General features: G+C 35.8%; 3 protein-coding genes across 5 annotated transcripts; 2 read left to right on the forward strand and 1 right to left on the reverse strand.

Annotated features, from left to right (window-relative positions):
* Window positions 1-230: 230 nt before the first annotated feature.
* Window positions 231-81604, reverse strand: IFT74 (intraflagellar transport 74). Of its 3 annotated transcripts, none has more exons than XM_059072966.2 (20): window positions 81504-81604; window positions 76674-76812; window positions 73279-73414; window positions 70807-70855; window positions 69207-69305; window positions 68979-69039; window positions 66721-66780; window positions 65235-65296; window positions 48626-48764; window positions 47157-47219; window positions 41877-42020; window positions 40506-40546; window positions 37215-37294; window positions 20729-20782; window positions 19296-19393; window positions 18666-18792; window positions 6702-6865; window positions 5440-5565; window positions 1910-1970; window positions 231-541 (listed from the first exon to the last, which is right to left on the reverse strand). In XM_059072966.2, exons 2-20 carry the CDS (start codon window positions 76791-76793, stop codon window positions 423-425), a joined length of 1803 nt encoding a protein of 600 aa, XP_058928949.1. In that variant the 5' UTR covers window positions 76794-76812; window positions 81504-81604; the 3' UTR covers window positions 231-422. The 3 variants fall into 3 exon arrangements, with proteins under 3 accessions (XP_058928949.1, XP_058928952.1, XP_058928951.1); XM_059072969.2 differs by having other exon boundaries at window positions 81342-81590; XM_059072968.2 differs by having other exon boundaries at window positions 76674-76968; window positions 81342-81558.
* On the forward strand, window positions 56671-59989 carry LRRC19 (leucine rich repeat containing 19). Its single transcript, XM_059072971.1, has 4 exons — window positions 56671-56751; window positions 57773-58286; window positions 58949-59137; window positions 59661-59989. Exons 1-4 carry the CDS (start codon window positions 56671-56673, stop codon window positions 59987-59989), a joined length of 1113 nt encoding a protein of 370 aa, XP_058928954.1.
* A 2616-nt stretch (window positions 81605-84220) lies between the features above and the next one.
* PLAA (phospholipase A2 activating protein) lies at window positions 84221-123318 on the forward strand. The gene is made up of 14 exons (XM_059072965.2): window positions 84221-84547; window positions 91100-91293; window positions 98994-99094; window positions 99182-99302; window positions 101543-101710; window positions 102178-102313; window positions 104386-104555; window positions 108195-108352; window positions 109033-109252; window positions 111102-111173; window positions 114044-114112; window positions 116855-116956; window positions 118717-118881; window positions 119916-123318. Exons 1-14 carry the CDS (start codon window positions 84399-84401, stop codon window positions 120479-120481), a joined length of 2391 nt encoding a protein of 796 aa, XP_058928948.1. The 5' UTR covers window positions 84221-84398; the 3' UTR covers window positions 120482-123318.
* Window positions 123319-129549: the final 6231 nt, after the last annotated feature.

A 129549-nucleotide genomic window follows, 5' to 3' on the forward strand; every position in this document is an offset into this window, starting at 1 on the left:
ACTTTTTCTAGAAGCAAAAATTGGCAAGGTTGATAAGTGCTAAATCAGAATCATACTCCATACACCCCTCCTAGGCTTGACATATGAAAAGACGATCTCATGTGCTGCCATAGATGTATTATACCAACTAAATGAGTAACAATGGCCACTTTTAGTTTGTTTATCTCCTGGTTCTTTGAGACATTTTATCACCCATGCAAAACAAATACAAATATAAAAAGAGACGATACTTTTTTATAAGTAAACTATTTATTAAACTATTATACTACTTAAACTTTTACACTTCAAAGAGGCCACAAAAACTGTAACATTCAAAAATTTTAGGTAAAACTCTTCAAGGGTTAGCTATTATTTTTCAGCCGGCATGTATGAAGCTTAGCAGCAAGAGGATATTTCTATAGAGACTTGTAGTTGGTTCAGACTCAGTTTCTGCTCGTGCTATGTAGAGCATCTATGATGGTTTCATTATACTCTGCAATCTGCTTGGTCACATTCTTCTTAATTGGCCGGTAATCACTCTCTTGACTCTTGGTTGCTATGACTAATTACATGAGTTAAAGGGAAACAGTATCAAAACAAATATTAATCTAATTTTGTGACTCAGAAAGGACCCAAATTGTACTAGTATTTTTCTTATTGAAAACTGAAGATGGCACAAAAAAGCACAATTAGAATAGTTATTAAAATAAACAGATTAAGCATCAATTGAAACCTAAAAGGCCAGGCAAAACTTATTTCAAAAAAGTTCACCTATGGTATAAAATCTTTTTTAGAGTTAACATGTTATTCATCTCAATCTTAATCTGGTCATAGAACAATTCAATGTTCAGAAGAACTATGTCCTTTAGAGTACCACACAGAATTTCAGGCAAGTCTCTAGACTTCACTCTGTTTCAAAATCACCTACTTTATGTTGCACAAAACCAGAATTCTGGACTTTATCATACTGTGAATGGGAATCTTCTGCTTTTAAAATAAGTTGCACAACCACTGGGAATAAAGCCCTTAAAGCATCTCATCTGGAGGTAAGCTGGGGTCCATGCTGCCCTGAGCTGATGTTCAGTAGTGTCCTAGAGGAGAATCTATGCAACCAGTGAGTCGGGATCTAGTTCTCTAAGCAGAGATGTCTGTAAATAGGTCAGAAGGGGACTAAGAAACAATCTTTGGGGAAATGTTTCTTACAACTCCACAATACTTGTCCTCAGCAGCTGCTTCCTTCTATGTCCATACAAAAAGACAAGCAAGAAGACTGAATATAAGAACTATCCTGATAGAAATAAGATGGGACATAAGTACTATCTTGGTAGATGAAGCTGAATTGGCTGAAACACAGATGAGCTTGAAGGTCAAATTTCTCATGACACTACTTGGTTTATCTCTCCCTTTGCTGCCCATATATTCAAGGTACAGCATTATAAATAACAACAAATGACTATACATACATACATGCATACATACACATACATATATATGGTTATATGTAATTCTCCCACCAACTCTATGAGAAGGAAGTATTAACTGCATTTGAGATGATAAAATTGAGGTTTAAACAATTAAGTAAACTGTCCAAAGCCCATAACCTATAAGTAGTAGAGTCAATATTTAAAATTAGATCTCCTGACTCTAAAACCTGTGCACTTAGTCACTATGCCCCACTGTGGCTTTGTACAGTCTGCTTTCTATTAGTTTGGTATACACACACACACACACACACACACACACACACACACACACACACACACAATCATAGAATGGAAACTAAGTCTTATTCATTTATTTTCCACATAGTTTAGCCAGTGTTTTGTACATATTAGGTATTTGATGTTGAACTGAATTTCATTTCAGTCTTTAAAGAAATTCCTAAAAAAAATCACTCAGTCAAGCTCATTCACAGTTTTTTAAAGGATACATTCTTTCATCACAAAATTATTTTGCTCAAGGTGTTGCCACTTCCTCTCCAAATTTGTAAGCTAAAAACACAAAAGAAAAATGTTAACCAGTGCCCATATTCAAAACAATTATACACCCCTTTGAGACGATAAGAAAAAAAAACACCCCCAATTTTAAATCTTTTCAACTCCCTGCATTTTATTGATAAAGCCATGATAGACAAAAAAGAAATTAAAAAAAATGAAATAACAGTAATACAATAATAAATATAATGCTGAATTTGACAATAGGTTTACTCTGTTTACTTTAATTGGAAATTATTTATTATACCAATTGAAAGACAATTTATGATTTTTCCCTTTCCTAAAAGAACTTTAAAAAGAAGAATGGGACATGATAGGAATCTCTCCTTGAAACCTGAAGGTCTAATGCCACAAAAGTACTATATATTCTAATACTGCAAAGGTTCAGCTATATAGGAGAAACTTCCTTATTTCCAGGGCTAAATTTCCTGTCTAATTCCACAGGCTGTGATAAGAGCAGAGCTGCAGTGTGAAGATTATAAGAGGGCTGGTAAAAAGCTGGCACTGTTACAATAATTTCTGCATCAACAGGAAGCTAATGTGGATATTATATTGATGGTTGCTTCCTCCAAAGACAATTTTACTGTTATAGAATTAAATTGTTTTCTGATTTAATTAACCTTGTAACTCTGGGTTATGTATGGTCTTTCTTTTTTAAGATGCACATAGTTTTTTTTCCTAAACAAAGGACAGTCTGAAAAATGAAACATTAAAATAATGTTCTGCCTGGACATTTCCAAGAAGTAATAATCATTTAAAAAAATCTGATAATTGAAACAGAATTATTAATAGTTCTTTCTAATCTCATGTTAAAATTATTTTCAGGGCATAAGTTCAGTCTTAATGTAGCATCCATCCCACTGTTTCCTCCAAAGAGATAAATCTAGATATTAGGATGAATCATAACTAATTAATTATATGAACTGTATGTGCTGTGACTTAATGCTACTAAATCAGATCTAGTTTCCCCTGATAGAACCTTGAAGTTAAGATGGACTTAAGGAAGCAGTCAGCACTTTTTGACAATAAATCTCTAATAACCTTTTGCAAAGTCAAGTACCAAATTTTTCCTCTTTCTTTCATACAAAGGGGTGGCCTTATAATGCAGCAGACCCCTTAAGTGCTACATGAATAATGATATAAAAGCAACACTGTGTCAGATGGTCAAATTCCTTCTATATTATACATCTATTTCAGTTACTTGCCTTTAAAGCTCCAAGGATGTCATGAAGCACACATCTGTCTTTTTTTTTCCTACAACTTATTTTAAAAGTCTGTTATGAGTTCTTTATGTTTTGGATATTAGCCCCTTATGAGACATATGACTTGCAAATATTTACTCCCATCCTGCTTTTTCATTTTGTTGTTTCATTTGCTGTGTAGAAACTTTTTAGTTTGATGTGGACCCACTTATTTATTTTTGCCTCTGTTGCTTGTGCTTTTCGTGTTATAATAAAAAACCTGTTGCCAAGACTAATGTTAAGGAGCTTTTCCCGTATGTTTTCTAGGAGTTTTACAGTTTGTTCCAATATAAATGTGTTTAAATGATTTCAAATCAATAACCACTCAAAAAAAAAGGTCTATTGTATAAATTACAGATCTCAAATGCCAGTTTTTGAGTAAATAACTGCAAAAGACAGGGAGACCAGGATGTGATTCAAACAGTTGAGATTCACAAAAGGCAACAAATAATACAGAGAAGCATTGTAAATTGTGGTTTATGTTGCAAATTCCTGTACGTGGGGTTAGGAATAAGATTAGCACTTAATGTGGGAATAAATGAGGTAGCCACTGACTGGCTCTAAGAAATTGTGTTTGTCAAATGTTTTCCTCTTTAAATCATCCATTCAGTGGAAGAGGAGGGCCAAAAATCCATATGAAATATCAGTATTTTTTCCTATGAACCATAAGACAATGGCCTCATAAACTTTTTCTTATGTTTCTTCTCCAGTATCCATTCCCACTCTAAACAGAGTAGGATAATTTTGCTATTCACAAGTCTATATCCAGGCCTGTATATTACAAAGTAGAGACAGAGTAACTGACGAATAAATTTGAAATATGTAAATTAGTGACTTCTAAGCTTTTAGTAGTTGTGGCAAACTTTGAAGAGAGTCCACCCCTTTCAAGAAGAATATAAGGTTTATCTTTTTTTTAAATGGTACATCCACACAATGAAATAGCTGATACCATAAAAATATCATCAAAAAAAGTGCTTGAAAACACTTAAGAAAACAATTGCTTAAAGAGCATATGCATAGAATGATTTCATTATTTGTATAAACAATATAATTAAGGGTGTATAACTGCAAAGGAATAAAAATTTACACGGATATTATACCAAAATGTTAATGATGGTTGTCTATCATCATCATATTACTACACGAAGGAAGAAAAAATTTAATGCATTTAGCATTAGTAAATCATAGTTGCAAATTGCTAACGTAGATACTTAGATGTGAGAATGACCAACCTTTATCAGACCATAATTACTGATTTTGTATATGACACGCATGCTTCATATAATCCTCCAACAAACACTTATTGAACACCTATAACGTGCTAACCACTAGTACAGTGCTGGGGAGAAAGTGAGGGAAAGAGAAATCATTTCTGCCCTTAGAAAGAGCTCTCAATGTAGAAGACCTTGGATCTTGTTCAGGTAATTATCAACAGGATGAGTGATATGAAAAGGCGGCTTGTCTATGTATCCTGTGTAATAATCAGAGATGTAAATAAAGAAATTCAAGAACAGTACTGCTCTTTATAGCATTATTTGAATAGTTTGAAAACGAGAATTAACCTAATGTCAACAATTTGGAATTGACTCAGTAAATTATGCTATATCCATATAGTCAAATATTATATAGAATCATATTTTAAAAAAATCTACTGACAAAGGAAAGTATTTATGATGTATAGTTAATAATGAAAAACAAGTTTCCAAAGAATAGGTACAATATGGTACCATTTCTATAAATATACAGAAATAAATGTGTACGTATGTACATGTATAAACTAAGTGTACACATAATAGAAATATAGACTAGAAATATCTGTCTTCATATACACAGAATCATCTCCTGGGTGGTGGGATATTAGTCATTACGGCTCATTTTTGTTATCTGCAGCATTTATGTATTAGCAAAGTTTCTGCATTAAAAACACTTTACTTTTGAAATTTTTAAAAGCCATTAGCATAATGGCTGTGCCCAGAACAGTGCCTAGCATAAAACTGGCCTTCGATATAGGTTTAGAGAAGTCAGGAAGCAGGAGTAAATTCATTCTGAGCGGAGACTATACAGAATATAGTTATCTTCAAAGCCAGAAAATCTAGAAGGTAAATAAAGCAGGTGAAAAAAAAAAAGGAATGGATTGCTTTGGGAATGAAAATATAGATCAAGAGAACAGGACAGATAGCCTAAAAACAGAAATGATTATCAAGTCTTTTTTTTTTTCTTTTTACCTGAGAATGTGTCTCGTTTTCTTGCAATTGTGTTTTTAGTGTCTCATATTCTGTGTTTAGTTTCTGAATTGTTTTTTTAAAGGCATTTCTGCGGGTTGATAATACTGTTCTCTCCTGATGCAATTTCTAGATAGATCCAAACAGAAGTAAGTAACAGGCTTTAGCAGATACCTAGTAAACCAATATAAACAGAATTTGACTTAAACAATTTCAATAATATTCTGATAAAATTCTACCAAGGCTATAATTACTCTAAAACCTGTTTGTAAAAATATGCTTTTAATTATAATAAGCTAAATTAATATTAATTATATTAATAATAAGTTATTAGGGCTGTCATATGTGTTTGTACTCCATCAGATTTACTTTATTTTTAAATTTTTTTGTAAATTTATTAATTTAATTTAATTATTTTTGGCTGCATTGGGTCTTCATTGCTGCGCGCGGGCTTTCTCTAGTTGCAGAGAGCGGGGGCTACTCTTCGTTGTGGTGCATGGGCTTCTCATTGTGGTGGCTTCTCTTGTTGCAGAGCACAGGCTCTGGTGCGCGGGCTTCAGTAGTGGTGGCTCCACGGGCTCTAGACCGCAGGCTCAGTAGTTGTGGCGCACGGGCTTAGCTGCTCCGCGGCATGTGGGATCTTCCCCGATCAGGACTCAAACCTGTGTCCCCTGTATTGGCAGGCGGATTCTTAACCACTGCACCACCAGGGAAGCCCCAGATTTACTTTAAATTAATGTAAATGGCAATGAAAAGCCACTGAGAAGTCTTTAAGTAGAGAAATATCGTAATCAAATTTGCATTTAACAAAGTTTATATTTGAAGTACCCTATGACTTGCTTTTCTTTTTCTTTTTTTTGTGATATGCGGGCCTCTCACTGTTGTGGCCTCTCCCGTTGTGAAGCACAGGCTCCGGACACGCAGGCTCAGAGGCCATGGCTCACGGGCCCAGCCGCTCCGCGGCACGTGGGATCTTCCCGGACCGGGGCACGAACCCATGTCCCCTGCATCGGCAGGCGGGCTCTAAACCACTGCGCCACCAGGGAAGCCCTGACTTGCTTTTCAATGTTTGTCTTTTGTTGTGAAACTTAAATCACTCTAAATTCCTACTATATATGTAAACTTCTTTAATTGTTCTTAGATTATATATCAAATAGTCAACTGAAAATAATAAATTTTATAAATTAAAAAAATACATGTATTATTAAATTTAATCAAGAAAAAACCAACTTGAATTACAATTTCATAGAACTGTTACCATTTACCTTTATCTTTTCTTCACCTGATGATTTTAAAGCTGGCAAATCATTATATGTTTCCAGATCAGTTATCATTTGCTTAATTTTGCTTTTTAGAGACTGTTGTTCCTCAGTCATTTTACTTTCCAGTAGCTCCATTTTTTGTAGATCCAACTGTAGACGCTGACTATCTGAAACGCAGGAAGATTCAAGGCCATAATTAGTCGAAATTTTACTCCTTACACAAAAGGAAATGCAATCATTAAAAATCATGTTTTACAAGAGTATCTGCACAAGAAACATGCATTCACTACAACTAGTGAGACAATACAAAAATAATTTTTTTTTTTTTTTTTTTTTTGCGGTTCACGGGCCTCTCCCTGTTGTGGCCTCTCCCGTTGCGGAGTACAGGCTCCGGACGCGCAGGCTCAGCGGCCATGGCTCACGGGCCTAGCCGCTCCGCGGCATGTGGGATCTTCCCTGACCGGGGCACGAACCCATGTCCCCTGCATTGGCAGGCGGACTCTCAACCACTGCGCCACCAGGGAAGCCCCAAAGATAAATTTTTAAAAATTTATTTACCCCCCCGGTAACCAACATAACCCAATGTATATTAATCACATTTGTCTCCTTTCTCATACAAACATGTAAGAACACACATAGTTCTTTTTCTTACTAATAATAGGAGATAAAGATTCATCATTTTTAATATGTGCATGACATATACACAGTTATGTGGGGAAAAAAGCAAGTTATGAAACGTTATGAGCAAAATGTTATAAGTACATACACAGTCAGTTCTCATTATTTGTGGTAGTTATATTCTGTAAAGTGATTGTAAACACTAAGTTAGCAAATACTGAATTCCTTTGGGAAATACAGGATTAGGTTTCTGTGAGTCTCTGGTCACGATACTTTTATCAACTTTGATGATACTTTTATCATCAAACTAATACATAACCTTGTTTTATGTACGTTTCTCTTTAAATATCTTATTTAATATATATTGTTGATTTGTTAACACTGAACTCAAGGCCAACTTATGCCTCAATGAAGCTTACCTAAGTGACATATTTTATCTGTAAGGCACATCACAGCCTTGTGCTTAGGAACACTAGCCAACACTTAAGCACTATACTTGGGAGTCATTTTAAATAGCAAAAGCACTAGCAAAAACACACAAAAGTGTGGTAAAAAAAAAAGTGACATTAAGTAATATACCATGAAAAGGACACTTGTTTATAGTATGAGAACTAATGCAGGAAGGCATAGTGCTGCCTTAATCAACCTCCACTGGGAACTCGATCGAGCATTCAAATATTTCAAATTTGAATTCCAATTTTTCACCTCTGCGTGTGTTCACAAATGACCATGAAAGTGCTGCAAATATGAATTTGGGATTACAAATTAATTTCAGTGAGAGAGCAAGTTTACAAATACAGAATCCATAAATAATGAAGATTGCCCATGTGTGTGTGTATGTGTGTGTGTGATTCTTTCTTTCAAAAGTATTGAGCATCTACTATGTGCCAGGTGCTGAGGATATAATGGAAATCAACAGAGACATCATTGTTTTCACTCGAGGAGCTATATTCTAGAGGTTAAATTAGGAAATTAAATAAGCATTTACAGTAAACTGGATAACTACTATGAAAAAAGTAATACAGGGTACCATAGTACATGTGGTATTGGTCAAAAGAATTCTCTGAAGACATGCCTTTTAACTAAGATATTAAGGATTAGGAATCAACCACACAAAGGAAAAAGTGAGTGTTCCTGAGAAAATAATCAACGTGCAAAAAAGTCTAGAGGTAAGAAAGCATGAGGTAAAGTCTAAAAGTCTAGAGGTAAGAAAGCATGGTACCTTTGCGCAAATAAGAGAAGTATGACTAGAATCCAAAGTTCAAAGTGGATGGTGGTAGGAGAGAAAACTGAAAAATTGAAGGATTTCAGTTCATGAAGGGCTTAAGTCAAGATAGGGAGTTGGGACGTTATGCTAAGGGCTATGGCAAGTCATCAATGAGTTTCAAATCAGAGAGTAACATAATTAAATTTTAGAAAGTTCTCTCTAGTTGCCATGTGGACAATTAATTGAAATAGCATAACTATGTGCAGGAAGACCAGTTAAGTGTTGATTCAGTGATCTAGGCAAGAAATCTTAGACTGGTGGGGATTTTTTTTCATTAAACAATATTTAGGGACTTCCCTGGCAGTCCAGTGGTTAAGACTTCACCTTCCAGTGCAGGGGGTGTGGGTTCGATCCCTGGTAATGGAGCTAAGATCCCACATGCATCATGGCCAAAAAACCAAAACATAAAACAGAAGTAATATTGTAACAAATTCAATAAAAACTTTAAAAATGGTCCACATCAAAAAAAACTTTAAAAAAACCCCAATATTTTTTTTTTTTTTTTTTTTTTGCGGTATGCGGGCCTCTCACTGCTGTGGCCTCTCCCGTTGCGGAGCACAGGCTCCGGACGCGCAGGCCCAGCGGCCATGGCTCACGGGCTTAGTTGCTCCGCGGCATGTGGGATCTTCCCGGACCAGGGCACGAACCCGTGACCCCTGCATCGGCAGGCGGATTCTCAACCACTGCGCCACCAGGGAAGCCCTGAAAACCCCAATATTTATTAAATAAATGCTTTCTATGTGCCAGGCAAACAGAAAGGCATGGGGAATATAGCAACGAACAAAGAACTTATATTCCAGTGGAAGAAGACTATATATATAAAATATACAGTTATGTCAGATAAAAATAAATGAAGAAACAGTGCAGGAGAGATCCGGAGGGACTCAAGAAATATTAGGGGGCTTCCCTGGTGGCGCAGTGGTTGAGAGTCCGCCTGCCGATGCAGGGGACACGGGTTCGTGCCCCGGTACGGGAAGATCCCACATGCCGCGGAGCGGCTGGGCCTGTGAGCCATGGCCGCTGAGCCTGCGCGTCCGGAGCCTGTGCCCCGCAACGGGAGAGGCCACAACAGTGAGAGGCCCGCGTACCACAAAAAAAAAAAAAAAAAAAAAAAAAAAAAGAAATATTAGGGATTTGGGATGAACAAATCAGGCAATAGACCGGATACAGTAGTTGAGTGAGAGAAAATGTGGAATCCCATTTCCAGCTTGAATAGATGAGTGTACGGGTGGGCAGGCAGAGGGACATATACACTTTTGTCTGTTGGAGGGATTTATGATACACTGAAGTCGATTTAGGATTTGTTGAGTTTGAGATACCTCAGAAACATCCAAACAGAGATAAGTAAAGATGTCCATGTATAGAAATATGGGTCTAAAACACAGAGGGAAAAATGTGAACTCTGAAGATACAGATTCTGAAATCACCAGCATAGAGATGGCACCTGAAGCCATGGGAGTGGTTCAAATCATCAACAGAAAAGGATTCATGACTGCACGTATAAGAATACCAAATTTTTAAAGAATAAATTAACATGAAGGATCCATATAGAATAAGAAATGACCAAAGAAAGAGCAGAATGCTGACTCTGATTGCATTACAAACTAGTGAGATCTAATGATCCGCCAAGTGCAAGGGGTTAGTTATACAAATCAAGATCTGAAGGTATTTTTTTTCCTTGAAGATTTCTTCCCCCGCCAAAGAAAATGCTTTCTTAAGTGAGATTCAAATTAAATTACAATTAGCAAGCAGTTGCACTGGGACACCCAATTTCCAAGCAAGTATCATTCATGAGGAAGAGGGCTTGGGAAGTCCAGAAAAAATAGCCTAGAGAACTTTTAGGAAAACCCAGGTAAATATCAGAAAGGGCAAACACAAAGAATGCCAGAATAGTCACTAATATTTCTCCAATAAAACTTTGGTAAATGGATTCCTAGTTTGGATATATAGAGCTCTTTCATGACAGAATCTAATGGTGCTTGATCTTTATCAGAACCATAGACGTCCTCCCAACTTACATTCTTGTTTTAAGGTAAGCTACTATCTTAACTAATTCAGCCTCAAAATGGGTCAGTCATGAGAGACATCTGTGTGCATGTGTGCATGTACCAAATGCACAGCGTGAAGGATTGTGGCCAACAGCAGAAGTGCACTTTCAAAAAAGAAAAAGAGAGAAAATTACATGACATAGGACGTGGAGGAATGAAGGAAATTACTTCCACTTCCTAACCCTTCAGAACTTATTTATATTACATGATTCTGTAAGTGACCTCACAAGAGTAAAAAGCCACAAAGCAGAGCTTTTCTCCTCCCTGCTTTCCCCATGATTAGGTGAACCATTTATTCAATTGACTGTGCTCTTTCCGATTCCCTAAGTAGAGACCAGGCAAGACTTTGCTCACTTTCTCTGAATCCTTTTCCTTTTAAAAAATCTTTTTTTCCCTTTGCCTGAGGGAAGTTGAACCGATTAGTCTGAATTCTCCAGTGTTATTTGCAGATTCAAGGTCTCCCAGGGCCCGGATGCAGAGTGGCAGCCGAGCCTTGGTGAGGTGAGGCAGACGGCAGCTGACAAAACAGGCGGCCTGGCCCAGGGAGCTGGGGGCCGGGAGGGGAGAGGCTGTCAATCAGCATAAAAGAAGCACAGGCAGGGGATGTAATATCTGATGGAGCCCTGTCAGTGCCAAGGTGAACCAAGGTTGATTTGCCTGAGGCTGAAACGCCTAGGACCTCAGGGGTGCTGTAGGCAGATTTTCCCACTTGACATGCATTTGGTGAGTTTCAATGTTTACACCTTCCTATGTTCGTTTTTGTACCCAAGTTCAATGCCATCAAGAATACCTAATGATGTTTCTATGAGAACTATTGTTCCTTTTGAATAAATCTGCTGATAGTCAATGATCACAGTAATGACAGTCCTCTCAGACCCCTTCCTCTGTGGTGGTGCCTTGTGTGACAAGCCCTGTCTGTGTTTTTAAATACCTTTTTTTCTGTGCCTACCAAAGCATAACATACAGGAAGCTAGCAATATACAGTGGAAGAGCTTAACTCCATTTAAATATGGCAGTACATGAAACTATGAAGTCATCACATTTATTGTTGGTAGAATCTACCCACCACTTTACCATTGGTGAGATTTTGTAAATAAATGACAAATCTTTGGGATCTCATGCAGCCTAAACTACAGCGGCACATGGTGTAATGATATAATAGTCTATGCTACAAGATTAATTCTTTCAGTCATCAGTGATTACATTCATGGTAAGAAGCAATGTAGTTTGAACCTGCAGTAAAAGCCACTCTAATTAATCACATGTTCACCAAAAACCTTAAACAGAGTTAAAGAAAAAAAAAAAAAAGAAATGACCAAAGAAATAAGAGAAAAAATCAGAAGTCATGGGGAAAAGATATTTCAAGAATAAAGAAGTGGTTTGTAGTGCAGAATATTACTTAGAGATTTAAAAAAAAAAAAAGATGGCAAAATATGTGTTGAATTTACTGACCAGAAGAACCTGGATGTATCTGCTGAGAACAGATTTCACAGAAAGAAATGGAATCAAGAGTGAGACGAAGGTTTTAAGAAATTTGACTGTGAAACCTTTGAAAAAGAGGGATAACAGCTGGGCAGAGAATACTCAGAAAAGGCTTTTTATTTTTTTACAAGATGTGATAAAATATGGAAAAAAGACTCAAAAGACACCAAAATTTTAATAGTAATAAACTTTTGATAGTGGGATTGTATTTTTAGTTTTTATTTATGCTTGCTTATATCTCCTAAATCCTCTATAATGAATATGAATTGCATTTATAATCAGAAAACAGTATTTTAAAAAATATTCCATTCTGGTAGGATTATATAATACCTACCTTCTCTATTTCAGAGACTTCTTAACTTTGTGATGCTGGCTTCAAAGGTCTCTTTTTCAAAGGGAAAGAAAGGTTTAAGAGGAAACCAATATTACTGAGAACCTGGAATGTGCCTGGCTTTATATATTATCTGATTTACTTTTCGTAATAGCCCTGGGCAAGGGTAAATTTTATTATATGAGGAAACTAAAGCTTAGAAAGGTAATTATTGCCCAAGGTCAACAGCCAGTCAAGCTTTGGTGCTGAGTGATATTGTTATCACCTTTATGAAAGGTACATTTTTTACAATAGCAAATGTGACTTTATGATCCAAAGATGCCTCAATGAGCAACAGTGAGTTATGGGAAGAGGAACAGTAACACTTGGTCAATTTTGCTACTTCAGGCTTCTTTCCCCAGGCACCATCCTTTGTTCTGCTTTCCTTATAGCTACCAAAATAAAATCTGATTTCAGCTAACTCAAAAACAGATACTAAAATGGAATTGAAATATATATCCTGTATATTTAGACGAAGAAATCTGGATTCAAACCTGCCTTGGCCAGTTTCTTCTCTTCTGTGTTCCCAGGGATAGGCATGGGAATAATCCAATACATCCTGTAGTTTACTTATTTGTAGAGGCATACAGTGATGCACTGTCATCTTAGAACATTTTACCTTCACTTTTCCTCTAGTTTAAAGTAGGACTATGAATACCCTCAAAAAAATAGTGGTATTTCAGAGTGTCAAAAGCCAAATATGAACATCTTCCTTAAATTACTTAGATTTAGGGGTAGAAGATTTTTATATTAAAGTAACATATTTCAGAGCAAAATACAAAATTCACAATGATTTTTATGATAAAATTTAATCCCATAGTGGGATATACTGTACCCTGTGTATACATATTATTTTTCTCTGGCTCCTTTTATTGTTTTCTCTTCATTGCTGCATTTCAGCAGTCCGATGATGATGTGCTTAGGTAAGGAATTTTTACATTAACCCTGTTTGGGGTTGAAAGAGATTCTTAGATCTATACAATTAAGTTTTTCATCAAATTTTCAGAAAATTTTCCGCCATTATTTCAACTATCTTTTCTCCCCCATTCTCTGTCCCTCCTCTCCTTCTGGGACTCCAATTACATGTAAATTAGACTGCTTAAAAACTGTCCCACAGGTCATTTAGGCTCTGTTCATTCTTTTTTCTTCTTCAGATTAGATAATTTCTATTTATTTATTGTTAAGTTCACTAATTCTTTTTTTTCTGCTGTCTTCAATCTTCTATTAAGGTCAGTGAATTTTTTCATTTTAGTTATATTTTCAACTCTAGAATTTTTACCTGGTTCTTTTTTGTAATTTCCATTTCTCTGTGGGATTCTCCAATCTTTTCATTTTTATGATTTTATTTTCCCTCAAGCCCTTAAATATGTTTATAAACTTTTAAAGTCCTTTTCTTTTCATTTCAACGTCTGGATTATCTCAGGTTCAGTATGTAGTGACTGCCTTTCCCCTTGACTCACATTTTCTTCTTTCTTCATTTTTACTAAATGTAAATTTAGTAAATTTACTAAATGTAAATTTTTACGGTATAATGGACATTTTTTCCTCTCCCTTGCGGAGCACAGGCTCCGGACGCGCAGGCTCAGCGGCCATGGCTCACGGGCCCAGCCGCTCCGCGGCATGTGGGATCTTCCCGGACCGGGGCACGAAGCCGTGTCCCCTGCATCGGCAGGCGGATTCTCAACCACTGCGCCACCAGGGAAGCCCTATAATGGACATTTTAAATGACATGTTGTAGAGACTTTATATTCTGCTACTTTGAAAAGTGCTGATATATATTATAAATAAGCAATTAAGTTTGCTGAACTAAATACATCTCTAAACTTTTCTCCTGTGGAGTGGGTAGCATCTTAAATCTCTGTACTCAGTTCTTTCAACTTCTAGCTGCTGCTTTTTCCTAGGTCCCATAAAGCCTACTCAATGCATACACATTTCAGTAGTCAGATTAGGATTTGGTTAGAGTTTATACATAGATTTTTGGCACTCCTTCTTACCAGGATGTCTCTCTTATACAGGGCAGGCAATGAGTAATTAAGTTGGTTTCTTCATGTAAGATTTAGCAAAATTTACTTGGACTTAATAAATTTAAGTTTTATTATCTATACAGATTCTCTAATGGAAAAATCAATACAAAGCTGCTATTAAACCTTCCTCTTCTACCTATGAAATTAGAAAGATTAAAATATACCTGGAAGGTGACATTATAATAAAAATATCATGTTCAAGAATCGAGCAACTCTCTACTTATGAATATAACAAAAATCACATAGAGTATAAAATACCAAATATTTAAAAAAAAAAAAAAGCTTCAAAAGACATTGATTTAAGAAAGGAGGTTGTTACCAACCAAATATGTACTAAGTTGGTATAATTAAATGTGAACATTTCCTTCTGTCTCTTTAAAGAGTCTTAAGACTCAACCACATTGACTATATGTTATTTTAAAAGATATATTAATATATGGACTGAAATGTTGTTGAGACGGTTTTGTTTAATTGGATTAATATTTCTACTAGGGTTGGAAATAGGTTGAGAATCAAAGTGCTGAATCAAAGTCACTGAAGCTTATGGTGTTTCAATGCTCTAAATAGGAAATGTACTTAGTTTGTATATTTGGCTGTTCGGTGAAAAGTTATATACATCTAACTACAAGTTTAATTTAAAGATATATTAGGGAAATGCATTTTTAAACTATATATACTGCTTTTCCTAGAGAAAGGGAGAAAACAGTTGGTTGGTACAGGGTAAAGTTTATCTTCCTTTAACTCCAGGACCCCATGAAAAGCTAAAAGCTTCTCCAAGAGAAGAGACAGGAAGAGGATGCAGACTAGTTCCTTCTGATATGCTATGAAGTTGCAAAGTTTACCAAGTAGTGTGTACATAGTAGCAAAAGCTCAGAAGGAACCACTTTGACCTGGGGAAATGTTCCTGAAATATTCTGCCATCAGCGCATTTGTTTATTCCCTGGAGTTTCCTTTCCAAAAATATAAATAAAAACTATTGCTGACAGGTTCCTTGTCTCTTTACTCATGCAGTTTATCAGTGTATCTTAACCTTCTTTTTTTCATTACTATCCCCCTCAGGAGCCTTTTGTATACTATTGTTTTCCCAGTCACCTCCCATGAATTTTTTATATTACAGATATATATCTGTTTATGTACAGTGACCCTTTGGAGGGCCACACACCTTTATAGTTAGTATCTCAAATTTTTTTTACCCTCCCCCCCAAGAAGTAATTTTGCCCCTTTGGGAGTGATATTGCTCCATTAAGAAGCATAGAGTACGCTAAGAAAATCGGGTGAGTTCCAATTATAACTTCAAGGGTCAAAGGGAGGCAGTTCACAAAAGGGGAATGTAAAATTCATTATCTCTGAAAGATGAACCAGAATATTATAAACCTCTTATGATTTCCAGATAGAAAAAGTTTCTTGTGGGGGATGGTATTAAGAGAGGAAAAACAATTTTTATGCTTGGCTTAAATTAACACTTAAAAATAACTGACTAAATGAAATTAATTGTAGGGGTCAGATAATTCAAACTTTAAAAGGGAAACTTTCAGTAAAATCCTTATCATAGTAACAAACCGGATCTCCTTTGAAGCCAGTTCTCATTCTTTTTTAATTCTACACCTCTGGAGAAGACTAGGTTTTTAAAAGAAATGTAAACACAAAGTATAAAAGTATGAAAGGAATACAAAGGCCTGATTATTAAATTCATTTCCTGGTATTGATATTTACCCTTTTAAAAAATGTATGTTTCTCGACAGCCATTATACAAAGGTAGCTTAAAGGAGGCAAAAACTTGAATTAATATTGACCTTAGAAAATGAAAAATTTAAAACTATGGTCTAAAACACAAAACAGAAGTTTCTTAGATGAAATAATTAAACATAAAATTCTTCAGCTAATAGAAAAAAGAAAATAAAGATGTAAAAACACTCATAGTTGTATACATCCAAAATAATTAAAAATGGGATCTTGAAGAGATATTTGCACACTTATGTCCACTGCAGCAGGATTTCACAATAGCCTAGAGGTGGAAATAACCTAAATGTCCACCAACAAATGAATGAATAATGAAAATGTGGTATGTACATACTACAGAATATTATTCAGTCTTAAAAATAAATACTGTCATGTGTCACAACACAGATGAATCTTGAGGACATTATGATGTGAACTAAACTGGTCACACAAAGGCAAATATTGCATGATCCCACTTATATGAGGTATCTAAAATAGTCAAACTTTTAGAAACATAAAGCAGAGTGTGGTTAGCAGGAGCTCAAGAGGAGGAAATGGGGAGCTGCTGTTCAATGGTATAAGTTTCAGTTTTGCAAGATGAATATGTTCTAGAGATCTGTTGCATTAACAATGTGTAGATAGTTAACACTACTGTACTGTACACTTACCGAGAGTTAAGATGGTAAATTTTGTGTGTTTTTTATCACAATTAAAAAAATACTCATAGTTAAACCAACAGTAGGTATACATCAAATTTAGAATGCACCTACTCCACTTACGTGGAATATAATTCAGATATACAAATAAAACTATGGCAAACAAACTTTAAGCAAATCTGGGCAGATAAAATAAATGTACAGAATGAGAATTTTCCATCCATATCATCAATTTAAATTCAACTGCATATTAATAGCATTCAATATGCATTTATGGATTCATAATCCTTTATATAAAACTCCTAGGAAGTTGTGTTTTAGAATGCAGAATTCTTTGAATTTTAGAAAAGTAATATAGTGGATATACTTATTATTATTTTTTTTTTTTCAGTACACGGGCCTCTCACTGTGTGGCCTCTCCCTTGCGGAGCACATGCTCCGGATGCACAGGCTCAGCGGCCATGGCTCACGGGCCCAGCCGCTACATGGCATGTGGGATCTTCCCGGACTGGGGCACGAACCCATGACCCCTGAATCAGCAGGTGGACTCTCAACCACTGCACCACCAGGGAAGCCCTATATACTGATTATTATATAACTCCCATGACAGGGTTGGAGGCAGCAACCCGACATCAAGTAGATGAATATACTTCTGCAGCAAAAAGTATGAATAGTCACACTAGGTAGGATAATTAAATAGCCTCATGTCAGTTCAGGTCAGGTTAGGTTTTGCTGTAAAGAGTTTTTTTAGATTTGGGGATTCCAGATAAAGGGATATTATGGAAACTAGTCCATTTGGGGAATATTTCAACATTTTTAAGTTAGCAAATAGTGTCTTCCTTCTCCATGATCTCACAAACTAACAGAGTAATTTCAAGTAGATAAATAAAACATAGCTAATTCAAAGTCACCATACGCCATCATAGTTAGAATCTATCACTTCAAAAAACCAAAGATACTATACAAATTTTGACTTGACTTTATCCTAGGCTCTTTAAGCTCAATTATGTATATTTGTTTCTAATCCCTACCTGCACTATCCAAATGGCAGCCACTAGCCACATATGACTTTTGAGCACTGGAATGTGTCCAGTCCAAACTGAGATGGGCTGTAACTGTAAAATCTCATTGATCATTTTATATTGACTACATGTTGAAATGATAATATTTTGAATACACTGGGTTAAATAAAATATATTATTAAAATTCACCTGTCTCTTTTTACTTTTTTAATGCGGCTACTAGGAAATTCAAAATATATATGTGGCTGGCATTACATTTCTTTTGGACAATGCTGCTCTAGTCTCATGTTAGTCATAATGGCTGAAACTATAATTAAAACATTACCACCTCTAGGATGCCTCTCCTAACTACCCAAGACCACACTGGATATGAGCCCGGTGCACGTCCATTGATCCTTATCCTTCTACCATAACACTGTTTCATTACACTTCAATTGTTTGTTTGTCATTCCACCAGATTGCAAGTTTCTTGAGGAAACAGACTGGATTTTTTTTTTTAATCCCTGTATACCCAAGTTACAGCAAAGGCATAAAGCAAATACTCAATAAATGTTAAATGAGTGAGAATATCCCAATGAATTACTATTAAGTTGATATGAAAAGTCACACAAAATTCTGAGCCTATGAATGACTGCAGCAATAGGCAGTTATAAATTATATCCTCAGTCTTTCAAAAAAAAATCAAAGAGAATAACATTAGATTTTAAAAGTTCCAGTTTGTTACAGAAAAAAGGATATTAAAATGTAGGTTGTTTCCTCACCTGAAGTCAGATTCCTAGCCGTACTTTGTGATTTCTGCATTTCAGTAGATTTAAAATCGAGATCATCCTGCATCATCTTCAGCTCTTGATTGGTGATAGAGGATATCTGTTTCATACGATTTATATCCTGTATTTGCAGAGACATAAAAGTGGAAAAAATTCCACTGATTTAACTTTCCAATAAAACTCTTGAAAATGGTGCTGAAGGACTGGATGTTTCGAAAGGGTATTCTTTTTTGAAATACATCATTCATTATATATATGTTTTATAAAAGAATACAGTGAGATTCAAAGTAAGGGTTTTCTCAATAAGGAGAGGTTAAATTAAAATTCAGAATTGTTTCTTTTACATTTGCTTTATTTTACTGTAGAAAAAATTCAACTATTCTATTTTAGGAACTGACTGGATTTTTAAAACACTTAGAATATTGAAAAGAGACCATGCATTTTTCCTCCTATGGTACCACACAATAGTAGCTGCTCAATAAATGTTTTTTTGAGGAATCAAGATACTCATTAGGTATCCTGTACTCTTACATAATAGTGAACCACTGCAGTTTTTGAGTTGTATTTAGAAAGGTAATCACAGTAAAAATAATGAAGACACTAAGACAGGCATGTGGTACTTACTCGACTACAGTGTTCCAAGAGTGCAACAATGTTGGCTTCTAGCTGTGCCTTCCTTTCCAGTTCCTGGTTCTTAGTTTCCTCAAAAGTCTCAATAAAGGCTGCCAATTGAAAAATATGATGAGATGCTACTGTTGATATAGCTAAACACTACATAAGCTCTGATTTGTAGGTGTGAAAAGTACTTTTTAGAAATTCAAGGCAAATTTTAAGCTATCACTGTTTAATTTTTTATTAACCCAAGGGTAATTAAATTACTCAATAAGAACATTTCTACATACTTTCAGACTTTTAAACTTTGTTATGACCTTAATAAAAATAAACTAAAAATTTATAAATTCAGGCTCAGAAGTAACAGTTGATAAAATGGAGATGAGAATAAATCCTAGGATTTTTTTTTTACACTAGGATCTCACTGATACATCTACAATTAACATCTATAATTAGCCATTGACTTTACTTTGGAAAATATTACTAACTACCTTTTTTACCTGAAAATTGAATATTTTATAATGCCAAATTAGTCTCAACTAAGTAAGTTTAGTAATTTGTTACAAATAAATATTCTAAGAAATCCTCCTTTTTCTTCTCTAACATAGAATTAGTACGTAATTTGCTCTTATTTACATTCTTAAAATATTTCTATGGATATTCCAAAAATTAACTTAAAATAATTTTACAATTAGCATGAAACAACAAATTAATTTTGAGATAATTTTTGGTACTTGCTGAGATTTCAAAGAAATCTTGGGATATCGTTAAGCCAGAGTTGGTAATTACTGCTTTATAACATGTTTCTTTGAAGGTAACAATTGACCTCAGACCTATAAAAATGTCAGATTTTAGAAAAATGATAATTTAAAAAGGAAACCAGTAATCATTAATATAGTGAATTTTGATAAACTTATGAATGTACAACATAAGTTTAAGTGAAGACCTATTTACAAAGTCAAATTCAGATTTTTTTTTCAGATTTTTTAAAAAAGTGAATGAGAAGCTACAATAGAAGGCTACTAAAGCTTCAGTTAGTGATAGAACCAAGAAACAAAATCAGAGGTGAGGGCTAATAAATAATGAGATAAGTACTATGAAAAGCTTAAAAAAAGGTGAAACATATTAAAGGTGAAGCATGTAAAAGAGAACATTCAACAATCAATGAGTGGTCTATAGACTATAAATGTACGTATTAGCTTTAGAATCTATCCCTAACATACAGTCATACACATACATACACATGTACAAAATCTTTCTAGAATTCTCTACCCATCTAAACTATGCTAGATATTTAGTAATACTTCAAGGCAAATGCTTTCAATGTCCACACTTCTGCACTTCTATTATTAGTCATTATATCATCTCAAAATGAGATCTCTGATTCAGTATAAATGAACAACTGTCTGACAATGTATTTTCACATCTATAAGATTATTACTTACTGTCCATATTTTCCTCCCTTTTTTTTAGCTCCTTGTACTTCTGATTCATTTCACCTATAAGAGATTAAAAAACTTAACATTAGTTTCAAGAACTCAAGATATAGTACCCTAAATTAGAAATATCTCTTAGGTTCTCTATACGCCATTAGTTATTAAATATTCAGTATTTTCAATTAGGTGAACTTCATTTACATTGACTTACAGGGTCTTTCAAAACAGCTATATATATATGTATGTTTGATTATTTGGAAAGAACAATCCTCTGACTGGAAAGGACTGAAAGACTCTCCAATGGTTCTCTATTTCACTTCCAACTTGGAGCTATTCAACCTACGCAAGAACACACTGGTGACAGGAAACATAAGCTCCCATGAAATTTCATTTCATCTTTGAATAGCTCATAACAGCAAACAAGATAGCAGGGTTACTTCCCTCACAGAGCTTAAAGTCTAGAGATTTAACAATTAAAATGTACTAAGTGCTATCATATGAAAGTAAAGGGTGCTATAGCAGCACACAGCAAGGACAATTAATCTAGTTCAGGGATTCAAGAAATTTTCCTCTAAAGAAGTAACATTTAAGCTGCATTATAAAGAATGGATGAATAGGAGTTACTTGGTCAAAATATAGAAGTTGAAAGTCAAAGCATTATAAGTACAGAAATATGAAAGTGAGGATGAATATGGTAGCACAAAAAACCAAAAGAGTTCTGAGGCAGAGAATGTGAAGTGAAAAAGTGGCACAAAGATGAGGCAGGTTATGAGAGACCTTATAAGACACATGTTATAAAAGTTTGGATTCTCTCTTAAGGGCAAAGACTACTGAAGAATTTTAAGCAGAGGAATAAAATTATCAACTTGCATTTCTGATCTGGAGAATAAAAGAGAAGTAAGAGTGGAGGCAATAAGACCAGTTAGGAGGTTGTCAAAGTAATCCAAATGAAAGATGAAGACTGCCTGGTGGCAATTAGGATGTAAGGTAGAGGATTTTCATTTGAGACATTTAAGAGCCAGAGTTAGGTGAGGATTTTGGTGAGGGTCAGAGAGGGAGAAGTCAAGTATGACTCCCAGGTTTCTGGCTTGGGCAATCGAGGACATTGTGGTACTGAAAAAAAATAAATAAATAAAAAGCAAATTGAGGAAGAAACTGCTTGCAGCAGTTTTAGACATGTCGCATTTAATATTTGTAAAAGACATGATTAAAAGGGCAAAAATCCATGGCCCGTACAGATGGATGAAATCAGACACTTTAGCTGCATAAAGGGACCATTAGTAGAGGTGGATCATGTTTATTTTAGAAAAACAGGATTTTCAGTGTAACAGAAATTGAGATTTGGAGGCCCAGGGCTATTTTCCTGAACTAGTGAGATGGCTGCAGTCCTTTGCTCCCAGGGCCCCAGGTAGAGAAAGCAGAATAAATTTGTGCTGATCCAATCTGTACAGTTTCTTCATTAAAGTCAGTTAGATCTTAGCATTCTGGAGAAACAAAGGAAGCTTACTAAGACAATGCCCAGCAAAGATGGAGAGAATAAGAGATTCCTAAGGGTGTTCCTGGTAAGAAGCTGGCATTTAGAAGGACTTTAGGAAGAAGAGTTCTAAGAAAATGGGGGAGCCAATAGTCTTGAGTCCAGAGGCTAAAACCCATTGGTCAGCCTGTGTTCTATATATCCTCCTATAAGCTCTACGGTTTTGCCAAGTACTGACTAGAGCAGCAATAACATTAGAGAGTGGAGGTAGATAGTCAGAATAGAGCCCCTAATTACATTACATGGAGGTTATGGACTTCCACTTGTATACTTGCTTGGGTGGGAAGTGAGTTACGAGTACACAAAGGTGATGGCAAAGTCAGAGACCCAGGTCAGCAGACAGCTTTTCTGCTTTCTGGTCTGAAAACATTTTTCCCAAATTCACTGAGGACAACCCTTATACAGAGAAAACCTTGTCAAGGCCCCCACCACCAGTACTCATAGGAAAAAGCTGAAAACTACTGTATAAGGACAGTAAATTCCCAGAGGTCATGAATTCCCAGCCAGTGAACACTCAGAACGAATGGGAAACATGTGGTTCACTCTAAGACTTTGGATGCATTAACAACTTTACTGATCAGTTCAGATGATCAACAATGGTCTCAGAGCATACTGATGCAGCATGATTAGTTGTAAGGGGAAGGGGAGAGATCTTTTTGTTTTACTAATAACAAAGTTTGTATATGATTAAGTTTTTTTGAAAAATACATTATAGACAGATTAAGATCAGCCCTATAATGATGTTACCATTCAGTAATTTATGGCAATAGTTTTTTGAGTGGGAAACAAAGAGAAAGAATATGAGCTTGCAGCATACATGATCTGGAATATCCTCATAGGAGGCTGATATGCTCGTAAATATTATATAACATATGTGAAGTAGCAGAAAAGCTAGTATCTGCTGAATCTGCCATGGCCTAGGTTTCTAAAAAAGTCCTAGTTCCTTGTGTGGCTGTCTGAGAAGTTGTCCTCTTGGGAGATTGGTCAGGCATTAAGGGATTAAGAAGAAGGCCTGCATCCTAGGCTTTATAGGCATTTAACTACCATCTTATCTTTCCTCTTCTAAACTCAAGAGAATTTCCTACACATGCTGTTTCCAGCTCCTCATCTTGCCATTAGACCTAATGACACTGCAATGAGGCTTCTCCTCCTGACATTCCAATGAAATTGTTCACAGTAAGATTATATGACTCCTTAATTATCAAATCCAAGGGGCAGTTTCAAGTTATCTTACTCTGTAATATTTGACATTATTGATACATCCTTTCTTCTTCCAATTTTTTTTCCACTTATGTTTTTTGTTGCTTGGGGGTTGGGCTTTTCTGGTTTTTCTTACTCTCAGATCATTCCTTCTTTGTCTTCTCTTCATAACTTTCCCTTTATTCATTTAAATTCTGGATTCTGCTCTTCGTTGACTTCTAATGCTATATTATATCCAAGGAAATCCCACTCATTCTTGTGGTTTAAAAACTCTTAAATTTGACCTTTTTCCTAATTTTCAGATTGTTTTATCCAATTATTTACTACATATATTCATGTGGGCACATTTCATGACATCCTAGTACACAGCCTATCCATAATTAAATGCATCAGTCTTCCCCCTCAAAGTCTGTACCTTTCTGTATTGCCTATTATGTTTGAAAGCCCTTCACCATACACTTATCATCCAAGTCAGAAACCTGGGAGATTCCTCCCTCCTTCTCACCTCAAATCCATGCTCCAAGTTGCCATCAGATTGAGCTGGAAGACATATCTGGTCAATGTCTCCCAGTTATACAGCTGGCCAGCTGGATTAGTTAGGACAGAACTCCCATATATCTTAGCAAATTCCCAAGCTTCATAAAACCTCCTCCCATATCACTGTTGCTAAAAAGAGAAGAGATAAGGGCCCTAGTGAACTCCTCTATTTTGTGATTTCTCAGTGATATGTGATTAATATCTGAGCTTCTCATGAGAGGCAATGTACAGATGTGGGCAGTCCTAAAGTAGGGTAAAATATAGGGCTTGTTACCAAATCTATCCTTAGATTTAACATTATAGGAGAGGACAAGATCATAGACAGGGGAAGCTAATCAGCTATCACACTGGAGGTGCAAAGCAGGCCAGAAAAGGGGTCTAATCATTGTAGAAAGATCAACAATGAAGAGACCAAAGGAGAGGGAAAAGAACACGTTCATAAAATGAGGGTTATTTTAGAGCTATCCTCAAACTCCGAGTATCTGATGTGATCATAGTTCTACATAATTTATTTCTTCCAAGTTTAGTGAGTACCTATTATGTGCCAGATACTATAATAGGTGCTGGGGATATCAAAATGAACAAGACAGTTGCCACTCTATCCTAGAAGGGTGTACAATCTGTTAGGTGAACAAAAGCAAAAAGTTACAATGCAACATTAAGTACTGTAATTAAGCTATATATGAAGTACTATGATAACCAGATGGGTGAAAAGAGTTCAGGAGGCGTTTACATAGAAAGTATCATATCAGCAAGGCACTTTAACAGGTAACGGAGGAATTACAGAGATGAATAAGACATTTTCCTTCAAGAAATTTATGCTCTAGTAAGACAAGTACCCCAAAATTTCCACTATAAATTCGGGCCTCTTTCCCCTTACAAAGGGGAAAGAAGAAATGAGTACGGACTGTTACTTGGGCTATTGTAGAAAGGACACTATTGCTTTTTGATACTCTCAGCTATAGTCAGCCAGTGGAGTAAGGGAACTAGGCTCTTCTTCTAGCACTAAAGAGCTGAGTACCACCATAACCACCTTTCTCCTCACTTGTCAGTAAGGTTATCTGACTCTTTTACCTCTTTATCATAAAAAGTTCTCTTGAATCAAGGCTTAACAGAGCAATCTTGGCTTTTATACTCTGAGAAGCAGTTCAGACCCTGGAGAAGGGTCTGATCACCATTTTCCAGAACAGGTAGCTACCCCAATCTTCTCTCATGATCAGTGTACAACAAGGCATAAGCTAGTGACTCCCCTGGCTGCAAGGCCCCCAAGCCAGCAGACCTACTGATTTTAGAGGTGAAAAAGTAGCAGATAGCAAATAAAATTAGAGAGGAGGGGCAAAAATAAACACAAAGGTACTTTTGCTGGAAGGTAGGATTCTTTCCTTTCTAGCACTTGGGGTCCTTCTGAGGCAAGCTAAATATCCTGGTACCTTCGAGCATTCAGTACCTTCAAGTGTTCCTTATGTGGCATAGTTTCAGTCTTGTTATCATTCTGTTCCTTCTACTCTTAGTCCAGTTCTTCTGGACTAAGAGTTCATTCTACTCTTACTCCAGTTCTTCATTTCTTTTAAAGTATGATGTCAAGAAACAGGATTCCAAGCAGACTATCACTTCTCATAGTCCATATATTCATCTTTCGTTAATGCAACCTAGGATTCCAGCTGTTCTGGAGGCTGTACCACATGAATTCACATTGAGCAGTTATCTAAACCCCCTCTAACATTTTCACATATTTTAGTAAGCTATAGCACTTTCTCCTCCCCCACTCCTGCTTCAATTTCAATTAGTTTTGGAGTCCTATTAAACTTCATCTTTTTACATTCAGTCTCTCTCTCACCTACTTTTCGCACATCACTATAGCAGTAAGTGATAAACGAATATATCAAATACTGCTAAACTGGTATGCTAAAATGAGTACATATAAGTTTAATGTTTTAAACTAAGTTTTAGCTTCAAGCTTCACCCAATTTATCAATTATACATTCAACAAAATGTTTTAAATTTTGGCAGGAAAGTTTCTTTACAGCTATGCAGACAATGTCTGATTATTCTATCTACTAGAGGTATTTAAAATATATACAATAAAAATTCTCTAAATATGTAAAAGTTAAATTATTGCCTAAAACCTCACCATTTCTAAAGAAAATAAAAAGGGCTATGAAGAAGTTTGTTTCAACAGAATAATGTCCATAAAATCAGATGGTATAATGAGTAATCCTTGGCATGTATACTAAACACAATGTAAGTTCGTAATTATTTCCTAAAGCAGTGGTTATCAAACTTTAGCATGCATTGGAATCATCAGGAGGGTTTGTTGAAACACAATTTGCTAAGCCCTATTCCCAAGGTTTCATGTTTAGTAGGTCTGGGGTAGAGTCCAAGAAGTTTTATTTCTAACAAGTTTCAGATGGTGCTAAAGTGTCTGGTGTGAAGATAATACCACCATACTAATGAATAGTTTAACCAATCCCCAAACTGAACAATAAGCAATGATTCATTCTTCTTCATTGTATGTATATTGAGAAACTACAAAACAGCAACGTAAAGATGCCATTTGAAACTCACATACCAGCTGATAAACTGAATATATTATCTTGTACATCCTGGGGAAAATACTTTCCAAATATGTTTTGGGAAAATCTCCAGGAAAGTTACTGAAGTTTCAGTTTATAAATTAATAGCATTACATATGGTCACCTTATCTTTGATAAAGGAGGCAAGAATATAAAATGGAGAAAAGAAAGCCTCTTCAATAAGTGGTGCTGGGAAAACTGGACAGCTACATGTAAAAGAATGAAATTAGAACACTCCCTAACACCACACACAAAAATAAACTCAAAATGGATTAAAGAGGCCAGACACTGTATGTAAGGCCAGACACTATAAAACTCTTAGAGGAAAACATAGGCAGAACACTCTATGATATAAATCACAGCAAGATCCTTTTTGACCCACCTCCTAGAGAAATGGACATAAAAACAAAAATAAACAAATGGGACCTAATGAAACTTAAAAGCTTTTGCACAGCAAAGGAAACCATAAACAAGACAAAAAGACAACCCTCAGAATGGGAGAAAATATTTGCAAATGAAGCAACTGACAAAGGATTAATCTCCAAAATTTATAAGCAGCTTACGCAGCTCAATATCAGAAAAACAAACAACCCAATCCAAAAATGGGCAGAAGACCTAAACAGACATTTCTCCAAGGAAGATATACAGATTGCCAACACACACATGAAAGGATGCTCAACATCATTAATCATTAGAGAAATGCAAATCAAAACTACAATGCGATATCATCTCACAACGGTCAGAATGGCCATCATCAAAAAATCTACAAACAATAAATGCTGGAGAGGGTGTGGAGAAAACAACGCTCTTGCACTGTTGGTCGAATGTAAATTGATATAGCCACTATGGAGAACAGTATGGAGGTTCCTTAAAACACTAAAATAGAACTACCATATGACCCAGCAATCCCAATACTGGGCATATACCCTGAAAAAACCATAATTCAAAAAGAGTCATGTACCACAATGTTCACTGCAGCTCTATTTACAATAGCCAGGACATGGAAGCAACCTAAGTGTCCATCGACAGAGGAATGGTTAATGAAAATGTGGCACATATATACAATGGAATATTACTCAGCCATAAAAAGAAACAAAATTGAGTTATTTGTAGTGAGGTAGATGGACCTGGAGTCTGTCATAGAGTGAAGTAAGTCAGAAAAACAAATACCATATGCTAACACATATATGGAATCTAAAAAAAAAAAAAAATGGTCATGAAGAACCTAGGGGCAAGATGGGAATAAAGACACAGACCTACTAGAGAATGGACTTGAGGACCCGGGGAGGGGGAAGGGTAAGCTGGGACAAAGTGAGAGAGTGGTAGTGTATATATGGACATATACATTACCAAATGTCAAATAGATAGCTAGTGGGAAGCAGTTGCATAGCACAGGGAGATCAGCTCAGTGCTTTGCGACCAGTTAGAAGGGTGGGATAGGGAGGGTGGGAGGGAGGGAGATGCAAGAGGGAAGAGATATGGGAACATACGTATATGTATAACTGATTCACTTCGTTATAAAGCAGAAACTAACACACCATTGTAAAGCAATTATACTCCAATAAAAATGTTAAAAAAAAGATTTCTAATCAGAAACAATGTAAGTGAGAAGACAGTGGAACAACATCTCTAAAGTACTGAAAGATAAAATCTGTCAACCTTGACTATACCCAGCAAAAATATCCTTTGAAAATGAAGGCAAATAGGCATTTCAGACCTACAAAAGCTGAAAGCATTCATCACCAGCAGACCATACCTACAAGAAATGTTTAAAGTCCTTCAAGCAGAAAGAGAAAGATCTCAGATGGAAATATGGATCTACACTAAGGACTGAAGAACAGCAGAAATGGTAACTACATGGGTAAATAGTAAGATTTTGCTCCTTATTAGTAATCTTTTAAAAATATAATTGACTGTCAAAAATAATAGCTATGCAAAATGGATATCTCAGAAATAACTAAATTTCCTTGTCAATTGATTATGAACTTTCATCAAATCTTTAACCATGGTCATTTTTAAGTCTTTTGTCATTTACAGACAGTTCTGGGTGTACTCTGATGCTTTTGCAAAAATGTTCCTATAAAAGGGTTTCATCTTCAAGGAATTCATGGAAAAGACTCTGAGAAGTGCAGGTTTCTGGTAACTGACTGTACTGCTGAACTGAATGAATAAGCATTTTCAGAACCCTAATGGAAAACTGATGAATTCATAAAAGTGCTAACAAAAGATCAAGATGAAAAAAAAATTAATTACATGGGACTGAGTGAACTGATAAGGATGACTATAATTTTTTGACTTTCTGTTTGAATTAAAAAAAAAATCCCACAAGGATTCAGAGGCAAGAAATATACAAACCAATTTTCACTGCAAAGTAAAGGAGCTGTTACAGTGGAGGATTACTGGACTGAATGTCAATACTATGACATAGTATGAGTGTGTTTCCTGTTTGGTAACTGCAATCATTGTTGCTTTTGTGGTGGTCATTCATTTACAATGCTTGGTGTCAGTTTATTTATCTCTTGTAAAAATAAAATACAGTGTATGTGTGTGAAAAAAAATAGCTATGTAGTTATTACCTTTAAAATATGTAAAAGGAGGGTTTCCCTGGTGGCGCAGTGGTTGAGAATCCGCCTGCCGATGTAGGGAACACAGGTTCGTGCCCCGGTCTGGGAAGATCCCACATGCCGCAGAGCGGCTGGGCCCGTGAGCCATGGCTGCTGAGCCTGCGAGTCCAGAGCCTGTGCTCCTCAATGGGAGAGGCCACAACAGTGAGAGGCCCACGTACCACCAAAAAAAAAAATATATATATATATATATATATATGTAAAAGGAAAATGTGTGATGACAATACCACAAAGACCAGGAAGGGAGAAGTAGAAGCATGCCATTGTTAAGGTTCTTATACTATACATAACGAGGTATAATATAACATGAAGGTAGACTGTGATAAGTTAAAGATATACACAATATCCTAAAGCAACCACTAAAATAACAAAGAATTATAAATGCAAGACTAATAATGAAGATTAAATGGAATCATTAAAAAGAATTAATCCAAGTCAGACAAAGAAGAATGAATAAATAAACTGTAGTTTATCTTCACAGTGGAATACTACTCAGCAATGAACAGGAGCAAACTGGTGACACATGCAAATATATGGATAAATTTTAAAATAATTATGCTGAGTGAAGGACCAGAGAAAAATGTGTACATAGTTATGATTCTATTTATATAAAATTCTAGAAAATGTAAATTAATCAACAGTGACAGAAACCAGATCATTGGTTACTTGGGAATAGGAGAATGAGGCAGGTAGGAGTGGGAGGGACAGGCTGCAAAAGGGTATTAGGAGATTTTGGGGATCGTTCGGTATGTTTCTCTCTTGATTGTGGTGATGGTTTCACAGGTGGATGCATATGTCAAAACTTATCAAATTATGTACTTTAAATATGTGCACTTTATTGTAGGTCAATTAAACCTTTGTAAAGCTGTTTTTAAAAAACCTAAAATTAATTAATTAATAGCATTAATAATAACAGCCAATAACTAACATTTATGTGCAATTTTTAAATTGCATGCTATTCTGAGTCATACACACACACACACACACACACACACACACACACACACACACACACACTCCATTCATCTAATCCTCACAGTAACCCTAAAAGGAAGGTAGGTACTGTTATTATCTCCACTTTAAAGATGAGGTAACTAAGGTACAGAAAGGTCAAGTAGCACATCTGAGATCAGCCAGTTAAAACAGCACAGCCCAGATTTGAATCCTAGCATTTGTGTTGCAGAACCCATGCTCTAAAACAAAACTATTCTGTCTTTATAAATTCTATTTTACCTGACATAATTAGAGAATAAAAGCTTCTAACCTGGGCCTTGGAACTATGAGTAGGAAGAAGTATCCTACAGACAAACCAAAGAAAAGGGTTGTATTTTATGTTTTTACTACTCTTGAAAGCAACATATAAATTATAGAGAAAATTGCAATGAATTCACTTGAAGTTTAGGACAGTAACCCAATGACCCTGTAGCATTTTATGTACACTTCTATTATGATATATATTTATCACATTGTAGCTGTTAGATATTTAGATGTCTGTGATACGCTGTATTGATAACCACATGATATTCCGTTTTATCAATCTTTGGGAAGATACTGTACTCTAAAATTGAAGGAATAATTTGTAGTGAGCAATAATGCCCAAAAATCCTTCTTGGGGAGAAATGTGACTGTACTTTGTTAACTGTGTTCCTTAAGCCTTGCCTGAGCAGGCAGATGTCCAGAAAATTAGCTCCACCTCGTGGATCATGGTAGTACTACAAATTCAGGCCTTTGAGAACAGTGAACTGTCAGAGAAGTAACTAGCACTGGTCAGGAAGCACTTTCACATACTGCTGCTGGATGTACAAACTGATACGACCATTTCTGGAAAGAAATTTTCAAAAATAATCAAAATTGTATACATAAGTAACTTTCTATTCAAAATTTCACTTCTAGAAATTTAGCCTATAGAAATAAACAAATTAACAAGCATGTATATATCAAGGTTATTTACTGCAGCATTGTTCTTGGTAGTGAAAAATTAGAAACAACCTAATGTCATGGGGATACAGCTAATACTATTTAACAAGAATATCAACATGACTACAGCTAATAGTTTTTGTAAGTACTTAAATATGTGCCAGGGACCATTCTTAGTCTGGTTTTAAAGCCCTGACATTGGCTACTATGCTATACTTCTTAGAATGAAGTATATACATCCTCATATGGAAGGATGTTCATTATATACAGTTAAATGAAAAGACTCAAGCTCAGAAGAACTGTATCACTCAATTAAATATATATACATTAAATATATATATATACATATATATATATACTGTGCATAGAAAAAAGTGTAAAAGGCTATACATATCAAACTGTAAACAATGATTACCTCTGAAGAATGGGATGCGTATGAGGAGAAAGGAGATGATTTTTACTTTATACACTTTTGTATTGCTTGAATTTTCCACATTAAGTACACACCAGATTTGTACATAAAAAGTACACAATTAAAAAGATAAGTTAACTGGAGTCTTTAAAATAACTTTAACTACTTTAAGGAAAATTTTTAAAAAGTAGGAAAGTGTAACCTCCTAGATGCTGACTGATAATTTGCACAGTTAATGACCATACATGAGAATGGTCACTTGAGGCAACATACACACACACACACACACACACACACACACACACATAAAATGAAGTACATTCAAGGTGATTAAAACTCTTCAGAAATTCTGGGTAAGTTTATAACTGGTAATTTTTTGACAAAGATGGTAGGTTGAACATGCACATCTAACCCTAACCTGCCCCACTCCCCAAACTCCACTAAAATTATAGTAAAAAGAATTTTTAAAGGTCAAACTCCCAGCAATGAGGAAAATAGGAGCAGAAACATTAGTAATAAAATTTTGGAAGCTGGAAGCAGATGGACAAATGGTAACTAATTTAGCAGACCTGAGAAAGTCTAAACCTAAGCTGCACTGGGTAAAGCTGAGAATTAACCAAATTTCAAAAGGCTCAGGAGTTCCACAGAGAATCACTTATTTTGTGTTCCTACACCATGAAAGGTTTTGTCATGTCTTAAAATAGTAACACTGTTCTTTTTAGAATTTAACAGAATATAGTGAAGAGTACAGTAGAGGCCTGAGTTAAGTGGACCAATAAACACCATTTACTTTGAGGGAACTTCAATATGAAATATACAAAAATTAATCTGTGGTGAGAATAAATTTTCTTAGTCAACAATTACCTTATCAAAAACTAATTACTCAACTATATGTTAGGAGTAAATCTTCAGGTAAAAGAATAATAAAAATAATATCCTATGTTGAATGAGAATATAGGCTACTATTATCTTGTTGCCTTCACCTAGAGCTACAAGGCCTTTTCCATTACATTCCCTTTCTCATACAGAAGGAGCATTTTAAAAAGCAACAATTAAGTAAATATTTAATGGTTGGCACTTCAGCTGAGAAAGGAGAAATCAGGATAGATTCCAGGAGAAATCAGGCTTTTCTGAAAAGTAGCATGGCACCTGCCAATAGTGCTCTGCTTTAATAATGATGCAGAATGTAGCCAAATTCTGACCATATAACAACTTTCAACAGAGCTATTTCTCACTGCTTCTAGTTAGCAAAAATAGTAACAATGCCTTTCCTGCTAAAATATAGGTTAGTACACATATTTAAACCTAAATATTTTTAGAACCCATAAAACAAAATTACTTGATCCAGCAATAAAGTAAAACTACTGTAGGGGTGAAGTCTAACAAATACTTAACATAGTAGGATTAAATCCCCCAGCAGTTTAAAAGAGTAATGACATCTTATTATAATGAAAATTCTGTTATGAGACTATTTCACCTTTAAAAATTACTTACAAAGACTAAATAAAGATTTGAGAGCAAAGAAGCCCATCTAGAATTGGTCAAAAGTGTAAGTGTATTATGAGGATTTTTTCCGCATTATCCAGATTGTCAAAGAAACTGATAACTCAGAATCTAGGAATAATGAAGATTTTTGTAGAATAGCCAAATAACTGTTAATTGATTTTATTTAGTTAACTTTGAGACAATGTAACTTTTAGCAAATTATAACTTTAAGGACTTAAAAAGTACAAAAATATGATGAACTTGAAGAAGCTGTTGGATTACAGGACCACCATTAATATCTAGCAGAGAACATAACTGTACCTAAACCAGTATCAAAGGATGCCTTTAAATTTAGAATGAATTATGCAAACCTTTTAAAGGTTTATTTGAAAACTGAAGGGTTGGAGCAAGTACTAACAAAGTCAGACATGTACAAACACATTCATGGTTTAAATGTTATGTTAACCAGAACCCCTACAAGGCAAAAGGTGGCCTAGTTGGATTACACACAGGTGCCATAAATGGAAGAAACCAGGTAACATCTAAGAAATTAATAAAATGGGCCAGAAGGAACAAAACTGGGGGCAGAGATAAGTATGGACCAGAAAGTCAAAATAACTTGATAATCCTCCACATCTTAAGGAGCAGATTATCCACAATCTTGAGTCAAGGGACTGCTGAGAATGCAGATGTAGATAAGAATCCACCTCTTTACTGGAAATCATAAATCGAAGATAGGAATACTCTAAAAAGTAATAAAACTGTTGCTAACTAATCAAGCTCTCTCTGTAGATAAGAGTGCATTTGTATATCTTAAGAACTAGAGGGCCCAAAGAAGTGACTAGCGCCCAACTCTCACCTTTAATTCATTCTACAAATCTTTCCTTTCTAAAATACAGGACTGGGAATTCCCTGGGTGTCCAGCTGTTAGGACTCCATGCTCTCACTGCTGAGGGCCTGGGTTCAGTCCCCGGATGAGGAACTAAAATCCCACAAGCTGCACAGTGCAGCCAAAAAAAATAATAATTATTAAAAAATATATAAATAAAATACAGGACTGTTTAATTCATTCCACAAAGACTTATTGAATGTTTACCTTCCCAGGCATTGTGTTGATGAAAGAGGTTACCAAAGTGAACAAGACACAGTCCCTGTCCTGGAGGATGTATAGCCTAAGGGAAAAGACAAACATCTAAGTAGAAAGTGGTACAGTAATGTGGTCAATACATTTATGCCGTGTGTTCTGATAATGGAGGGGATCACTCACTCACTTAGCCCAGCCCAGAAATAGGTCAGGGAGAGAAGTTAGGGTTACTATGTTGGATATGAAAGGATACCTGAGCTAGATCTTAAAAAATGAGAAGTTAGTAAAGTAAGTAACAGGGAAAAGAACATTCAAGAAAAGGGAACAAATAATAGGGGCAAAGGATTGAGCATGAAACAATCCTTTGATGTATGATAAAGAGGGTGAGGTGTGAGGTACCACTGGTAGATTATTACTATTATTCTTAGAATGTAAGGATAGAGATGCTGAGGGGTAGGAGAGGAGGCTGACAATGTACAGGCCAGATTATGGAGGGACTAGAATGCCATACAAAGATTCTTACACTTATCTTGTAGGTCATGGGGAACCACTGTGAAGTGGAGAACGATACAAAACCACATTTCACATAAGTCACTCTGGCAACAGTGTGGTGGATGAATCTGAGAGGGAGCAAGATTGGAGGTCGGGGGACCAGTTAGTAGACTACTGAAATAGTTCAGGAAAGAAATAATGAGGTCCTGAACTCACAAGTGACCTTCTAATAAAAACCCCTGTGCTGGGCTTCCCTGGTGGCGCAGTGGTTGAGAATCCGCCTGCCGATGCAGGGGTCACGGGTTCGTGCCCTGGTCCGGGAAGATCCCACATGCCGTGGAGCAACTGAGCCCGTGAGCCATGGCCGCTGGGCCTGCGCGTCCAGAGCCTGTGCTCCGCAACGGGAGGCCACAACAGTGAGAGGCCCGCATACCGCAAAAACAAAAACAAAAACCAAAAAAAAAAACAAAAAAAAAACCCCTGTGCTGTTGAACCGATAATCCAGGATGATCAAAGTGTAGTAGAAGAACAAAAAATGAATGCATTGATATATATGTGAACATACAATACATAATATTTACATATCACATATATTTTTATATGTACATATATATATGCTTTTTTGCTACTATTACATTACATTATAGATTGTGCCTTTCTACATTAATTTCCCTGGTGGTCCAGGGGTTAGGGTTCCTCACTTCCACTGCAGGAGGAACTGATCCCTGGTAGGGGAACTGAGAGCCCACAAGCTGTGGTGCAGCCAGAAAAAAAAAAAAAAAAGGACAAAGAATTTATGAAAACAAAAAGGAAAAGGGAAGCAACAATTCAAAACATTCTATTTATCATAGAACTAGCAATTAATAATAAATTGTTACCACCAACTGAGTTATTTTACTGGAAAAATAAATAGAATTCTGCTAGAAATTTAAATTTAGAAGGAGGAATATTATTTAAAATGTATCCCATAAAGCATCTGAAATCAAGAACATTATCAGATTTCTCAGAATAATTTATTAACAAAGAAAATCTATATACTAGATCTACATAAATGAAAAGCAATAAAATAATTTAATAAAGAAAACAACATGACCTTAGTAACAATTTATTGTGAACCTACCTTGCCATGTGTACCATTTACTATTTGTAAATCTTAGTGAGGTAGGACCACTATATTCATTTTGCAGATGAGAAAATGAAAGCTCAGATAAGTTTACTTACCTAATAACCAGGATTTAAAGTTTGTCTGATTTTAGATGTCTTGTTTACATGTAGCCACATGTAAATAAGACTGTAAGCATTTCACAATAATATTTTTATTTCACAAATACAGCACTTCATATCAGAAAGCCAAGATTAGGTTTGGGCAATAGATCTAACACTTTGGGATCAAAGAGAACTTGGTTTATATCTAGACTTTACCCCTTGCTAGCTGTGAGAATTTCAGTTAACTTCTCTGAGTTTCAACAAGCATAAAAGAGGTTAGAAGCCTTCAAAGTGTTCCTGCAAAGATCACAAAGTAACCAGTCCAGGTAACTAATCCATTAATAGTAGCTAATGTTATTATTCATAAATCAATAAAATGTATAAATAAAACTAATACACTGCATTAAAATTGAAATAAAAAATTAGTTTAGGAAAAGAACACCCTTTTTCCCTGCTATGAATGTTTCTTTAGCCATAATAGGCATATTATTTACAATAGAATACCTAACTCATAAGAATATATTGTCAACTCTTGATAATCCAATAGCATATTAACTGGTTTGCAGTTAATCTGTGATTAAAGTGCTACAGTAACCCAGCTTTTCCTCCCTTGTTAGAGACAAGTTGGTTAGGAATCTGTGATGCCCAAACTCTTCCCTCAACCACACATACACTGTAGCTCCCAAATCCCAACCACAGCATTTCCACCCCAAGTGCTCTGGTCCCTGCCTTGGCTCTTCAAATCCCACTGCTGGGGAAAGCTGAGAGAGGACTGGAATAATCAGTACTTGCCACCACATTAGTGGGTCCCCTAGTGAGTAATTCTTCCTGCATTTTTTGTGATATTTGTGACTTGATCTTCACTCCCCTATAACTCTACCACTTACCCCAGTTAATAGCTGACAATATCGAAGAAGTATAACTTAGAAATCTGTGAGCAACTTTAAACCATTTTACTTGATTAAAAAAAAATTTCTTGCTGTATAGCACAGGGAACTCTACTTCACTTCGCTGTACAGTAGAAACTAACAGAACATTGTAAACCAACTATATCCCAATTAACAAAAAAATTTCTTTGCGAAACAAAATAAATTCTTGCCATATATAACCATTTTAAGTTATATAAGTTTTTAGTTGGCTTAAATAATTCAATACTAACTATAATATTTAGTTACTATTAAAATATTTAGTTACTATTAAAATTCAATACTAACTATAATATTTAAAATATTACTTAAATGATTCAATACTAACTATAATATTCAGTTACTAAATATTTTAATAGTTTAGTATTTTAATAGTTAAACTTAGTGATATCACAAAGAATTAAATAATAAACCCCAGGTAAACAGTCCCTGAGGCCCAAGTTAATACTGTATAAATACTGCTATGTATCTACATTATACATCATAAAAATATTTTTAAAATTACCTTGGTGCTCTTCTAAATCCATGTCAAGTTGTCTAATTTCTTCATTAAGCTGATTTATTTTTTCTTTTATATCTGTTAACCTGTTGAAAATATTATTTAATGAATTTATGGCAGACAATTTAGATATTCAGTAAAAACATTTAGTGATGATGTTACAAAATCTTAAATCTTTCTGAATCTGCAGAAACAATAACAATAAATAATATGCTTTACTCTGAGGACAATACTATAAATTTTGAGAGAAAAATCTTTTTTCATGATTCATATTTAGAGTACAAGTGTGTTCTGAGAATGTTGGTTTGCCTGACATCAACAGTAGACCTTTCCCAAGCCTTCTTTTGATCTTCACTTGTGATATTAAGAAAATAAAAAAACTTTAGCAACCTTCTTTTTGTAGGTTTATATAAACTAAACTAAGTTAGCAAGTTTGTCTTAAAAGTTAGAAAATAAGAGAAAATTTACCATTGAGAGAAGATTATATGGGTTAAAATTTTAACAAAAGCAGTGGTACTTATTACAAAGCTATAGTAATCAAGACAGTATGATACTGGAATAAGGATAGACAATGGAATAGAATTGTGAGTCTAGGAATAAGACCCTGTATCTATATACAACTGATTTTTGACAAAGGTGCCAAAACAATTAAAAGAGAAAGAAAACATTAAATAATATTTGTTGAAAGAATATTTCAATGAATGGTGCTGGGATAACTGGATATGCACAAGCAAAAGAATAAAACTGGACTCCGACCTCATGCCATACACAAAAGTTAACTAAAATTGGGTCATAGATCTAAACTATAAAACACTTAAATAAAAAAACATAAGCATTGGGCTTCCCTGGTGGCGCAGTGGTTGAGAGTCCACCTGCTGATGCAGGGGACATGGGTTCGTGCCCCGGTCTGGGAAGATCCCACATGCCGCGGAGCGGCTGGTCCCATGAGCCATGGCCACTGAGCCTGCGCGTCCGGAGCCTGTGCTCCGCAACGGGAGAGGACACAACAATGAGGCCCGCATACCGCAAAAAAAAAAAAAAAAAAAAAACAACAACAACAAAACACATAAGCATAAATCTTCGTGAAATTGAACTAAGCATTGGTTTCTTACATATGACACCAAAAGCACAAACGACAAAAGAAAAAAATAAATAAACCAGATATAATCAAAATTTAAAACTACTAGGACTTTCCTGGTGGCGCAGTGGTTAAGAATCCACCTGCTAATGCAGAGGATACAGGTTTGACCCCTGGTCTGGGAAGATCCCACATGCCGCAGAACAAATAAGCCTGTGCAGCACAACTACTAAGCCTGCGCTCTAGAGCCCATGAGCCACAACTACTGAAGCCTGCACACCTAGAGCCCGTGCTCCGCAACTAGAGAAGCCACTGCAATGAGGAGCCCGGGCACTGCAACAAAGAGTAGCCCCCGCTTGCTGCAACTAGAGAAAGCCTATGCGCAGCAATGAAGACTCAATGCAGCCAAAAATAAATAAATAAAATAAATAAATTTACTAAAAAAAACAAAGTCTTAAAAAAAAAATTTAAAACTTTTGTGCTTCAAAGGACACCATGAAGAAAGTGAAAAGAAAACCCAAATAATGGAAGAAAAATTTTGCAAATCATTTATCTGATAAGAGACTTTATTTAGAATATATAAAAAGCTCTTACAATTAAATAATGAAACAATAAATAACCCAATTTAAAAATGGGCAAAAGCACAGGGAGATCAGCTTGATGCTTTGCGATGACCTAGAGGGGTGGGATAAGGAGGGTGGGAGGGGGGTTCAAGAGGGAGGGTATGTGGGGATATATGTATGCATATGGCTGATTCACTTTTTTGTACAAAAGAAACTAACACAGTATTGTGAAGCAATTATACTCCAATAATGATCTATAAAAAATAAAAAAATTAAAAAAACCAAAAAAAAAAATGGGCAAAGAATGTGAATAGACATTTCTCCAATGAATATATATATATATGACCAATAAGTACAGGAAAAAAAAAATTCAACATCATTAATTAATCATCAGGAAAATGCAAATCAATGATATCACTTCACACGTACTATGATGGCTACACAGTAATCAAAAATGACAGATAATAACAAGCGTTGATGAGGTCATGGAGAAACTGGAACACTTATACACTGCTGGTGAAAATGTAAAATGGTGCAGCTGCATTGGAAAATAGTCTGGCACCTCCTCAGAATGTTAAATATAGAGTTACCGTATGAACCAGCACTCCTTGGAAAATAGTCTGGCACCTCCTCAGAATGTTAAATATAGAGTTACCGTATGAACCAGCACTCCTAGGTAAATTCCACTCCTAGGTAAATACCCAAGAGAAGCGAAAATATATGTCCACACAAAAACATGTACACGAGGGGCTTCCCTGGTGGCGCAGTGGTTGAGAGTCCGCCTGCCAATGCAGGGGACACGGGTTCGTGCCCCGGTCTGGGAGGATCCCACATGCCGCGGAGCGGCTGGGCCCGTGAGCCATGGCCGCTGGGCCTGCGTGTCCGGAGCCTGTGCTCCGCAACTGGAGAGGCCACAACAGTGAGGCCTGCATACCACAAAAAAAAAAAAAAAAAAAAAAAAAAAAAACATGTACACGATTGTTCATACCAGCATGATCCATCACAGCCAAAATACAGAAACAATCCAAATGCACATCAATAAATGAATGGATAAATAAATATGGTATAGCCACACAAATGGGATATTATTTGGCAATAAAAAGAAATGAAATACTGATACATGCTACAACACAGATGAACCCTGAAAACATTATGCTAAGTATAAGAATCCAACCACATAGGACCATATATTGTATGCTTTCATTTATATGACATGTCCAGAACAGGCCAATCTACAGAGACATAAGGTACAGTGGTTGCTTAGGGCTGGGAATGGGGGATGCGAGCTGTGATGGTTAAGGGATATGGGTTTCTATTGGGGTGACTGAACTGTTCTGAAATTGACTGAGGTGGTGGCTGTACAACTCTGTGAATATAGTAAAAAACCTCTGAATTGTACACTTTAAATATGTGAATTGTACGGTATGTATTATATCACAATAAAGCTGTTTTTAAAAAGCAATTATACTATGTAATGGCTCTTAACTAAACATTCAAAGAATTATTTAAAGCTATAAATAAAACTGAAAGCTGCATCAATATTGTCAATGTGAATCAAAGAAAAAAATGACTAACAATATGCACCTCTTACACATTTAGAATGCAATTTAAAAGATGAGAAATGAATGTAAAATGTCCTAGTGTAAAAGTACTTACTGTCGCTCCATGCTGGCTATTTCCTGATTATCTTCTTTAACCTATAAAGGCATAAAGAGAAAACAGAATTTAAAGAATTACTCATTGTTAGGCTATCTTAAAGAGATTTTCCTTCTAGGGTGTGTACTAAAATATCAAATCTAGTCGCTTTAAACTTATTTCTTGAAATTCAACCGTTGAAGTTAAAAGGAACATCATTAGGAAACTATTCACAGATTTTTCTTTCCTCCTCAAAGGATGAGTGGTGACTGATAAATATCCATACCTATCCACATGGCACCAAGAAGTTAACACATCTTCAGGCCTGGATCAATTTACATAAATACCGAGGATTTTTGAGCCTGTCTCCCCACCCCTGCTCCCCACCCCCGCTCCCCACCCCCAACTTACGCACACGGTAGGGCTGCCAGATTTAGCAATCCCCATTACATTTGAATTTCAGAAAAACAATGAATAACTTTTGTGGTATGTATTTGGAATACACTTATTATCCTTACGTATATATTTATTCTAAAAGATTATTCACTGCTTATCTGAAATTCAAATTTAACTAGCCATTCTGTATTCTATCTAGAAATTCTATCCCAAGATCACTTTTCGTCCCCTGCCTTCAATGATCTCTTTCCAAGGAACTTCAGAGATTCTAGATTTTGATACCTTTCTAGAATGATTCTAACAATTAAATAGCTCCTGAGTTGATCCCTAAGGTTCCTGCAAACCCACTGGATTCAATCTAAGACCACAAAGGAGTCCAATTTGTAGGTTCCTGACTAGAGGTGCTCCCAAATATATAGGCTCCTAAGGGCTGTATATTTAGGGTGTCTCAGGATAAACAATAGGCTAAATTAAAGCCAGCCTTGGGATAGTTAGAAAGCTACTGAACACACATGTGACATAACATGGTGACATACTGTGATTTCACAGGACATTTTAATTCCATTCACTTCATGGTGGCACTGATAGAAATATCCACACAAAGTCGTCAGCCTTGGGGCACTTCATTTTCTAAATATGAGGCCCAAAACAAATAATGGAATACATCTTCAATAAGATTAATTATTTACTGACCAATATGAAGAGTTTCAAGTTTTTCTTATAAGGATCCAAAACATGAAAAAATTACCAAAATATGCATGAAGACCATATAAAATTAGGATTTAAGTAAACAAAAATAGTTTATTTGAGAAATGACTTTTACCTAGATCTTCTTGGTCAAGCAGTTCATATTAATTTAGATGGAGTTCACTTTTCACTGTTTTTTAAGAAAATAAGCTTATTAGCTTTCTGTTCAATTCATATGCCTTAAATAAAACAGACTGATACATTTACCAAATCCTGACATATTAAAATAAGTATGTTTGTTTTCCCTACCTGCTTAAGTAATCTCTCTCTCTCTTCCATTGGGGATCCCATGCTTTTGTCTTCTGCAATCATTTGATCTCGATGGGACTCCAACTCATAAAGTTTTTCATGCAACAATACAGCCTGCTGTTTTACCTGGGAGTGTGCTATTTCCTGAAGAGAATTAAAATAATTTTAGTATTTTATCAAAAACTATTCAAATAGTTTTCAGTTTATAAGACTAAGGACAAATTTAAACTACCATCATCTTTAAATAGAGATTATCAAGAACCTAGAGTACTCAATAATGCTACAAAGCACATTTCTAAACATGGAAGAATAAAAATAAATCCCTATATACTTTCATAAGCATTTTCAGTCTAAGATTCACAGAAGGTGGTAGCTTTATTTTATTTTCTAAATATAAGACCTAAACAAAGATAAAGACATCTCTACCAATGGGAAGATAATAAAGAAAATGTAACGATGTATGTATAACTTTAACCACAAAACCCAATCCAAAGTCTGAGGAACTGATCTCTAGAGGGAAGATGTTTTCCCCTGAATAGATCATATATATGCTTTCCTACTATGTTATGGGCTTTTCCTACAATCATATATATACAATTTCCTACAATGTTATGGGCTGAATTATATCCCCCCAAAATGTATGCTGAAGTCCTAATCTTCAGCACCTGTGAACATGACCTAATTTGAAATGGAGTCTGTGCAGATTTAATCAAGTTAAGATTATCTTGAGGTCATTAAAGTGGACCTTAATTCAATATTAACTGCTCTTTATTAAAAGAGAAGAGATAAAAACAGAGACACCCGAGGAGAATGCCATTTGATGATACAGGCAAAGAATGGAGTGATGTAGCTACAAGTCAAGGAACAAATGCCAAGGAATGACAGGCAGCACCAGAAGCTAGGAAGAGGCAAGGAAGGATTCTACCTAGTGTCCCAGAAGAAGCAAGTCTCTGCTGATGCTTTGATTTTAGACTTTTAGCCTTTTCTGTTGTTTTATGTCACCCAGTTTGTGATACTTTATTACAGCAGCACTAGGAAACTAATAGACATGAGTAGTAAAATTATCATGTATTCACCACTGTTCCACTGTTCACAAAGAGAAAATAAGGGATGTGATAATTTTAAAAGATAACCAAAAGAGCTAGGGATGTTGGTGGTAGTGCTGATTATGATGATGAAAATGACATTTGAAGCTGTTATTTATTGAGCACGTATTCTGTGCCAGGCACTGATACTTCATATTTTTTATATACTATCTCTAACACTCAAAGCAACTCTGTAAGATAGTACTATCATCTCTGTTTTACAGATGAGAAAACTGATGATCTGATATCTAAATAATTTTTCTAAGTTAACAAAAATAAAAGTTAATCATGAAAAAAAAAGTTAATGATATCTGAAACCAGGCCCACAGTATGAACAAGATTTTTAAGAGGGGAGACCTCCTCCTTTTTGAAAGCAAAAGAGAAGGAATCTTAAAAAAAGGAAAAAGTGAGCAACAGGAAATGTTTGAAAGTCCATAGGCAAAGGGTTATATACACAGCTTAAGTAATGTATTAGCTTCAGGGGAAAAGGCATGATAATAAAATACCAATAGAAAAAATGCAGACATTTTGATGTATCCCTTTTCATAGTACCTTCCCCTTCCCTTTTGCTTAACCACCTATAGACATATTCATTATTGCATCTTGATAAAACCACTCCTGAAGACTCAAGCTCATGTTGATCTGTCACCTGATTTTTTTCACACTCCTATGAACCGAATCAGCAATACTTAGCACAGTAGGGAGCACACAGCAGATATGCAATAAACACTACTTGATTGATATTTGACATAATGTTATCTTGAAGAACAAATCTCCAACCCCCCCCCAAAAAAGACCCACAAAGGAATCCAGCTAAAGTTAAACAGAATTAGGATCTACATTTTCTTCATTTGAGAATACTGTAAATTTTTTAAAATTCATGTAATTTTAGGCATACATGTACTAATGCCAAAGTAGAGTGGCATCAATAGAAACACTAACTCCAAGGTTACACCCTACACCTCTTCCTGTGGAAACTAAATCTGCCAATGAAATAAGACCTAACTCTCTCCTACACACCCTAAGAAAAGTTAGTGAGGAATTCTGAAAGCTGGCTGTACTAATACTATATAAATGCAGTCCTTATTCCTTGAAGCATATTTATATTACCATAGAGATCAAAGAAAATAAAAATTCTGTGTACCCACATGTAGACAACTGGATATAGAAAATCGTCTTAATATTTTTAAGCAAACGAGTTTTTTCAATAGCAAACTTCCAAAAGAATGATTACAAAATAAATACTCATGGTTTATTTCTTTTGCAAGCTAGGTGAAAGCAATCATGTTAATTTACAATTGTTACTAACCTATCATCATTATAGCTACCTGAATACATAGGAAATCAAGAAAGGCAGGCAAGATTTGATGTACAGACAGTGGGAAGGTAGTTTGCAGAAAAAGAATACGTTGGCCAACAAATATATAAAGAGATACTCAACTTTTTGTATAAGTAAATGAAAATTAAAACAAGATACTAATTTTAAACTATTAAACTAGTAAAAATGGAAAAGGTAGATGGATAATGCAGCTGTTAATAAGTACAGGGGGAAATAGGCACTCTCATACATTGAGATTAGGAGTAGAAAATGGAACTTTTTTGGAAGGCAATTTGGCAATGTTACAACATTTTAGAAGTTTGTACCTTCTGACCCAATGCAAGAAATTTATCTTAAGATACACTTGTAGTAACTTTGTATAAAATGTGTTTTCACTACAGCATTGTTTTATAATCTCAAAAAACTGTCAATATAAACAACCTAGTCATCTACAAGGCTGTGCTGTATATAGTCATACAATGTAATACAATGCAGTAATTTCAAATAATGAGAAAGATATCATAAGAGCTGACATGAATAGACATTCAAGAGAGAATGTCAGGTTAAAAAAAAAAGCTGCAGACAGCATATCCAGTGTACATCCCACTTAAGATTTTTCTCAACAGTAAAATGAAGGTAGGATTATAGGAGGATTGCTGTGAAGATAAAATGACAATGCTGGTGACATATATAAAGAGCTCAAAAAAAGCACATAGTAATCACTCAATAAATGTGAGAGCAGTTCTGTCTGGAAAGAGGGAAAAGAAATAGGCATTTTTACTTTCATCTTATTCAATTTTTTAATAAAAAAAAGTTTGTGAATTTAAAAACGCTTTAAATAAACAAATAATAAAACAAATGCAAGCTTCTACATCTTTGAAGTAATGAATTGACTTCTCCCTCTTCATTCGTTTTTAGTCTCTTGTTCTTATGTTTTTTTTTTTTAACATCTTTATTGGAGTATAATTGCTTTTCAATGTTGTGTTCGTTTCTGCTATAGAGCAAAGTGAATCAGCTATATGTACATATATATATCCCCATATCCCCTCCCTCTTGCGTCTCCCTCCCACTCTCCCTATTCCACCCGTTTAGGTGGTCACAAAACACTGAGCTGATTTCCCTGTGCCTGCTCCCCACTAGCTATCTGTTTTACATTTGGTAGTGTATATATGCCAGCGCTACTCTCTTACTTCATCCCAGCTTACCCTTCCCCCTCCTTGTGTCCTCAAGTCCATTCTCTAGTCTGCGTCTTTATTCCTGTCCTGCCCCTAGGTTCATCAGAACCATTTTTTTTTTTTTTTAGATTCCATATATATGTGTTACCATACGGTATTTGTTTTTCTCTTTCTGACTTAGTTCACTCTGTATGACAGACTCTAGGTCCATCCACCTCACTACAAATAAATCAATTTTGTTTCTTTTTATGGCTGAGTAATATTCCAGTGTATATATGTGCCACATCTTCTTTATCCATTTGTCTGTCAGAGGACACTTAGGTTGCTTCCATGACCTGGCTATTGTAAATAGTGCTACAATGAACATCGTGGTACATGTCTCTTTTTGAATTATGGTTTTCTCAGGGTACATGCCCAGTAGTGGGATTGCTGGGTCATATGGTAGTTCTATTTTTTGTTTTTTAAGGAACCTCCATACTGTTCTTCATAGTGGCTGTATCAATTTACATTCCCACCAACAGTGCAAGAGGATGTCCTTTTCTCCACACCCTCTCCAGCATTTACTGTGTGTAGGTTTTTTGCTGATGGCCATTCTGACCGGTGTGAGGTGATACCTCATTGCAGTTTTGATTTGCATTTCTCTAATGATTAGTGATGTTGAGCATCCTTTCATGTGTTTGTTAGCAATCTGTATATCTTCTTTGGAGAAATGTCTGTTTAGGTCTTCTGCCCATTTTGGGATTGGGTTGTTTGTTTTTTTGATATTGAGCTGCATGAGCTGCTTATATAGCTTAGAGATTAATCCTTTGTCAGTTGCTTCGTTTGCAAATATTTTCTCCCATTCTGAGGGTTGTCTTTTCTTCTCGTTTATGGTTTCCTATGCTGTGCAAAAGCTTTTAAGTTGCATTAGATCCCATTTGTTTATTTTTGTTTTTTTTTTCCATTTCTCTAGGAGGTGGGTCAAAAAGGATTTTGCTGTGATTTATGCCATAGGGTGTTCTGCCTATGTTTTCCTCTAAGAGTTTTATAGTGTCTGGCCTTATATTTAGGTCTTTAATCCATTTTGAGTTTACCTTTGTGTATGGTGTTAGGAAGTGTTCTCATTTCATTCTTTTACATGTAGCTGTCAAGTTTTCCCAGCACCACTTACTGAAGAGGATGTCTTTTCTCCATTGTATATTCTTGCCTCCTTTATCAAAGATAAGGTGACCATATGTGCGTGGATTTATCTCTGGGCTTTCTATCCTGTTCCATTGATCTGTATTTCTGTTTTTGTGCCAGTACCAAACTGTCTTAATTACTATAGCTTTGTAGTATAGTCTGAAGGCAGGGAGCCTGATTCCTCCAGTTCTGTTTTTCTTTCTCAAGATTGCTTTGGCTATTTGGGGTCTTTTGTGTTTCCATACACTGTGAAATTTTTTATTCTAGTTATGTGAAAAATGCCATTGGTAGTTTTAAATTACCATTAGATTTTGTGTGCCTCAGCAAGGCAGAATGATTTTTGTACAGGGTAGGTACTCAATAACTGAATCTGTTTTCTTACTAAACTAAGATATTTGCGGTCCTGAATAGGAAAAAAAATTATTACATTCCTATTAGTAAGCTACCAAATAAATATGTACCTGAATGAGTTCCATTAATATATTTAACTGAATTTTCTTTTGTAGCTGAGTAATATAACTTTTACTTGATTTTTACTTACAGATTCCAAGCTCTCTTTTTTCATGTTCAGTGAATCTAGCTGTTGCTGAAGTGTATCTAATTCCTAAGAAGAAGGAAAAAAAATAGCAAATATATATGCAAATTACATTAAGAATAATTTCTTTCTCAACATTTCAAATACAGATGTGACAAAGTAAATTTTGTAAATGTTTTCAACCAATATCTTAAAATCCGACTAGGATTTATTAACATCCATTATTTCTATTTTTGCCAATTTATTTCATTATTACTAAAAACCTTGCCATGATCTACCTTTTAAAATACTTATGAGCTTTTTAAAGGGAGCCAGAACTTTTCACAGTGAATCATCACTGTGTTCTGAGAATATCAAATATCAGAAGACTTCAAATTAATGATGGTACTGTTTAAAGTTTTAATTTTTGTCTTTTTAACCATGTTTCCATATCTTTTGCCTATTTTCTTTTAAGGCGAAGACCTGTAGCCATTTATATGGCTCACTCTTAGGGATAAGACCCTTGAACTGTTTATAGTTGACCCCTGAATAAGACAAGTTTGAGCTGCATGGGTCCACTGACATGTGGATTTTTTTCAAGAAATACGTACTACAGTACTACTCAATCCATGGATGGTTGAATCTTTGGATGTGGAACCTTCAATACTGAGGGTCAACTATAAATTATACACAGATTTAAACTGCACAGGGGTCAGTGTGCCTAACACCCAAGTTGTTCAAGGGCCAACCAGACCCATTCAAACACCCCTGTGTGATATTAGCTATATTTTGATAATATTTTGGCATTTTTATAATATTCTTTCATCAATGTTTCATTAGACGTTATAAATTTTGTCTAAAATAAAAAGTTATATTAAATTGTCAATAAAGGATTATCTGAGAAACTAGAACTACATTCATTATTGGCATTTGCGGGGACTAATTCTCTGTTAACTGGTTAAGGGATAACTGGGCATGCAAATCTGAGTCACCACCATGACTGAAAGTTGAGAGGATTCTCAATAATCCCTCAGCAGGCATCCAAATTTCTTATTTAAACACCATAATTAGGGGACAATAGCTGTTCAAATTAAGGACATAGCAAGTAAATGACTTGCTGTTTATTAGGCAGGAAGAAAAGGAAAGAAAGTAAATATCCATATGGCTCTGGTGTATGAGGACTTTTAATGTTTTCATTAAAAGTTCATTAAAAAACAAGTGTTTCATGTATCTTTATGACCTGCAAAAATGAATGATGCATAGAACTGAACAATAGAGTAAAAGCTAGGTCATTATGCAACAAAAGAAAACGAAATTTTCTAGATCCACTGATCTTCCTAAATTCAAATGTCCATATGAATCATATTGTTAAAATGAAGACTATGATCAGTAGGTTTAGTCAAGCTCTCAGGGGATGCCAATGCTGCCCACCTTCAGATCACATTTTTAGTAGTAAGACTGCTATATGCCCAGCACAGAGTTGTAATTAGTATTACCTGCAACAATTTCTCATTCATGGTTTTCATTTCTATATACTTGACTTGTTTTTCAGGAGGCATATTTTTGATAATGCCCTCTGCTGCCTGTTTTTCCTGTTCAATTTCTTCTTCTACACTTCTAATTTGTTTTTCCTTCCTGAAATCAAAAGTATACAATATTCTTCTTACAATATTGAGGGGAAAAATCAATTAACTTTACTCAGTCTCAATTAAATAGGGTACTTAAAAGTTATTTAACCATAGTTTGTGATCTAAAAGTCCTTATAGATGTACACAAAAATTTTATTTGACCTGTACAAAATTTGGCCCCATCAACACAGACTTATTGGGACTTCCCTGGTGGTGCAGTGGTTAAGAATCCACCTGCCAATGCAGGGTACATGGGTTCAATCCCTGGTCCAGGAAGATCCCACATGCTGCGGAGCAACTAAGCCCGTGCACCACAACTACTTAGCCTGTGCTCTAGAGCCCACGAGCCACAACCACTGAGCCTGCATGCCACAACTACTGAAGCCCGCATGCCTAGAGCCCATGCTCCACAACAAGAGAAGACACAATAAGAAGCCCGCTCACCACAACAAAGAGTAGCCCCTGCTCACCGCAACCAGAGAAAGCCCGCAAATTTATAACAAAACGAAACACAGACTTATTTTACATCTTTCTCTTCTCAATCCCCAAATCCTTGTATTTCCTTATTCTCCACTTTACTTTCTTATAAAAAAACCACAAAGATTATCACAGAAAGTCCTTAAAGTCTTATACATATGAGAATGTATTTGCACTTTTTGTTATCATACCCTCAAGACAAACAAGAGAGTTTAATTTTAGAATAGTGGTTTTCAAGTATCTTTTAGCTATAGAATTCTTTGACCAAATGAAATCTTGTATGGAAGTTTACCACATAAATCATCTCAAGTAACACAGCTCTGACTGCACTGGGGAGTAGGAAGACCAACAGTGTAATTTGATTAAAAAATTCGTAGCTTTAGATTAATACATTTTGCTTAAATTCCCTTTTATCTACTGCTTTAATTAAAATTGGTATTTATATTTCACAAATTATCAACTGTACTTTAGCACTGCAAAATAATACGCTAATTTCCTTGAAAATATAACAGGAACATTACAAGTCTAATCATGTAAGTAGTATTAATGAAATTAATTACAAACAATAACCATCTTTACCATATAATCACAAGAAATACCAGTGATGTGCCACTTATTACCTATGCAAGATCAATTATAAATAGGGTAGAGAAAAATTCTGAAAAAAATAGAGGTAAGATGCTAGTTATCATGTAAATACTTCAAGATTTACATATAAAAAGCTTTCTTGAAGATAAATTCTCAGTCTCAATATCATAAATTTCTACTTTGAGTTTCAAAATATAATTATTCTATTCAACCTCTTTCAAATGTAGATATTGTTAACAGTTTTCACAATCACTAACTAAGCCTCATAGACCCACATATCTATCCTCCACACACTTTACACATTCATACCCTAGTACCAGAATAAGATAATCTAAACTCATAAATTTTCCTACAGACAGCATCTCTTAATAACCAAATAAAAGATGAACATAATGAAACAGACAACCTGGAATTTCTATTTATTTGTGTCTCATTATTGAACAGGAAGTGATGTCTTCACTTTGAGCCTCAGTTACTATAGCATAAAAAAATGTGTCTGCTGCTGCTACAATTTATACAGGTATATGTGCTCATAGAAATTTCAAACAGAAAAGATCATCTATTTCAATCTTTTTGTTTCACAGATTAAGGATACTGAAGCCCAGAGAAGTTTGTTAGATCTAACTCATTCTGAACTCTATGATTATTTACTACCAACAATGAATCTTAACCATGTTTTTGCCATCTAACTACAGTTAGATGGGAACTAATGTTGTAAAGTATTCCATTTTACAGAGGGGAAGTTACACAAGGAAGCACGAGGAAGGTAACTGATTTTTTGAAGGCCACATAATGGCCAAGGGTCGGGTCTTTGGATGCTTTGAGCAGTCTGCTCCTGTTATAACTTGGCAGTAAAACTACCAATGATGGTGTCATAAAAATGAGTAAACAACAAAGTTGAAACTCAGTGGAATACAAAACTTGGTGGAATATTTTCAGCTTGAATCTTTCAAAATACAAAATACCTTTAGGATCAACACTTAAATCACTTTAGCAATGTATCTTTCAAATTATGCAGTCTCAATATTATATACTTTAACTCACCACGTAAATTTGTTAATATTTAAATTTTTTAAGAGTAATTAAGAATCACAAAGGTTAAGTAAGCCACCTTAGTTGTTACACTAAAAAAGCCAAAGATGACTTTAAGAAATCATTCTTCTAGTCAATCTTTTGCTAAGGAAGTCTAGTTTCTTTCTTTCTTTTTTTCCACCTGTTCACTGGGTACAAAGGTTAAAACAAAGTGAAATAAAATCATATGACATACTTTTTTTTTTTTTTTTTATGGTGTGGAAGAAAGAGAGTAGATTCCTTACACACCAGTCTCAGAGATGAAAGAAAAAAGGAAAGGTAAGATCCTATATGTTTATAGGTTCAGTGATTATTGTTGAATTTTTAAAAATCATATTTAAACTTGTTAAGTCTATACAAAAATCTTTGTCTCTAATAAGCGATGAAAGAGCAGAAAATATGATTGTATTTCTCACAAGATCTACCTTAGAAATATAAACCTGAGACATGGCCAAAAAATCTTTCCCAAATAAATTGATAATGTAATAAAAAGTAATTATTTTTCTTTTGGGAAAAAAAAGGGTTTTATCTAGCCAATCAAATTTATAAGATATTTTTATTTTGAAATATGTTAATCAGAGCATTTTGAAGTGATATTAACTTAAAAACAAATTTGTAAAATGAAAAAAGACTGACTATCAGGTGATAATTGTTGAAACTGGGCAATGACTATCTGACTTAGAGGTTTTTTCTTGATTGTTTCCATTATCAAAGTTTTTAAATTTGAAAAAAAAAGTTCTATAAAATTACAAGAGAGAAGTTAATTGTGAATTATTAATACCTTACTCCAAATACATTGAATTCTGGTATGAATATTTAAAATATTTAATAACAAAACTGTATTATAGTATATACATTTTATTTAACAAAACCAAAATAATTGCAGTATCTTTTTATTTCATGGTATATAATACTCATATAAAGTACACGACCAAAAACTTCTCAGAAACTTGTACTTGAAACTGAACTAAGAAGAACATTGTTTCTTTTTCAATATCCACCATTTCCTTTTGTGAAAATCTTTTTTTCTGTAATATAGGTTATAGGCTATATAAAAGGGCACTTAATTTTGTAAGATAGTTTTAAAAAAAAACTGATATTCCATTTATTCTCTATTTTTTAATCACTAAATTCAAGCCCACATATCATTTCAAAATAAATTTCAAATTAAGAAAAAAATTCAAAGGGAGAAAAAGGCAATAATAACTGTTTCCTTTTAAATCAACTTTTTAAATAGGGTAAACTGACTCAAGAACAATTTCTGCATAGTCTACCGGCTAGTTATTCTGACAATCTGATGTCTTCAAGATAGCCAATAAAGCTATCAAATGTTGCTGTCTAAGGATTTGTCTATTTAGTGTTGTGATGGTCAACATCCATCTACCATGTCTTTCAATCTTTCCCCTCTCAAAACATGTACAAATATATGAAAAGCCCCATGGACCTTGCGGCTCTATCAATGCATTTCATAGCTTTAGACTTAATAATGGTTTAGATTTGTTGACTGCTTTCTTGTACAGAATCTACCTTAAGCTCTAAGTATATATAGTTTCTAACTCTAAAATTTATCAAATAGAAGGAAAAAAAAGATTCCGTTTCTAACCCTTTTGATTTTATTCACTTTAGCATACTGGAGAAGACAATTATTAGTATAACACAGAGGATAAAGATAATAAATACAAGACAATCCTCTGTCTCCATTTTCACAAAGTCTCACAGTCCCACCTCACCTCCATTACCTTCTCCGGCTGCTTCTATTCCACATAAACTCTTTAGTTTAGTTAATTTTCTTTGTAGCCTATCTGCTTCCTTTATTCATCCTTATCCTATTTATTTCTGGAGGAAAAAAAAGAAGCACTTTTCCCACTGCCCTACCCACATGGGCATCCTACAAAAACATCAGGAAGAATTTCACTACACCATTGAGAAATACTGAAACAAGCCACCGGGAAGGTTGCATACTTATTCCTAGAAATCACTAACGTTAACTACCTTTTATATATGATTTAGGGATCCCCTTTTGTGGGCAGTGGTCTGGAATAAGTGATAGATTGAATTCATTTCTGACTCTAAAAGGGATTCTATTATGATCTACATTCAAATTGTAAAATCTAGGAGAACATGGCTTTTTCTTCAAACTTTGATTTAGCCATGGAAAGAAAGAAAGTGGAAAAGGAATAAATATAAACAGATCATCAGATGGAAGGCAATGAAGAAGTTAACTAGAATAGACCAGTACTGGCATAACAATAAGTTCCTCATTGCTAATGCAGTTAACAGACTTTAGTAACTTGAAATGAATCTTGCTCACCGAGTAGTTTCTTACCTCCTGCTCTGGTGGAATAAATTTTCCTAAAAAATCATAAGCAACTAATTGTAACAAGTGATATAAGAAGGCTCAAAAGACTAAATTTTAACCACTAAGGATGATAGTAACAGGACATTCATAACATTTCAAAAAGATCATTTGTTTGCAGCAGTTTCTTATTTATTTATTTTTTTTGATGTGGACCATTTTTTAAAGTCTTTATTGAATTTGTTACAATATTGCTTCTGTTTTGGTTTTTTGGCCGCAAGGCATGTGGAATCTTAGCTCGCTGACCAGGGATTGAACCTGCTACTCCCTGCATTGCAAGGCGAAGTCTTAACCATTGGACCATAGGGAAGTCCCTATTTATTTATTTTTTAATAGATCTTTTTAAAATTAATTTTTATTGGAGTATAGTTGCAGCAGTTTCTAATGTTGACTTTAAGAAAACAGAAATAAAAATAAGAAATATCAAGGTCATGAATAAAATGACTAAATGGAAAGTATTTAGCAAGAAGAATTACTGAAATAAATGGCAATTTCCAGTTAAACATGGCATGTTGAATGTACCCACTAACTTTGACTCCTGTCCAAAACCCTACTAAAATGAAAATAAAAGCTAATTTGAAGTATATAAACTCATAATGTCAAAAAGAATGGAAGAGGAGACAACAGCAATAAAATCTAGAAACTAGAAAGCTAAAAGTTAAGTGCAAACTGACTGGGAAAGCAAAATTCTTCCAAGCCAGCAGTGGGGAAAGCTGCGAAGCCACTTGATTTACACTGCAGAATCCCTAGATGGCCCAGTGATTGGCAGTACCAGATATTCTGGAAGTAGAAAAGGAGGGGCTGAAACATAGTTGAAAGTCTTTCTCCCTGACACTGCCCAGCCAGGTAAATAAAGGTCCTCTCCTACCTAAGCAGAAAAATAAGGCTTTTGGGTTTTTGCTCTGGGGAAAATAAAACAAACGGAATCTGGGCACTAGGCACAAGTGAATGCAGGGAGAGTAAGTTAAAGTTTACGTACTAATTACTCAGATAAACCCACCTTTTCCACCACTGAGCTCTCAGAATGCTGGCTACTTGGCCTCACCTTTTCAGGCAATAGATTAAAAATGTCATTTTGGGGAATCCAAGCAGCCCAAGAGAAACATCTAAAGATAATAACATTTAGGGATTCCCCCTCAAAACAGTCCATTAATGTCACTCTACAGTAAGATCTAAAGTTAATAAGGACTGGGAATTCCCTGGTGGTCCAGTGCTTAGGACTCCTCCACGCTTCCACTGCAGGGGGCATGGGTTCGATCCCTGGTCAGGGAACTAAGATCCCAAAGGTCATGTGGCGTGGCCAAAAAATAATAACGAAGTTAATAAGAACCACACAAATGCACAGTTTCCCATCAGCTTTTTCATTTCCCACTCTTATATGTAAGTCCTAAACCAAATATTAACAGATACACAAAGTTCAAAAGAAAACCTCTAACATAAAGGATGCTTATAAAAATAAACTGGAAAAGCACAACTTGAGGGTACAAAGGCTACTCAAGGAAAAAGAAAACAAGAGATACAACAAGAAAAAACAAGGAAAAAAATATATTCATACCACAGTATCCTACAAAAGAAATTTTCAGAGAACAAAAAGAGCTTAGAATTAAGAAGATGACAGGAAAAAGAAAACTTTAATAGAAGAGTATGATGATAAAGCAGAGCAAAAACACACAGAGATGAAATGTGGAAGAGTAAACATAAAAAATTAGAAAATCATACCAGGAGATCCAATACCTAATTAAAGGGGTTCTAGAAAGAGAAGTGAGATTTTTTTTTTTTTAATGAGGAAGAAAATTATCAATACCATCAACCAAATAATTCAGAAAATTTCCCATTGTTTCCAGATTGAAAATGTCCACCAACTGCCCAGTTTCATGAATGAAAACAGATTCTCACAAAGGATCATGAAATTTCAGAATATCCATATTAAGGCTATATTGTACAACTCAGAGAATATAGCCAATGTTTTACAATAACTATAAATGGAGTATAACCTTTAAAAATTGTGAATCACTATACTGTACACCTCTAACTATATAGTATTGTAGAGCAAAGAAAAAGCTTTGGGGTTAAGAAACGGCAAGTTACATAAAAGGATAAAGAATTAGAAAGGCATAGCATCACAGTTCTTAACAGTAATACAGTCATGGTTGGTTGAATCCACAGATGTAAAACCCGTGGATACGAAGGGTTCACTGTGTTCATTATACTGCACCATTTTATGTAAGGGACTTGAACATCTACAGATTTGGTATCTGTAGGGACTCCTGAAACCAATCCCCTGCTGATACTGAGGGATGACTATACTAGAAACCCAAAGACAGTGGGGCAATGCCATCAACCTTTTGAGGGAAAATTATTTCCTACTTAAGAGTTCTATTTCTAGCCAAAATATCTTTCATGGTCTAAAAAAAATTCTCTTCTATGGACCTTCTCAGGAAGCTCCTGCAGGAAGCTCCATGGAAAAAAGGCAGTAATCCAAGACAGGGCATTCTAGAAAACAGGAATCCAGTAACAAAGGCAAAAGGGAGTCTCTACAATGAGGATGGAAGGAGAGTGTAAGTCAATGGCTGTGTAGAGGGCCTAGTGATCAGCTCATCTAGATCAGAGCATGGCAGCAGGCTCTGGGAGAGACTTCTTCAAGCAAATGAAACAGATTAAACTATCTAATATACATAAACTATTGAGAGATTTGCTAGGGAGAGTTTGGGTATAAATTGATGAGAAAAAAAAACCCTAAGCACATGAAAAGAAAACCAGGACAATTAATTAGAGGGAAAAAAGTGTGCAGGAACAGAATAATAATCCTATTAACAGGGCTCAGTCATTGACAGCTTTATACATTCCTGATAGTATAAACACTGAGTACTCATCTAACCAAAATTACAAGTGACTATGCTCAGAGAGTAAAGAGCAGTAAGTATATATTTGATGCATTGAAGATGAAGGTAGCGAGTGTGTGAAAGAAAGCTGAGGACTCTCATCTCCCAAAGTGTTAAGTCAAAGGATAATATCAATAGATAATGCCTAAAATTGAAAAATCAAGAAGTAGCAATATAAGCATATACTTAAACGTGTATATACATAAATATATATCCTTCCGGACTTTCTTTTGTGCACATATATTAAAATTTTAAAATGTACAACCACTGCAATTGTTTTAAAGTTCCTTTAAATACATCTAGGAACCAAAGAGACACCCTGAAAATTACTGTCTTTCATTCTCCCCAAGAGCTTTCCAGTTTTTTAAGATTAGAGTGCAGGGGGGGTGAAGGGATATTTACTTGTTTCATATTTTATATATTTTAAGAAAAAATAGATTTAAATGGAGAAAAAAGGAAATAAAAATGTCCTTAAAAATCTCTAATGTTCTAGTCTCCTAATGAGATATAAATACTCTCTTTTCTGTCAGGCTTGCAATATGAAAATCACAAGCATCACAATCTTGTTTTGGCTGCTCTCCATGCTATTGTTATCAGACGAAAGCCAGACGTCTAAAATTGTAAGTTTTTATAATCAAGCTAGTGAAAATATTTTCAAAGGTTCACTCTGTGTAGATTTAGTAAAATACTGAAGGCAATAAAAAAAAGAAGAAAAAAATCAAGCTATCAAAATAAACTCTTTAGTTAGCTGTGTATATTCAAAACATGTGATCTCTGAGCCAGATTCTAATTTGACAAAAGCAGTCTTCATTTTTTAAAAAACTGAGTTCTTTAAAAGCTGACTAAAGGAGAAATACGTAAAATTTCACTACAAAACTGGAGATTAGTTAAGACATAAAAAACACACTTTAAAATGTAGGAAACATTTTAAAAAACCACATATTTATGAGGGAAATTGCTGTTGTTACATTATTATTATTATTGGGGGACATTTCAACTGCAAAAACAGTCAAAACAAGAACTATTTCTTTGGATTTATATCCACATAAGGAAAGCACTTCTTCCTGTTGCCTGACTCTTTAAATTCAACACATGGCTCAATTTCTGTTACAAGATATTTTCTTTTAAAACACCAAATTTTGAGCTGTTAACCCTATAGAGGTATATATTGAATATTGTTTCTTAATTATTTAATAGTCCTAGATGTAGTGCTGGTAGCTCTGATTTTTAAAAATTACATTTTTACATTATATTCTCATTATAAATGTCAATCTTGCACACTGAAATACTAAATGAGTTAACAGAATTATTATTTACCATTTATTACCACATATATAAATGGCAATATACCAATATTTTCTTTCTGTAATGATTATTTAACAACAGTTGAAAGATACTTGTATGACGAACTAGGATCTCCTTCCTCAATTATATATATCAGAATTCCTTAATCTTCAACATTCCATCCCAATTATAAAAAAGTATTTGCTTTATCTTTTTCTTATTTTAACATCAAACGATTAGATAGCAGATTTTTTTCTAAAAGTTATTTCCTTCTAATGTCTAATTGCCTGCATATGAAAATTTGGGAAATTCTGCTAGCATTTTTCCTTATTAATGCATTTCTAATTTTCTTTTTAGGAAGTCAAATGTAATTTCACTGCAAAGAATTATGCTTTGATTCCGGCAAATATCAATAAAAACGTTACTATACTTGACCTCAGTTATAACCAAATTACTCTGAATGCTACAGATACAAGAGTTCTACAGACATATTTTTTACTCACCGAGCTCTATTTGATTGAGAACAATGTCATTATCCTACATAATAATAGTTTTGGTAACCTCTCCAATCTAGAAATTTTAAATATCTGTAGAAACTCCATCCACATAATTCAAGAGGGTGCCTTTACAGGCTTAGATAAACTAAAACAGTTATATCTCTGCCAAAACAAAATAGTTCAATTGAATCCTGATATATTTGTGCCTCTAAAAAACCTGATACTATTGAATCTGCAAGGCAATTTGATAAGTTATCTTGATGTACCACAACTGTTTCATCTGGAATTCATAATTTTATACGGAAATCCGTGGAACTGCTCTTGTAGTCTACTGAATTTGCAAAACTGGTTGAACACACCGAATGTGACACTAGGTAAGCAATCATAATTTAAATTAGTCAAAACCAAAATGTGATTGATTTTGGACTGTTCTACCCCAGAAAAGTCTCTTGTTTCATGTCGAAAAGAAAAGGAAACTATTCCTGTTTAAGGGAAACAAGAAGAAACACTGAAAAGCAATTGCTGAATACAAGCCCTCCCTCTGCCTCTCCAGAAAAAAAGAAAAAGAACAAAAGAAACTTAAATGTTCTATATATATGAGATGAAACTGTCACTTTGTACACTAAGTTTGCAGTTTCAATATATAAGACTAATTTTTAAAAGCACTTCCTTTTCTTAGGATATCTTGTCAGAGAGTAGGTGAAAACAGGTGCCCTACTTTCTAAACTACATGCCATGTTCCAGATGTTCACCATAATCTAAATCATAACATTTTTACTTTACTAACACAAACTAAACAATAAACAGATACTACACTTAAGCTACATTTATAACGTAATAAACAGAAATGGGCATTTCCCTCCTTGTGTTGCTAGGTAAATACAACAGTTTCTTTTTTATAATATCTTTAATGACAACTGATAAATATGTCAAAAAATTCTAGATAAAAAATTATAAAATGTTGTTAACCATAATAATTTATTAACCATAATAATATTATTTTCCATAATAAATCTTATTCTTTCTAATTTACTAGAAAATGAGAACATCACCATGTGCAGCTATCCGGATATACTGAAGTGCTACAATATCAAAACAGTACCTTACAAGGCTGAATGCTACTCAAAATTTCCTTCATCTATAACTGAAGATCTCTACATTCATTTTCAGTCCATTGGCAATTCAACATTTAATAGTTTTTTGAACAACTTAACAAGAAATTCAGGTAATGTACTGGTTTTGAATAATAGTATTGCTGAGGATAGCATACCAAATAAATTGAGATAGTTCTCATTATTTTTTCATATTTTAAATTTCTAGAAACAATGTAAAAGAACAATTCCTCCACCCAAGAAAAGATTGACAAAACACTGGGTTTCTAAAGTAGGCTCTGCTAGTTATCAGTCAAATGCTGTTATGCAAATTATTGATGTTTAACTTCTCTGAGCCTTGGTAATAACTAGTTAAGTCACAATTCTTAACAGGTATAAATCAATAATGTTCCTAGGTAAATGGATAAATAATATCTGCAAAGACAGGTAGATATTTTGAAAAAAGGTAGTCTTTCACCACATTATGAAATATCTTTATTTTTGGCAGTTTTAGTAACTTTTGCTTAAAGAAGATTATGTACATTTATTTCTAATACCAATACTGGGGAGTTATTAGGACATATAATTACGATTATTTTATTTTTGTCAATTTAACAAAACTACCCCCACCCTCTCTTTCTCGGTATTCCATTTAAGAACGTGAATCTCAAGGAAAAAGCTGGGCTTTTCTTGTCAGTGTTGTAGTCACTGTACTGATGACTTCACTCCTCATTTCAATTGCTATCAAATGTCCAGTATGGTATAATTTTCTGCTTAGTTACAATCATCATCGCCTGGAAGAGCATGAAGCAGAAACCTATGAAGATAGTTTTACCGGAAATCCAAGTCCTCCTCCACAGATACCAGACACAAGCTCCGAAGAAACTACAGTAATATTTGAACAACTACATCAATTTGTGGTAGATGATGATGGGTTTATTGAAGACAAATACATAGATACTCATGAATTACGTGAAGAAAATTAATTTCTTTCAATGTTTGATTCTTTAAAAAATGTTAACAGCTCACTCACAGTTTAGACATGGAGATTTTGATACATGACATACTGAACTATATCTAGTAGACCATATTAATTGCAACACATAAATATCATAAAATTATGCTCTTCTCATTGGCATTGTACAAGTAGGTCCAAATACAGTAACTGCCACTCCTTGTTAGCTAACAGTATTACTATTCTCAGCAGTTTTCAGGGGACCATACATAACAGTAGGAAAACGCCTAAGGTAAATTATTCATTAATTAAAATGAACAGATTTTCATATTAGTCAGATATGTGATGTAATACATATTAAAGTTTTACTGATTGGAATCAGTAAAGAAATAAAGATTTTGGAATTTTATCACAAGTCAAGGTGAAGAACAGAGATAGTTTAAACTGACAACACACTAAGGTTGATTTTATGCCCATAGAATGAATTCATGTAATTGGAAAATGCTTTTTAAATTTTTTAAAATGTTTCCTGAATTGGCACAACAAATTTCTGAAAATTTAGTAGCGATTTTAAAGCACAGGTACAATGTCCAGGCACAATCTCTTGATTTTCGTTACAAAGAAAGACTGTCATCAAAATGCATGACTGTCACAACTGAATAATATGGTGGCTTCCAAAGTGGGAATCATCTATGAATCTTGTTTTTAAAAATACCTATTTCTGCCTCTCTTTAGAAGATTTTTATTCAAATGATTCTGTGCTGTGGCTGAGGAATCTTCAGTTGGTCCGTGGTCAGTTCTTTGGGATGCTGTAGATAGAACAATGTTTCCCAAATTGTCCTTTGGAACATTAATTTCCAGAGAGACATTCAGAAGTATTTACAGGGTGGGGGATTAAAAGGTACATGGTCAAACTACTACAGAATTACTAGGAAATACTGGGTTTAAACAAAGTCAAACAAGTTTCTTTACTATAGGACTTACCCAAGGCTTTACTAAACTAAACTGCTCTCTGCTCTTCAAGAGCAAAATATTAAGAATTTGCCAAACTTCCTTGACAACAAAAACTTTTCTTTGATGTATGGCTACTAATCGCTCATAGGACAATAATGGTCCAAAGAACACTGGCCTTGAGACTATTATAGGAAGAGTCTAAAGTGAATTATTTGCCAATTCCTTATAATCAATCGGCTACAATCATAATTTTAACAACTTAATGCAAATAGTGGCATTAAAAACTGTAACAAAATCTATCATTTTTACCTTCCATATGTGGGGAAATTTAATATACAGTATTTATATCTTTTAGAGAAAGGAATATCTCTAAAACACTGAAAATATATTTATGGATTAAATAATATGGGGTTTTAAATTTTCTTCATCATTATACAGGGAAGGGAACAGTGTCTAGTGGTGTGGATGGAGCAGGGCTGGATAAAAGCGGATGGAGATGGGTGCATAGGAGTATAATACACTACTTAATTTTGGGGTATGTTCAAATTTCTCTATAACATAAGGTTTTAAACACATGTACATACCTGATAATTTCTTAGAAAAAAGAAACTAAAAATAATGTAGATGTACGTTATATCCTAAAAATAGTCATTTTTAAGGTTATATCAATAGTAAATTCAGTTCAAATGTCTACTGAGGAAAATAAAAACTGTTTTGGATGATGTACCCTGTGAAATAAAAGAACTGACTCATTTGTAATGCGTATTTGTATTTATAGGAACACGTTTTCAATAAAAGATATAAATGTTTTACGTGTAATATTTCCTAGCAGATAATGTAAATTATACGTTATGGTTTTAAATCTCAATTATAAGACTGAGATAACTTTAAAAATATAAGGCATCTTTTTCTAAATAACCTATCATTTTACCAAAATATCATTTCTTAATTTGAGGCAAATATTCATATTTGAGAAATGTAGTAAAATGAAATAAATTATGAATGAGCAAAAACTACCTTTCATCTCTTACATTCAAAAGCCTCTTATAATTAAATATTGGGTATTCAATAGATATCTGACTAAACAAAGAAAAATAAATTTTTAAAAATTTCTTTACATATTTAAAATTATAATTACATATATTTTTAAAGGATAAATGATTTTAGCTAACACCAAACTAGAGAAGTGTAGACATTAGAATTGGAAGAGAATCAGTAGTTCAAGCAGGCACATGAAACTGAATTAAAGCCACAGGCGTCACAGTAACATATTGAGGCTATATACTATAACCAATTTATTAAAAATAGGTGTTCCATAATAAACTAGATGGTCTCATACCACAGTAAATGGTGGTACTAAAAGAGAAGAGAATAAAAACAAGATTTTTATACCTGCTTTCTCAAGGTATGACATTTCCTGCTCCCTTTTAATGTAGAGTCAAGGTAAAGTCTTGTGTTATTAAGATGTTGGCTATCTGATTAACACATGAAATAAATCTATCCTCCTGTGATATATAAAAATTAACTTTATAAAAATAACTTATTATTAATTTAAATTTCCTCTTAAAGGGTCAGGAGAACCTATTTCACTCAGCCTTAGTTACAGACTACAGATATTAAGTTTTGAAACTGCTGACATTTTCAGGACAAAGTACCTTATTTTAAGAACATTTTCCTTAATCAAATGAACCAAATAGACATAAAAACCTATGAAATTCTTAAATTTATAATCTGGGAGTTATCTTTTTGGATAAAATATCTACAAAACATGTACATATAATATTTATAAATCTGACCTGGGTATCATATAACTTTGCAGATAAATGATGAAATAAATGAGGACCTAAATGTGCTAAACTATATAAGGTCCTCAACAGGTTATAGCTTATTATTTCTTATTCTTTAGGTACCTAGGAAAGTATTTTATATGTAGTAAATGATAAATATTTGCTAAATGGTCGAAAACCAGAACAACAACAACAAAAAGGAAGTTTTCAAGTAAGTGCTTGGTCACCATGAATAAGGAATTTTCTTTGTAAAAGGGAAGAGACTTCCAGTATATTTGTAATTTTTAAGATAGCACTTCACGGACTTCCCTGGTGGTCCAGTGGTTAAGACTCTGTGCTACCAATGTAGGGTGCCTGAGTTCAATCCCTGGTTAGGGAACTGGATCCTGCACACTGCAACTAATACCCAGTGTAGCCAAAAAAAAAAAAAAAAAAGATAGAACTTTATAGTAGCATCAAATGATAGATGGGGAAAATGAGATTCCTATGTTTTACATCAATAGAAAATTACATTTATCTTTCAAATAGTTCATCCTTATATTTAACATCCTATTCTTCATCAAATATTTACTGTACATGCAGAGGTAATATGACAGTATGTTTGATGTTACATAGTTTTGGTTAATTATTATCCTTGCTCTCAAGGAAATTAATATTGATAAGTTTATGGAACAAAATCTGCGCAGTATTAGTATGTACAAAATAGCTCATCTTCTGTTTGCACTGCTTTAGATAGTAATTAAGGTCAAAAAGTCAATAAAGAATAATTATGTTAACTAATGCTGTTGTCTGAATATTTGTGTCCCTCTAAAATTCGTATGTTGAAATCCTAACCACCAAAGGTAATGGTATTAGCAGGTTGGGGCCTTTGGGAGGTGATTAGGTCATGAGGCTGGAGTCCTCATGAATGGGATTAGTGCCCTTAATAAAAGAGATCCCACAGAGCTCCCTAGCCCCTTCCACCATGTGATGATACCTTGAGAAGGTGCTAGGTATGAACCAGTAAGACAGCCTTCACCAGAATAGGACTATACTGGTGCCTTGATCTTGGACTTCCCAGCCTCCAGAACCGTGAGCAATAAATTCCTGTTGTTTATAAGTAACCAAGTCTATGGTGTTTTGTTATAGCGGCAAATGGGCTAAGATAACTACATTACATCCATTTATTATCTTTGTAGGCATTACTGTCACTGCCACATTTACCTTATAACCAAACTCAAAGTTACTTGGTATTTGGTCTTTAACCAGGTTATATATAAAGATGCACAAATAATCTACATCTATGATTAGATTACTAATATAACAACTAATTATCAATTAATAATTGAATAATGTAATAATGTAAATAGCCCACTGAATAATAATGTGTGTTTCATTAGACTGGGGCTTAAATCTCATAATTCAAATTAGTTAAAAAGCTCAGGTTAGGGACTTCCCTGGTGGTCCAGTAGTAAAGAATCCACCTTATAATGCAGGCAGGGAGGGTTAGATCCCTGGTTGGGAAACTACGATCCCACATGGCATGGGGCAACTAAGCCTTCGTGCCACAACTACTGAGTTCATATGCCTCAACTAAAGCCCATGTGCCGCAAACTAGAGAGCCCATGCGCTCTGGAACCCGCGTGCCACAGCTAGAGAGAAGCCTGTGCACCACAATGAAGAGCCTGCATGCCACAATGAAAGATCCTGCATGCCTCAACAAAGATCTCGCATGCCGCAACTAAGACCCGATGCATTAAGCTGGGACGAAGTGAGAGAGCGGCATGGACTTATATACACTAACAAACGTAAAATAGATAGCTAGTGGGAAGTAGCTGCATACCACAGGGAGATCAGCTCGGTGCTTTGTGACCACCTAGAGAGGTGGGATAGGCAGTGTGGGAGGGAGATACAAGAGGGAGGAGATATCGGGATATACGTATATGTATAGCTGATTCACTTTGTTATAAAGCAAAAACTAACACACCATCGCAAAGCAATTATACTCCAATAAAGATGTTTAAAAAAAAAGACCCAGGGCTTCGTTGGTGACGCAGTGGTTGCGAGTCCGCCTGCCGATGCAGGGGACGCGGGTTCGTGCCCCGGTCCGGGAAGATCCCACATCCGGGAACCCGTGAGCCACGGCCGCTGCGCCTGCGCGTCTGGAGCCTGTGCTCCGCGACGGTGAGAGGCCCGCGTACCGCAAAAAAAAAAAAAAAAAAAAAGACCCAATGCAGCCAAAAATAAATAAATAAATGATAAACAAATCTTTGAAAAAAAAAAGAGCTCAAGTTAAAATTGCAAATGGTAGAGATGAAGATGTTCTTATCCATCTTAGATTTTAAACTCCAAGATGTAGAAATTTTATTTCTCTGAATGAAGATAAGGTACATAAACAATACAATTTGTATTGTAAATATTCAACTTTTTTAAATAAAAAAATACATTAGGGAAAACCAATTAACAAAATTGTAAAGAAATAAATGGCTCAGAAGTTAAACTACCTTATACAAGTCACTTATAAATCTGTTTGATTTCTAAATGGACTGTACTCACGCTTGTCTTTCAGTAAATATAATATCCATACTTTGTGCTTCTCGATCATTTTGAGCTTTAAGCTGAATAAAGAGTTAACACAAAAGTTATTGATAAAAAATTACCATTAGGCCAAACTATCTCTTTAAAGGTTGTTCTGATTATGAACCAATTAGAGATTATTATAATAATCATAATGCCACAGGCAAAGTTTTAAAAAATACAGTATGCTTCATTTAACAAACCACTACAAACACCAAATACAAAGAAATGGTCTTTTTCACAGGCATTGTAATCTCACACCAAAAATATGCATTGTTTACTGATCTGTCAAGTAATCTAATGTAAACTTCATTAATGTAAACAGAGTTTCAAGATTTTATTAAGTGTTCAATAGTTGATTAGTAATATGTTAAATTTATACCCAATGCAAGTTGTATTCTTAAATCATTTAGGATTTTACCAGAGTACTCCTAGTTGACTCTACCTGTGCATATTCAGCCTAGAATTTGGACCCATTTCAAAAAACTAAAAAAACACAAAGATTTTACTTTTTTACATTTGGCATTAAAAATACAGTTTTTAAATTGGGAATTCTCCTGTGTTCTAAAGCTAAGAATAATTTCACTACATTATCATTGCTTTTATTAATAGAATCCCAATTTAGAAAAGTCATTTTATAAATCCTATGCTTTTAGAAAATAGTCTTTGATTGTATAAATTATAAACTATGCTATAAGTTGTATGTTATTTATTTCCAAATGTTTATAATCAATTAAGCTAGCAATTATCACTTTACTGTTTTCTACCAAATAATCCAAGACCACTGAATAAAAATTCTCATTTACTAATCAAAAGTAGTATTATGTCTGGCATCATACGGTAACTATTCATTTTCTCCCTTTCTAATAAAACTCTTCATTGAGTACTCAGCTCCGTTTGCACAAATATTAAACCAGAAGTATTGCAAACTAATTTATATACAAGGATATGTAGACGGGAATCCCTAACTAATGCTTAGTGAGAGACCAGTTCAGACACAGCCTTGTAGGGGCTTCCCTGGTGGCGCAGTGGTTGAGAGTCCGCCTGCTGATGCAGGGGACGCGGGTTCGTACTCCGCTCCGGGAAGATCCCACAGGCCGCGGAGCGGCTAGGCCCGTGAGCCATGGCTGCTGGGCCTGCACGTCCGGAGCCTGTGCTCCGCAATGGGAAGAGGCCACAACAGTGAGAGGCCCGCGTACCGCAAAACAAACAAAAACCAAAAACAAACAAACAAAAAAAACCACAGCCTTGAAGGAAGACATTGAAGCATCCACTTGGGAGAGCTAACCAACAGGAAGAAATTTTAAAAGAGCAACTAAAGGAACTCAACTATAACAGTAGTATTTAGGATCAGAGTAATACCTATCTCCAAGGTACATAAGGTTTTATCAAATTATTTCTAGATATAAATGCTTTGTTTTGGAGGCTATGTATATCTATTGCTTATACTTATAAATTTTCTTACCATGTTGTAATCACTCATTAATTCTTCCATTTCAGTGTTGGTATTAAGTTTATCTACCAACTAAAAACAAAAGTACAAAAAAAACATATTATATTAGTCTTCATAAATTTTCTCTGTAATCCATAATATAGGTATTCAATCTTACAACTAATGAGTAGTCATTTAAGTATTAATACTTCCAAGTACTTTACATTCTAAGACAAAAACAAATATTGAGCTATCTAAGTAAGCATATACTATGAATTACAGCAATCAATAAACTACATCTTTAGGGTGGAAAAGTAGGCAGTAATGATCTACTCTTCCTGCCAATCGTACCTCAAAGAGCTTTGCCTGCTCTGAAAAGATGCCTGAGCTTATAAAGAAGGATGTTGAGAAGACAAAATCTGGGGGAAGATCTCTCCCTCTCTCTCTCTCTTTTTTTTTTTCTTTTCAGGGGGGAGGAGTGTTAACGGATTTACAAATTTACACCAGTGTAAATGTAAAATGATTTTCTTGGTCTTCTAAAAATTAATATTAAAAAAAAAAAAAACAACAGGGCAAGGCACAAACAGAACACTAGTTAGCCTACTTCAAAGAGTTAGGCAATGACAGGAATAGCAAACGTATTTACCTATTTACCTTGTACCAAACCCTGTTCTGAACTTATTAGATGTATTATTTGACTTAATTTTCACAGTTACTCTAGGAAGTAGATATTTTGTCCATATTTTGCAGATACAGAAATTTAGCAAGTTGTATAACCAGAATCTGAACAGGAGGCTACTAAAAGCAAACTATTTGGATGTAATTGATTTTAAAAGACTAAGCTTTCCTAATATAATATATATTACTATATATCACGTTTTCACTTGTGGTATGAATAATAAGTGCTAATGAGCTCTAATATTTATTGAGACCTTACTATATGTTAGATACCTGGCTAACCAACTGCTTTCTCTGTATCAGAGAAAAACCTATAAACAGCATATTTTACATGTTATTAATATTTTTATATTAAGTAACTTACCTAATGCATTCTAGTACAACTAAAAATCCCTTTCATCTAATGTCTTTTTATATTTTATAAAAAACAATTTTTCTCATATTTAGAACAGAACATCATTTACAGAATATTACGGGTTATAAAGTCCAACAAATGTGAGAATAACAATATACTATAATCAGAGAAATTTTGTTTATGAGTACAATGTAACAATATCAAGTAGGTATACCATAATTTACCTAACCGTTATGGTGGCATGTTTCCTATTTTGTGTAACACAATTTTTTTAGTTGGACAAGTGAGATAGAAGTTTTCAATAAGTCCAGAGACCACTGCTGTCTAAAGTACCTACAGAGTAGGAAGAAGAAAATTTTGCCGCTAGAAATTTTCACAGGGCCAAGATTACCCCAGAGATTGAGGCAGTAATCAACACTGCCAACGGGATCATTTCTTTTGGAAATCCACATTAGGAAGCATCTTCTGGAGGTCCACATTAGGAAGCAAAACTATGTTTATGTTAGATACTCTATTTTGACAGAAGGCAAACACTATATTTTGAATGAAATATACTGATGAAGGTAATTTGTGGACTAAGTAATTACATTTTTAAAATTTCATGATGACAACACTCCATAGAAAGACAAAAACATTTTTAAAGTAATGACATTGCTAGTACCTGATAAATTTTATCTACTTTAAAAATTATTATTTTAATATTGTTAGGGAGGGTTTCCCTGGTGGCACAGTGGTTGAGAATCCGCCTGCTGATGCAGGGGACATGGGTTCGTGCCCCGGTCTGGGAAGATCCCACATACCGCGGAGCGGCTGGGCCCGTGAGCCATGGCCACTGAGCCTGTGCATCCGGAGCCTGCACTCCGCAAAGGGAGAGGCCACAACAGTGAGAGGCCCGTGTACCACACACACACACACACACACACACACACACACACACACACACACACACACACACACAAAAAAAAAAACATTGTTAGGGAAAGAAAGTGTGCATGTTTCTGTATTTTTAAGTATTGATAAATTCTTTTTTTTTTTTTTAAAGGCTTGAAGAATACGTATCAATCTGTTAAGCCAAATTATTTCTGGGGAGGGAAAGAAGGGAGAAAGGAAAGGGAAACTTTAATATCTACACTTTCTATGGTTTCAATCTTTCTCACTACGCATGTATTCATGTATTATTTGGTATTTAAAATAACATTTTTTAAACTGGTAAAAAACAATGAAAATATTCAAAAGAAATTCAGAAAAGAACAAATACCATGTTGTAGTCTGCTAGTTGTCCTTGAAACTCTTTGATTTCAACAGCTAAAGTCTCAGCTCTGGAAACATAAAATAAAAACATTCATAAATACATTAAATAGGCAGATGAACATTATGAATATTATGTATAACTACAAATTCAGTATTAAACTCCTGATACATACTACATTAAATGTTACTCATAATAAAAACATATCTTGCATACTTTAACTGCAAAATTACTCACCTCTTTTCATATGACAAATACACTGAATTCTCTTGATTGTACATTTCTATTTCTTTCTGAAGTTTATTGATTTCTGTTTTAAGTTCACTTATTTTACTTCTAAGTGAAAAGAAATAAAAAAGTCAGTAATACTTCCAATCCAGAAAACAGTCTCTCTAGTTAAACAACAAACTTTTCATAAATGTGTAACAATAATATAAATGGTTTTGTGAAATTTCACTAAAAAAAGGAAAACAATTTAAGTGGCTTATTTGATTAAGGAGGTATATCCCAACTGATAAACTGATATAGATTCTCTATTCATTAAAAAAGATGAAACAGTACTGGAATGGAAACCTGGGCAAACTGGTACAATCCAAGACAGAAGCAGATACCTAATTGTTACCCTTACAGCTCTTGCTACTCTCTAGGACAGGGTTTCTCAAGAGCAGCACTACTGACATTTTAGGTCTTTGAATAATACTTTGGTAGGGAGGTGGTATTCTGTGCACCGTAGGATGTTTAACAGCATCTCTGGTCTGGATGCCAGTGGCACACCCCCCAAACCTAATTACGACAACTAAAAATGTGTCTAAAAATTGCCAAATGTTGCTTGGGGAGCAAAACCACTGCCAATTGAGAACCTCTGCTCTACAGTCAACTACACCAAAAGGTAAAACTATTTTTTAATACAGAAGCACAAATCCTGGAGAAGAGAGGCAATGCAATGATGAGAAATAGCTCTATCACCTTCCCTTCTTTTGATTAAAAAGTGGCTGGATATCAAAAGATGCTATTCAACTGATGGCCTCACTATCTTTCTTACTGATGTCAGCTTTGAGGACAGATGGAGAAAACCTACCCTTCTCCTATTGCCTTCTGGAGTTTAAGAATCAAAAGGATTCAGGTAATTGAACAACAAAAGAATTAAGAAGGAGTAAGAAAAAAAACAGAGCTTTCAGGACACGATAGAAGGATGCATTAAATGGAATGCAAGTCAGAGAGAAAGAAGATATAGAGGATGAGCCAATAAGAAGACAAAGTGTAATGGAAAAATGGAGATAAGAAAGTAGGACACCTGAGCAGAGAAAAAGGTAGGTATGGAAAGAGAAAAGAGTTCTTAATTTAGAGCTGCATACTTAAGAGATATATAACAAAGCTTATGAATTAATTAAAAATAGGCCACATTTATAGCAACTGACCAAATACATACTTACTTAAAACTCTATACTAAATATATTATAAATAAACATATATATTTTATCATTAATACATATATGTATGAATAATATATTTCAGAATAACTAGTGAAAGAAACATAAAAGATTATTATTATTAAATGAAAAACAGTGAACTTGAAATATATAGTTCACATACATTCAAATACATAAAATTTAAAACCTCAGCCTAACTGTATCACCACATTTTGTGATGACATCTATTTACAGCCACATTAACCAAAAATGATGTTAGAATACAAAATTCTTAGGAATTAACAGATACCTAATTATCTTTTATTTTCATCTTTATTTGAGTATAACTGCTTTACAACCTAGTTATCTTAATAAGTACCATAGTTAAAACTTCATGTTCATGCATAGAAAAAAAGTATTTAACATACCGAAGAAGCCCAAGATAATAAGATTTGTCTAAAATTTGCCTCTGGGGACCTAAAAAACATTTTTTTAAGTATTAGTGTTCAGTTTGAAAATGCCACCAAAATAGCAAATCCAAAGCACAACCAGAATTACACTCAACAGTTCTCTAATAGTGCTCACAAATGTCGCAGTAAATCTGAAAATAAGGAAGAAGCACTGAAATAGAAAAGAGAACTAATATCTTAGCATCATGACATAATGGAAGCTTGAATTAAAACCACAAAGAGTGTTAGGACAGTGGACTCAAAAAAACAAAAACAAAAACAGTGGACTCTACAGGTCAGGTTGGCTGAATGGAAACTGGGTCTAAGGGGATCTAGAACAGGGCTAACCAAAAGAACTTTCTGCAACAGTGGAAATACTCTATAGCAGCACTGTCCAATAAAGTAGCAGCATGGGAATACTGACCACTTGAAATATGGCTGGTGCTACTAGGAAGTGAATTTTTATTTTACCTAATTTTAATTAATTTAAACTTAAATAGCCACATATAGCTATTGGCTATCATAATGGACAGTGCAGATTTAGACTACAAATTTCTCAATGTAGGCAAGATATTATGATTTTACATAATTCTTTCAGAGACTTTTTAGAAAGAAACATAATCTTACATTTCAGTAGGACTAAAAAAGTATTCCTAGGTTAAATGTCCCAAACCTTGAGAGAGGTGAAGTGCCCTGCAAGGCATGAGAGAAATGGCTAGGGAGTACTGACTGAGGTCTATGCTGAGAAAAGGGAGAGAATGTCTCACTAGAATGGGAAATGAGAAACTGGAACAGGTAAGAGCAAAAGTCACAGCAAATAGTGGTGCATGATGGTAACAATCAGAACTCTTTTGCACAAGGCTTTGAAGTAGAAAATGACTATCTTAAATGATACTGGTTCTGTTTTAAAGGAGAAATTAATACAGTAATAAAATTTGATGAATTCTCTATAGAATTGCAGTATGCGACTACCTTTGTTTTTTTTGTTTGTTTTTTTTTTTTTGCGGTACGCGGGCCTCTCACTGTTGTGGCCTCTCCCGTTGCGGAGCACAGGCTCCGGACACGCAGGCTCAGTGGCCATGGCTCACGGTCCCAGCCACTCCGTGGCATGTGGGATCCTCCCGGACCGGGGCACGAACCCGTGTCCCCTGCATCGGCAGGCAGGCTCTCAACCACTGCGCCACCAGGGAAGCCCTACCCTTGTTTTTAAATAAGTAATATTAAACATAAACACTTCTATGAAGACATTTTTAAAAACTAAACAACTACAAAATTTTGACTCATTTTCCTTCACAGTATTGATAATTATTATTAAGCAAGCATTTCTAAATAATCAATTGTTTGTTTTTTTTTACATCTTTTGGCCACGCCACACAGCTTGTAGGATCTTATTCCCCAACCAGGGATTGAACCCACACCCCATGCATCAGAAGCATGGAGTCTTAACCACTGGACCACCAGGGGAGTCCAGTAATCAACTGGTTTTTAATATTTAGTGAGCTAAGGGTATTATAATACAAGGAAGAAAATTTAAGTCTCCTGAAAGGCATGATATACTGTATTACAGAAGGTAGTATGATATCTTATAATTAATTTTGTACCAGTAGAGTATCTTCGTCCCTGATAAGTCATTTGCACAAATACAGAAAATAAAAAACTCATAAAACAGTTCACCATGCTTTGAATTATATATATATTACAGACCAACTTTCTGAATCATAACATATAGTTATTATTATGCCTTTCTAAACATAGAGAGGCATAATGAGAGATGTAGTATAAATCTATGTGTTAGCCTCACTTCCTTACTTAAGCATTATAATGGAATATTAATTATTACCAAAAGTAACACTTCTTGACTCACTACTCATAAATACACAAATACCTTACCAGTGTCATTTTGGTACAGAAACCAAAAAAAAAAAAAAAAAAAAAAGTATTTCAGAATATTTCCATATAGTACTAGAAATCTAATTTTTATTCCTGAGCTTTTCTTTTCTTCAAATTATTTTCAAATTTCTTCAAGTTATAGCAAAGTTAACCAACAAGAACCTACTGTATAGCACAAGAAACTATACTCAATATTTTGTAATAACCTATAAGAAAAAAAAAATCTGAAAAGGAGTGTATATATATATGTATATATAACTGAATCACTGTGCTGTACACCTGAAATTAACATGATATTGTAAATCAACTCTACTTCAATTTAGGAAAAGTTATAGAAAACTTCTATGTTCAGAAAAATGAAGATTAAAATAGCTAATATATGTATATAACTCCCTAGTTCACAATGAATTTTCACATTCATTCTTTTATTTAACCCTTACAATTTTGTGAATCAAGGAATAAGAATTGAGTAAAATAGCCTCTTTCAGTCTATAATTCTGATTTAGTAATATGATACTGTAACACTTCTACAAAATATACTCATTTTCTTAAAATAGATACCTTTCATCCCAGTTTTCATTCCACTCAAACCTTGTTGTGTCACAGGACGATCAGCAACTTTGATTTGGGAAGACAGAACTCCTACTGTCCCTATGGGACCACCACGAGAGCCCAGTCTTGCTGTTCCAGGTGGCATCTAAATGACAAACAAGATTCAGTTTTAATAAACAAGAAAAAGACTGTGCCTCTAATATTGTTAAGACTGCAAAGAGAATATTTAAAAAAACTAAGATTCTATATAATTTGTAAAATTTTCCTTACATTTTTAAATGTCTGAAATATTAAATAAAATTAACATTTAAAATTCTGTGATAATTAAATAATACATTTCCTTGAAATTCTATGTGTAGATGTATTTATAATACTCCCAAACTGGAAAGGAGTAAAATGTCCACCTATTTGTTCTTATTTAACCATAGGAAATGGTTATAATTCCATTTTTGTAAAATAAAGTCTGGAGGATTACATTAAAAAATAGTAACAAAGTTTATCCCTATATAATGATATAATAGTTCATTTTTATTTTATGTTTTATATAATTTCATATTTTCAACATTATTGCAGTAAGTATATATTACCATTAAAATCAGAAAAAAATAAATTTTCATCTTGAGAAAAAAAGATATAATTACAGCACAAGATAGCCATGTAAGTATTAAAGAGTTTCCATCATTCAGCAAGCATTCATATTATTACTCTTCATGATTCTCTACTTCAGGTCTGCAGAATCTAATGTAAAAGTCAAAAGACTTTTGAGGAAAAGTCAAAAGACTCCCTTCTTGTCAGTTCATATAGTATGTACAGGCATGGGAAGGTATAAAGGACAGCCTGAAACTGTTCCAAGATATCCTTCTTTTGTTTATCTTCCTTTCCCTCTTTTCTTTTTTCTCACTCTCTGCCAAAGAATAAAGTAGTAGATTTAAATATGTAGTAGAAATTTTAGATAGAGGTTAGATACAACCATTCTGGTTGATTTTGATTGTTTTTAATTCTTTTAGCTGGTAGCCTCAAATTCTATCAGCTAACATAGTTCTCAAGTGACTCTGAGAAGTACGTGGTAATTTATTTGAGTATAGGGGCCAGGAACAGTAACACATTCCAAAGAATACATTGTATACAGGAATACTGTCAACTACAAATTCAAATGAAATGAGTTCAGGATTATCCTGAGTGATCTTTGGGAAAGAATGCTAAATCTCTCCTTGGATAAACCTTCTCAATAATTTCCTCTTTGGCTCTATGCAAGCATAATTATGACAGCTACTCAAATAACTATATCACTTTAAAAAAAACTTACCAGATGAAAGTATAGAGAAGAAACATAAATTAAAACTGCACACATTAAAAAGAATGGAGTAGATATTCATGTATTCACACAGAAATATATTTACATTATTGAAAGAAAAGGACAAGATAAATAAGAATGTATACATATAGCACTGTCCTCATTTTGGAAAATACTAAAACCATACAATTATATATGGATGTGTGTTACTGTTTGTAAACGGATAGAAAAAGGTCTAGAAGGATACACATCACACCTTAGACAATGGTTATACCTGGGGTAGAAGGAGGGAACACTGACACTTTTCCTTTGCATGTTTTACAACAAGCATTACTATTTTAGTATTTGCAAAAATTAGTTAAAGCACCTGGCAAACAGTAGGTGGCCAATATATTTCAGATTCCTTTTATAAATATTTAACAAGCATAAATTCTTACTATTAGAATAGAAAAAGATACCCTAGCTCAGTACCATATATATATATGAAGACTTTAGAAAAAGCATTTCAGTATAAGTTGATGATGTTGATAATATTTCCTAAAACTCTAGAAAAATCTTAAAACTTTAAGAAAACCTAACTTTAACAAAATTATTCCCTCCAAAAATTGCTGCTCTTCTTATGAATTAAACACAGGACCCAACATTATCTCTAGTTTGCAATTAGTCTACCGTCCGAGCTTGAGTACCTCACACGCACCTTATGAGATAGGCAAAACCATCTCTTGTGAGCATCAGAGAAATAACTATGAATATTTTGGTGTATTCATTTCTTTCTATGTAAATGTAAATATATATATATCTTTATGTTAAACTGACACCACACTGCTTTTTTCACTTAATACTGTACTATAAAGATATTATTTCCTGAAATATTTTTTGAAAATAATTTTTAAAGGCTACTTAATAGCCGATTATAGGGATAGACATATCATAATTTATTTAAGATTAACCTGTTGTAAGGCCATTTAGGCTGTTTTCAAATTTTCACTATTATAATTATAATGAAAATGTAATAAATATCCTTACAGGATATTATTCTGCTTAGATTTATCAGCTTATAAAGTTTACCAATTCTTTCTAATGTGGTGTGTTTCTCTTACTGATTCACTGATTTATGACACTCTCTATCTTACATTAAGCTCTTAACATTTACTAGAGTTTGTTTCTAGGCTGTTGTAGCAACCAGAACACTGTTTTACTTATTACTTATATTTTTATATTAGAGTATTGTACTTTTTCTTATTTTTGCCTTTGTACCATTCTAGGTGAATGCTAGAATAGTTTTACAAAGATATTCCTTCCCCTACCCCAAGAGAAATCTCAAGGAATTTTGATTGGACATAGGATTTATAGCTTTAATACAGAAAGAGCTTTTACAAATGAGTAAACTTTCCTTTTTCATTTTAAGAGTCTGAACTCTATGTATGACATATATGTTGCAAATACGTTTTTTTAACCAGTTTGTCATTTTTCTTTTAAGCTTTTTACGATGTTTTCAATTTTTGTAAATTCAAATACATAAATATAAAAATACTATCCTTTTCAGTACTCGACATTTCTTGTTATTTTTACAAAGGCCTAGCCTATGCCAAGTTTATACAAAATACTTACCTATATTTTCCTCTAATACATTTATGGTTTCATTTTTTAAATATAAAATTTCTAAAATATCTAGAATTCTGTGTGAGGGAGGGATTTGGTTTTTTAAAATAAATGGTTTACCAGTTATTTGAATGCACTAGTGAATACTCCATGTTTTTCCAACTAATTTGAAACACCATCTTAATCATTAATTAAATTCTTACATGACTGATTCCATTTCTGGTCTTTTCCATTTCACTTGGTTTTGGCACCAATACGCTATACCACTTAAATTATTGTAGCTTTAAAATAAATTTGAATATCAGCATGAGCAGGCCTCTTTCTCTTAACAGCGTCTTTCAAACATTCTCCCACATTTATACTTCTAGATGTTTTCCAAAAAACATATTTATATAATAGTATGTTTTCTTCATAAAGAAAACCAAAGAAGAATCTCTTATTATAGACAAGCTTCCCAAATTCTACCAGGATATACGCATAATAATTCAATTATTTGTTTTAAACTTACTCCAGTTGCCACTCGAATATTTCCTGATGGGGGTCGTATTCCAGAAGGAGGCCTTCCTGTCAATCCAATCCCACCTCGAGAAACAGGGCGAGCTGCTGAAGGTTTGTGATTACTGGCCATTGCTTGCTCACTTTAACCACTGTTTGGAAACAAGGAATAGGTCTCCTTTGGTATCTTCTGTAGCAAGATAGTAGCGACCTGCGTACCCTTCCTTCAAACATTTAATCCATGATGACTTTTCTTGCAAATTGCCATTCCAGGTATCACTACGTACAAGGTTGAGCTTGCTTTAATTCTGTTCAGATTTGACATTAATGTTTGATTTAGAACAATGAAATCATTTACTACAACATGCCCTCCTCATTTCCCTGTTATCTTATCAAAATGCAAGCCCCTCTAGGTATCTCTCTCTCGGACTCTCATCCCATAGCTTTCTCTCTCCTGGCAAAACCAGTATCTTTCTTCTCTGCTGATATTTTCTCTGTGATTTCTGGCCTATAATAAACTCCTTTATATTCTCAATCCTATTATAAATAGTTCCTTTTACACTTTGCCTTAACAGGTTCCCGTCTTCTCCTGAAAATGCTTTTGGTAGTTAAGGCTGTTTTAGCTTCCTGTCCCACAACTCCAAAGCAAAGGAGTACACCGCACTCTCCTTGCTCCACAATGTCACTGTCAAAACATTATTCTTCCAAGTTTTTTAAAAAATAAACAGGATTCTCTTCCCTTGAGGACCAAATAATGCAACTATATTGCCTTGGATCTTTCTTGGTTGCTTTTATCTAGGGACCTCCTAATCTCTCCCCCATGTTTACTAAAGTCTTTTGTTCACAGTCCTCTATTCCAGTACCACCAACATCCTGGATGACTTCCATATGGATACTGGATTCAATGTGTAACATTCTAGCTTCACAGTTCCCTAAACCTAAATTTCAGTAATCATTTCAACTCTATTTTAGTCATTCATAGCCATGGCCAGAGCTGGAGCTTGTCATCATCTGGAATTGTTTCATCTCAAATATCTTAATTTAAATACTTATTCTCTGGCCTTAATTTCCTCTCCTTCTACCTTTTCCTCACCTTTATTCTCACTACACCTTCCCTTAAACTATTTCCTTTATTCACTCATTCTCTCCCAGTTTACCAGCCCCCTCCTTTACTCATCAGAATATATTATTATTTAAAGTTTTGGCTAATAATTTAAAATAGCATTTTAAAATTATGGGTCACAACCTATCAGTAGCTTATAAAAACAATTTAGCAGATTATGACCAATATGGTTTAAATATGAAATAAAATAGAAAATACAAGAGAGTTCACTGCACATAGGAAGAGTACTATTTCATTAAATTTTTTTCAGTTATATTTATATAAATTTACACATATGTGTATACTGGTCTATAATGTAAAATATACGTCCTATTATAGGTCATGTTCAAAAGAGTTTTAAAGATACTGAACTAGAGAGAGAATATGGAGAAAAAGAGTGCCCAAGACTCTGGCCTCAGGAATGTCAATACCTGGAGATTGTACAGAAGAGGAGAAACTAGTATTAAGAGACTGAAAACAAAGACTCAGAAAGCAAACAAAAAACCAGGAGTGTGTGTCAGAGATGCCAAGAAAAGGCAGGAATGGTCAATGCCATTTTCTGCTGGGAATTCAAATAAGATGACTCGTCCATTGGAATCCCCATCCAAGAAACCATTAGTGACCTTGAGGAGGTCGGTTTCAAGGACTCCTTTCCTTCTCAATATTAAATTACTGTTTCTTGAGTACCATCAACAAATCTGCATTCTCGAACTCTTCTTCAACCCTTCTGGCAAAATCAGAAACTATTTCTACGTTCAACCTGGACTGCTGAACACTGTTGGTGGAAATCCCAAGACTGTACAAACTGGAGAACTGCAAAGCCATAGTAACCAAATTTAGATGGACCCTCATCTCAGAAATTATTTTATTTATCCTTTATAAGCTACTCTGTCCTTGATGACTCCAATTCTTAACCACTTTTCTAATTAAGTCTGTTCCTGCCACTCTCAGCAGATGAATCAATTTCATAATTGAGAAAATTAAGGCATGAAATCTACCACATTTGGAGCACATAAACTTACCTATATCCACCCTGACCTCCAATCTCAATAGTCATCCTTTCTCTCATTCAAGATCAATCTCTGTTCTGATTTATCCTCTTGATCCCATACCTCTGGGACATTAGCTTCCCTCTCCTTGCCAACTTCCTTCTCCCTCACCCCTGCCCCAATCTCCTTTGGGGCATTATCCAGCTCTTACGTATGTCTTTAAACTTCCTCCTTTCTTTCAGTCTGTTATCATGTTCCATTCTTTCCTAACCTTAAAAACTAATTTCTTGATCCTGAAACCACCTTTAATACAGTCTTATATGTCCTTTTTCTACGTAGGCAAACTCTAAAAAATAGCTTATATCCATCCTGGATTCCTACTATTCCATTCAAATGGTTCCTGCCAATGCAGCTAGGAATGTAAATGTCATCTCTGTTACTGGTGTCCACTCCTACACGAAACCATCTCTGTGACACTCCCCTCCTGTTTCTCCTTTTTCAGTCTCCATCTTATTCTACCTGTCTTTATTAGCAGCATTTCTCAAGATATCATCCACAGTCTATTTTTCTTTTTCCTCTTTAAGCTCTCATTGTGCCACCTCATCTACACTCAGGGTTTTAACAATAAGCTAATGACTCACAACACCGTTATCTCCAGTCCTGACTTCTCACACTCCAAGGTGTTTATATCCAAACAATTACTTGACATTTCCACTTCAATATATCATCAGTATTTCAAAATAAATATATCTAAATGTAAACTCATTGTCATCTCCCCCAGATTTGCTCTTCCTCTTGGTACCAACTCCTAGCCACACAAGTCAGAACCGTAGTCCTTGATTTCTCCTTCTGCCTCATTTCCCATAGGTAATGAAATAATACTACTGATTTTATGCCTAAATGTTTAAAATCTAACTTCCTTTCCATTCCTATAGTACTGTTCATGGCCTCATGGACTCAAGTGGATTATTATACTGGCCTCCTGAGTGGTCCCCTTGAATAACACACATCTTGCCTGTTATCCTCCCTAGGAATCCTTCAACGACCAGACCATAACCACACCCACCTTCTTCAATTTGAATTTACAGGGCTGACCTAAATGCTACGATGAATCTATACACATCTCTATCCCAGGACCTATCACACCAATTGAAATAATCTGCTTAAGTATTTCTCTACCTTGAAGGCAAGAGCTGGATCTTATTTATCTTTATATCCCCAGCATATATCTCAGGGCCAGGCAAAAACTTTCTGTTCTTTTGTACCGTCTGAATTTCCTCCCACATGAAGGCATTGTCAGTTACAAAAATTTACTAAATTATTAAAAAGGAAACAAATCACTTCTTGAACTAAAATGGTTTCTCAATTTCTACAGCCCATGCCCAGTACTTCTTCCCTGGCTTTCCTTAGTATCATTTATGATCAGTCCTTGGATTACTCCTCGTCTCTCCATAATATTTCATCCTTTTCTTATAACTTGAACTAGGCTGATTACTCATAAATCAGTTTCTCCTGATCTGTCCTTTAAACTGGGCACCAATTCTAAGTTTTCAACTGTTTATTGGGAATTTCTATTCAAGTATCTCATTATCACTTTATACTTAATATGTTCACACCAAACTTACAACCTTCCCATTCCAACTAGCTCCGTGATTCTATTTTCTTGCCGTTTTGAACTCTTCAGACAAAGTAGCAGAATTACTACTATTATTATTTCAAATAGAAAAGTGAGTTTCATGAAACAACTTTTTGAAAGGCAGACAAGGTCTGTGGTCAAAACGGTTTCTCCCAGAGAAATCTAATACAATAAACCTGTTTCCAAAAGAATTAGTCAGTGTTAACCCAGCTTTCCTGAGGAACTTTAAGAAAATGTACGATATATAGAATTTCCACCTGCTTTTCTTTGCCACTGCTTTACTATCGTGGAAAAAGTTTAGTTAGCATTAGATCAGTTCCACCGGGTAAAATAAAAGGGAGGGGCACTAGTAACAGATATGCCACTAACTCCGGGGTTAGTCATTCAAATGTTCACACAATCGCTGGGGTTATTCACACAACCAGAGAGGTTCCAGAAAGTTTAGGGATGCTAACGGAGCTCCGTCAGTTACCAGCCATATTATCCCCTCTGGACGTGTTTCCTCATCTGAAGTGGGGCAGCGAGCTCTAGCTTGCACAGCCGTTGTGACAATTCCAGATACCTCACATGAAGCATCTGGCTCCTAATTATTACAATCATTATCCACCCCGAATCAACCATTTTAACATATATGAAGAAGTGGAAAGTTGCTAAGTCCCTTCCGCTCTGACCAACAGACAGAAATCTATTATTACTTCGAGTAAAATCCCTCGGCCCACAGTGAACTTTCTCTTTGAGGCGCTCGAATCGTTCCCTCTGGTCTCGCCTTGGCAGGTCTCCTAAGGGGACTGTTTGAGGTCTCTCCTCACGCTCTGCCGGACTAGAAATGGGACTTCCTTGGCGGAGAACACCTAAGAGCTGGATTTATTTTGTTTGAAGCGCATCAGCATCTCCAAAGCTAAGATAATCGGCAAGAGAGGCAAAGAGGGAGAGTTTGGACCCGGGATTTCTCACCTCCGCCGGCGCTGAGGGCGCGGAAGGAGGGGCGGCGGGGAGTGAAAGGAGCGAAGTCGCACGACTCAAGGGCATTCGCACTTCTTTCCGAGCCCTCCACCACCGCGTAGCCCTCCAGTGGGGCCCGTGAGTCCGTTAGCTCACCCGAGACGCCCCGCTCACCCGCGCGCAGCTTTCCTGGGGCCTCAAGGCCTAACCCCTAGTGGCCGCGTGCCTTCGCGTCTCCTGGCAACGGGGGCTGGTCGCGGTGAGGCCCCCTCCTCCTGATTGGCCATCCTCGGCCTTCGCTCAGTGAAGCGAGAGTGAAATATTCTCGCGAGGTTTGAGGACTAACTTCTGTTACCTCGGTACCTCTGGAAGACGGAGAAGACGGCGAGTTGGCTAGGAAAGAATGTTTTATTTTAAAACTTTGATTTTCTTTGTCATCAAAGTAACCTCTCTTGATTGTGTGCATGACCTGAACTCACTCCAGCGAGTTTTATCATATCGCTGTGTAACATCATTTGTAATACATCAGACTTTTTTCAGCAGCCATGGCTCACGGGCCCAGACGCTCCGCGGCATGTGGGATCCTCCTGGACCGGGACACGAACCCGTGTCCCCTGCATTGGCAGGCGGACTCTCAACCACTGCGCCACCAGGGAAGCCCCATCAGACTTTTTAATAAGAATTATTTGAAGTTATTCTGTGGTAGGCAGCATTCATTATACAGTCTTTTTGTTTCTCATAAGTAGTGGTTTCCTTCCTGTTAGAAGGAAGGAACACAACATACAAGATATAGCATTAAGTATTGATGCGATTCTGGTACCATATGTTTCATTTCATTGAAAGCTTTATACCTTTAGGCTTCCCTTCAGAGTTATTTTGTGAGGAGGGCTGAATTAAAAGCAAAGTGGTCTTAAAATATTATTTTAAAATCAAATGTTTTTTAAATATGTTTTTTTTAAAAAATGAGATTTACGTCATCTCAAATCCTACTTCTCTAATAAAAGTAACTTGCAGTTTGTTTTTTTTCCAGTCTTCCTATAGACAGCTTAAATATGATGGAAGTTCAAAAAAAAAAGTGATGGGAGCTCTAAACATACATACATACATATTGGACTTTTAACATTTTCACATTATTCCCATCTTGCATACATTTTTTATGCCCAGATTTATTCTCTTGTATGCCTGCCTTCAAGTAGGTTAAAATCAGTGCAATACAAAATGAAATAATGTCATGTGATTGAGTTCTCAAAGTTTGTAAAACATTTTCATGTAATTTTTCCATTTGAGACCAACATATTTGTAGTGGTCATTTGTTATCCTTATGGTCGCTGTAGTAAAGGGTGGTAGAATTTGCCATCCCCAAATATGCCACTCTGGTATTATAAGGATTATTTGGAGGGGAAGGCAATTGAAAAGCAGGTACAGGAAGTTCTCAGCTATTCTGCTATTTGCTTAAAAGCAGAATATAAATTTTCAAAAGTGCCCCTTCTTGCTTCTTAACCAGGAAGGACAAAAGTTAATCATTGGAGATTAACCAGGAAGGACAAAAGTTAATCATTGGAGACAACTTTAGACCTTTACCATCCTGGAGACTGCACCAGAACACCAGAAGAATCTACATAAAAACTTTACTAATTAGCCTTTAACTACTGTTAGTTTCCCATATAGTCGGCTTCCCATAATTTGCTGCCTCTAAAGATTTAAAAGTTCTTTTCTTTTATCGCTTGTGTAAAAACTTATTGTTCCTTTGTTAAGATGCTATATAAGCCCAATCTCTTGTCACCTCTTTGTTATTCATCTCTGAATTTCTCCCTTGTATATATGAGATACACGTTAAAACACCTGTTTTTCTCTTGTTACTCTGTCTTTTGCTACAGAGCCCCATCAGAAATCTTTTCTGCTAGAAGAGTAGAAAGAAAAAGAGATATTTCCTCTCCTACAACCTCTAACTGTCCATCTATTCCGTATGTTGTCTCACATAGAAGCTACTGACAGTGCTCCCTTAGTGTTTCCAGACGTTAAGTTAGACCCAGCATTTGCCATTTGTATAGAGATGTGACAGTTTGAGAGAAAATTTTAAATCTTTGAGTTAACACGTAAAATAAAACTTTTTTTTTTTTTTTTTTTTTTTTTTTCGGTACGCGGGCCTCTCACTGTTGTGGCCTCTCCCGTTGCGGAGCACAGGCTCCGGACGCGCAGGCTCAGCGGCCATGGCTCACGGGCCCAGCCGCTCCGCGGCATCTGGGATCCTCCCGGACCGGGGCACGAACCCGTGTCCCCTGCGTCGGCAGGCGGACTCTCAACCACTGCACCACCAGGGGAGCCCAAAACTTTTTTTTTTAAGTACCAGAAACCCGGTTTAGTAGTCACAGAATTCAAGGAAAGTGATTTGTTTCCACCTTGGCCCCAAGCTCTCTCGTTTTAATTTAAAAAAGCTTAGATTGAAAAAATAAATCTCGGGAAACTACGCAGAGAAGGTTTGGGGAAATCGGAGGCGTAAGCCTGCCCTCAACACTACACGCGACGCAAACTCACTCAGCCACAAAACAGCCCACAGCACAGCGGACTAAGATTTGAAATATCCGGATTGGCGCGCCTACGACTCACGCCCCGCTGGCGCGTGGCATTGTGGGATTTGTAGTCCGGCCCACATCCGGCATCACAATAAAAAGCTCAGCCGGGGCTCAGCGAGGACGCTGGCTCGGAAAGGACCGGGATTCGGGTGCCCACTCCGAGGGGGCGGACGGTGGTATCTCTTTCTCCGCTGGCGGTCCAGCGCGTATGAGGGAATCGAGCCTCGGTTCCTCAACGGCCTCAGCAGTCGGGACGCACACATTCTGCGTCATGGCGGGCTAAGGCCGATGATGAATTCCGGTGTGCACGTCAGGGTTGCTGTGTCACTCGGCCCGCTGGCCGCGCCCCTTCCTGGCCGCCCTTCCGCACCGGCCTTCGGGCTCTTCCGGTCCCGACGCCTCTCACCTTCAGGCCCTCTCCCGCTGCACGCCTGGCCTCCGCGACGGGCTGATCTCGCGCGGTGCCCGGGCACCGCGCGCCGGACCTACTAGGGCCATGGCGAGCGGCGCCGCCAGGTACCGGCTGAGCTGCTCGCTCCCGGGCCACGAGTTGGACGTGCGGGGCCTGGTATGCTGCCTCTATCCACCGGGGGCTTTTGTGTCCGTGTCCCGAGACCGCACCACCCGCCTCTGGGTCCCAGACAGGTGAGCGCTGCGAGTCCCGCTGTTACTCGGCTGTGCTGCAAGCATCCTTCGGCGTCTGGGAAGAGAGTGACCCTTCCCTGCCCTATTCTTCCCTCTTGTTCTCTTCCCGGCCTTTCCGACGGTCCACGCTCTCTCCCAGTTCTTAGAGCACTGGCAGTCTGGGCACGCAGTGTAAGAAACTAGTGAGGTTTACGTGGAGAGAGCACCGGGTTGGGGGAACAGAGACCTACTTTCTTGTCCGAACTTGACCACTAAACGACTGAGTGACCTTGGACGAACTTATTTTTTGTGGCTTCAGTTTGTGGACGATGATTTCCTGTTTCTTTTCGATTTGTAAAACTTTTGACGCCAGATGCACCCTCCTTAATGAGGCCGTGTGAAAGCATCTGGCATGTGTAATTGAAGTAAGTCCTCTTCTTTCCCTGGAATTTGTTCTGTAGTCTTCCCTCAAATTTGAGAATTAAGGTTCTCAAAAATTGCATTGCAAAAAGTTGCCTTGGCCCCTCTCGACGTTGTCCAACTCAGACATTCTTAGTCTGGGGTTATGTGATGGACTTGGGCGGAGGGGATGAAACCCCTCAAATGTTTTCTGGATGTGGGGGAGTGTATTTTCTTGAGGAGAGAAAGCCCATTGCCTTCAAAAGATTTTCAGAGAGATTAATCAAAAAAATATTAGGAAACAAGGTTAAGCTCCAGTCCAAATCAAGTTCAAGGGTTTAGTCCTGATTTAGTTGTAACAGGAAATTTAAGACCTGGAAGACAGATTTCAGTTCAGATAAGGAAAAACTGAGGTAAGTTACTTCAAGTAGTAACTCTCCCATCAGAGGTTTCACTCATTGAAACCACATGTTTTCATCCATAAATTCAGATGATAACTGTTTATTGAGTGCCTCCTATTTGTTTGCGGTCCTGAAGAAGAATAAAAGGACAGACAAGTTTCTGTGTTTATAGATCTTGCCTACAGTCTAGGAGGGAAGATGGATGAAAAAACAACCAAATAAATAACTACACATTGGCATGTGTACTATGAAGAAAACAAATAAAGATATAAGATATAGAATTGAGTGGAGAGCGATGTTAAAGAAAGAAGCCTCTCTGAGGAAGGTGTTTTTGGTATTTGTTTTCTTAAATGATACTGAGTTTGAGCTGGTCAAGGGAGTGAGGAACCAGAAGGGTTGAATTGGAAGAGCACTGTAGACTGTAGGAAGAGCAAACACAGTGGCCCTGGATTGAGAAGGAGGAAGTTCCCGTTGTGCAGGAGGGAGTGAACTGTGAGGTGAGGGCAGGTCTTAGAGGCTAGTGGGAGCCAGATCCTGCCCTGGGAAGAGGGCTGAGGAAAGAAGTTAGTAGGTGGAAGCCTTCAGAGTTCAAGAAGAGGACAACATTATTTGATTTACCTGTGGAGAAGTTTCTGCTAGCTTCAGCTGGAGAATGAATCGCAAAGGGATAAATGTGGAAGGAGACCTGTTTAGAGGCTTTTGCAGTAGTGCAGCCAAAATGCGACGGACTAAACTAGGGATATTGTAGAGGAACTCCTATATTGAATTAGATAAGATCTTCTCTAATGCTTAAGATTCTGTGATATTCCAAACCACTTGGTAACACTGATACATAACTTCTGTGTATTTGAGTACAAATTACTGATTATGCTTGTACCTTTAAAATTTTGTTCAGTAGAAGCACATGCCCAGTAGGATATGAACATTGCAGTAAAGAGTAGCTAAAGGATGCTTGTTGTAATAGTTGAATTCTGTTGAACAGCTAAATCCTCAAACTTTTACATTGTAGGACTGTGTTAGGTTGACAGGAGCTTATCACTGGATCACAGGAACTTGGCAGACTTTGAGCTGCAATGACCCTCTCTTTGAAAACTGGTTCTTTTCACTTAGTTCATGTTGTCTTTCGGTTTTGTTTTTTAGAATTCATGTGGTATTCAATTAACACTGATTGAGAGCCTGCATTGTACCAGGCACAGGGTTCCATAGTGAGTGATTGGTGAGATAAGGTTGTTTTCCTCTCATTTCCAAGTGCTGTGGTAGAGCATCTCATAGTCACTCTTTGGCATCCTAACTAGTGTCTCAACCGTACCTTTAATGTGATAAAAAGTGTCCTCAAGGCTGACATCCTGACAATTTCTATTTATTTCATGGTATATTAATACTAATAATTCAGTATATTACTACTGAAGTGCAGTAAAAGATTTGGAGCCAAGTAGTAAACATTTTTATTTTCTCATGTACATTGTTGATAGGGCTCTGAATTGGGGTGGATAATGTAGGGATGGACTGGTAATGATGGAGGGATTTAATTTAGTTTCAAGGAGGCAAAGTAGTTCTATTCTAGGGTGGACTAAACCAGATATTTCATCTTCCACAAGAGCCCCCTGAAAACCCAGAAAGCCTCCGGGTCTTCTGAAGGCGCTTCAGAATGGAGGTGCCATTTTTTTGTTGTACATTGAACTGAACCAGTCAACATGCCATTGTTGCAGACTGCTTCAAGCCTCTAGAAGCCCACCTCACAGTAAACTGGATTTCCCAAGTCAGTCACCAACGATTGCTTTGCCTTTTGAAAACTACCCATATTTGAAAGATGCCAACTTCAGATTCAACACCATGTGTTAAATTTTCCCTGACCATGCCAAGGCTGGAGTGACTTCTCCCTCATGTAAGCACTCAGCACCTTGGGTCCTTAGTCAAGTAGTTCTGCAGAGTTAAGAAATTAGAGCCATTCCCTTCCTACCCTCCAACCCACTATTCCCTTTTCTTGGAGGCCAAATTTTCATCTTTTAATGGCTTATGTTTGAATTTTGCTTCCGTATCTGTATATAAAGTGCTATACTGCTATTTCTTTTCATTTAAAATTTCTTTTAGTTTTCTGTTTTAGCATTTCCTGTTAGTTCTTATTATGGGATATGAAAATTTAGCTCTCATTTCTACCCTCTACCAACCCCCATCACATATGCATCCTTTTTATGTCCTGATCCTTATAACATAGTTTAATTTATTGTAGACTAAATCAGTGTTTTGTGATTGTACAGAGTCTGTCTACACCTGAGCTGTGGAATAAACTATGATAACTTTTCCTCAACAATTTTGTGATCTCCCTATAGCTAATAATTGTCCTATTTTTGGTTTTCATTTGCTTAATTTTCTATGTATTTATCACTAATTCAACTTCATTTTGTTTGCTAGTTGTCTAACTCTCAAGACCTCTAGACACATTGGATATATAACAGTTTCATTTTCTTGATGATGAAAACTTTCTGACCTGGTCTGTCTGCTTCTGGTGCACAGCTAATCCTGGGATCTCCCTTCACTGTCTTCTCGAGAACCCCTTTTTGGACCTCTTGTGTTGGATTTCTATTATCAATATCCTTTAACTTTCTTGGTTTTCTTCCTTGACACCTTATTGGAGCACATCCTCCAGGAGCTTCCTGAAATACAGTGCAGTGATAATAAATGTGTTAAGACCTTGCAATTCGAACATGATTTTAGCCTGCCTAGCTACTTGAGTAATAATTTAAATGTTTGTAGCATTGTAGTTTCCAAAGTTTCTTCAGAATTTTGAAGCCATTGCTCCACTCTATTCACTGTGTTAACAGTTGAGAAGTCTGAAGCCATTCTTATTCTTGACCTATTATTTTTTTCTCTCTGGGAGGTCTATATTCATTCATTTTTTTCACGTTCATTAAGTGTGGTCCCTTTTAATGTCGGTAAGTCATGTCCATAAGTTCTGGGGCTTTTTCTTAAATTCTTTGGTTTCATCTTATTTTCTCTGTCTTCTTTTCTGGAACTTTTTATTCATATATTGAATTTGTTTCTAAATTGGTTTTTAATTTCTCTATATAAATTTCTCTCTTTCTCTCTCTACTATACTTCCTCAGAAGTTGCCTTAACTTTTTGTGAAATTATGTTTTTGTTTCATGGTTGCAATATCTTATATCTAAGGATGGCAATGCTGATTTTTTTTAAAGTTATTTTCTCCTTAGTGGTCTGTTACCTCCAAATTGGTTATTTCCCCTCCCTGTTTGTTTTGGTCACTATTTTACCCCAAATGTCTGGTAATTCTTATTCTGTGCTTTCCATTAAGGGTGGAGAACTAAAAAACTCCTTGGAAGATCTGTGTATTGGTGGAGCTTCATGGCTGTGAGCTTCACTGTAGGGTTATCTGGCGGGACTGTTTCATAGGGCTGATCTCCTGCCTAGAGGATGATTGCCTGGCTTCTAGGTTTTGTCTTTGGTGGTCTTGGCCTTCATGGTGAGTGTACATGTTCCTCATACCCCAAGGCTCAACTGTGCCTTGTGTCTACCCCCAGCCAAAGACTTCCACCTTTTCTAAAGAAAAAACTTCAGACTTTTGCTGGGTACAAGAGGGGCAGTTGTCTGGCTGGAGTGTCTGTCTTTTTTTTTTTTCTTGATGCCTAAAGCATTTTTTCACTGATTCAAGAAGTACTTAATGATTACCATGTACAACATTGTGCTACAAACTTGGGAAGAACCAGGTCTGGATTCTGCCATTAAGAGCTTCACAGATCACTATGGTAGATACGCACAAGCATCCATCTGTACTGGGGAATGCTAAGGGACACATTTAGGTAGATTTAGTGGTTTATATAATATAGATTTTTAAACATGTCCTATCTTTTACATTTCTTTGGGCTTATTGATAAACTGGTTTCTAGGGCTTCCCTGGTGGCGCAGTGGTTAAGAATCCGCCTGCCAACGCAGGGGACATGGGTTCAAGCCCTGGTCCGGGAAGATCACACATGCCACGGAGCAACTAAGCCCTTGTGCCACAACGACTGAGCCTGCGCTCTAGAGCCTGCGAGCTGCAACTACTGAAGCCCGCATGCCTAGAGCCTGTGCTCTGCAACAAGAGAAGCCATCGCAATGAGAAAAAGGTGCACTGCAACAAAGAGTAGCCCCCGCTCGCCGCAACTAGAGAAAGCCCGTGCCCAGCAATGAAGACCCAACTCAACCAAACATAAATAAATAAATTTTTTAAAAAGTTTCTAAAGCCACACTTTTTAAAAAAACCACCAAAATAAAGTAAACAAGTTAAAAATAGCTACTACCAAATACCTTCCTTTGAAGATTTTTTGATATGAGTCTATGTCTGATTCCAAACGCTTCCAACTAGTCTTCCTAATTCTAGTTTTTTGTTCCCATTTCCTAGAGATACATAGTGCTGCTAATTCTTGAGCCTTCTACAGATTCATTGGTAAATTGGGCCTATGATGCCTGCTTAGAACTCACTTTTCTCAAGTATCCTAAGGCCCTTACTCCTTTTCTGTCAGCTTTCAGTATTCAGTTATATATATATATATTTTTTTCTTATTCTCTCTGGCCTTGTGGGTTTATGCCTTTCTTAAAATATACATAGATGGGGCTTCCCTGGTGGCGCAGTGGTTGAGAATCCGCCTGCCAATGCAGGGGACACGGGTTCGTGCCCCGGTCCAGGAAGATCCCACATGCTGCGGAGCGGCTGGGCCCGTGAGCCGTGGCCGCTGAGCCTGTGCGTCTGGAGCCTGTGCTCCGCAACGGGAGAGACCACAACAGTGAGAGGCCCGCGTACCACTTAAAAAAAAAAAAAAAAAAATATATATATATATATATATATATATATATATACACACACACATAGATGGATAGATAGATATAAAATATACATTATACATATTGTTGTAGTGGTGTTTGGGAAAGGAGTGAATATAGATGAGCATGTGTGCAGTCTTTATCTGGGAGTCTTCTCTTTTATGTACAGTTGTTTTATCTCCTTCAGCTAGATCACAAACTCCTTGATTTAGCTTGAATCAGGGATATAATTTTTTTTTTTTTTTGGATATAATTATTTTATCCCCCTCTACAGCTAACTTACTGCCTTCCACATATAGTATACCATAATCTGTTATTTGACTTGTTATGTAAGGGAGTGGTGCTAAGTGAAGGATGTGTATAACAAATTGGTAATCATTCTAATTCCTAGGCAGTTATTAATATGCTGTGTCCCTAGAGCAGTCATTTATATGTCCCTGTATTAGTTCCTTTAGTTTGCATATTGAAAGTGATTGATAGTCTAGCTATTTAGATACACACGCTATACTAATGAGTACTAAGTTAATGTTTCAGAGTGTGCAAATGTCCTCAATGTGTTTACGGCTTATTGATAGTAGATTCCATTATCCTTATTGCATGAATGTTTCACTTCACCAGGGATTTCTTATGGTAACAATCACTGATAAGTAGAAATGCAGATGGAAGAAAAAGAAAAACACTTATAATATTTGTCTCCTTTCCTTTCCTTCCTTGTTCTTTTTGTTAATTAACATACTCTTAACAGTGTAACACTAATTAAACTTCTCCTAATCTGATTAAGCCTCTGTAGTAGCTAAGACAAATTAGGTATTTAATATTTAATTTAAAACAATAGATTCTTAAAGTGGTATATAAAGTTCAATCTAGATACTAAAAGAAAATGAGTACTTTGACAACGTATGTCCTAGGCTAAGTCAGAGGACAAATGTATATCTTATTAATTATCATGTCTTTCCAGTCCTAACAGGGGCTTTACAGAAATGCACTGTATGAGTGGCCACTCCAATTTTGTCTCTTGTGTATGCATCATACCTTCAAGTGACATGTACCCTCATGGACTAATCGCCACTGGAGGAAATGACCACAATATTTGCATTTTCTCACTGGAGAGTCCAGCGCCACTTTATGTACTAAAAGGTCACAAAAATACTGGTGAGTATAATGCTTTGGTATTTTTCTGTTTGAATAAGTTTCATCCTTTTGAAGATAAAATTCTTATATCTGCTTTCCTTAGTTTTTTTTATTATTATTTTTTACCTATAGCTATGGCTTAATGAAAACCTTTTGGATCATCATTGTTCTGCAGATTCTCTGTTGCAGACTTATTGTCATCAGTAATGGTTGACATGATTATATATGTAAAAAGGAAGAGATTATGGTTTTACATACTTTGTAATTTTGGTTTTTCAGCTATCTTGTGCAAGATACTCATTTACTCAGGAAAACTAAGAGCACTTCTTTATCTTTGGGCTGTTATGTCTGTATTTATGCAGCAAATTGAAGCCCCAGAAGGAATGTATTTAGGGTTCTGGTATCATTATTTGAGAGTACTTAATACTTTTGAATAGCATTTTCTGTGATTTGTATTTCTGATTCTTTTATATTCCTGGATTTGTGTTTGCTTAACAGCTCTTTGTTATAAAATGATATGCTTAATCAGTGCAGTATGTATACTACTTTTTTTTAATGTATCTGGGATAGTTTGGGATATCTGTAAGCAAATAGTATGGCCCATAAGCACTCTAAACTTAATTTCTTTAAGGAGTTTGTAAAATGTTTTGTGTGTAGGTATGGGAAATCTTTAATACAGGGTGATAAAGATTTTTTTTAACTTTTTGAAGGAAATCTTCAAATATATACAAAAGTAGAGACATAGTATTTTATAATAAGTTATATATAAACAAACATAAAAGAGAATAGTGTAATGATCTTTTCTACTCATGTATTTACATAGCTTCAAGGATTATCAACACAAGGCCTATCTTGCTTCATTTTCTACTTCTCCCAAAATATTATTTTAAAGGAAATTTCCAATATACTATCTCATTTGTAAATACTTCAATGTATAGTGCTACAGTAGGGTTTGGCAAACTTTCTGTAAAGGGCCAGGTAGTAAATATTTTAGGCTATGCAGGCCATACAGTCAGTTTCACAACTGCTCAGCTCTGCCATTGTGTGCAAAAGCAGCCACTGACAATAGATAAATGAGTGCACATGTCTGTGTTTCAATAAACCTTTATTTATGGACACTGAAATTTGAATGTCATATAATTTTCACATGTCAGGAAGTACCTTTTTTTTTTTCTCTCAACCACTTGAAAATATAAAAACCATTCTTTGTGCACTGTACAAAAACAGATGGCCTACAGGCCACAGTTTTCTGACCCCTCAAAAAGATAAGGATTCTCTTTTTTAAATTAATTAATTAATTAATTTACTTTTGGCTGCGTTGGGTCTTCATTGCTGTGTGCGGGCTGTTTCTAGTTGTGGTGAGTGGGAGCTACTCTTTGTTGGGGTGCATGGGCTTCTCATTGTGGTGGCTTCTCTTGTTGCAGGCAACAAGCTCTAGGCACATGGGATTCAGTAGTTGTGGCACGCGGGCTCAGTAGTTGTGGCTTGCGGGTTCTAGAGCGCAGGCTCAGTAGTTGTTGCGCACAGGCTTAGTTGCTCCACGGTATGTGGGATCTTCCCAGACCACAGCTCGAACCCATGTTCCTTGCACTGGCAGGCGGATTCTTAACCACTGCACCACCAGGGAAGTCCCTCTCTCTTTTTAAAAAACAATATCATTATCACACCTAAAACAAAACCAAGCCTACTTTCTCATTACCAAATATTCAGTGAATGTTCAAATTTACCCAGTTGTCTCAAATGTTTCTTTTTACAGTTTTTTTGAATTGTGACCCAAACAAGGTCCACATGTCTTTCGATCTGTTGGTTTCTTTCTTTTTTAAAATCCCCTCTCTATTTGAAACCAACTTATTTTACCTATAGAATTCCTGTAATCTGAACTCCACTGGTTAAAGCCTCATTTCTCTAGCCTCATGTTCCTCAGTCCCGTAGTCTTGTAAGCTATTAGATCTAGAAGTTTGATCAGATTCAGATTCAAGTTTTGAGCAAGAATTGTATACTTTCTGTTGTAGCACAAGAGGAGGCATGTAATATTTCTTTTCATGATGTTAAGATTCATCTGTTCTTTATAAAATTCCCATCAGCCTTTGAAAATAAGTCTTTAACATCTGATGATCATTGCATAGATCCAACATTTCATTAAAATTTGCAAATTATACTCTAATGTTACCATTATTTCTGGGTTGAATAGCTAGCATTTTTCTGTAAAGAACTTTCCACACTTCTGTAAAGAACTTTCCAACTCTTTGGTTACCGTGTGAGACACACAGAGAAGACAGGATAAGTACTTTTCTTGCCCCTTCTCTCACCTCTTTTACTGGGTTTCAGAATGAGTTGATGCCCTAACATCTTTTTTTTTTTTTTTTGATTCTCAAATTGTCCCATATTTGATTGGAAACCTCTTTAAAAAATTGGCTCCTGTGGCCTCTTGATAAGACCTTCAGTAGTCTTCCTTGCTTTTGGCAGTACAGCATGTTCTAGACCTGAAATCAGCCATTTGGCCAAGAAGCCTTATGTTTTTCTTTTAGTGGGAGGTAGTATTTAGAAACCTCAATTTGAGTTGTAGTGGTGCTCGCCAGGATTTTTCTTTTAACTTAATTTTGTTTTGTAATTATATAAAACATACATAGTTGCAAAGAAAAAACTATTCAGCATGGTGCATTCAGAGAAATCTGGATTCTGTCTGTATTGCCTTCTCCTGCCATCCTTATAAGTAACTAATTGTTTTTATTAACTCTGTTCTTTCTGAAAAAAAAATGAGCAAGTATGTATGTGTATTTATGTTGCCCCTTTCTTAGATAGACGGTATCTTACTGCAGTTTTCTGCCCTGGCTACTTTTGCTTGATAATATTGTCCTAGGGATTACTTCATTGCAGTATATAGGAATCGTCATTCATTTTTACTATGGCCTTGTATTTCATTGTGTAGCTGTACTATAGCTGTTTTAACTTATTTAGCCAGTCCCCTATTGATGGATATCTAAGTTTCCAAATTTTTGCTAGTGCAAGTGGCTTTGTGCATATGTCATTTTGTTCTTTTGTGAGTATAACTTAGGTATGATATCTAATTCTGGATCAAGGGGTAAATGAATATTTAATTTTGTTATTGCCAAATCCCCAGATTAGGTGTTAAAACTTTTTTTGCACTTCCAGCAGCAGTGTATACGTCCCTGTTTTCCTTATCAACAAAGTATGTTGTCAGATTTTTAGATTGTTGCCAAAATAAGTAAAAAATGATATTTTAGTATGGGCCAGTTTTCATCTCTCATTATGGAGGGGTCATTTTTTTCATATACAGAGGGGCTGTTGGCATTTTTTTTTCCTGAGAACTATATTCTTGTCCATACAATGTGGGGTTATTGGCCATTTAAAAAGTCTGCCTGGTTTGTTTATACTTTATCATAAGGTCATCTTTTGTTATTTTGTTAAGTTACTTGATGGTTTGAGGCCAAATGTCATTTCTTCCTTCCTCCCTCCCTCCCTCCCTTCTTTCCTTTCTTTCTTTCTTTTTTAAATTGAAAACATACCACATTAGTGAGTAGGAGATAAAGAAATTAATGATTGACATCCTTATATCATGTCATTTTTTTGTTAGCTTTCTAGCTCAAATTTTATTTTCTAAATGGTAGAGTGGTACTGTGTTTTAGTCAATATATATATAACACTTTCCAGTTACAAGTTGCAGTTTTAGGTAATGGAGGAGGAAAGTGCCATCCCACACTTCAGGGCAAGTGCCAGGACCCAAAAAGAGAGAGCTACCACAGTTTGCCTCTGGTCACTAGTTATTCAGCTTGCTCTCTCTTCTGCAGGCAAAATATACCCACCTCTCTCAATGTCAGACAAGCCAGAAGTCCCATCCAGTTGCAGCATCAAGTTCAAAATTAAGAATTTCTGGATGATACATAGTATTCTAAACATCAGGGAAATGATGCTCAGGTGTTTCTACATCAGGTCCAGAAATAGTTCCTCTTAAATTTGGAGATCCGTGGACCAAAAAACACAAGTTATCTGTCACCCATTCACTCAATATACAACTGTGGAATATTGAGGGTAATCAGAGGAAGCACTCTCATTCAGAAAAGGGAACAATGCAAGACAGCAGTTTCTAATCTGTAGTCAACTGAAATTCAGATGGGTGGCTGTTTCAAGGACCCCCCTACTCTGAGAGTGATAGGTTTTTGTGATCAGTTCCCTCTGGTCTCCAAAAGGGGTTTCTCAATCCATTGTTCTTCATGGCTCTCCTTTAACCCTCTGGGATTCTTTTCTATTATTCTCCTTGGTCACATTGACCCTCCCTGGGGACTAACCAGCTTTTTCATCTTGCTTTCTGCCTGTGGGAGCTAGGTGCACAAGGGTCGTGTTAAGCCTTGAACAGTCACGGACATTTTTCGTTATTGGCAGCATAACTCTCTGAAAAACTTATGTTTTTTACCTGTTTGATTTCCAGTCAGATCTCTTTGTCAGTAGTCATACCTCAGCTGTAGTCTAGATTTGCTGTATTACTCCCCATCTCTCCTTTCTTTCCCTGTGTGCCTCTTCAGATTTAGCTACTGAAACCTTGTGCCTTTCAGACTTTAGTTGGAAAGCTGAACCTTCAGGTTCTTTTCCCTGAGTTATTTTCCCAGGTGAAAGCATTTATTTTCAGGACAACAACCGTAATTTTTCTTTGCTTTGAAAATGCTTTAAATCCATTTGGAAGTTTTGGCACTGTGCAAGATGGATGGCTATTTGTTCCTGTTGCATGGCTGGGTTTCAGTTGTCCTTTGCTGCTGAAAGGGCTTCTTGGGTTTACATTTTTCATTTGGGCTTGAGAAGCAATTGGCTCTTCCAACTCTGCAAATCCCTAAGTTTGGACTCTTCATTTCTGGCTGGTAACCAGCCAGTTCTTGATCTCATTCCATTCTTTTAGTACCTAGCCAAATGTGGCCAATAGTAAGCGACACCCATCACTGAAGTCCTGTTTTCCAACCTCTTTCTTTAGACTACAAGTTTGTCATGTCCTGAGTTATTGCCGGTAACAGCTTTACCAGATGTTCCTTACTACATGATAAGGAGCACCAGCCTTCTATTCTGTGATATTAGTCTCCTCATTACCTGCCTGTTAAGCCACTGCCATATATTTCATCTTTTTGCTTCAGCAGTGCCTCACTTTTGCTACTAATTCTGAATCAGTCAGGTAAGCTAGGTGACATTGTGGTAACAGACAACTCCAGAATCACAGTGGCTTAATGCAGTAAGTTTGCTTCTTATAGATCTAGTGCAGCAGGAGGCTCTGCTCCTTGTAATCACTCAGGGATCTGGATGATAGAAGATTCACTGCAACATGTGCTTTCACAGATATTGGAGTAGCGGGGAGGGAGCATGGCTTCATTGTGCACCTGTCCTTAAAGCTTCCACCTGGAAGTAACATTATTTCTGCTCATTTTTCAATGCCAGAACAAGTCATGTAGCATACCTAAAGCCAAAGGAACTGGGGAGTTCAGTCTTACCATTTGCTTAGAAGGTGAAGAGCAGAAAATATTTTATGAATATCACTAATGGCTACCACACACATTAAAATATTTATATGTTCCATGTGTTTCCTGGAAACTTCCTCTTGTAACCTTCTAGCCTTCTGTTGGATTGGTACTACCTGGGCTAATGTCATCCTGGATTTCCCTATTTCCTAGATCCCATGTTTTGTCATTCTTAACTTACTCTTTCATTTTAGTGTAATACAGCTGTTGCAGCTTCCTAAGAAAGCTGTGACATGGGGGTTACATATATTGTATTTGCATATTGGAAAACAGCTTTATTCTAGTCTTATTGAATATTTGATTTTTTGGCTAGACGTAGAATTCTGTGTTAAAACCATTTAACCTCAATTTTGAAGGCATTGCTCTATTGTCTTTTAGTGTATAACGTTATTTAGAAGTTTGATGCTATTTTGATTCCCCATCTTTTCTATGGGACACTTTTCTGGTCCCCTCCCAAACTTTTGGAGTCTTCTCTATTTCTAATGTTATAAAATTTCACAATGCATGTCTATCTCTGTTTTTCAAAGTGCCTTTCATTGGGCACTTTTGTGGGTTCATTCAATCTAGATATCATGACCTTCATTTTTACGAATCTTTCTGGTACTATTTCTATGTTCTTTCTTTGCCTCATCTTTCTCCTCCGCCTCCCCAGTTATCTCTTTCTGGAATCCCTGTTAGATGTTGGATATTCTGAAATTACTTTCTACCTTTCTTAATTATCCTTTCCCATTTTTCATATATTTGCCTTTTGGGTCTAATTCTCAGGAGACTTTTCTCCCCCTAGTTTTATTATTATTTTTTCAGTTTGGTTCTCCTATTTTTGGCATTTAATTTTCTTGTTCTCTCATTAGTTCTTTTTTTATATAAAATCTGTTTGCAAATAATATTGTATTGAAGATTTTTCTTCTGCTTCCTGAAATTGGATTTGTTTCTTATGGGTCCCCCAAACCCCTTCCCCCTTATTTTTCTGTTTCTTTGTTTTGGTTTTTCTCTTTCATGTAGGTGGGGCTTGATGATTGGTGGGCTTTGTTAGAGGGTGATCTGATGGTCTGACTTTTTAGATACAAACCCTCTTGAATGTCTGCATCTGGAGTTCTTTAACATTATTCAGTCCTCTAGAAAAGAGTCCTCCTGCCTCTTACTTAGGTGGAGTGGGATATATGCCTGGCTTCTTGTACTGTGGGAGCAAGGAGACTGTAGGTACCACATTTCAGGATGGAGACTTCCTTATTTCTTATTCCCCTTGTGTTTCTTAGGGTTCCTTGTTCCAGCCCTTTATTACGCCTGGTGACCAGAGTCTAGAAACTCTGCTTCAGTTCCTCCAGAGAATAAACCTCCAGTCTCCTTCCTGCAGTGGATAAGGATGTACTTTCCTGACACTGTAGGCTGAGAGGAGAGGTCTAGTGTTTCACTCTGTTGTGTGCAGCCTTTGAATCACTCTCATTTTTCAGGTCCTCTGCTTAGCCCCATCCTCTATGGAACCTAGTGGCTGGATACTTAGTCTCAGTTTTGTGGGGCCAGTTACTCTGCTTCTAATCGCTTTCTGTGTAACCTTCTCCATTTTGCTAAGTCAGTTATATTGTTTTCTGTTTTCTTTGTCCTTGTAGATTAATACCATTTATAGCATTACTGTGGATAATTGGCCATTTTTAATCAGAACTCTGTCTTTTTTGTTACCATGTTTTTAGATAATTTTTCGTATTTATAATTTTTAGCTTGTACAGTGTTACATCAAGATCATAAGGCATTTAATTAACCATTTCATTACTGTTGAGTAATGAAATGAGTCAGCTTGACTCTGGTTTTTTTCTGTCATGTTAATAACTAAAATGACCCTAAATAACTATATAAATAGCGTTTGAAAATCATTTGCATTATTTTCCTGTGTAGTTTCTTAGAACTGGAAGGGATTGTGCAACCCACTTAATCCTGCTCCCTCATTTTACAGTCTAGGAATCTGATGTTAAGTAATATCCCTGATGTCAGACAGCTCCTAAGTGGTATAGCTAGGACCTGGACCCAGGCAGTCTGGCACCAGAGTCTGTGCTCTTGACCGCTGCACTCTTCTGCATTTCCATTGAGTTGAGCCTTAATTAGCTAATACTGTCACTTCATAAAGTGTTTTTAAAATTGTAGTGTTTTAATAACTAGCAAGGTTGAGCATTTTTCTCTATGAAAATGTGTTAATGCCTTTTTTCCGTTTAGTTTGTAGTCTTTCATCTGGAAAATTTGGGACATTACTTAGTGGCTCATGGGACACTACTGCTAAAGTCTGGCTGAATGACAAATGCATGATGACCTTACAGGTACAGTAGGTCTATGTGAATATTTGAGTAAATAATTAAAGATGATGATTCTGTGGCAATTTAACTTAATGCCCATTTTTTTCACAGGGTCATACAGCTGCAGTATGGGCAGTGAAGATATTACCTGAGCAGGGCTTAATGTTAACTGGGTCAGCAGACAAGACTATTAAACTGTGGAAGGCTGGAAGATGCGAGAGGACTTTTTCTGGTAAGATCAGAGTAGACAGCTTTTGTAATCTCTTTGCTTCCTATTTGCGCAGGTGATTTTTTTTCAAAAATTTAGAAGTTTTAAAGTGGTATTTGAAAAACATCAGTGTATTTGAGCCATTTAACTTGGGTGAATGTAAATTTTCTGACAGTTAATATGTAATATCTTTCTTTCTTTCTTTATGGCTGTGTTGGGTCTTCATTGCAGTGCGCAGGCTTCTCATTGAGGTGGCTTCTCTTGTCGCGGAGCACAGGCTCTAGGTGCGTGGGCTTCAGTAGTTGTGGCTCACGGGCTCTAGAGTGCAGGCTCAGTAGTTGTGGCACACGGGCTTAGTTGCTCCGTGGCACGTGGGGTCTTCCCGGACCAGGGCTCGAACCCGTGTCCCCTGCATTGGCAGGCAGATTCTTAACCACTGCACTACCAAGGAAGCCCTGTAATATCTTTTAAAAGATGTACTGAGACCTCTCATAAAACAACCAGATATGGACTAATAAATAGTTACAATAGGGGTACGTGCTTCTGTGTATTTTATATATGTAATTTTTGGTACTCAGTGTTTTGGTTGTCATTTGAACAAGTTCAGCGTGAAACTTCCAAGCATAAGTCTTATTGAGGGTGGGTCAGTAGTGTTATCTTCATATATGAGGAAAACATCAGTCGTGCTTTTATTAATATTGAAGTGCATTGTTTAATAATAACAACTTTCAGGCTTTGTTTATGTTGTGGTTTCAGGTGGGTAGTCTTTTAAAACCTCAGCTATTAAATAACTCCTAAAACGAGGCATCTGCTGTCTAATAATGGAACTGATGATTTATTTGTGGGGCACTTAACATTTTTGGTATGATTTTGTTTGTTAGTTTGTTTTTCCTTGCTTTTATTTATTCCTTAAAAGTTGATCAGCATCCTGGATAATACTTCAAGAAGTCCCTTTGTGCAGATAAAACTATCTGTAGGTGGAAAATGGACAATGAATTGTAACTAAACATCCCTTTGTTTCTGCTTCCATACATACAACATGTGTGTTAAGTTTTTATTAATCTGTTCTAGCTAATCTGAATCAGCATAAGAAATACTGAGCATGGGAAAGGTTTTGACTGCTGATCTCCTTTATTAGATCACAAACTTCTGAGAATGTTTTGTCTTAAAAAAAAAATTGTAGTGGCATCTATAATGCCTCAATTAATGTTGAAAAAATTGGAATCGTATCAAGTTTTTAAAAACATTTAATATCCTTTGATGAGAGGAATAAATACACACACACATATGTATATATACAATCAACATAACACAAGAAGTTTTCATTCCATAAATTCTTGCCCTTTTAAAAAATCAGTAGTCATTTTTTATTTTATCATTTTAATGCCTGCATTTATATAAATTATGAAATATTTCCCTTGGTAAAGCAACAATGTTTGGCTTTATATTTATGTTTTGGTTGAATCAAAAGAGGTAGGAATAAGAGTCAGGAAACTTGAATTCTTGCTGTAGCTCTGCCACTGATTATGTGGTTTTAGATAAATTAATCTCTCTCAACCTATTTCACATTTTAATAAAGTTTACTTTTTATGATATAGATTTTATTTCAAACTCTTAAATAATTGAAATCTTTGTAATCTTAGTTTTTCTTTTCTTGGTGCTTTATAAATATTAATCTCAGTATTATGTGGTGAGAAATTTAGGGGATATTTACTCTTTGTTATATATCTGTTTATATTTTAATATTGTGTATGTTATGAATTACTCTTGTTATTGGGGAAGAAAAGTTGAAATGAATTGTCAAGTAAAAATTGGGGGACTTCGCTGGTGGTCCGGTGGTTAAGACTCTGAGCTTCCACTTCTGGGGGCACCTGTTTGATCCCTAGTCGGGAACTAAGATCGTGCATGCCACGAAGCCAATCAATCAATCAATCAATCAATAAAGGATTTTCTTTAAAAAAAATTGTGGGGATCAGAATTGTATTTCTGGAGGGGTTTAAGAAATTTTTAAGAAATAATTTAGAGAAGATATGATAAATATAGAATAAGTTCCCAAGACTGGTGATAAAAAATACTGCCAAGCCTACAATACAAATTTTGGCTCTCAGGTTTTTCTACCGGAAAAAAAAAAAGTATTTCTCTAACTTGAAAATCGGTTTTTAATGTTCACTGGTATGTGTTTTATAATGTTAATAAAATACATAGAGCCATCAACCAAATGATCCATTTTTATTGATTTATCTTGTTCTTTTTTTTTAATACAGGGCATGAAGACTGTGTAAGAGGCTTGGCAATTTTGAGTGAAACAGAATTTCTCTCCTGTGCAAATGATGCTAGTATTAGAAGGTGGCAGATCACTGGCGAGTGTCTTGAAGTATTTTATGGTCATACAAATTATATTTATAGCATATCTGTCTTTCCAAATTGTAAAGGTAAGACTGTCTTATACTACATATTTTAAATTTTGTATTGAGCATTGTTCTATTCCATCTTGAGGTGGGGGGTGGAGGGCTAATGATTTAAATCAATTTACTAACTGTAACTTGAGTAATTTAGTAACTTTATTTCATAAGTATCTTTTTCCTAAAGGAGAAAACTGTATGATCATCTTTATATTAATTCAGACTGGATGGTGTGTTGTAAAAAGTTCTTGGGCATCTGAGGAAAGACTTCTTATAATTTATTGGTATAAAGTATAGTGTGTAAGATGTGAAATATATAAAAATGTGATTTTTTGAAGTTGTATATTGTATAAGTGACAAATACATAAAATTTAAAGCTATAATTTATAAATACTTTGGGGTTTAAAAATCAGTGTGCCTATTTAGAAAGGTGGTATATATAAATGTACTTAATTTTATTTATTCAAACTAATTTTTCCTGTATTCATTAATTTTAGATTTTGTGACAACAGCAGAAGACAGATCTCTGAGAATCTGGAAACATGGGGAATGTGCTCAAACAATCCGACTTCCAGCTCAGTCTGTATGGTGCTGCTGTGTGCTAGACAATGGTGACATTGTGGTTGGTGCGAGGTATTCATGTTCTAGTCAATCAATCAATAATATGTGTCTAGGCCTTAGGTAGGTGTTAGAGTGCACAGAGATAAGCCATAGGAATTTCAGGTGAATTGGGGAGACCACAAGCACATTTGTGTTACTAAACAAAACAGTAGTAGGTGTAACAGCTTTTGCACTAATGATACATGATATATTATAATAGTATTGCACTGTAAGTTGTGCAGTCGAAACATGAAATTAGAGAAGTTAGAGACTGGTGTGGGCAAACTTTCTGGAGAAGAAGAAATTTGAATTGGGTTTTGAAAGATAATGAAGGAAAATGGTAGAGGAACAATGCTGGGGAACAGTGGATGACAGGGGAAGATGGTGGGGTGAGGCTTAATTATGGAGAACCTGGAATGCCCAGCATTTGTTAGATTCAGTGTTTGGGGTTAAAGGGTTATAGCTCTTGAGCAAGAAGTGCTGTGATTAAAGAGAAACTTACGAATTATTAAATACATAGGTTAGATTTAACTAGTGGTGACAATGGGCAGGGCACCAAGTTGGTAAGCAATTGCAGTAGTAGGTGTAAAGTTATGAAATACTGACCCTGCAGTGCTAATGGATAAAAGACGAGAAAATGAGATAATGCGGAGGGAAAATGATCAGAAGGGGGGTGTCAGAAAAGGATAGAGTTTCAAACTTTGGATGATTAGAAGTCCACATTAATAAAAATGGACAAGAGTGAGAATTGGTTTGGTGAAGAAGGTGATAACTTCCTGGGATCCAAGTGGTGATAAGCCACACTCATGCAGATTGGTCATGGGCATTGGGACTGGGTCCTAGTGTAGCAGCTGAGACTGAAAATCAAGATTGGCACAGAACTTCCAGAGTCAAGCAGTAGGGCATCTTTCTCTGAGGGAAGAAACTTAGAAGGGGAGGAACAGAACTAAAGACTGAACTCGTGATACACTGTGGGTAGAAAAAGAGAAGCCAGTAGCCTAAACAAGCAATCCAGATGTTGAAATTCAGAGATGGAAAAGAGATTTGGGAGGGAGATTGTGATCAGTGTCAGTAAGTACATGAGGGGTTAAGGAATGGAAAGTTAGGAAAGCTTTTGGATTTGCTTTGAAAGATGTTAGTAGTGACTTTTTTGACATCACATTTTCATAGAAAATGATAGAAAAAGGTAAATGAGAGGAGACAGATGAAGAGTTTTTTTAAGAAATGGATGAGGGAAAGGATTTTAGACTACTGTGGCACTGAAGGCAAGAGGAAAAAGGGTGACAGCCATAAGGGATACAGTGTCTAATAAAGCGGATGTATTTTACTCCCTGGCTGGGCCAGAGGTTGATTTGTTGGTTTAGTTATTTTCACCCTAAAGTCATTTAATGTTGAAGAAAAATAAACAAAGGGGTAACACTGCTGTTAGTAGAAGGTTAAGTAAGAAAGTTTTTCTGTAGAGTTGAGTAGGATTAGTACAGTTGAAAATGGCTAACTTGCCTCCCCTACCCCAAAATTTCACAAAGAGAAATTATGGAAATGAAGTCATTTTTCTGAGAATAGAGGCTGGGACTGCCATCTAGTCCAGAGGTAAAGCTGTTTTTTTCTTGATTCGGGTTACATTGCTAGTTAATGGCACAGTAAGGACAGGCTCCATGCATTTCTGATGAACAGATATTGAGCATCTAGTATTTTCTAAGCCGTATGCTGGGTATTTGAGCCCTTTATAAATTAAACAGTTTACTACCCTTCTTTATACCATAATACCTATGTGTGTGATACTCACTTTAACAGTGTATGCTATGTCTGTAGATTTTTATGATGGTAAATATTTAATTTGGAATTGAAAATTGTGTTAAATATATATTTCTTTGTTCTTTGCCAGTAACTTTTTCCTTAAATAGTCTTTTTCCACCCTTTCCATTGCTTTAGAAAGTAATAGAGGGTAGTGTGCTGAAATCAGCATAGTTCTATACTCAGCAATAAATACATAGTAACATTTTTCATATTCACAAATAACAGATTTTTTTGCTTTGGATCATTGAAGTGTGATAATGTTAACCTACTGTGGCAGTGACTTAAAATCAGTTTCTGTTTCCTTATAGTGATGGTATTATTAGAGTGTTTACAGAATCAGAGGATCGGACAGCAAGTGCTGAGGAAATCAAGGCTTTTGAAAGAGAACTCTCTCAGGCAACCATTGATTCCAAAACTGGTGATTTAGGGGACATTAATGCTGAGCAGCTTCCTGGGAGGGAACATCTGAATGAACCTGGTAAATATTTCAATGTATCTAGTAGTAAAAAATGCTACCATGTTTGCCTTTTGGAATAATGAGTGACAAGAAAAAAAGTTTGTTTTGTTGAGTCATTCAGTAGTATTATTCTCATAGCCAGGTACTGATCTTTGAGACTTTTTATTATGCATAACCACAGTGAAAAATCATGTTCGTTTTGCCTCTGCCTCATAGTTTTAAAGACTTTGAGCTAAGTTCCCCATAAACAGGAATCTTTTTTTCTTTAAATAAATCACCTAATACTTAGCTCATATATAGTAGGTGTTCGGAAGTCACTCATTTAATACCTTTTGGTTGATTGGATTCTCTGAGAGGTTGTACAGACTAAAAATAAAAATGAGTTTAAATAAAGCAATGTCTGCTTAATGAGTTAGGGATCATTTGAGTTTAAAAATCAGAGGACAGTAGTTGTCTCAAATGAAATCTTAGGTTGGATTAGATCCATGATACCTTGGTCCGTGGACCCCTGGGGATTCTGAGATCCTTTCAGGATATCCATGTGGTCAAAGCTAGTTTTATAATACTAAGATGTTATTTGCCTTTTACACTGTGTTATCATCTACATTTATGGTATAAAAGCAGTGGTGGGTAAAACTGCTGGTTCCTTAGTACATAGATCAAGGCAGTGGCACCAAACTATTCAGGTAGTCATGGTGTTCTTCACTGGTATGCAGTCGTCATTAAAAAAAAAAAAAAAAAAGCCATCTGCCCTTAAGAGTGTTCCTGATGAAGCATTAAAAACTAATTTTGTTACATTTTGGCCCTTTAGTACATGTCTTTTTTAACATTTTGGATGACAAAATGTAAAGTACACATACAGTTTACCGAAGTACCATGTGCCTCAGGGATAAGTACTTCTGCAGTCATTTGAGTTGCAGGCTGAGCTCTCCCTTTTTTCAGGGAATGCCATTTTTATTTCAAATAACGACTACGGTTATTCAGGCTTAGGTATTTGGCAGATGTTTTTTGAAAATGAACAAAGCGAGAATGTCACTTTAAGGAAAAGAACTGACAGCATTTGTTGCCAAAGATAAAATTCAGACTTCTAAATGAAAATTGAAATTTTGGAAGACTTGTGACATTAGTGGTAATATTCATAAATGCAGTTTTTTTATATTGAACAATAAAATGTGTAATCATATGGAAGATCTGCATAGCTCAGTGAATCAGTATTTTCCAAATGACCAGTTCATGGTCTTACAAAATCATACATGGGTAAAAGAACTGTTCAAAGTATAAGATAGACCAATGGATTTTAGTATAATAGAGCATGAAAAATTCATTGATACAGTTTCAGATTCTAAATTTGTAACCTTTAGGATCTACTACTTGTAGAATATCCACATTTTTTTGAAAAGGCTGTTAAACTAGTCCTCTGTTTCGCAACTGTATTATCCATATGACGCTGGATTTTCTTTGTATACATCAACCAAGCAACAGATTGCAACAGGTTAAATGCAGGGGCAGGTATGATAATCCAGCTGTCTTCTATTAAGAGAGACAGTAAAGAGATTTACAAAAATGTACAATGCCAGACTTCTCACTAAATTTTTAAAACTATACTTATTTTTCATTGAACTATTATTTATTCAATATGTAATGGGTCTGTTACTGTTTTCCATGAAGTAAATATAGTTTTTGCTCTTCTCATTTTAAATTTCAAATTCAGTAAATCAACTGATATAACCTACATTTAAAAAAAGTTGTTTGGGCTGCTGAATAACATTTCTGACTGTAAAGAAATATTGAAACCAAAAATTTGAACACCACTGTATTATTTCATGTTTTTAATATTCTTACAGTTCTTTGCAAAAATGTAATCTTTTTGTCTCTATATACACAGTCAATAAATGTTTACTAGGTACCTACTGTTTGCCCTGCATTAGTCTAAGCTCTGGGGAATACAGATAACAAAAGGGACAGAAATCTCTGTTTTCACAAATTTATGTTCTACAGGAGGAGACAGATAATTAAAAAGTTAATAAGTAAATATACAAGTATGTCAGATAAGTACTATGGGAAAAGTAAAGCAGGCATTGAGTTTTAATAAAAAATAAAACAGGAGTTTAAAATTCAGTTGTCAGGAAATGTATAATACTTAGGATAGCACTGGCTGCTGTAATAGATAAATGCTAAAATGTCAGTGGGTTAACACAAGAGAAGGTTATTTGTTGCACATTTAAAGTTCAGTTGACAGCAGGGTATGCTGGAACGTGTTCGTAGAATAATTTTACTCCTCTAGGTCATTCAGGGACCCATGCTGAAATCACCATCTTTATCATGTGCTTGCAGGGTCCCCTTGGTTATAGATATTCAGCCACCAGAGAGCATAAGAGGAGAGGGTAGAAGATGATGGACTAGGCCTAGAACTGGCATTTATCACACCCACCCAGATTCCACTGACCATTACTCATTGTGTAATCTAGGGACTACAGAATGCAAGGGGGCGGAATAAGGTAGTCTCTGACTAGACAGCTACAGCTCTACCTATTGGAATAGGAGCAGGAATCTCTGGAGGACAGCTAGCAGTCTCTACCACTGAAGGCCTTGCTGAGAATGTGGCTTTCAGGTAAAGTCCTTAAGGAGACAAGGGAGCAAATCTTGCTAACATCTGTGGAGAATGTCATAGGCAGAATAAACAGCCAGTGTTATAGACCCTAGGGGGCTCCAGGGCCTATAGTAGAAGGCCATTGAATCAGTCCAACTGAGAAATAATGGTGGTAGGAGTCCACTGAATCAGTCCAACTGAGAAATAATGGTGGCTTGTACCAACAGGTAGCAATGGAGATGGTGAGAAGAGGTAGTCTTTTAGCTATATTTTAAAGATAGAGCTGATGGAATTTGCTGAAGGATTAGAATTGAGAGAAAGGAATCACACTTTTCTACTCTTTTTGGCCTGATCAGCCAGAAGAATGGAGAATCATTTACTGAAATGAAGTATTGTCCGAAGATACTCGTTAATAAAACTTGATTTATTTTCAATCAGCCAGCTACTTTTTAGTAGAATCACATCTTTTTAACCATCCTTTAATAGAGTTTTTTTTAAAAAAAATAAGTTTATTTATTTATTTATTTTTGGCTGTGTTGGGTCTTCATTGCTGCGCACGGGCTTTCTCTAGTTGCGGTGAGAGGGGGCTACTCTTCATTGCGGTGCGTGGACTTCTCACTTCTCATTGCGGTGGCTTCTCTTGTTGCGGAGCACGGGCTCTAGACATGCGGGCTTCAGTAGTTGTGGCACTTGGGCTCAGTAGTTGTGGCTCGTGGGCTTTAGAGTGCAGGCTCAGTAGTTGTGGCACACGGGCTTAGTTGCTCCACAGCATGTGGGATCTTCCTGGACCAGGGCTTGAACCTGTGTCCCCTGCATTGGCAGGCGGGCGGATTCTTAACCACTGTGCCACCAGGGAAGTCACAATAGAGTTTCTTTTAAACCATTATTTTCTTTTTGGCCAGTTTCCAGTAGAATTACATTTTAAAATATTTTGTTTCATAAAATTTTCTATTAAACCAAAATACATATACTCTTTTATATATAAGCTTTAATGTTAAAACTTTTCTATCTGATGTTTGTAAATTTTACTCTGCCATTCTCTCTTTGATTCTTAAAATTTTTATTTTAAGGTACTAGAGAAGGACAGACTCGCCTAATCAGAGATGGGGAGAAAGTCGAAGCCTATCAGTGGAGTGTTAGTGAAGGGAGGTGGATAAAAATTGGTGATGTTGTTGGCTCATCTGGTGCTAATCAGCAAACATCTGGAAAAGTTTTATATGAAGGGAAAGTATGTCGACTTCTTTCTAATTGCTATTATCTTAAAGCATTAGACAAATTAAAAGTTTTCGTTTCCCTTTCCCTGTGCTAATAAAATTTTCTTTGGTGTTTTGACATTTAAAAATAGATTTCAATGGGGAGATTCTCAGTCTTGAAGTAGATTTTTTTTTTTTTTAATGTCTTTGCATGTAGAGGGAGCTGCATTTGTGATGGACACAGCCATTATTTGCCTTTTGGTAGTTACATAGATAAGCTGTTCCCGACCATTTTGGATTAGACGCTTATGTGTCACCTTTCATCTAATGCTTTGTGCCTAGCTATATTTAACTTGAGAGGCCATGAGGGACCCTGCAGGGCTGTGCTTATAATGCCAGCATGTTTTCATGAGTAGGGTAAGGTAACAGCTAATACTTTTGGCCTTGAGATCAACTAATTGGAAACCATCCTTTGGTCTTACAATTAATATGTAGTAATAATCCATCCCCCACATCTACCTGCCAGTGAACTACTATTCTTGCACCACATGAATATGGTTGCTATTAAACTTTATTTGCCAAGTGGAAGATTTTAAAATTGTGCTTTGGAGAAAGTTTAGCACTATGATTATTAAAATAAATCTGTGTTATGTATGTCATAAATTTATGTGAACAGATAGTAATCACTTATCTCCTTTTTATATTCCTATTAAAGGAGTTTGATTATGTTTTCTCAATTGATGTCAACGAAGGTGGACCATCATATAAACTGCCATATAACATCACTGATGATCCCTGGTTAACTGCATACAACTTCTTGCAGAAGAATGATTTGAATCCTATGTTTTTGGATCAGGTGGCTAAATTTATTATTGATAACACAAAAGGTCAAATGTTGGGACTTGGGAACCCCAGTTTTTCAGATCCGTTTACAGGTAAGTTAGGGTTTGTGTTAAGTCTTATATACTTCCACCAATGTTGATTTTTTTTTTCTTTATTTGTTGTGTTTAAACACCTATTATGATTAGCTGTTTAAATAAAAACCAAGATCTGCAGCAGGTTTTTGCTGCAGATATATATTTTTGAGGCTCAAATTATAAGTAATTTTGTATTTATGGAAACAATTGTAAATCGTTCTCTTTCAAAAATACAGCCACACTGTAAACTAAATAAAATTAAACTGAAACTAATTCAGTCATTTGAAATGAAAAGAAACCTGTAAGTTCCTTCATGTTATTGCTTCTTTTTAAAATATATATTTTGGTGAAATTTAGTAAATAGTAATTCTGTTTTCACATGAGGCTAAATTAGTTATGCATCAAATCTAGAACTGAACTGTGGGTAGTTTTAGTTTACATGTTATTTGCATTCCACATGTTCATTTTAAGTCAGTTGTTTATAACATAGTATACAGCGTCTAAAATGTTATTAATGGGTTAGGTTCTCATGCCAATAGTATTATAATCCCAGTAGTATTAGTCTGAGTCTGGGATCCTTGGAAATGGAGTTTAATTCTAGAAGTATTAGCCTGAGCTCTGGGCCCTGGGAACTGAGGCCATGTTATGGGATAGATATAGAGCTGGCCCTATATCTATCTTTTCTTAGATATAGGGCTAGCTCTAAATAAAAATTTGAAATTGACACTTTATTGTTAATGGGTTCCTGTTATTTCTGACTCTATCTTTCATGTGCTCGTGCTTTTCCTTGTTTTGCAAGGATCCCATATCCTCTTCTTGTCTCAGGTCTTTTTTTTCTCTTCTTCCCTCACAGATGCTTCATGCTCCTAAATTATCTCCTCTCCTTCTAGTTCAAAATTCCATTGTTTGTTCACATAATAAAGTTAATCTCACCTGCATATTGACTTAAACAGATTATCAGACTGATTCACTATGAACTATAAATGATAGGACCCTCCCAGCAGATGCACTTGACAGAACAGGGAAAAAAAAATGTTTATTACCTGGATATTTCTGTTGGTTGTAATATCAGTCTACAGTACAAAAGAGTACTGTATTTTATAAGCTATCTTGTGGGATGGAGGACAGATATTAAAGCAGCTGGCTCTGTCTGGAAATCTAAAAACGATTTGGCTTTTTTGCTCTTCTGAAACTCTATCAGCATCCTTAGATATATCTTTTTATAGACGCCTCTGATTATTTACTTAGAGATACTAACAAAATGTACTCACACACACCACACATTTGTAAATGTATAAATGGGAAATCTGTTTCCTTTGAACCACTCATCCCCTTTGTAATTTTCTCTAGTAGGTTGTAAGCTTCAGTGGATACAAGCAATCTTGTTCCCTGCTGGATCTCAGCACAGAATGTACTGTTTGACACATGAATTAATGAACCCAGCGGTTCTCTAAAAAATTCACATTTCTTGCCTGTGGTTTGATAGCAACAACAGCAGCAGGAATTCTAGTGAATTTGTATAGGAACAGGAACTGATTATATGTATATATTATTTAGGTCAGAGACCAACTGCAATTTATCTTTTTATATTTGAATTCCTAGTTATTTTAATATTTAAGTGCAGAAGCTAAGATATAATAAAGGATTAAAGTTAACAAAAACAAAACTTGGAGAACATTGAAATTTTAGTTTCTTACTAACCTTTCCAACTATAAGACTTCTGACTATAACTCCTCTTATTCTGTCATGGGACAGCCTTGCTCTTTTATTTCTCCCCACATTTAGAGTCTTCTGATGTAAGCATTGTGCCATTTATGAAATTCAGGATTCTGGCGTACTTCAGATTTTTCTTTGTTTGCATGCACAGGTGGTGGTCGGTATGTTCCAGGCTCTTCATCAGGATCTTCTAACACACTGCCTGCAGCAGATCCTTTTACAGGTGGGAAGCAGTTTTGATCAATATGTCTTTCTTCACTAAATGTATAACATTTTGTATTATATAGCTTTACATTTTGAAGATATTATCCAATAACTGATAATTCCCTTATCTGTGTTTCCAATTTTGATGGATCTCCTTTTCTTTAACTTCTAATTTTTTCTTTTTCCTCGAGTACTTTTATAGCTTTCCTCATGGCTTTTAATAACATATTATTAAAATTCATCATTTTCTCCAGTGGTCCTTCCTGAAAGGAGAGCAGAGTCATTAAGAGCATAGATTTTAGAGTCAGACAGACCTTGGTTCAAAATCTGGCTCTACAACTTACTTGCTATGAGAAGTTGGCAAGTTACTTAACCTGTCTGAGCCTATGTTTTTTATCTGTGAAATTAGATAATAGGGGAATCCACCAACCAAGACACAGCATGAGTGCTATCACTGGCGAGATGCTACTGATCACGAGCAGAGAAGGAGCCATGTGAGTCCCTGAGATTGGATGGAGCAGTGCAGTCAAGAAGTTTGCCCAGGCATAATTTGCCTTTAGCATGGAAGGAGACAGTCCACCCAGCTACCCAGGATTAGTCTTCCTAATCTAAGTTATTAATGGCCTTCATGAAGCCCTGGAAGTGTTGGTGTCTCTTCAAAGTGACTTTATTTACCAAAGGTATGCATGCCTCAGCATCAACACTACTGGAAAAAAATTGGACTTTAATGCAACTGAAGAAATCTCTGTTTTCAGAATAGCATTTGATGTATTTTATGATGCTGTTGTTGGATCTTCAGCCAGAGTTCCTGGACAATATACCAAATTTGGGAAGAAATTCGTAGTATTTATGGTATCTATTGGCCTTGCAGACTTAGTACTGTGAGCTCTAAAAGTGACCGTATAGTCCTTTCTAAACCATAGATGGGACCAACAGACAACCTTGGGTCAGTATCATGAAGTTGTGAACTGCTCTCAGTGAGCTTCCCTTCTCCTGAGAATGCATTGGTGGCCCAGATGCAAATAAATAGCTGTACCCTGTGCAGTGTACCAGTGTACTACAGAAACCAACTATCAAGCTAAATGTTGTGATAGCATGATGGCTATTAAGGAAGTCTTTGGTGACCCTGAAAAGGCAGTAAAGATCTGAAGAGTAGATAAGATGATAGCTTGCTCTGTCAGCATATTCAGGCACAGTGATGCTCTGAAACTTAGAACAACAGAGTTCCTGAATCTCATTAGCAGCTTTTTTTTGGAACAGAAAGAATATACCAAGCTTCAAACAGTACCAACAAAATCAAGAGAACAACTGGGGCCATCGTAACTGGAGCATGTCTCACTGTTGCACAGTGTCAGTAACTCAGAAGATGCACTGATGATGGAGATATGCAAGATAGCATACTAAAAGTTCAAGAGAATTATGGAATTAATAGGTTATCTGAACCACACTGTTATAAAAGATAGGTAAAAACGTTTGCCGAATTGAGATATTATAAAATTTAAGTGGTATAGTACATATAAAGTGTTTAGCAAAATGCCTGGAATATATTTAAGCCCTCAATATATGTTAGCTATTACTATTGTTGATGTTGTTCTTCCAGTTTTACCAACAGCACTGGGGCCAAAACATTCCCCATCTTGCTTCTAACTTAAGGTCAATCTTAATTCTTTTTCCTTTTCCTCATTTATATGATTCTCAAACATTTAATGTCAGAATCCTATGGGATGCTTGTTTAAGTTAGTTATTGAAAGGTCCCACCGAGAGATTCTGATACACTAGATTAGTGAGGAGGTTAAAAATACTCAGAGTCAGATCCCTTCCCCAGGAATTCTGATTATATGGTCTTGGATGTGGTTTGCTGTTTAGGTAGTTTTAAAAGCTCCCTATTGGTTTCTAAAGTGAAGCTAATTTGGAGAACTACTAGGCTATTATGGGCAGGCCCTGGGAGTCTGCATATTGAACCAGTGACTCTCATTCAAGTGGTCAGAGAACCACATTTGGAAGAGTGTAGGACTACCTTCTGCCTCATAATAATGCCTTGGGCAAATTATTCAGCCGTCCTCTTCTAAAATATTATATAATAATGATATCTAATTAATATTTAAATGATTCATGCATATAAGATGCTTAGCATGCTAGCCAGCATATGGTAAAAACTCAGCAAATCCACGTATTCTGTTTTCTTCATTATTTTAATGAATCCTGTTCATATCTGCAGTTTTGTTTTTTAGTTTTGTTTGCTTTTTCTGTATCTGTTGCACTGGTTATACCAACTCCTGAATATTAAGCTTAGAAGGGCTAGAACAATAGCTCATCTTTCTTCTTCCCACAAAGGCTGATCCAGGACTCCGAACATCTCCAAATCCTGCTGATTCTCTCTCTGCACTTGTTTTTCCTCTTTCTTTCTTTCTTTCTTTCCATTTTTCAATAAAGCAGCTACAACTGTTCTCAAATGTGAGACTGGGCTATTATCATTAGCATCCCTAACTCTTACCTGGTTCCTTTTCTATTTGTCTTATGTGCCAACTAATCCCGTCTCTATTTCAATAAAATAGTGTTCACGTTTCATTATGGAAACTTTTGACTTTTTTTCTCTCCAATCTATTAATGCTTTTGTAGTTTGTTAAACTTCTATAATTATAGTACATAAGGCATGTAATATTTATTTTATAACTTGAGAATTACTTTTCTGGCTGATTTTATTGAGATCTAACTGCATGCCAGATAACTGTTCTAAGCATTTTGCTGTATTAAATTTACAGCTGTTTTATTAAGATATTCTGAAGTGTGACTAATAATTAAAATAAGTCATTCTCTGTAAAGAAGGAGCAGTTTGAACTTTATCTTTTGCCATTACCTGTGCTTACGAGGAGTATTATTGCATTTTAGGTGGTGGTCGGTATGTACCAGGGTCTGCTAGTATGGGAACTACCATGGCTGGAGTTGATCCATTTACAGGTACACATTTTTCATTTCCTCTTTTTTTTAAAATTCATTAGTACTTTTATGTAATGAAAGTTTAAGGAAATTGGCATCTTCTTCTTGCTGGAAAACTTTATACAGTAAATCAAGACCAAACTTTTGACTTGGCTTTTAGAGTGTTCTCAGAATTGTGTCATTACTGCACATTAGAATCATCTGGGGAGCTTAGAAAAACTACTTCAACCTCATCCCCAGTGATGCTCACTTGATCTAACGTTGCTCTGGGTTGGGGTCTTAGCAAGAGTAGTTTTATAATTTTCTCATGTGCAGCCAGGATTGAAAACTGCTGTTCTACTGTGTTAAGGCTGGTTTCCTCACTATCCTTACAAAATCTGAGTTATTCCCATCTCCTCCGCCTCATTCGTATTTACTTAATGTGTTTAGAATATTATTTACTACATTACACATTGAGAGGACTCAGGAAAGAATTTGCTTTTACGATTTAGGCCTGGAATATTTGTCTTTCCCCTGAGCAATGAACTTCTTTTATTCTTAGTATCCAGCCTAGACCCTGACACATCTTACTTGTTTAGCATTGTTGAATATATGCAGGCATACTTTTTTACTGTGTATAGGCTGCTATAAAACGCAGAACTGAATTTGTGGTTCACCTCTTGTAAGCTTGACAGATCTCTTGGCATATATATTTCCCTATTTATTATCTTATACAAGAGAATATGTGTGACATATATGTTATTGAGCATAATAAAATATTCATAAACCCACCACTCTACTTGAGAACTAAGTTGGTATATGATATTTTAAGCTATTTTTTCATTGTGAAAGTAACATTGCTTGGCAGCATTGAAGTTTAATGTAGTAAATAATTAAGATTAAGGACTCTGGAGTGAGAATGCTTAGATTGAAATCTCAGTTCCACTACTTTTTTTTTTTTTTTTTTTTCCGGTACGCGGGCCTCACTGCCGTGGCCTCTCCTGTTGCGGAGCACAGGCTCCGGACTCACAGGCTCAGCGGCCATGGCTCACGGGCCCAGCCGCTCCGCGGCATGCGGGATCCTCCCAGACCGGGGCACGAACTCGTGTCCCCTGCATCGGCAGGCAGACTCTCAACCACTGCGCCACCAGGGAAGCCCCCACTATTTATGTGTTTTACCTTGAGCAAGTCATTCTGTTTCTGTGCCTCTTTTTCTCATTTGTGAAGTTATATCTACTTCCAGAAATAAGAGTTTAAAATTACAAAATATATGTAAATCATTTTATACGGAATAAATTCTTAGTAATGTTATACCTGTTGTATTACAAAAGAGTCTTAAAGTTAACAGTGCTTCCTCTCATTTTTAAGAAATTAAAGTTTTTAACAGTTTGGTGTATGTAATGGACCTTTGTATACCTTATCTAAGCCACTGTCATCTCTCACCTAGACCAATGAAATAATGGCCTCCAAATTGGTCTCTCACTCATCCTCTGTTTATGCCCCTCCCTTGACTAAAACCCTGTAATAGCTTCCCATTGACTATTTTCTCTTGCCTTGCATCACATTCCTCTCTTCCTTTTTTCTTCCATACTGGCCTGCATCAGTGTCTTGAGCATGGCATGCAGTTTTCTACCTCAGGAGTTTGGTACCGCTGTTCTCTTTGGGAATATTTGTGCCCTCTACTTTGCTATTTTGACCACTAATTATTGTTTGGCTTTTTCCCTCCTTTTTCTTTTTTATTTAATTTTGCAGTATAGTATTTATTAAATGAATTCAGTGAAACTTCCTGGATATGCACATATACCTCTTGCTAGATCCTCTAGTCTATCATAAGCTCTCAATGCATCCTGTACTTTTCCTTCAGAGAACTTTTCATTGTACTTAATTGTTTGGATGATATTTGATTTGCAATCTCCTTACCACAACTAGACTCTAACAACCAGGAGTACAGGCAGTGTCTTTGATCACGTCAATAAATATTTTATGCTTTGTAAGCAATTAGAATTAATTTTGTGCACTTACCTCTCATTCTTCATTTATCTACCTTCCCCCTTTCTATTCCTAATATACTCAGAAGATTAAAATGTTTTATTCATATTTTTGCAAAATACCTTCATTTTACATCAGAACAAAAATGTTGTATAAATTAAGATTTGAAATGAATGTAAGACATAAATTAGATTTAAATTCTGCTTTAGTTGAAGTAGCTTTATTCACTGAATATTGTTGAATTTTCATCTTGTGGCAGTTTTTTGTTCATCATCAGATACTGAGTTAGTGTTACTATAATGGGGACTTAAGAAGTAAATACGTATGCCCTTCAGGAGCTTACAACTTGGGAGGGATTTATAAAAATGATGTAGAAAATGATTGGAGAAAATGACAATGCCTACTACATGATTTGGAATGAGAAAAGAGAGATCAGTATGCCTGGAGAAGAAGGAAATGGAAAGTTTCATAATTGTTTTGTGTTCTTTGATCTTTTAAAAACTTTCAGTTTAGATTGAATCTTAAAAATATGAGAGAAGTAGAAAATATGAAATGGAAAGGCTTTGTTTTACGTTGAAGCTCCCATTCCAAAAACTAAAATTTATTATATTAACAAATATATACAGTATATAAAATCTTATGGATTTCTTTTCTTTTTTTTTGAAGTTGGTTGTTATTTTATTGCATGCACTGAATAGTTATGTATCTCAGTAATTTTGAAAACAAAAGTCAGTTAGAAAAATCTTGCTTTTGACCACTCTGAATGATTTTCACCTTCTTCTATTCTGTAAATAGGGAACAGTGCCTACCAATCAGCTGCATCTAAGACAGTGAATATTTATTTTCCTAAAAAAGAGGCTGTCACTTTTGACCAAGCAAACCCTACTCAAATATTAGGTAAGTGTATTTTAATTTAATAGTTTTCTTACATATCCACAGACTCCTTGAGTTGCTCTCAAGGCTGTTTCTCTCCTAAGCATGTGCTGGGAACCAGGTGCTTACATGATAGAGACTTGTATATTGGTATTAAACAACTGAGTCAACTAGAAATACACGATCTGATAATGGACATTAATACTTTATAAGAAACCTTACACAAATACAAGTAAATGCTTTTTGATGACTTTAATGAGAAAAAAAATTAAAGGGGAAAAATATCAGTCACAATTCCCTAAGCTCTTAACTGATTTCAGAAAAAAAATAATGAAAACGAATGAGTAAAGCATTTAAAAAACAAAGATCTTGTCTGTAAAAATGAAACTGCTCAGTTGGCTTTCATTGCTTTTACTGTTAATGTTTTCCTCAAAACAAAATGACTAGGTTTTGTTTTGGGTTTTGTTGATTTATTTTTGACTGAGAGTATTACTAGCTCTGTTTTCCTCAAAGATTATGGTGAGAGTCTATTGAGATAAGATAACATACATACCTGAATATATGACAGGGGTGTTATTGTTTTGGGGGGGGTTGTTTTGTTTCTCATCATCCTTCATACTATCTTTATAAAAATCATTTGTAGGTCTTTTCTTAATTGCTTTATTTTTGAACAATAAAGAAGGTATATACACTTTTAGACAACTTGACATTTTAAAACTCTTGTACAAATATAAAAGATCTCTTGCTTTTTTGCATTCCCTTAATAAACTGTTTTAATATTCTGTTAGTGTTAAGCAATTTTAATGCCAAAGAATAATGAAATAGATCCAAGTTTCCAGTTATGATAGATAAAAATTTGTAAATTTGGACATTGTATCTTCTTAAACCTTTTGTGATGGAAATTTGGGCTTTTTTATTCTTTGAGATGAAAATTTTTGAGGAAATAGTGTTAGATGACTCAAAGTAACATTAATGATGACAAAGATACTGATATTGAAGATGCATGTGAAGAGTTTGAAAGAAATAGTTTCATGAAATGTCAATATGGTGGGAAGCAAATTAACTATGTTTTAAAAAAATGTGATGTCAGGGCTTCACTGGTGGCGCAGTGGTTGAGAATCCGCCTGCCGATGCAGGGGACACGGGTTCGTGCCCTGGTCTGGGAAGATCCCACATGCCGCGGAGCAGGTGGGCCCGTGAGCCATGGCCGCTGAGCCTGCGCGTCTGGAGCCTGTGCTTCGCCACGGGAGAGGCCACAACAGTGACAGGCCCGCATATCACAAAAAAAAAAAAAAAAAAAAATGTGATGTCAGATGTACAGATGAAACTTAAGTCAATAAATTAAATATAAATACACATTTAGCTTTTTGACTATTGGCAGTCATAGAAGTTGCCATAAGTTGGCTAAAAGTTGTTATAAATTTTCTCTCTGAGAAAGTAGGGGATTGACTTATATATGATATAATATTACTCTGAAAAGCATTCAGAATGATAACAAATATGGTATACTTAAAAACTTACTCAAAGCAAAAGGCTTTAGAAGATCTTAGAAGACAACAGGTAAAATAAAAAGCATCACAGTAATCTTTCTTTTTCTATACTGTACTCAGCTTAAAACTACTCCCAAGCCTTATTCTTGTTTTATGGTCTTTGATAATTGCTGTGAAAAGTCTTACCTCCCCATGGTGTGTGGTAGAGTATGCTTATTGAAAATGTTGGCATTTATGTGATATATCTGCCTAATTACAGTTAGAGAATATTGAAGGTTTGGATTTGGGTTCTAGGTAAACTGAAGGAACTTAATGGAACTGCATCGGAAGAGAAGAAGTTAACTGAGGATGACTTGGTACTTCTTGAAAAGATACTGTCTCTAATATGTAATAATTCTTCAGAAAAACCCACAGCCCAGCAACTTCAGATTTTATGGAAAGCTGTTAACTGGCCTGAAGGTACAGAAACACTCTTTAAAATGTAACTAGAAAGCAGAAAGTATATCTTTTCATTTCTATCCATACTACTGGTGTTTCTAGATTAAATAAAAGTTGACATGTTAGTTGAAATTCGCATTGGGAAAAACTTCACAAAAAGGATTCACTATACCACTGTAACTCATAGTCTTGCTTTGGTCACATACCTTAAGAGAATCTGAAGGTAATGTAATGATCCCATATATAGACCATTTTCTATACTCTTTCAGAGCATTTGTGGATTCCCTGCAAGCCATCCACAAAACTCTATCTGACCTGTTAAACATAGGCTACAAACATTTGCTATAAGTATGTTTTCTTTTATTTAGTTAATTAATTCTTTTTTATTCCAAAAGTGTCCTCTTCCCCATTATTTTTTCACGTAATTGATTTATTGGAGAAAAAAATCATTTTTCCTGCAAAATGTCCCATATTTTGAATTTGGCTGATCACTTAATGTGTTCCTCCATCTCTGTTTTTCCTGCTAGACATAATTAGATTCTGGTTCAGTAGTTTTTTTCGGGTGAATATCCTTTATAAATGATGTTGCAGACTACCTTTATATCACAGGGCCCATAATTTCTGCTTTCCTCACTTTTAATGATGTTAAGATTGTTTAGCGCATTCATTTACATGGTGTCTACCCAGTCCCTTAAATATAAATCCTTCCACCAATGTGTATAATAAGCATCCTATTGGCATTTGTGAACTGGAATTCTCCTATAAAGAACTTTCCCTCAATTCTTTGGTCTTATTTTAGGATTTTTTAAAAGTAAGGTCCCAATCCTTTGCACAAATATTTATTGAATACTCACTGTATGTCAAGCTATTTTAATAACCCAGGAGAGTTACCATATTTTTAAAGTAATGTGATCTTGTAGCAATAAATACAGTCTCTATAAATATGAAAAATCAGTTAACACAGGTTTCAGAAGTAAACACATTTTGTAAAGCAGGCATATGATTTTTAATGTTTAAAATGTTTTTTAACATTAATGAATTTTTCTTTTCAATAGATATTGTCTTTCCTGCACTTGACATTCTTCGGTTGTCGATTAAACATCCCAGTGTGAATGAGAACTTCTGCAATGAAAAAGAAGGAGCTCGGTTCAGCAGCCATCTCATCAGTCTTCTGAACCCTAAAGGAAAGCCAGCAAACCAGCTGCTTGCTCTCAGGACTTTTTGCAATTGTTTTGTTGGCCAGGCAGGACAAAAGCTCATGATGTCCCAGAGGGAATCACTACTGTCCCATGCAATAGAACTGAAATCAGGGACCAATAAGAACATTCACATTGCTCTGGCTACATTAACTCTGAACTATTCTGTTTGTTTTCATAAAGACCATAACATTGAAGGGAAAGCTCAATGCTTGTCAGTAATTAGCACAGTCTTGGAAGTTGTACAAGACCTGGAAGCCACTTTTAGACTTCTTGTGGCTCTTGGGACACTTATCAGTGACGATTCAAATGCTGTACAATTAGCCAAATCTTTAGGTGTTGATTCTCAAATAAAAAAGTATGCCTCGGTATCAGAACCAGCTAAAGTAAGTGAATGCTGTAGACTTATCCTAAATTTCCTGTAACAGTGGGCTAGGGGACTGAGATTTTAAATTGATAAGTATTTTTTTTTCTCACATTTCACATGACTGATTACAGATGATGAAAAGAATGCTGTGGATTAAGTAAAATTTCAGATCTTGTAAAGTGGGGGCAGGGGAGGGGGGAAACAAAGGAGAAATAAAATTTTTGCACTGATGAACTGTGAAATTTTCCTGGGTAATGGGGATAGGTTAATAGTTCAGAGATAAATTAAGAATGAGCTATGACCAACAGCAATACAACTACAGTGGTGTAGTTCCCTTACCTTAGCTAACTGGAGAAGACAAGGGCTTTTATTTATGTAATCTGCTTTACTACTTACATACCCCAGACTGTTCATTGTTCGTGGTTGTCTTTTATTTAATTTCTGCTCTACTCATTTCCATTGCTGGATTCTTTCAACAGCACTGATTGATTTCAAGGTCTTGTTTTAGGACAACTACTTTAGAATTTTTAAAATTAAGTTTGTTATAAATTATTCCATATATTGAAAAGATATAATTTCTTCATTTAAGTCCTTTGTAAATAGAAAGTTTGTTTGATGGCTCATTTTTAGTTGAAGTAAAAGCAAGTTACTAAGCTGTGTTATGTGTATCAGTTCAGACAGATGAAGCCCCAAATTGACTACAGGCTTATGATCCAGTTTCTTTTCCCCTTCACTATTTGAGGTAACTTCATTATTCATTCCAATTTTGATATCTGATTGTCTATTTTTGGTCATTTCCATTATATCAAAGGGAATTTGGAATGTGTTGAATATTATCAGGCAGTTGAGAGAGCAAGAATACATCAAACTGTTATTTGCAAGTCCAGAGACTGTCATGGGAAATTAGTATTTTTGAGCCTCTAACATGGTCCCCGTATAGTGCTAAACACTTTGATATTTAATTCCCAAATCCTGTTAAATGTAGGGTGATGTTATCTCTACTTTTAGAAGTAAAGATAGTGGGATGACTCATGATGGAAAAAAGGAAAAGTACAAACCATGCCATACTTCCTGGAGAGGGAGGGGTCACAAATTTGTCTATGAACATCCTAGCAACTAACACCAAGAAGGAACCAACCCATTAATTATATAATTTATTGTGTCTAAGAGAACCATAATTTCTTAAGAGAAGTGTAACTATTCTTAATCTAAAATAGTGAGCATCATTCCCAACATTTATGATATATAGAACTGTGAATTTCCTGGCTTAATGCCAAATTGCAGTCTAAGAACAGTTCTTCCCCAATAAGAGGAATGGTTTGATTGTCTAGATTAATCCAAGGAAAAACTTTTGGAATATCAAAAGAGAATGGGTAAAATGTAAATTGAGGGGATATGTATTTTGCTAAGTATTAAATTACAATTTTCTGGTGTGTACCCAGATGTTAAATATTGTTTGTTGGTTAGGTTCCATTAGTTACCCATGCTTTGCTTTTTGTTGAATTGGGATTTAGGGAGTTAAGTCAAAGTTACTGCGTTACTAGTATAACTGGGTCAGCCTGGTTCAGTGCTTACAATACAGTGCTTTCTTTTTAACATGTCATGTTTAGCATGCAATTGTAAGTACAATTTATCTGCAATATTTTGAAACACTAAGTACCATTGAATAATGGTAGGATGTAAAGTCTTCGTTAAGAATAGGAGTTTACTCTTCAAAATGTAAGGGGTGGCAAATGGTAAACACTGTTTGCTTCCCATTAGTGTACAAGTGTTTTTATAACCACTTTTATTATACTGGTATATCATGTTTATTGAAGAAAAATTACAAAATACAGTTTAACAAAAAGGAAAAAAAATCCCACTTGAAAGATAAGTGATAAGTAGTGATCTAATTGTTTTAAATATTTTTTAAGTTACTTTTTTCCATGATTCCCTTTTTTTATGAATAGAAAAATACACATTCATTGAATAAAACACACACACATTAAATAAAAATTGCCTATAATTCCACTACCCAGAGAGAATCATTCTTGACATCTTGTGCCATATCAATTGGTATGTAAACATGTTTTATTTTTTTTAAAAAGGATTGTATGATACACATTGTTCAATAACCTGATTTTTAAACTTGACATACAGTACACATATTTCCACCTTAATAAATATATTATGTTATATCGATGTGCCCATTTCCTATTATCTGACATTGTTTCCTATTTTCAGCTATCAAGCAATGCTATGGCAAATCTCACAAGTTTCTTACTAATTCCTTAGGGTACATTTTATACTTGGAATTGGTAGGTCAAGTTAATGCACATTTTTAAACTTTCATAAATGCTGCCAAGTCACCTCCAGTGGTAAAAGTCTTTCATATTGTATTAGAAACAGTTGCCTGCAAAAGAGCTAAGTTATCATTGTCTCTAATTCATTAACTATTATAGTCCCTCTGGCATTACATTTTTTTTAAATGAGCATTTTAGGGAATTCCCTGGCTGTCCAGTGGTTAGGATTCCACGCTTCCACTGCAGGGGGGCAGGGTTTGATCCCTGGTTAGAGAACTAAGATCCCCCATGCCACACGGTGTGGCCAAAAAATAAAATGAGCATGTTATGATTTTTTTTCATGACTAGCTGAATTTAAAACTAAATAACAATGTGACAAAATTTTTTTATCTACCTCATAATCTTAAAATAATGGAAGAAGCATAGCTAAAAACCTCTTCACAAAGATAATTCTGGGGATAAGACTGGGTTATGGCTTCCTTAGCAGTTATCACTGTATATTATGGTTATTTTGTGAAAAGATAATAAAATATATAGAGGATCATTTGTGACGTATCATCCTTCCTAGAGGTCTTGAGATATAAATTACCCACCTGAGAATAGGAAATGTTATTCAATCATTAAAAAAAAAAATTTATAATTACTCTAATTTCTAGTGCATTTTTCCATAGAAAATTATACACAGTATCTCAGTCTGTTTCGGCTGCTACAACAAAAATACCATACACTTGGTGGCTTAAACAACAAACATTTACTTCTCACAGTTCCGGAGACTGGAAGGTCCAAGATAAAGGTGCTGGCATATTTGGTGTTTGGTAAGGGCCCACTTTCTGGCTCTTAGATGCTGTCTTCCTGTGTCCTTGCATGGCAGAAGCGAAGGGGGAGCTCTCTGGGGACCCCTCAATCCTGAGGGCTCCACTCTCATCTAATCACCTCCCAAAGGCTCCACCTCCAAATACCACCATGTAGGAGATTAGGTTTCAACATATTTTGAGGAGGCACATTCAGTCTGTAGCACACAGTGTAGTTGTCATTATAAATACAATTTTGAAGACTTTCATTTAACATCATTTTTCCATGTGTTCCCTTTCAATATTTTAATGAAAATGTTCATACATAAAATGAACACTCATTGACTTGTCAACTAGGTTCTGCAGTTGTTAACATTTTGCCATATTTGCTTTATCTCTATTGTTAATACTTGCATTTGAAATTATTTAAAAATAAGTTAACAAATAACACACTTAACTAAATACTTCATTATGCATCTTTTAAGAAAAAAACATTTTAGTTCTTTTTTTTTTTTTTTTTTTTTTTTTGTGGTACGCGGGCCTCTCACTGTTGTGGCCTCTCCCGTTGCGGAGCACAGGCTCCGGATGCGCAGGCTCAGCGGCCACGGCTCACGGGCCCAGCTGCTCCGCGGCACGTGGGATCTTCCCGGACCGGGGCACGAACCCGTGTCCCCTGCATCGGCAGGCGGATTCTCAACCACTGCGCCACCAGGGAAGCCCAGAAAAAAACATTTTAAAGAATATTCTTATTAATAACCACATACTAAAAGAATTAGTAATCTCATAAAATCTAATATCCAGTGTATATTCAAATTTCCTCATTGTCCTAAGAATGTTTTTTATAACTTGTTCTAAAGGATCTAATCTAAAAAATCAAGGTTTATGTATTGAATTTAGTTATTTGGTTATATGGCTGTTTGGTCTCTTAATCTACAACAGTTCTTCCATCTCCCTTTTTTTTTTTTTTTTTTATCATTGACTTTGAAGTGTGTTGGCCAATCCAGAATGTTAACTACTCCCATTTTGTATTTGTAAAAAATATTCTTATAACCCTACTGTATTATCTACTGTTGCTTAATAAATTACCTCAATACTTAGTGACTTAAAATAACACATTTATTATCTCAAATTTTGTGTGAGTGAGGAATCCTGCCACAACTTAGCTGGTTCCTCTGCTTCCTTGTTTCACATGAGGCTGCAATCAAGGTGCCCACAAAGGCTGGGGTCTCATCTGAAGGCTGGACTGGGGAAGGATGCATTTTTTTCAGCTCACTTACATAGTGTTCAGTTCTTTTTGATTGCTGAATTAAGGACCTCAGTTCCTAGCTGGCTGTTGGCCAGAGGGTGCCATCAATTTTGCCCGGTGGCCCTCCCTGACATGGCTAGTTGCTTCATCAAAGCCAGGAAGAGAGAGTCTGCTAGAAGGACCAACAAGAATCTTTATAATTTTATCACAAACATGACATCCCCTCAACATCAAGATACTCTATTGCTTGGAAGTAAATTACTCAAGAAAAGTGGATTACACAAGGTTTTGAATACCAGGGAGAGGGATCTTTGGTGGCCCTCTTAGAATTTGCCTGCCACACCTATTTCCTATAAACCGAAAGCTAAATCCAAAGGCTTGATTAGATTGAAATTAGACTATTGTGGCCAGAATATTCACGGGTGATTAGTACTGGTTTTTTGTTTGATTTTTTTTTTCTTACTTGATTGCATCATATCTGAGCTTCCTTAATGATGTTTTCCTTCCCTTAACTAAAGGAGGTTAGGAGAATAAAAATGGTATAACTGGCATTTTAGTTACCATCTCAACAAAGATGGGGGAACAATTTTTAAAGATTTCTTGTTCTTAAATATTTTTCCGCCTGTCTGCTTCCCAAAGTGGTTATCAGGTTTTATTTGTTTAATATTTGAAATTAGGATGCTTGTTTTCCAGGGGTACTCAGAAAGGCAGGATCTTGACTTTGAGGGCAAAAGTAAACCACTCGTGCCTGTCATGGAGGAAAATAGCCTTCAGAATAAGGTGGGTAATGAAAGTTTTACAGGAGAAAGTTGACCAACATACTTCTGTAAAGTAGGTAGGCTGATATTAATGCTAGGCCTAAGATGAATTCCTGGGACTTAAAACTTGACCCTGGGTTTCCTGGACATTTTATAATAAACCAGAAAAGTATAATGTCCAAGTGGCAATGATATTTTCATTAGATATGATGTGACAGAGATAACATCACTCTACATTTAAGGCATATGATATAGCAATGTTTACTCAATTGTTTGCAACTGTATTTAAAACCAACCAGTTGAGCAGCATTGCAAAGAACAGATGAATTTAAGTAAACTAAATAGCATGCATTAAGCAAGTACATTATGATATTTCCTATGTTTACCATTATTTCCATGGGGCAAGTACTGCTAGTAATCTTACTTTTACAGGTGAAGAAACAAAGAGGTCAAGTAAATTTTTTTGACAAGTGAGTAGTAACAAAAAATTATATTTAAAAACTGATGTTGGCAAAACTGGATATCCATATGGAGAAAAATCTTGATTTGTAGTAACCACTTCTCTTTATCATAATAGCAACTATGATGGTTGGTAGTGGCATGTAAGTTTGATACATAGAGCAGAAAAAGGTGGCCTGAAACAAGCCCTCAAACCACATTTCTTTCATTCTTGTGTCCTCAAAGGAACTAATAAATTCAAGAAATGTTTGCTTACAACTACATCATTTAAAATTTCAATAGTAAGAGCAACCAGAGATGCAGTGTAATATAGCAAAAGAGTACTGGCTTTGGAGTTAAAAAGCCATATAGTTCAGTGGTATTTCCACCACTTACTAATGAGTTAATAAGGCAAGTTGCTTAACCACAGTCCCAGTTTACACATCTCTACATTGAGATTTCATAAAATAGAAGAATAAGGTATTTGTGTAAAAGCCTAGCAAAATACGGGCTTCCCTGTTGCCGCAGTGGTTAAGAATCCACCTGCCAATGCAGGGGACACAGGTTCGAGCCCTGGGCCAGGAAGATCCCACATGCTGCAGAGCAACTAAGCCCATGCGCCACAATACTGAGCCTGCGCTCTAGAGCCTGAGAGCCCAACTACTTAAGCCTGTGCACCTATAGCCGGTGCTCTGCAACAAGAGAAGCCACAACAATGAGAAGCCCGCGCACTGAGAAGCCCGCGCACTGCAACGAAGAGCAGCCCCCGCTCGCCGCATCTAGAGAAAGCCCGCGCATAGCAATGAAGACCCAACGCAGCCACAAAAAAAAAAAAAAAAAAAAAAAAAAAAGCCTAGCAAAATATCTGTCACATGTGTTTATCAAGCGTTACTTTCAAAGATAACCAAGTCTGACATCTTCTTTAACAATGCAAGTGACTGCTGTGTACAAAGAATATTTAAAAGGAAAAGAAAAATACTAGATTTTATTGCTACAGGGGGAAAAAGTACCCATGTAGGTGGTAGGGGGTGGTGGTGTCCTGATGATTTTTTAATAAAAGCAGTTGGTTGGAACTCTAAACACAAATATCCTTACACTTCTTTATAATGCCATAGAACCTCACCATGAAATATAAAGGCATTTCTGTTAGAATATAAGAATCACATCTACCCTTCCTACAGCTGTAGCACTGAACAGTGACTCATTTGATATCAAACAGCGTTGAAGGTCCTCATAACTAGCAGAGAAATACAAGAAAAGAGAGGGCGGGGGGGGTCTAGAAAGTATGCATATAAGTTAACTATAGCCACAGTAATACTGCACAGAAAACAATAACAAAACCGATAGCATTTATTTAGCTCAGGAGTTACAAGTTTGGGGTTTGGCTGATCCTGGCTAGGCTCATTTGTGACTCTGCTCTACTCTGGACTTGACTGGATAGTTTAGCTGGGGCAGCTGAGCCCTATTTGTCTCCTCTTTCTCCTGGGACCAATGGCTTAGTCTGAGTATATAATTTTCATGGTGATGGTGGAAGCACAAGAGTGGACCATCCTAACTGCACAAGCTTTTTTGAGACTGCTTGCTGCACATCTGCTAATATCCCCTTGGCTTCATAAAGTCATATGGCTGACTCCACTTTGCAGGAATTATGTCTCTAGTCAGTGGAAGAAGGACACTATCAAATTACATGGCAAAGGGCATGAATAGAGAGAGATGAAGACCTGGAGCCATTAATGCCATTTACCACAGTGGCGACATAGAAAGAAGCTCTGTGTGGATCTGCAACTTCTCAGTACAGAGTTTAACAAGCATTGAGTTTCTAGTATGTGCCAGATACTGTATTACATGTTGAGACTACAAAGATATGTAATACACCGCCTCTGTTCATGAGAACTAACAGTATTTTGAAGAAGATATTAGCAAGAGCCTACAGTAGAGAGTTTGGGTTGCTCTGTAGGGAGAACAGTAGGTTACAAAGGAAAAAGCGGCTAATCTTAGCAGGGTTCAGAATGCAAGTGATTTGGAAGAGTTTTAAATAAGAAGTGATACTTGAAGTGAAACCTTAGATGTAGTTAAGATGAGTGGCGGTGGGGCTGAGGGTATATTTCTAGGAAAGATATGGAACATCTTACATGTCGTAAGTTGTATTAATTAGGACTCTAGGTTGCAAGTGACAGAAAGTAACAGATCAGCTTAAAAAAAGAAGAATTATTGGCTCACTGATGAAAAATGACACTATTAGGACTTTCTGTCTTGTTTCAGCAAGTGTCTCTTGTTGGTCTCACTCTCTTAGCATCTTTCCCAGGACAGGGAACACGACAACTAGCAGCTATGAGGTAACTTCCTTATAGTTCATCATTTAAGATGAAAGAGCAAAATTCTCATCTGATGTCTCTTTATAAAATTCCAGAGAAGTACTGATTGGCCCCAGCATTAATGCATCCTGTCCCTAGCCAATCACTGTGATTAATGCTCACTGGGTTAACTCACTGAAGAGTAGTTATGAAAATGGCATATAAATCCCACTCTCTGTCCACCCTCCCATATATTTGTTCCAGGGCAGAAAAGCAGTCCTGCATCTGCTTGCAGAGCTTTTAATTTCATAACAATGTTTAGTGCTGGGCCTCTTTTTTTTTTTTTTTTTTTTTTTTGGCGGTACGCAGGCCTCTCACTGCTGCGGACCCTCCCACCGCGGAGCACAGGCTCTGGACGCGCAGGCCCAGCGGCCACGGCTCACGGGCCCAGCCGCTCCGCAGCATGCGGGACCCTCCCGGACCGGGGCACGAACCCGCGTCCCCTGCATCGGCAGGCGGACTCCCAACCACTGCGCCACCAGGGAAGCCCAGGGCTGGGCCTCTTAAGCTCTATAATATTGGGTTGAACTATATGAAACTGTCACCATTCAACCAGTTTTGACTTACAAAAAAGGCAATTTCATATGGTTCAACCTAAATAGACAATGGCATCTCACTGACTCTACGCCAACCTGTGATGTCTCTGTCATATTCACACCATGAGTCAAAGCCCTTTCCCTGTCCTCATGACCTCATTTAAGCTTAATTACCTCCTTAAACTCCCTACACCAAATATAGTTATATTGGGTTAGTTAGGGTTTCTACATATAAATTTTGGAGGAACATAATTCAGTTCACAACAAGGTCACAACCATTACATGTTATTGATTTTATATATTTATTCTGTCTGTGAATATACTGTAATATTCCCATTCCTTTCAGGCATGAGACTTAATGAGACCAATATGGAACTCCTGAGGGCACAGTGGGCTTGGCCTCAGCATTGACTTTAGAAGGCAAATATAAGGGTGGAATGGGGAGTGGAGACAGCTATTTTCCCAGACCTGGGATTGCCCCTGCAACCTGGTTTGTTTTAGGCACTTACTAAATAGTTGCTGAGTGACTGAAACAGGTAGGGAATGTGGTCAAAGGGAGGTTTCTTTTTTCAACTTCTTTCTGTCACCTCAATGAAAGTTAGAAAATTACTACCACCCAGCTAGTGTTGCCCTATCCTTACCTTTTTCCTTCCATGGCTTCCGTGACACATTTTTTTTATGTGTTCTTGATCTCTGATTTTAAAACCTGGTTTGTGTTTAG

The sequence above is a fragment of the Kogia breviceps genome, chromosome 8, assembly GCF_026419965.1.
Source record: "Kogia breviceps isolate mKogBre1 chromosome 8, mKogBre1 haplotype 1, whole genome shotgun sequence".
Taxonomy (NCBI): Eukaryota; Metazoa; Chordata; class Mammalia; order Artiodactyla; family Physeteridae; genus Kogia; species Kogia breviceps.

What these genes read in the sequence shown, in the direction of transcription:
- LRRC19 (XM_059072971.1), top strand. Translation starts at nt 56,671, where the DNA reads ATGAAAATCACAAGCATCACAATCTTGTTTTGGCTGCTCTCCATGCTA. An exon ending in AAAGCCAGACGTCTAAAATT is followed by an intron (nt 56,752 to 57,772) that starts GTAAGTTTTTAT and finishes TTTTCTTTTTAG; the next exon opens with GAAGTCAAATGTAATTTCAC. An exon ending in CACACCGAATGTGACACTAG is followed by an intron (nt 58,287 to 58,948) that starts GTAAGCAATCAT and finishes CTAATTTACTAG; the next exon opens with AAAATGAGAACATCACCATG.
- IFT74 (XM_059072966.2), bottom strand. Translation starts at nt 76,793, where the DNA reads ATGGCCAGTAATCACAAACCTTCAGCAGCTCGCCCTGTTTCTCGAGGT. An exon ending in ATATTCGAGTGGCAACTGGA is followed by an intron (nt 73,415 to 76,673) that starts GTAAGTTTAAAA and finishes TTTGTCATTTAG; the next exon opens with ATGCCACCTGGAACAGCAAG. An exon ending in AATGAAAACTGGGATGAAAG is followed by an intron (nt 70,856 to 73,278) that starts GTATCTATTTTA and finishes AATGTTTTTTAG; the next exon opens with GTCCCCAGAGGCAAATTTTA.
- PLAA (XM_059072965.2), top strand. Translation starts at nt 84,399, where the DNA reads ATGGCGAGCGGCGCCGCCAGGTACCGGCTGAGCTGCTCGCTCCCGGGC. An exon ending in TGTCTTTCCAAATTGTAAAG is followed by an intron (nt 101,711 to 102,177) that starts GTAAGACTGTCT and finishes CATTAATTTTAG; the next exon opens with ATTTTGTGACAACAGCAGAA. An exon ending in AGCTGTTAACTGGCCTGAAG is followed by an intron (nt 118,882 to 119,915) that starts GTACAGAAACAC and finishes TCTTTTCAATAG; the next exon opens with ATATTGTCTTTCCTGCACTT.